Source organism: Electrona antarctica (assembly GCF_951216825.1).
Source record: "Electrona antarctica genome assembly, chromosome: 6".
Lineage (NCBI taxonomy): Eukaryota > Metazoa > Chordata > Actinopteri > Myctophiformes > Myctophidae > Electrona > Electrona antarctica.
Window position 1 is genome coordinate 13,317,811 of NC_136811.1, and position 144,179 is coordinate 13,461,989.

The following is a 144,179-nucleotide window of genomic DNA, read 5'->3' on the forward strand; positions in this document are numbered from 1 at the left end:
GAACAGGCCAGCTCCATATATGGACCCTGGGCAGGGGCCCGGTCCAGAGCCCGGGCAGGGGCCTTTTTGGGGCAGTTCTGGACAACCGTGGGTCCGACTGGCTCGACGCCGGGCACTGCACTCCCTGTGGTGGTGTGGAACACGTGTGTCGAATGGGGCTAACGGTGGGGCTAACGGTTCTTGAGTTATATGGATTACAGACGTACAGACGTACACACAGAGACTTGGTGCATTTATAGTTAGAAATTGTACGGTAGGCTATAAAAAGGCTAAGGCTAGTCGTCCGATAGTCAGTGTTTGGTGGCAAATCAATGAGGATTATTATCGACACATCTGTACGTTTTGAGCTTTCTACATGCCATAATGAATGAAGAATGACTTCAAATCAGTCACTAAGACCAAACTAATCAATCAATTGACTGTAAGGGGGGCGACCCCCACACCCCCGTCCCCCCCTCATCCCCCCTCGTCCCCCAAATATAAATTATTTGACTCTTCATAGAATGTGATAAAACTGGACCTCCTGTATCTTCTCTGCATTGCTACAGAGTATGCTATGTTTTAGTTAATGAGAGTAATGGTTTAAGTTTAAACCACAGTGCTATAATGAAGCATATTGGAAGTATCTCCCTAGTTACATCCATGGGATAGCCAGCCTCACAGGTCCCACCTCTCAATTATTGAAACATTATTCCACACAATCCACAGCATGGCATCTTGTCACCAACAGCTCAATACAGATTCACATCCCATTATGGCTGCAGTCAAACAACTGCTGCCATCTGAAGTGATGGAAGGAGTACTCACATTCTTTACTTATCCTGCAACACTCGGATATATTTCTACTTGCAAAAAAGAGATTTCAACCTTATTACTACTTTGTACTACTAGGACTTATCAGAGGAAATTATGTAAAAGAAAATGCACAAATTATGCACATTTATAATACTAGAATATTAATAATAAATGAATAATTTACATTTGGGGAATATCTTTCACAATAAATAAAACATTCTAATGATCACAAATATATATATATTACAGGCATTTTACTTACTTTTATCAGGGTTAAAGGTCAAAGGTCATAGGTTAAAATTAATTAAAAATTGCACAGGGTCCAGAGATTTTGAAGTTGTGTGAATTTCTGCCTCTGTGGGGTTTATTTATATGCAAATATCATGACCAATGGCATTGCAAGACTAAACAATGAACATCAATGATGATGTTTAGGTGAAAAAAAGAACAGAAAAAATATATATTAATTAAGTAATTAATTAAAATAGAAATGTTGCTAAAAAGCATCGCTGGGGTTTACAGGGGTAAAAGCACCAATACCACAATGTAGAAATACTCCGGTATTTAAAATTGACTTGAGTAAAGGTACAAAAGTATTAAAGGCATTGTGGTATATTACTTTACATCATTATGCAGAAGGTCCCATGAACTTGTGAAACAACACGTCATGATGCGACAAGTTGTGAGATTGTAGATCTGCTATTTTCAAATAGCTTAAGTATAGTATAGGGCTGAAGTGGTTGATGTATGTTTTGTAATAATAAACAAAATCTGCAAAGTAACTTAAGCTTACTCAAGCTTTCAAATGATTGTAGTGGAGTAAAAGTACTAGGCTATTAGTCACTGAGATGTATGAGTAAATGTATTTTGTACTTAGTGCTTGGTTACTGTCTACTGTTACTGTCTTAATGCAGATGACATACAGCGACAGGGTACTGTTTCGACAAAGCATAACATGCAACAGATGCATTCTGCAGGCACTCTGCTAAGCATGCTCTCTGCACAAATATTTATCAGAGGGGGTCTGCTCTGTGGATACCCACCATCACCCTGAACATGGCTAAACATACCAGTCTGGTCTTGGCCTTGTGCCCTGCAGCTTAAGGTCACCAAGGGGACGAAAAGGTCAGGCTAAGATTAGACTCAGGCAGGCTGAATGTCTGGTGACCAGTACACTTCTGTATGAGCGTATAATGTACATGACCTGGCTTTACCTCGTGAAATTGATTTGATTCTGTACATGCTGTGTTCCTAGGACATATGAACTAAGCTGAACTATGCTGAAACTGCTCTGCCTTCTACTTATTACTCCATATAGAAAAAGAGATAGGGCAGAATCAAATATTTATCATTGATTAGAAAAGATTAGTGTTTTTGTTTCCTGTAGTTCAGTGTAAGGGCAATTGTGAAATACTGGTGTGAATTTGCATATCTGACCGTACAGTATGTCTGTGAAAGTCCTGCAACTGTTGCAGCAAAATGTGCTCAATCTGAAGGAGAGGCTTATCTCTGAAAGCGCACCCACATTCACGAACAATATCATATGATTCCGTATTGATTCGTGAAGATTTAAATGTCCAATCACTTTTGCATCTAGGTGGTAGTCAGGTTTACAACTAGATTACATGTATCTTTAAAAGTCCAGTATAGTCTAGAAACTTGTGTCATAGGAGGACTCAGCCATGATAAACAGGCTTAGACTGACATCTAGTGTGCATAGTTTCTCACACCAATAGCTCCCATTATGTTTTGGGCAACACATGCTCTTATTTGTCATCTTTATCTTGGGGTTGAAAACAATGCCTACTTAAAGTAAAGTAACTAAGGCTCAAACCTGCATTGACATTTAATGGTGAAAAACAGGGTACTGCAGTGGCTGGATTTGGTACCAGCATGACCTGCCACCAAAACCAGCCTGTAGCAGATGGACAGTGCCATAGGCTACCCCACTTTTCACCATTAGATGTCAGGCCTCACACAGACTTGGGTTCGGGGTAAATGTGGGCCTACAGTACTTAAAAAAAATGTAACAAGAATAAAACAGCACCCCAAGATTTCTTCCAATAGCACATAAGGACAATGATCCATCTCACCTATCTCTTTATTTATTTCCTATTCACTAGTAATGCTCTAATGCTCATTCTTGTCATTGATGTTGATGCAGTCCCTGTGTTGCTCAAACTGACTGAGTGGTTTGTCCCGGTACAATGAACAGAACACCTTACTACCGGTATAACATGTTTGAATCCATAAGCTTTGCTATGGTATTTTTTGAGTGGTGCAAACCACTCCAAAGACTGGCTTTGTACCCGTGTACCCGTGTTTGTTTGTTCGTACCAAAAAAACGAGCATGGTTACTATGGTCACTGATATTACGTCAGACGACAGCTGATCAGGCTATATAAGACCTTGCACCACTCAGTTCACACGGGTGTGATTCTTTGTAAATATTGGGCGAAGGGCTGAAAAATGTACTCCCAGATATCTCATTTGTCCATAATCAGCCCTAGAGAAAGCCGTTTTGAAAGGATTGGTAGGGGTTTGGTTTGATTATTATTGATTATTTGTCAAATAATCAGACATACTTTAACCTCCTCGAGCAGTCAGAAGATTTAATAACAGCTCAATAGTAACATGGGTGAAAAGGCTCAGCAGTAACAAATTGAGTTCCTATTATTTAAGACATTTCTATTGTAATGAACAGTACCGTCTAGCTAGAAAGAAAACAGAGTGGAGAGAAAGGGGATGGCAATGGAATCAAATTCACCACTAATATTTCTATGCATGTGCGGGCCCCTATATTTCTACATGAGACAAACCAGACTAAACACAAATGCCAAATGCATTTATTCATGCAAATTATGAATATGTATATCTACATATAACGTATAAAACAACAGTGAAGAGAAATAAAAACTACAGATGTCATATTCAAATACTCAAAATACATTACACATTCAGTTACAAACAAACTACCCCTGGCCTACACACAGTTAACATTTATTCACCTAAACACTGTTCTAGACAAAGTCTGAAATACTTAAAGTGCAAATGTACCATGAAAACTCGAATGGATGGTCAAGTGTGATAACAATTTGTTGTAAACATAGCTCCCACGCTCTTAAGACTCTGTGTTGATACTTAGATGGAGTTGGGGGGGGTGTGTGTGTGTGTGTGTGTGTGTGGGGGGCTCTTAGAAGTGCTTAATAGTGCTTGTACGGTATGTGTATGTTTATGTGTGAATCTGTGTTTCCTTGTCATAGATCCTATGGAGGATGGCACTGCAGTCTTCTATTAATTTATCTTGCTTTTCTGTCCACTTAACAGCCCAGTCCGCTCATGGAGCCGATCCGGTCCAGTTTCAGCCCGAAGCATCCTCGGTTCCACCCACCCCTCCGTGACCTCTCCGCCGGTTCCGCCCGCTTCTGATTGGCCAGGGCCCCCTTGAGCAAGCGGAGCCACGGGGTCTCGGACTGCAATGGCACGTCCGCCCATTTGGGGTACTCCGCTACCTTGACGGCCCCCGTGGAGAACATGGACGGAGGTTCCTCTGATTGGTTGCTGCTCAGCATGTTCTCCAGGTCATCAAGGGTCAGAAGGTCATTGTAGCGTTCCAGGAACTGCCCCATGAACTACAATTTACAATTTAGGCATTTTAATAGCAGACACTCTTAATCCAGAGCAATTTACAGTAAGCAAGAACAACAACGCATGGTAATACAAATACATAGAAATAGTCATCAAGGAAGTAAGTGAGAACTTAACATCCGTCTAACAGTAGAATATCTGTAGTATGCTATCTCTAAATGACATAAGTTTATCCTTTGCATATACGCCTGAAAGGTCGTCGTGGCAAGGGCAAGTGCTACGGGCTGAGGTGGAGTCTGAAGAACTACGGAGCGGAAAACCATAGACACACATAACCACACATACTGTACATGAACACAACCACACATATACAGTAGATACTGTACAGAAACACAACCACACAGAGAAACAATAAAACATAGAGACTCTCTCTTTCTCTCTCTCTCACGCACGCACGCACGCACGCACGCACGCACACACACACACACACACACAGTACAGAAACATACAGCTATACATACAGAACAATGTCATTGGGAGCATGCTGATTCAATCAACGATACATTTCATTACTCCTCCTCTCTTATCCTCAGTCTCTCCCGCATCCTTCCTCCATTCTGCCCTTTTTGATTCCTCGCTCATACCATTTGAAGACATTTCTACATGATTAGAGGTCACAGTGACCTGAGAGCTACTTTCAAAATGACAAGATCTACTGACCGGAAAAAATATTATACAATTGCTGAAAATAGCTTAAATATGGAATAGCGGTGCTGGCGTTACATATAAGACAAATGCACTTGGAATGAGAAATAGAGGGGGAGAAATGGAATTTCATTTGTAATGCTACTGACGTTTGTGCACAGCAACTCTTGAAAACAATATATTTCATTGTGGGTTGGGTTGTGCTGATCAGGCCCTTTTTTGATGTCAATCAATCAAGTCACCTTAATTCAAGTGGCAGATGCCAAAAATGTAATATTCTTTAGGGGCATGTCTTGTGATCTACCTGCACAGCCTTTGTGATCTACTGGTAGATCGCGATCTACCTTTTGGGCACCCCTGTAATAACAGTATCATGCACACAGACTGTTTGATCCACCTGTGCATTCTTCTATTTGACTTATTCTAAGGGCCCTATCTTGTGCCACCCCTTACCCCTAAACGTATTTGCCATTTTTTACCATTTTGAAAAACCTGATCTAAAAGCTGATCTACATCGACACGTTGTGAGCTTGCAGATCGGCTATTTGAACTATTTTAAAAGGTTATTGAAAATAGTAAAAAAAAAAAAAAAAAAAATGCAAAGATATAGCCCACAGTCTTTTAATAATCTATAAACTCACAACACACCACATTTAGGCCTGTAGATCTGCTATTTTGGCTGAATATTTGCCCCAGATTAGCTTATCTATTCTAGGGTTCATATACGGTTAAATTTAGGGGATGATGCCAAAGATTTGCTGCTCGTTGATCGCATAATGAACGCCCAATGTCTATTCTACATGGCTAATCGTGCGTATATACCTGCACAGCATCAGGGGACGGGTGCAGAGCGCGCGCCTCTGTTCTCTCCAGCGGTGCCAGCAGGAGCAGAATGGCACAAAGCAGCACAGGGCACAGCATGGCAGCGCAGATCTAGGACAGCCACGGATCACTAGCGGGGGTCACAAAGCCTGGGCACGACTTCACACAACACTGGCACCGCCCACACACACCAGACACAATAGTTATGAGTGTGAAAAGGACACAGCACTTGTGACACTGATACAGATTAATTGGTATACATCCGGCACAATGTTCTTTAATTCTGGAAGTTATATTTGATATTCTATTCTTGTGTGAAGACACTGTGTTGGAATGTTGCCACTGACATCAAGGACATGTAATGTTCACGTGGCAGCATCAAGGCATTGATACTGATGTCTGGAAAATGCCACAATAAACTTGGCAATGGACTTTCTATAAAACTGCTATTACTGTTACAGTTATGAAGGTGAATGAAAAGGGATATTGATTCAAAAGTTATTAAAACGATGTACCTCTTTATCACGACTAAAGCATGCAATGTAAGTGACGAACAAGTCTGTGTATTAAAGATTGTATACCGTTACATTATAATCCGATCCCACAAAATGCTGAAAAACTGCTTTGTTATAGGCTATATTATTTTATATTTGGTTATAAAAGACCATACTACACCTGAGTCTGACCGTACAAAACAATTTGGCTCATCATAATAGTGCATAATTCTTTGAAAAGGGAAATAAGACACTCACCTTCCCCTGTGTGATACGTCTTTCCCGACAAGTCTCTCTCTGTGTGTGAGTGTGTTGCTCTTACAGGCTCCTCTCCATCACAGTCCCTCTTCCTCCCTCAGTTACCTCTCACTTGTTTGCACCTGCTGAGAGCAGCATCACGATGTGTCTCTCACCAGGCCCCTCCCTCTCTCCTCCTCCCGATCTGTCCGTCTGTCTGTCACACTGATGGAAAACCAAAGGATGAATTTGCTCGCTTTGTTCACTTGGCAGAGGTTGAATGTTGGGGCATCGGGCCAGGGTGTGGGTGTTGTGGGGGGGGGGGGGGCTTTTCCATGCAGTGCCAGAGATCAGCCCCACCCACTGCCACCTCTTGTCATGGGAATGCCGTCATGGCGTTGGAGTGACTGACAATTTCCCAGGGTGACTATACAGGAATGCTGGAGAGCCTGTGCATTTCCCTGCATCCAGGGAGCTGGCAAGGAGGCCTAGTGGACCCACTGACATCTCACAAATAAAAAAATAAACTGTGCTCACTGTACTTCAAGCAAGTTCTGCTCAAGTACAGTGCATACCCAGTGGTGGAAAGTAAGCTTAAGTACTTTACTCACTTTACTGTATATACACACACTTCTATTCTACTACGTCTCAGAGGCAAATATTGTACTCTTTACCCCACTATAATTATTTGAAAACTTTAGTTACAAGTTACTTTGTAGATTTTGATTAGTGAACATATCTTATCCAATTAAGCCCTACTTTATAGGTAATCTATTTGACAATAGCTGATCTACAAGCTCACTTGACATGCCACATTGCAAAGCAGAGAGTTTGTACATCTATTTGATTTTTTTTTTTTTTTTTTTTTAAACTTCTTATAGAACTTTTACTTGAACAGTATTTCTACATCGTGGTATTGCTCGTTTTACTCTGCAACAAATCGTAGTACTTCATCTCCCACCACTGCTAAAATGCAATGTAGTTTGATCATGATTCATGGTCCATGCCACTGAAGAGCACTTCTTAGCCTACTAAATTCAAAGGGCAAATGACTGCTAGCTGGAAATTAAGGGTCCCAGTCATGTGCTGCACCGCTCTAAATTCATTTAGGTAGTCATCACATTATGGTTGCTGTCGGGTGATAACCTTGTATGTACAAAACAGATCTTTTTATATTCCCCGTCAGCTAGAGATATATTAAGGTTTCTACCCAAGTGCAATGTTATGAAGGCATTAGCTGTTGAAAGACCTGTGACCCCCCCCAAAAAAAGAAACCCACTATGACTCACCTGCACAAATGATCAATTTCAATGATGTATCATTTTAGAACTGTTCCAATATTGTGTGTTGACACTGTTTACTAGTACATCATCATTGTACCCTCTATGGCACTCTCTCCCTGAGACAAGACAACACTGGTACGTTGTGTGTTCCTTTACAAAGTGCTCCTAAACAAATTACCAATTTATATTACTTCACTATTAAACCTCTGTGTAATAGCCTATATCTCTCAGGACAAAATGTCATTACATGTTCCTGAGGTCAACTCCAAACTTTGAAAGACCGCATTTAGTTTTTATGCTCCAGACATGTGGAATAATAGACAATGCACTTTATATTTATTCCCAGATATTGTATACCGAGCTGGTTTCAATGACTGAACAAAACGTCAGTCATCCATAAAAAAAAAAAATCACACCCATGTGAACTGAGTGGTGCAAGGTCTTATATAGCCTGATCAGCTGTGGTCTGACATGTCAGTGATCATAGTAACCATGCTCATTCTTTTGGGCCCCACGTACAGGTACACACAAACACAGATACAGCCAAAGCTGGTTGTTGGAGTGGTTTGCACCACTCAAAAATATCACTTGTGTTCATGTTAAGCAATTCACTGTGCCTCAATATTGCATCTTTACCTAAAATCAGAGTTCTTAACAGTTTAAGTTAAAGTAGTGTGATGTGAATTGCTTTGTTACACTACTTTTAATATACATCAAATATCACAATTCAATAGATACGTCATGTTGAGCTAATATGATATACTAGCCAGTTTTACTTCCCATACAAATGTTCACAGCTGTGTCTGGATTTCCCGTCACTGTACTTTAAACACACCAACTTGTCTTATTCACATTAGCCTCTCCATCTCATTTGTCTCTGGTCCTTCCCAGGGCGTGTTGACCGCTCTTCTCTGCTGGGTAAGTTACAGTCTGTCAGAGCCATCTGCTCCCTGGACCCCCTGAAGCCAAAGTGCCACAGCTCTAGCAGGGTTACACACAGACACACACACACACACACGATCCAACACATGACCCAAACATATTCAGAAATAGACACAACTATGTAATCCCCAAAAATGTGCGTCACACATCAAGGCAGATTAATGTCCTCCTAGTAAAAACAGAATCACACCCGTGTGAAGTGAGGGGCACTAATATATTAAAGTCTCTCATGTTGATTAGGTGATGTAAAACAAACTGTGCAAACAAACATTAAACACCATTAAAAATAAGGGACAACAATATGACGTAAATGACACATGACGTAAATGTTCCCTTCATTGTCAAACATTGAACTAAAGACAAACATTAAACCTGTGTATAGGAGGGGCACCCCTCAAACTAAACATACCCCAAAATAGGTTTAGTCAAGGAGTGTATAGTGATGGAATAGGTTTAGTTAATGAGGAACAAATGTTTGTGTAATGAAATCATTTAAAAAATCTATATATACACACACAAAGGGGAAAACCACCCATTTTCAACATCATTAATATACCTTAGAGCTGTTGTGTGTGTGTGGAAATAATAAAAAAGTCCCCCCTTTGCGTTTCCTAGAACTGTAATTATGAAAAAAAATCACACCCGTGTGAACTGAGTGGTGTAAGGTTTTATATAGCATGATCAGCTGTGGTCTGACGTAATGTCTGACGTAATGAAATCATTATTATTATATAAGGTAAGGTATTATATAGCCTGATCAGCTCTGATCTGACGTAATGAAATCACACCCGGATGTGATTTCACAACTGGCCTTTTTTGTGCAGAAAAAATGAGCATGGTCATCCAGTTCACCCGGGTGTGATTTAATCACGTCAGAAATTATTTTGAACATAGCAACCATGCTCATTTTTTCTGCACACAAAAGCCAGTTGTAGGAGTGGTTTACACCACTCAAAAATCATTAACATGGTGAAACACATCTTGATGACATCATCAAGATGTGTTTCACCATGTTAATGATTTTTTTCAGACCTCTAGTTCTAGGAAACACAGAATGGGGGAACGTTATTATTTCCACCCAACAGCTCTAAGGTACATTGACATAGAAAAATGTTGAAAATGAGTGTAATGCCCCTTTAAGGGTTTTTGTTTTGAGTCAGCGATGGCCATGGAGGCACAGGAAAAAAGACACAAGGCCAGTTAACGGTGGATCTGGAGGTCGTTGGTTCATTATTATTAATCTAAACCGAACAAAACAGCATTAAATATACATAGCCACCATGACTCAGTGCACGATTATTATCCTAGGATTACATCGGATTGGTGATAAGTGGTACAATTAAGTAGATAGTCAGCAAGGGCCTTTACATAATCAAATGCAGAGTGCCCCCCCTCTCGTCTTTTGGGAGAGGAGCGCGTGGGCGAGAGCGGAGAAGATTAGCAACTAGGGTAAGCGCAAGGAGGGTGAGCATAAATACATGTGATGTCAGCAAAGAGTGGAGCCTTTTTGGAGAAAAGTAGGCGGATGAATAAGACTCAAAAGAGACATGTTACAAAAGGAGGCTGGAGGAGAGCAATGGGAGAGTGAACATGTCAGGGTCGACAAGAAATAACATGCTGCCATGTTCAACAGCAGGGAACAGGACAGTGAATGCATTTTACATGAGATTGGTTAAACACAGACATTCAATGTGACAGAACAGGCAGAGAAAGAGGGGGGGGCAGGAAGAGAGACAAGGAAGACTGAATCGAGGCAGTAACAGTGTCGGGGCAAGCTGTTGCTGGCCAGAAGGTACTGCACACCACAGCTGTCCAAACACATACTAGTGGACTTTCAGTTCGCCTGCTAATGAAGGTGTAAATCTAGCTGAACTGACCAACACCCCCCTCCCCCCTATGAGAAATGTAGCTTCAAAGTTGACAAGGATTTTCACACTCTCAGCTCAAAATATTTTTTATTCAGCTCATTACAATAGTCACATGTTTTAAAAAAATATTAAATGCTAGGAAAAGGAAGTACAATACGTCAGATACTACATTGACAGAAATCAGAACAGAGACAAACGGGTGAAAAATGACAGAAAAACAAATTGACAGAAAGAATGACAAAAGCCAGCAGCTCAGTTTCTGAGACGAGCTCGTCGTGATGTGCGAGCTATCGGTGTGGTCACTTTGGGGGTCTCGCTCTCCGTCATTACGGCATCTGATGGCAAACAAGAAAATATCGTAGGTCATTAAATGGGGCATTTAACATTTCGATTTGTTCAGTGTACAAAACACAAGCATGTATCGCCCAACGTGCCACTAGCGGTCACTAGTGGCCGCTAGTGGCCATTTCCTGTCAGTCTGTCCTATAAAGACATAAAAGCCCCAAAACAAATAAAGTTGTTGTGCGCTCACCTTCATCCTCCTCTTCGTCACTGCTGAAAGTGATGGCTTGCTTCTTGGACTTGCGGGTCCGTCTTGGAGTGACAAAGACGTCATCGTTACGTTGGGAGACTGAAGACCTTGGCGGACCTGTGACCGTGGGTAAATTAGACTGTTAGATCAAAGTTTCATGGCACGATAATATCCTTTAAGCCAAGTACTCCAAATCCCCTGGCTTGAATTTCTTTGAACTGTAGTGGGTAGGTAGGTACCAGGACATGTATGCATTGATAAAATGTATAATCAATGAAACATGTTCCTTACAGACAAACGCCATAGGATTCAATACAAAAGGGACACCGACCTTTCTTGGGCTTGCCCCGGCCTCTGGCGGCTAGTGGTGTAGCACAGATGGACTTTCCGGAACCGGAACCGGAAGCAGAACCCCCCTCCTCCATCTCAGGGCTCTCTACGTTCTCCAGTCCCCGTGTGTGGACCGCCGTCAGCCGCTTCTCAAACTCATCCACCTGGGCCTAGTGGTGAAGACAAGCTTATGGTCAGCATCCTACACATCCACGATACTATGCAGTGAAACATTTGTCCAAAACCGTTACCCTTCAGGAAATGTGACTAAATTGGAACACAATAGTAGTCACAAGCTCTTTAATACTTTATTGGTTTGACATGTATAAAACCCACAGACACTTACACAATATTAAAATGTCTGAGAGAAAGTGGTCGACACTGTAGTACGTAGGGATTAAAAGTAAAAAAAGTAAAAAATTGAAAATATGCGTTAGGCAAAGTCCTAAACTGCCATTAAGTGAAATGGCGTGAAAGGAGGCCCCCACCCACACACGCTGTGTTTCATGAACAATTGGTACAATATGTAAAGTTAGGATCAGATGTTTTGGTAGTGATGCAGACAAACAGAAATTGCAGATTGAAGCTTTAACCTTTGCTTTTATGAAATATCAGAGATCAGTTAGGGTTTTCTGGGAGATTGAACATGCATCACTATTGCTAGTTTGATCACTTCAAATAACAACCCTAGGATTCTCAATGCACAACATGCTGATTTCTATTAGAATCTAAATGACTGAAATCAATCGTGGAGACTGAACTTTAATTCATGAGTGAGAGCAATAGTATGTGAAAATGTGGCATTCATTTACAGTCTTCTGCAGGCGCATGGTAGATTGCCTTTTGTAGGAGTAATTGCAATTCTTTACGCCTACACAATTTCTCTTGGTGGGCTGAACCTCAGCCACTCTAGCCTGGAACTCACCTATGCTTTTTATGGCATAGGCAGCTCCCGGCAGGATCCGCCGGGAGAAACTATGCGCAGCTGCGCGACATGAGACAGAGCGAGAGGAGTGTGTGTGTCAATTTAACAAAGGTGCAGACGATCAGAAATCAGCAGAGTGAGCGATGTTTGCGCTACTCTATGCCGAATTGAAGTGGACTCTGACCCAGACTTTTTTTTTCCCTCCCTGGAAATAAAAACGTCTGGGTTTCCGAGGCTACAGCCACTCTGACCTCCAACTCCAATAGGACAAAAAAAACAGACATCACATTGTCCAGTGCCCAGCTCTGAATGTCAAGATTAAACCAATCAGATTCCAATCCGGAAAAGCAAAAAGAAAAATCAGATTTGGGTTGCCACTTGCCAGTGTAATACATTCAATAGCTGATGGTGTGGTGCAAGAGGGTGGGCAAGCCACCTGTCAGATGAGCTTTGTATGTTGAATGCATCTGTATACTTGTATTGTACACAATACACATCCATGTCTGTTTCATGAGTGTCCCATGGGACCCGCTTGAAAATGAGACTGCACCTCAAGGGGCGACTGTGGCTCAGGAGGTAGAGCAGGTCGTCCAATGATCCATGGGTCGGTGGTTCGAATCCCGGCTCCTCCTGTCTACATGTCAAAGTGTCCTTGGGCAAGACACTGAACCCCAAATTGCTCCCGATGTGCTGGTTGGTACCTTGCATGGCTTCCGCCGCAATCGGTGAATGAATGGGTGAATGTAATGCACAATCTATGTAAAGCACCTTGGATAAAGGCGCTATATAAATGCACCATTTAAGGGGCCATGCCTTCAACACAAAACTGAAAGAAAAGCGGACTTATTTTAATTCTACTGGTGCAGTTGAAGAGCTGGTGTGTTTTTGTGGTACCTTAAACAGGGGTTTGGCTCCACGGCGGAGCTTAGCGGTGATGGAGAGCAGAGGCTGGTAGACGCCAGGCTCCGTTAGCTTGTCGCTGTAACACTCCCAGCACTCCTGCAGTCTCTTCAGGCCACGCTCACACATGGACAGCAGCGACAGGGCCACGGCCACATCACACCACTGGCGCTCAGTCCTAAAGAGAGGAGACGTGTGCACGTTAATTTGGGCACGCGGGTGGGTGCATATGAATGTAATGCATAAAGGGCTTTGCAAACGTGAAGCGAGGAACGCAGGCGTTGTTGCCTGGATTGTCTGTTGAGGAGGGGCGCAACAACGCAAGCATAAAAAAAAAAAAGCTAAACAGAATCCAGGTCTGGTGAGTCATGGGCGTGTGCACGTAACGAGCACAACAAATTCACGGGACCACGCTCACGTAAATACGCTTGCATTGTCGCACCGCGACTTCTCCGAGCAAAAACGCAGGTCTCATTGAAAATGAACTATAGCTGCGTTTTATCGCTCCCCGTTTGCAAGGCCCTTTAGTCAAACGATTTGTCACACACACACACACACACACACACACACACACACACACACACGTGACGTTACCGCAGTGAAATTTGTTCTCCGCATTTGACCCATCTCTTGGAACGGTGAGCCGCAGCCGTGCCGCGCTCGGGAATCATTTGATTTGACCCCCCCAATCCAACCCATTGATGCCGAGTGCCAAGCATTGGGTCCCATTTTTACAGTCTTTGGTATGACCCGGCTGGGGATCGAACCCCCGACCTCCCCGTTTCAGGTCGGACACTCTAACCACAAGGCCACAGTCTTGGTTCCCAAACTGGGGGTCACCAAAATAGTGAGGGGGTACTCGGATGTCTTCTCAGTGAACATTAATCAAACCAATATACAGGTGTATACACAGTATCTGCACATTTCTAAAGGACAATTTTAATGCCAAATTGTCAAAACGTTTGGGAACCATTGCATTAGTGTGCCTGGCACACAAGTACTTGAGACTGGAGAGAAACCAACTGGAGTCAATCACTTGACTCAAAGGGAAAAAAACTGAATGAATTACATGCATGTCCAAGGTAACCGAGTCTGTGATGTCCATCAATACATTCATAAAAACTTGGGGGCGGAAGGGAAACGTGATTAGAAACATACAAAAGATATGGGTACAGTAATTGAAAAACCAGGACAGAGAGCCCCGGGCTTTCACCCATTTCTCCCTCCCACCTTGGAACATGTCATTGAAGCAGCTATTGTGTCATTCGGAGACGGACTCGCTTTGTGGTCCAGGGACGGATTGGTGACGCACAGCCGAGCAGAAGACCCCAAGCAGTGGGAACTGAATTACAAGGCCAATATGGAGGGGGGGGGGGGGGGGGGTTAGAGTATGACTTTGAAAGGTTAGCGTGATACTTATGGATCATGTGTGGGCATTCAATGTCTGACACTGGCAAGTGGATTTTATACATGACTTTGTTTACTGAAATCTGGCATCCGATTACTGTGTAAGATCAGCCATGGAGAGAAGAGGGGACATGGATAGAGTTTCCTTGTACAGGGCTGGCCTGGGTCAAAAAAGTACATAGCAGATACTCTACCGCCTGCTCTGGCATATGCCCTGTACATCAAGTGGCATTGTATGAAACTACAAGGGAAATGACCAATATCACCATAATAATTTGACCAAGAGCTGCTGTTTTGTGGATACAAAACACCTAATTTAAGTGCACAAATGACCAAAGATTTTCATTTCTACATAGAGTTAAACGATGTTACTGTATAGTGACCATGAAGGGAAAGAGTGAAAAAAAAGGGCAAGGAAGTTTTGCTCACTTTGCAGTCCTGAAGCGCTGACACAGTTTCTCAACCAGAGACTCTGTCTGCCGCTCTTTGGTGATGTATGAAAACAGCTGCCTGAAAAGCAAACACAATTTTTGTTGCCTTAAAACAAAGACAAAATTGATACATTGAATCATGGCGCCCTCATATTAAAACTCATCCATCGCCACTAGGGGGCGCCAAAAGGCCCTGACCGCCATCATATATCTTTTATATATTTTTATTTTTTTCAAAAAAAAAAGCCATGTTATAAAACACGAAAAACACGTCCTTGGCGCTCCAGGACATCATGAAAAAGAAGTTAAATAAGTCCTTGGCGATGGATGAGTTAACAAGGTTTCATTTGGCATTACTCTCAAAAGTCTTGAGACTCAAGTCTGACAAGTCCTTCACAGTGAGAAATCCTTAAACAGAGACACACACACACACTCACTTCATGATGGTATTGAAGTCTTCTGTGCTCATGCCTCTCTCTGGATCAGACAGTCGGCTGATTATGTCTGGCAGCAGGTTGTAGATGGCGTTATCCTGAGGAAGGGTTGAAGGCCGTTAAGGAGACAAGTACTTTAGATACCGCGCAATGACAGCGCATTATATCGTGCCTCTTGTCTTTAATAAAGCTTTATTTATATAGCACCTTTTAAGTGCTTAACAGAAAAATATATATATTGATTGCAATACCCAAAAAGTAATAAAGCTCATTTGTTCTGAAAGAAAATCTTTTCTCTGCTCCGCATAATACAACTTTATTTGTAACACCTTTCGTGACATGAAAGGCAGCTCAAAGTGCTTCACAGAGCAATAGAGAAAGAAAGCAAAGGCATACAATCTTAAAATAGCAGTAATGCAATACAGTGAGGACGTGAACAACAAGGATTTTAAAAGCTAAACTAAAAGCAAGTGTGTAGAAATGAGTCTTGAGCTGCGCTTTATAAAGTTCTACAGAGGCTGCCTGATGAAGGTATAGTGGGAGTTTGTTCCACGCCGTCGGTCGTAGAAGCAGAAAGCTGCTTCAGTGTTTTTTTAGGATAAAAAAAAGAAAATCACACCCGTGTGACGTGAGGGGCGCTCTTATCATCATGACGTCTATTTGCTCAGACACTGACGTAAAATTCTCCATTCATTGTCAAGGGGGAATTGAAGGTTTGTGTAGGATGAAAATAGTCACTAAGCAGTTTTGCTCAGACACAAAATTACGTAACATTTTCCATTCATTGTCAATTGAACCTTTGTGTAGGATAGCCGATTTGCTCAGATACATGACGTAAATTCACCATTCATTGGGAATTTATTCTCAATGGGAATTTAATGTTTGTGTAAGAAAAATGGCCAGTCATTTTCAATGGCATACAATGTTTGCGATTACACACACCCCCTCAAAGCTGGACATAGGAGGGGCTAGCACGCCTCAAAAATAAAATGGATTCTGGTCAGCTTGTACTGTGTACCATGTACCTTAGAGGCCAATTCGTTGAAGAAATTGAGGGCCAGACTGGCGATGTGAGGATGGGGGTCAATGAGCAGCACGGCCACCTCGCTGACCTGCCCCTTGACCTTCAGCACGTCTTTCAGCACAAGCTGGGTCAGCACCGTCACAGCTGTCTGTCTCACTGACGGAACTTCGTCACTCAGCCTGGAGTGAAAGGAGGAGAAAAGGTTTTTATTGGCAGGGCAATTCAAATTGGACTTTAATCATATTGCTTTTAAGACATGGCGCCTCTGCGTGTTGTTACATGCAGACATGCAGCTTCGGCATGTTGTCCCAGACAGTTTCTGCATGTTGTAGAGACATGCAGCTCCTGCATGTTATGTTAGAGACATGCAGCTCCTGCATGTTATGTTAGAGACATGCAGCTCCTGCATGTTATGTTACAGACTTTAACACCTTGATGGCCCGGACCTATTTAATCCATTAATAAAATGTGCCCATCATTTATAGCGCCCGGACCACTTTCACCGGGGCACCAGAAGTTGTGAATGTCTGTGTAGCAGCTAACAATAACCACACCACTCTAGAGTCGATCGACAACGGATAAAACGGACAAATAAATCTATCGCGACTAGCGACTGGACAGCAGAGCGCCGTCTAACACAGGATCTTTTCAGAATTAGACGGGATGATTTAGATCACGAGTTATGAACGTTTTAAGATTTTCGTTTTCGTCGGCTAAACAGGCAGGGAACATTTTCGATGACGCGTCACTGTTGTGCAACACCGAGGATTGGGCAACAAGCGCTCCTAGGCTGTGGAGTGATGCGATCGGTTTTGATATCATTAATCTCCGTCCCGTTTATCAATCTCCGTCTGGGGCACTTGACCATGAACTTGACGGTGATCTCCGTCTGGGGCCTCTAAACTGTTAATCTGCTCTGAAGAAGGCTATTGCTGAAACGTGTCAGTGTTCAATATGAGAAATTGCATCTGAGCCAGTCTTGCATCCTATATTTTGGAGTGCCGCTTTTTTCCCCACTTTGCTCTGTAACATAACATGCAGATTCTGCATAACTCATAAACCAACAGAGACACGCAGCTTCTGCATATTATTGTCCCAGACGTCAGTTTCTGCATGTTGTGTCACAGAGGCCAGAGTGGCCTGGATCGGAGACAAGATCACAGCACTTTATAGATTGGCAAGTATTGACAGACAGCCAATAACCATGAATTAGTTCAATTTTGTTGCGTTAAAATAAAATTATGCACAATGATGCGATGTTGACGAAACTCTTACATAGCTACCCTACACAGTCGAAATAAGATGCTCATCAATAAACTAAGTTTAATTGGGGAAGCTAAAAATATATTGACAGTACTGTACTGCACAACACATTTCCTGTTACCAGAACAATTCGCAATTCCCGTTATGAAGAGTACTGCAACAAAATGGTCATCGTTGGCTCATTTAAGAATACAATGGTAAATAATGGGATGCACCAGTAGTATGGCATTCTGAAATAGTTTAAAAAACAAGCAAAGTACAAAAGAAGCTCATTAACCGATTGAATGGCAGAGCAGGGCTCCTGGCAGAGGATCAAACACACAAGACCACGGCCTGTTAATGTTGACGTCCGCCAATGCTTGGCTACAGCCGAATCTATGGCTACGTAGAGAAAGACTCAGCCATAAAGAGGGCAATTAGTTTTAATGCCCTTATCAGGAGACTCCAGGGCAGGCGGTTGGAGAAGTGTGGCCTGACGGAGGTGTGAGCGTGGGAGACAATTAGAGAGTACCGTGAAATGCTTATCGCGTAGAAAAATGCAGAGGACGACGCCAGGTGACTAATACTGCAAAAGCACAAAACGTTTCATACATCTTGAAAAGCCTCAGCTACAGAATAGAAGCTGCAATTATAATTAAGCACACACACACACACACACACACACACACACACACACACACCATAAAAAGGAAAGCAGTAGTTCTGTTGTTCTGTGTGGCGTTCATGTAAAGCGGGAGGCGAAGCAGACAGACAGTCATTATGCGTTTTTTTCCTCTTATTTGAACTTCCCTTCCCAGTGTGAGGGCCAATGCAGGACACCCCCCCAACCTTCACCCTCAATTATTCTGCCCACCCATCCACGTATAATTACGACAGACTACACATTATTTTCAGGAACAATGTGGAACACAGTAGTAATTACGCAGTTGTGTCCAATTCTTAACGTGACGATGGTGGTGTATGTGTGCGTGTAACCATTGCCACCACACACATTCATGGAGATCCCTGAACTCTCCCAAGTTGGTGCATCATAGATGCCCGTCATAGACGTCAACTACCCTGACAACATACTGCACTACTAGTAGTAATAATTTAACCACTCCAACCAGCTTCAACGCATCCATTTTCAAAATGCGACCAGCTGTCATTAAAGAGAAGGGAGAAATAAATACAAGGAGAGAGATAACAGAAAGGGAGAGGGGGGAGGAAACCAGGGAGGTACGTACTATAATGTACGTTATATTCTGTCATGGTTGTATAAGATAGGAGGAAAAAAATAAATCACATTATCTAATCACTTAGGTATCCAACACCCCCTCGCTCGTTCTAGTCACGCGCTCTCCTCTCTCCATTTAACCTGACCCAATAGCGATGTGTGTGTGTGTGTAAATACACACACACACACACACACTTTACCTGTACTAGCTTGACCATTATTTAGTTGTTTGGTGCTTCATTGTGGAACATGACGCACCAAACCGTCGCTGCTTATAGTATGCCTGTATTAGTGAGTGGATATTAGTGAAGACAAGAGTGGTTTATTTGTCAGACGGAGGTGGAGCTGATCACAACAGACCGTCCGAGGGGGCACGACTTGCGGGTGTGCCGTGTTTACAACTAAAGTGGCCATTACTGCATGTATCAGGCTTTTCCCCAAAGTAATTTGTATGAACTGTGTCACTCACGAATCACCATGTGCTTAAAGATTATTTCTAAGCACAAAATTGTTTTCCAGACAATTATTTCTTATACAAATCCAATATTTTCTCCTCTCATCCTTATTTCAATACAGTAGCAAATTATTGAATACTCTTTTCCCACACTCTGCTGCCCGTTTGTAAATCAATTCAGTGATTTAAATCGTGATGCAATCTATCATTACATGCCTAGGAACAAGGGTCTCCTCATCTCTCCAGCTCCCCTCAACACCCCCCCACAGAAAGACATCTTGAGTGAGGGGTGCAGCCACAATGACACTGGATAAGTGAATTCAAATGCCTTTTTTCCATGATATTTGCCTCAGATAAATGTGTTATTTCGCTCTCCGCCATCTGCATGCACACACAATCACAGTGTTAACCTCGCATCAGCTGATGCCCTCTGCTAATGTATGACAAATTGATTACAAATAATTACATTTTCTGTTATTCCTCTCCCGTGGTGCAGGGGGTACTCAGCATGATGTACAGTAGTGTCTCAGGGGGTACTTGACTATTGTCAAGTACCTGTTCTTTATGTCAAAAAGAACTGAACCGGTGGAAAAGGGGCCAGAGTGTACAATGGGAACTAAATGAACCCTTACGCCACAGAAGGGTTCATTGGGTTCACAGAAGGGTTCATTTGGTTTCATTTGTACATAACTCAGAGTTGAAGCATTAAAAATACAAAATAATTTCCCTAAAGAAAGAGGGGGACCATCTCTTCCTAATCTGAGAAATTATTATGCATCACAATAACACAATTAAGACCTTTAATATGTTGGTGTGATGATGAATGCGAGGCAAAATGGAAAGCTTTGGAAATTAAAAAGCAACATCCCTTTTCAGACTTTAATTGGAAATAAACAGGCCAAGTCCTATGACATTTTGGACCCAGTCGCAATATTTACTTTAAATATCTGGTTCAAAGTCGTGAAACGGTTCAGAATGGAGAGGACAATCAGGGTGTTGAGGTGGCCCGCTTACGATCCAGATTTTAAGCCTGGTGTGTATGATCAAACTTTCAGGCGATGGGCTCGGTATGGTTTTTCCTCTTTTAGTACTTCCATGGATGGCAATGCGTTTTTGAAAAACTGAAAAATATGTGCATGTGTATAGATAACATGGACTTTTTTTAGATACCGTCAAGTACGAGAGTACTTCATGGGTGAGGTGAAAGCTTCTGAGCCGGTGGCCTCAAACGATCTCATACAGGTTCTTATACAGGCATATAAACATGAGTCCAAAAGAGCAGTGTCTCTAGTGTATACAAGCCTTGGTTTCAGCTAGGACCAACTCCACAGAGTACATTAAAACCAATTGGGAAACTACAGAGGAATGGGAAATGAGGAATGTGCAAAACACAAATTATGTCTACCAACTCAAGAATGTTGAGAGAATTCTGTTGGAAGAACCTAAGGAGATTTTTTACAACACCTAAAATTAAGACAATTGAAAACAGAACAGCCATGCTGGAGACAGTGTAGAGGGATACCGGAGAACTCGCCAGTTTACCAAGTCACCGCGGCGAACAGTCTTCATCAATGTCATCGTTATGCCAACATGCCGTCTTCATCAGTGTAGTATGTCAAACTCAGATGTTAGTTAATTTCCAAAGTGATCAAATTATTTTGTGCAATTAAATGGTCAGCTAGATAATGATAAAAGAGGTGAGGTGAGTATGTGAATACTAATGATAAGCAGGCCTACCATTTCAGGATATGTTTACTAATGAATTACATTGTTTCGGTACTTTGGTGTTAGCATTCCTACTTTCTCTAGTGTTAACTCTACCATCCTTTCTCTCAATGCAATTTAAATGAAGGTGAAGTAAAACTAAAAAGGAATATAACGGGTATTATTACTAGGTTCACAAGTTGCATCATTCTCAAGTAGGCCGCCGGGCACGTACAGGTCTAGTATGAAAAATGCAGCCTTTTTTTTTCTTCTTTAGTTTCCTTTTTGTCTCTTGCTTTGTTTTCCCCGTTTTCTTTTTTGTATAGTCTTGTATAGTTTTTTTTCTCTTTCCCATTTGTTGTTAGTCTTTTTATCAATAAAAAAAAATAGATATTGTACAATACATCGTATCGGCATTGACTGACATACTCCCCGATTTTAAATTAAATTATTGAACGCAGGTGCAACCCTCTTACCTGGCATAGAGGTTCTGTGTCCAGGGCTCCAGGATGTTGGGGAAGCGTACCGTCAGGTCTCCCAGGGCCACGATGGCGTTGGCCCTCACCACAGGAAGACTGGATCGCTCCAGCACGGTGAACAGCAGACGGATGTGCTCCTCGCACACCGACGGACTGATCGAGGAAGGACGATAAAGAAAAACATTGTTAGATTATATTATGTCAATCTGCAAGTTAGTATAGCAGTCCGTTTATGTGTGACTGCAGTACAACGCACGTCATGTTTTATTGCTAGACTTGTGCATAGGTTCGAATTAATTATATTTATTAGGACAGAACTCAAGTGAACATTTTTGTATGTATGCAAATTTCATATTTGAAAGCATTTCTTAAATACAGGTTTTGTCCGACCATAATTTAAATGTTTTTATTTGCATTATTTTACCTGATCATCATGAACTGAGAGAGAGCCATGCAGGCAGCAGCCGTGAGCTGTGGGTGGGAGTAACGTCCTGGTGAGCTGCACACTCTCACCAGTAGGGGCAGGAACTCGGAGAGCAGGTTCCCCTCTAAAACAGTGAAAATACTTAGTTTTTAACAACAAACGGGAACACACACAGACCAGTAGGTTCTCCTTTAAACAGTGAGACTATACAGTGAGAACATTTGCGTCTTTTACCACAGGAGAGAGAACAAACGGTGTTACAACACCAAGAAACATTTTCTAGAAAAAGCCAAGAGCATGGCTCGCTGGTGCGCGTTAGAACAGTGTCCTTACCAGCCAATAGTTCAGTCTCGCATATCTTCCTGATGAGCTCTGCCTCTGCGTCCTCAGCAGAGGCGCCAACCAAGCCAAGCTCCTCCTCCACAGCACTGTCATTGGCCTCCTGCTGTTGGCACAACACGCATAGAACTATTACTAAGACTACTCCATCGACCAGTCCCATACACTGCAGCTATTCATCCTTGGAATGCTCTCGATATTTTATAGTGATAGATTGTACTTGACGTTTCACCTAAAGGGGACCTTATTTTTTAGGTCACCTTAAAAATTACACAGCTGCAGTGCATCCGTCACTCACCACGCTGAAGTGATGACGGCACCGAGCCTAAACACATCCGCAATCGTATACCAAGTTGCCCATCTTACAAAATAAAAAGTGCCTGAAGGACAGAACGTGAGTTGTGCTGCCTGGCATCATTCCCTTTTATGAATCATACCCCAATTCCTCCATCTTTAACACATTGAGAGCCCACGCAAAACTGCCCAAAATCACTTTCACCTAGAAAATCCATTCACATTTTTTATAATTCAGCTGACTGTGGAGACACATGCTGGAACTTTTTACTTTGAAATGTTTTATAGTTTCCGAGTTATTTAATTTAAACGCCAAATGCATTCTCAATGGCGAAAACACAAACTTTGGCACCACGTGTTAAAATTTTTTTTAAAAAAAGTGTTGAGATTTCTGATTTTTTTTAATAAAAAAAAATATTATATATATTTTTTTTGAAAGACGTCCACAGACGTCTTGGGCACAAAATGTACTTGGCCCTTACATTGCTGCTACATTTTGTTTGTGCCAAGTTACCTTTGATTTCCTGGAGGGTCCCCTTTCCTTCTCCTGTCTCTCCTCCCTATCAACTCTCAACCTCCTCAGCTCCATGCTGACGCTGCGCTCTAGGTGAGACACCTGCCAGAACGCTACGCAGCCACACAGGGACAGCAGCTGAGCCAGACACACGGAGTTCACTGCAGGGGACAGAGGCACAATGATACAGGAGATTGAAAAAAAAAAAAAAAAGTATACAAACAGAATTCGCATGTACCTTTCAGTCACTTAGCTTCAGTTATAATTGTGCAACAAATTACAAAAAAAAGCACTTCACCTTCACTGGGGTCATCGTGGTCCTGAGATCCACACTGCGATTGGTCACCATCCTTGTCGTTTTCCTTGTCGGCAGTCTCTGTGATCTGATCCAATAAGAGGCGAGCGCACCGATGGAGGAGGTGGGAGCAGAGCTGGTCGGGGGACTCGGCCAGGAAGTAGATGAGACGGACGGCCTGTTCCATGAAGCTCTGCCAATAGGGGTCCTCCATCACCACACCTGGAGGACACAGGGAGGGAGTGGGAGACAGTCTTTTAAAATTCAAAAGTACCAATGTGAAGTTAGTTTGCAGTAAGGAATAAAACATTAGGCCATGACTCGGATGAAGACTGCATAGGTCGAAATGTTAGTTTTCTATACTAGCTCCCTTTGTTCTAAAACATTAGCCCATTAACACCACATTCTACAAATGTTGTGAATCAGTGGACCCCCACAATTATATGCATTTGGCCACAGAACCGCATCTCAAAAGATTGTTCCAGGGACCAATTGTCACGATTTTGTTGAAGTGACACGCTATGAACTTTTAAATCTGAATACTATAGCCAACCAATGTGCTGTACACACACACACACACACACACACACACACACACACACACACACACACACACACACAGTATATAAAATCTAAACTGACATGCCTTTTAATGGGCCAAGACTTGTTAGAATGACATCTTCCTTTAAGAATTTTATACAAACCATTGTGAAGAGACTCAAAAAAGAGCTGCATTCCTTTATATTACTGCTCAATGTTAACACCTGCCCCCGCCTCCCTAGTAGTGCATTTTACCTTCAGCAATGGCCTGTGTGAGGCACGTGAAGAGCTGGTGGTCCTGGGGCAATCTGAACGGGGCAGCTTTAGATTGCTGGAAGAATGAAATGAAAGTCAAACATTCTACACTGTATACACTGAGATAGTAAGAATTAAAATTTACATATCCACCACTGGAAGAGGCAAATTCTACAAAGTTACCACATGAGTTTCCCCAACGGTCTACATTTGAATATAATCAACGATGAATCTTTGAAAAAGAAAGGGTCCCGCACACCGTCAGACACTTGCCCAAATGTTGCTCTTTATTGGGTCGACGTTTCGGTCGATTAGACCATCAGGACAGAAAATCATTATTTCCCCCCCAAAAAATGAGTATAGAAATAGTCATTAATTGCGTGTAGCGATTAATCTCTTTGTGTGTAGCGGTGTTAGTGTTCTTACCTTGACATGATCTGTAATGCTACAGATGGTGATGACAGAATCTCTGGCCAACAGGAAGTCTTCAGTCACTTTCTCACCCAGAGCCACAGAACACAGAGTGTCCAGATTACTGAGGACAACCTCCCTCTCTGCCCTGTTAAGGGACATGGACAAGACATCAAGTCATTCCGCAATGATGGCAGCCGTTCTGACAGTTTAGGTTAAGTGTCACTCTCTGCCAACATCCGCTTACACATTTAACTTTACGCTGGCGCACAGCACCTCCTACACCACAATTAACCTTATAACCTTCAGTTTCATTTACCAGTGAAAATGACTGCTTTGAAAAGGGTGCACTCCATAATTGTACATAATTAACCATACAAGAATATTGTAAAAATTGACATTTCCAGCCAGTTAATTCTTTCTGAATCCCACAGACACCACAGTGTGCAGTTGACTCCCAGCGCATTCCCATTTGTCTTAAAGGTTTACCAGTGTAGCAGGATGTGAATGAGATTGTGTTTCAGGACGGACACACTTCAGGTACTGTATTGACACAAAATTGAAATCTATTCAATCTTCAGACCTTCTAAAAAATAAAATAAATCAAACAGGTAAGGGTAGGAGATGGAGTTACAGTAGGGCTAATATTCTGCAGTTTGCCTCGTGCATTTGTACACGTATACAGTACAACCTTAGCCATTTACAAACGTACATCTTTACAACACCAAGTGCCCACACAACCACACGCCATGGTGTAAGGCTGGAAAAAATTCATGTCTAGATTTCCATTTATCAAGTGCATGTCCCCTCTGTTGGCCTTCCCAGCCCCAGCCTGCTGCCCGAATAATGTGTGTGGGAGGCCCGGTTAGCAGAAGCACAGAGGAGATAAACGGGTTAGAAATGTTGTCTGGCTGGAAGAGAGGCAGCACAATGTGGGAGGACTGCAGATAATCCCCCGTCCCACCTCCCTCTCTTCCCTCCAGAGGTGGCTGTCTTTGAGAGAGATTGAGGGAACATTTTTAAAAGGAACAGTTCAAAGTGCTGGCGTCAAGCCCAAATTAATCTGGTTATAACTTTTCGGTACAATGCAGAGTAGCCAGGGCTGAGTTCTGAGTTTTGACCAACCATATCTTTTTCACTCAGACAGCTGAGGCTAGGGGGTAAGCAATACAAAGCTCACGGGAGTAAAGCTAGACGTGCTACCCTCTTCGAGCTGAGAATACAGAAGCCGTTTTGCCCTCAGAATAAGGCAGCCGGCAGCCATCAGATTATTAAAGTGTCCATAGCCAACTGAATCAGGTGTCTTCCTGCCTTCATTAAAGTGATGTTAATCTTTGGTTTGGTAGAACCTTGGGATGTATAGTTTACTGGCCATGAGATCAGTCAAAAAATAATGAGTCAATCTATATCGATTACTCCCGTGGTCTGAGTGTAGCAGAACAAATTACACTTCAGCACATAACAGATAAATTAAATAAATATATACAAAGCAATTTCTCATAGAATACATCTATTCTGTTAATCACTGAAAGCTGGACACATATTATAGAGCATTGTGGGGGGGGGTCCAGTGGGAAGGCTGGACACATCTATTAGAGCATTGTGGGGGGGGGGTCCAGTGGGAAGGCTGGACACTCATCTATCTATTGGGGGGGTCCAGCGGGGAGGGGGTCACCCCCTCCCCACTGGACACACATCTATTATAGAGCATTGTGGGGGGGTCCAGTGGGAAGGCTGGACACACATCTATTATAGAGCATTGTGGGGGGGTCCAGTGGGAAGGCTGGACACACATCTATCTATTGGGGGGGGGTCCAGTGTACATCTTTTATAGAGCATTGTGGGGGGGTCCAGTGGGAAGGCTGGACACACATCTATCTATTGGGGGGGGTCCAGTGGGGAGGGGGTCACCCCCTCCCCACTGGACACACATCTATTATAGAGCATTGTGGGGGGGTCCAGTGGGAAGGCTGGACACACAACTATTATAGAGCATTGTGGGGGGGTCCAGTGGGGAGGGGGTCACCCCCTCCCCACTGGACACACATCTATTATAGAGCATTGTGGGGGGGTCCAGTGGGAAGGCTGGACACACAACTATTATAGAGCATTGTGGGGGGGGTCTAGTGGGGAGGGGGTCACCCCCTCCCCACACATCTATTATAGAGCATTGTGGGGGGGGTCCAGTGGGAAGGCTGGACACACAACTATTATAGAGCATTGTGGGGGGGTCCAGTGGGAAGGCTGGACACATCTATTATAGAGCATTGTGGGGGGGTCCAGTGGGAAGGCTGGACACATCTATTATAGAGCATTGTGGGGGGGTCCAGTGGGAAGGCTGGACACACAACTATTATAGAGCATTGTGGGGGGGTCCAGTGGGAAGGCTGGACACACAACTATTATAGCACAGCAGATGATAAAGATAGCTGATAATATCTGGATTAATATCATAGTCAGGTCACTATAAAACCCAAGATTCTATTAAAGTTCAACATAACTTCCACGACAGATTATATGACAAATCACCATCCTACCCACATGCTGCATCTTTCCAGTATTAAAAGCAAATTTCAATGTGGGTGGGGATAAGGCAAGAACACTTCAATGACCAGCCACCAGCAGCACCCGTTAGTCGAGAAATACCCGACCTTCTGATTCTGTGTACTCGCCTTTTTCTCATCACAGGGCGATAGATCGATATAATAAACGTTGAAAGCGGTTCTAGGGTGGCAGTTTGACCTCCATCTACAGAGAGTGATCCTACACTATGAAGATGAGATGCATGTAAATACTTAATGTCTAAGTGAGAACCAACAGAGAGAACAGCAACAGTCTAAAACCTACACGGGTTGTGCTTATAACTACGCACCACTTCTGTGGCCAACGCAGAAGTGCCTATTGCCTACAACTGCACAACTCGTGTAGGCTTTCGAAGGACGCGAGAGAGCACCATTATATGACTGCTAAACGTACAACAAATGTCAGAGTTAGAAATAAAACGCAATATCATTCCAAGTGCTCTGTGTTTCACAGTCTCAGCAGCATTCATGACACATGCACATTTGTGTAGGACTCTTACCGTGCAGCCATGCCAAGCAGCAGGACCGCAGCTCGCCTGTGCAGGCCGGTTGTGTCCCGCTTGCCGGTGAATCTTTCCCACAGAAACTGAACCACAGTGGACTGGAGAGCGCTGCCACTGCCGAAGAACTCTTGTACCTACAGAGACGTAGACGGAAGGTTCAGAACAGTGAGCCGTCTGTCAGAGCCAGCAGGTTATGTGCATTGTACGATATGCTGCAGAAGAGACGTAGCACTGCACGATTTACCCATCTATTAATGAACACAACCCGTGTCTGTCTGCATACTGTAACTAGGGATGTGCATGACTGCCCAAAATCAAAGTAGATTAATCAGATAAATATTAAATAGCAGTAGAATAGTCTACACCTTGGAGTCATGCATCTGCATTATGCATCATGCCAGTTATTTTTCTACACTTTAAAAAAATAACTAGGGTGATAATTTTAGCCATTGTGCAACTGGATCGTTTCCAGCAAGCAATCAAGCCTTGATGACGAGAGAGAAAGGGTGTTAGAACTTACAATCTCCTCTAGACACTGGATAGTCCCCAGAGATGCATCCACCATGAGCACAGAGAGACCATTTCACAGAAGGGTCAGGTGTTGCATCTCTGACTATGGCCCTCAGATTACCAAAGAAATTAAGCTCATGGCTGACCGAACCTTTGACAGCTGCGCGAACCCTTTGCCTCAAACACATGCGAACACACACACACACACACACACACACACACTGTCAGCATCCACCTGGTCATTTCTCCACATCAACTTTAAAATGGAGGAACAATTTGGGTGAAGCCAAGTCACTGTAGGCAGGCCCTTACAGCAGAGCAGCAAATCTCAACTACACTGCCAAGATTACCAGCCAGTAGAGGCAAGGAGTACTCGGCCATCTTGTTCAGTCAGCTCGCATTCGCCTTGGTCTCATCATTGGGCAGGGCCAGGTATTGAATTCAGTGGAAAGGGATCTGAAGTAGTAGTAAGTACTAGGCACGGGCTGTGCGTGTCCAAACTCATTCCAATGACGTGAGCAATGTTATTTAATGAATGCGTCACAGAACACAGGTTCTCGTTCACTAATCTTGTATATTAAATTAATAAACACTTTAATAATTGTATATACAACTAACAACAGTGACAGTTGCTTGCAAGTTGCGTGTGTGCGTGCGTCTGTGTATGAGGGGGGGGGGGGGGGGGGGTGAGGCGGGCAGCAACGTCTTTATTTACTTTTTTCGTCATGCAACTATGGTTTCCAAGGTCGTACTGCGGTTGTTCATGTCGCAAAAACTAGGGCGAGGCTTGATTTCATAGGGCGTGCCAGATAGATTTCAGCCGTCACATTTATTAACGTCGGAACGAAATTAAGGAAGGATCAGCTGTTTGCGATCACTTTATAAATGCTCGAATTTGGGGCAGATTTTACACTCAATTGATAAATGAGGGCCTATGATTTGTAAATGGATTCAATCAGTACACTTTAGATATTTCATGTAGACAGACACCAGACTCCCACTTTGCAGCCCTTTCTGAATTCCTATGAACCCAATTTTTCTACACTTTCTACACAGTTATTCTAAAAAAATAACTAGGGTAATAATTTTAGCCATTGTGCAACTGGATCGTTTCCAGCAAGCAATCAAGCCTTGATGGCGAGAGAGAAAGGGTGTTACAACTTACAATCTCCTCTAGACACTGGATAGTCCCCAGAGATGCATCCACCATGAGCACAGAGAGACTGTCCACCAGAATCTGAGCTTTGGACCTGTGGAGACAGGAGACTTCAGTAGTGAACAAACCTCCAATAAAGACACCAATATTAAATTAACACAGGGCTGTCAACCCAAGGAAGTTGAAGATGTGAAAATCCCTTCTGTGACTTTTCAAAACGTTTATTTTTTTAATGACACCCTGTTAACTGGCTATAGAGAACTGCAGGGTGCTCCGGCTCTCTATTCAGTACTCATCAGTCCTCTATTCATCGCACGCTACTTTGTTCAATTGCAACGATGCATGTCATTAAAGACAGTCTTGGTTTACTTCGACTGCATTTGAAAGAGTCAAGATTCATAGTTAGGACTGTGTAGATATATTTTTCTGCCTTTCCCCCCCCTCAACATTAGGCATGTGCCATGCAATTAGAGGAAATATTTCATGCCATGTAATAATTAAAGGAAATATTATCGCCATACACGACGAAAAGATTGATCAAACGGACGGAGATTATTGATATAAAAAAATGATCGCATCGCTCCAAAGGCTGGGAGCGTCTGCTGAATAAAATTGTTGTCTGTTGAATAAAATTCAAATTATTTCACAGAAGGGTCAGGTGTTGCCTTTGACCCTCAGATTACCAAAGAAATTAAGCTCATGGCTGACCGAACCTTTGACAGCTGAGCGAACCCTTTGCCTCCAACACACACACACACACACACTGTCAGCATCCACCTGGTCATTTCTCCACATTAACTTTAAAATGGAGGAACAATTTGGGTGAAGCCAAGTCACTGTAGGCAGGCCCTTACAGCAGAGCAGCAAATCTCAACTACACTGCCAAGATTACCAGCCAGTAGAGGCAAGGAGTACTCTGCCATCTTGTTCAGTCAGCTCGCATTCGCCTTGGTCTCATCATTGGGCAGGGCCAGGTATTGAATTCAGTGGAAAGGGATCTGAAGCAGTAGTAAGTACTAGGCAGGAGTTACAGTAGACACTATGATTTGTAAATGGATTCAATCAGTACACTTTAGATATTTCATGTAGACAGACACCAGACTCCCATTTTGCAGCCCTTTCTGAATAGATATAGATTCATAGTTAGGACTGTGTGTAGATATATTTTTCCCTTTCCCCCCCCCCCTCAACATTAGGCATGTGCCATGCAATTAGAGGAAATATTTTCATGCCATGTAATAATTAGAGGAAATATTATAGTCATAAACGACGAAAAGATTGATCAAACGGACGGAGATTATTGATATAAAAACCGATCGCATCGCTCCAAAGGCTGGGAGCGTCTGCTGAATAACTCTCGATCTAAATCATTCAGTCCAATTCTTGGGAGAAAAAAAAATAAGATTGTGTTAGACGGCCCATCACGGTCCCGTCGCTAGTCGCGTTAGAATTAATCTTCCCTCCCGTTGTTGTCGATCGCATCGAGAGTGTTTTGGCTACATCAAGCTACTTCAGCTACATCCGGAATAGCATCCGGTCCGTCGCAAAATGTGCTCTGCTGCTATAAATCGCTGGGCGCTACGATTTAATGGACCCCGGGGTGTTAATACGATATATATACGAACACCAACATTTTCAGCAGTCTAGTACCTGGTGGAGTCTCCCTGCGGGTTGAGATAGAGGCGCTTGTAGGCTTGCACCACAGCATCTTTAACGGCAGCGTCGGCCGACCACACCAGAGGAAGCATCTTCCTCACACCGGTGAGAGAGTCGGCCACGCCGAACTCGCACACCGTCACACAGAACTGTACTGCCTCTTGGACCACTGCAGGAAACAAACGTTCACATCAGTGCCAGAAGATGGTTCATATTAAGCACCAGCCATGGTTATTTGTCCACTGTCTGTATGGGATGAATGAAAACGATCAAATACATAAAGGTTTACCGTAGTTTAGTAAGACCACGTTTCAAGGTTTTATTATAAAAAAAAAGGACAACCAGTCCCTTAATGGGATACGCAAAAACAAGGGTTTCTAGCACAACATAGTTTGCTGAGGCATATGTGTGATGAGACTCCCCTTACCAGAAGTGGTTTTCCAGTACAGCATAGTGTTGATGACCGAGATGGCCCTTTCCACCTGCAGGGCGAAGCTCTCCGTGTCCTTCAGGTACTGCACCAACATCTCCTGTTTCTTCAGCTCGCCGTCCCGAGCGTCCTCTCCCTCCTTCTCTGCTCCTTCCTTCTGGGGGGTAGGGGGGAGGTTCTGACTCAGCTCAGCAGCATCATCATCAGGGCCTGATGGACAGACACATGTGGACGTGGGTTTTCAAGCGTTGGCATTCCACATTAGGCATGCCAAAAAAATAAGATATTTTTTTTTATTTTGATCTCAAAATTATTTCACAGAAGGGTCAGGTGTTGCATCTCTGACTTTGGCCCTCAGATTAGTAGAAATTAAGCTCATGGCTGACCGAACCTTTGACAGCTGAGCGAACCCTTTGCCTCAAACACACACGCGAACACACACACACACACACACTGTCAGCATCCACCTGGTCATTTCTCCACATAAACTTTAAAATGGAGGAACAATTTGGGTGAAGCCAAGTCACTGTAGGCAGGCCCTTACAGCAGAGCAGCACATCTCAACTACACTGCCAAGATTACCAGCCAGTAGAGGCAAGGAGCACTCAGCCATCTTGTTCAGTCAGCTCGCATTCGCCTTGGTCTCATCATTGGGCAGGGCCAGGTATTGAATTCAGTGGAAAGGGATCTGAAGCAGTAGTAAGTACTAGGCAGGAGTTACAGTAGACACTATGATTTTTTAAATGGATTCAATCAGTACACTATAGATATTTCATGTAATCGGACACCAGACTCCACTTTGCAGCCCTTTCTGAATTCCTATGAACCCAATTGTAGAATAAATAAAACGCACATCTGTGCTCGTTGTTTTAGAATCTTTTCTCCCGTCCTGGGGGATCATTGCTTGCCTCCCTTAACGGCACCATGTAAACTGGGAGAAAAGGCTGTACCTTTGAACAGCAGAGCCAGTGTGTCCATCACGGTCTCTGGTGTGAGACTGGACAGAGCAGAGAAGAGCTCAGACTCGGGGAAACGGCTGTGAGCCTTTATACACAGACGTACTGCGTTCCTGGAAGACACAAGAAACCCACAATGTCAGCCTGGCGGTGAACACGACAAAAAAAACACAAATTCAAAAGAGACCATTATTCCAAAGCGTTAACAGAGAAAACCTACAGTCCATGCACTGATTTGAGTGACTTTTCGCTTGTACAATTTGTCTGCTCTCAAGTTATACATTAGACTAAAAAGATCACACTAGTGGTTCTCCGCCCCTGCTTTTCCACAATATCATTCCACAACTAACACCATTCTTATTTGCCACCAGTGTCCGTCTGACACCAACACAACAATCTATTTATTTCATCTGTTGAATGACAGCTAAAATGAATATTGCACAGTACGACTTTAAAATGACAAAGGGGGTGTCAGCTCCGTATCTGTCCATGGCGATTTCTCTCAACTCGCCATGGTCATCAGAGAGCAGGGATGCTATAGGGAGGACTAGTGCCAGACAGAACACAGCTCAGAAGACTGCCCGGGAATCTGCCTCCCAAAAAACACAATTTGTCTGCTCTCAAGTTATACATTAGACTAAAAAAGATACATTCTTTTCTCCATTATATTTTCAAATGTGTAGTTATGTGGGATATTATTGGGTCACCTGTATTTGTTGACGCGGAGGAACTGTGCGACCTGCACAGCAGTAGTCCTCTCATCCTTTTCGTCATCTCCCGCTTCGTCATTCTCTTCTTCCTCGTTCTCTTCTTCCTCGTCCTCTTGCTGCTCCTCTTCCTCGCTGGTGGGCTGCAGTTCAGCCCCGACAGTGACCCGGAGTTCGGGCTCCATGGCTGCCCACAGCTCGGATGCTTTGATGACGGCCACTGATAGGGCGCGAAGACCGACATGAACAGGAAAAAGGAGGCAAGAAAGAATAATTTACATAATGATAATTAATTTTATTTATATAGCACCTTTTTAAAACAATGTTTCAAAGTGCTGCACAGAGCAGAATAAAGCAAAACGAAAAACAATGAACACATCAAGTCAAAAAACAAACGGCAAATACAGTAGAAATACAGCAAATATAATAACAGTAATTAAATATGTACAGTCAAATAATATTTGGTGTAGAGGTAGGTCTTTGATTTAAGAATGGCTGATAGGAATGATTTGATTTTGGCAATATTTCTCAACTGAAAGTAGCATGATTGAACAACTGTGGTTATTTGTTTATTAAAGGATAGGTCGGAGTCGAAGATCACACCCAGGTTGCGGGCTGCAGGTGTGATATTTGTGGACATGGAGCCAAATTGAGGGTGGAAGGAGAGGGTTGAACTAGGGGGACCAAATAGGATTATTTCGGATTTTGACTGGATTAGGATAACCTATAATTGACATTTTCTGAGGAACAACTTTTTCGGCTGGAGGAATGTAAGGGAGAACATCTCATTCACACATGCTGCACAGCGTGTTCTTGCACAGAGGACTGGATTGAAAAAAAGAAAGAAAAGTGTCTGTCGTCTACAGAAAAGTAATATTTCTTGTGGGTGCCTGAAGGTGACCAGATTTACTGTAGTGTACGTCGACCACATAATCGCAACATCGTTGGTTTGATTTTGATAGGGACCGGTGTTTAATTTCTTTCTGCTTCCCTCACCCACCATTATCCATTCCATGTAACATAATACATTAGTTTGTCTTTTGGCACCGTTTTTTCCTTATTAGATTACGCCAAATGTTACCGATGTCTTGAACAATGTTCATTTAATGCCATGCCCTGGTTTGTGTATGGTGGACGAAAATTTCACACAAACAATAGTGGTTGTCACAATAAATTCTAGTTTAGTCTGGCAATTTAGTTACATTTTGTGTGGCATCATTCAATACCAACCACATCATAGCTACTCCGATGTATGGGGCAGACTCCTGGAAGGATAGATACACAGCAATCTGAGAACCCATCGTCAACAGTCCATCTCGCGAGACTAGATACAGAGATGCATTGCAAAGTAAAATAACGGGAAAGGATTTACATGAATCTCAGAGGGGACCTATTTTTTCCCCTCCTATCTCAAAATGGCAAATTTCACAGAAGGGTCAGGAGTTTGCATATCGGACTTTGGCCCTCAGATTTAAGAAATTAGCTCATGCTGACTGAACCTCAGTGACAGCTGACTGAACTCTTTGCCTCCCACACACACACACACACACACACACTCGCACTGTCGGCATCCACCTGGTCATTTCTCCACATGAACTTTAATTGGAGGAACAATTTCGGTGAAGCCAAATCACTGTAGGCAGGCCCTTACAGCAGAGCAGCACATCTCAACTACACTGCCAAGATTACCAGCCAGTAGAGGCAAGGAGCACTCAGCCATCTTATTCAGTCAGCTCGCATGATTGATTGATGATCATCATCATCATCGGGCAGGGCCAGGTATTGAATTCAGTGGAACTGGAAAGGGACCTGAAGCAGTAGGTGGGCGTTAAGACACCGTTCTGTAATGTAGGGGGGGAGGGGGCATGCTTTTGAAGTGACAAGAGTGGATATCACATACCGGGTGCTTTCCCTTGCAATTTCTCTTTCATCTCTCGAAGTTTAGCAGTCTCTTTCTCCAGGGGTTTCTGCAGATCAGCACTGCTCAGCTGACAAGACACAAAAGACGATATCAAAAAGGACTATTCGGTGGTATGGCATGTTCAACACCTACAGTTGGAGGCCATCGATATTGTCCTTTTTGCTGAGGTTTGCGTGATCTGCGCAAAAGGACAGTTAACCCATTTTGGGCGGGAACCCCTTTTGGTGTTTAACATTATGTTAAAATGTAGCTATTGAAAAATAGCAGATCTACAAGCTCATAGCGCGCCACCGAGTGGCGCGCTACGAGCTTGTAGGTCTGCTATTTTTGAAAAATCGTGAAAATATTTATTTCAGAAAACTGGAGGATTTAGGTTTTTTTTTAATTTTGAGGTCAGGCCTAAATGGGTCAAATGATAAGGGACAATATCGGTGGCACCCAACTGTATACATCAGCATTGACTCCCAAGTGTTTACTTTAAAAACACATTACATGGTACAATGTTTAACCACAGTTGAACTTCAACAGGTTTGTTCAACCCACTGAGCATAACAGACAGTATACTTGACATAATATGCTGCATGATATACTGCTGAACATTATGAGTACATGTATTACACACATCTTAAGATCTATAAATACAGTCAACAAAAGTTAGTTTAACTTTCACACTAGTGGTTCTCCACCCCTGCTTTTCCACAATATCATTCCACAACTAACACCATTCTTATTTGCCACCAGTGTCTGACACCAACACAACAATCTATTTATTTCATCTGTTGAATGACAGCTAAAATGAATATTGCACAGTAAGACTTTAAAATGACGTCGGGGGTGTCAGCTCCGTATCTGTCCATGGCGATTTCTCTCAACTCGCCATGGTCATCAGAGAGCAGGGATGCTATAGGGAGGACTAGTGCCAGACAGAACACAGCTCAGAAGACTGCCCAGGAATCTGCCTCCCAAAAAAGGATTGATTTACCAACGGCCATGCCTTGTTAATAACCTATGTTGAATTACGCCGATATGTTCAGAGACTATGGAGAATGTACTAAACTCACAACAGAAAAATGTTCCGTTAATGTACATTAGCTGTAAATAGACAAAACGGATAACTAGTTTGTTTTCCAATATTTCCTTTTTGGCACTTACTCGCTACACATTATAAATTTGACTATTCCAGCTACATGTGGATTGGTTGTCTCGTTTACCTTGCAGCTGTAGGGGTTGTGTGCGATGAAGGCAGCCAGCAGCTGAATAGCACTCTTCACCACATGGATGGATTTGTCCATCAGCCGTCCCACAGCCAGGCCCATGACCTCACTGTATCGACACAGAGGCAATGCCTGGCAGACAACACACACACACACGCAGCTAAGGATGATTAACTCATTAACCCATTTTGACCAGACGTCGAAATTAAAAAAAAAAAAATCTTCTAAATCCTCCAGTTTTCTGAAATAAATATTTTAACGATTTTTCAAAAATAGCAGACCTACAAGCTCGTAGCGCGCCACCGAGTGGCGCGCTATGAGCTTGTAGATCTGCTATTTTTCAATAGCTAAATTATAACCATGTTTAACACCAAAAGGGGTTCCCGCCCAAAATGGATTAAGACCAGACTCTGATTCTACAAATGTCGACGTTTCTATATCAGTGGTGCTCAGAAATGATATGCATATCTATTATACAATTGAAAAGGTGTGCCCAAAAAGCTGTGCGCAACCCAGGAAAAAAAGACACCAGCTACTACGTCACTGACACACTGCAACACACACTGCAACAACCCACTAAACACACTAACACGTCACAGACTTACCCTCCGCGTCGACCCATGGCTATCTCCTCATGTCGCGCAGCACGCCCACACTCAACACCACCCGCGTAAAAATTGTCATTGCACTGCCACTAAAGCCGCCTCCCGTCCACACTCAAACAATATCAATAGCAATAATAAACACAAACACGCCACAAGCACCGACACCCCCGCCTAATTTGTTGCCAGGTCTATGAAAACAAGCCCAGAAAAAATGCCATTCAACACGCTACTTACAACTCGCTTACAATTCGCGGACCTGGCAACACTGCATCCTGTTTTCCCATTGGCTACGGTTGCTACAACACGCATTTGCACTGCATGTTGGGAGCAACACAGCTTAATGTAGGGGTCACCGATTGCTGTGCTACATCCCCCTCATGTTCTCACCACCCCGTTCGGCTACACCACACACACAATTCTCCACATGCAACACAGGGCCCTTATTGGCTAGCCCCCTCACATGGCGATCCCCACGCAGCAAAACACAGCTATTGGCCAGCCAGCCACACACACACACACACACACACACACACCCACACACACACAACGGGCACGTTCGGAAATATCGCACTGAGCGCACTGTGCAAATGCAATGCAAACTAATAGGCGAGTGTGCTTCGGTGCGGTATTTCCGAACGCGCCCATCTCATCGCCACAACGCGCGCAGTCGGATGCCAAGCTCTTCCGCGCATTATTCCTTTCCCAGTCTCACCACACCACGGACTCATTGTAACCTCGCATCAGTGTCACTGCAGACACGTAATCACACTGTGGAGGATTTGTGACTGAGTGACTGTGTGTGTGTGTGTGTGTGTGTGTACTTTGATTTCAGCATGTTTTACACTGCACAGTTGCGCAGTGCACACCATGGGACAAATCGGCTTTTCACCCCCTGCCACTGTGCCCACAAACGCATGTACAAGAGGAAAACAATCTAAACATTATATACTAACGTCAGCATCGGGCAGATTCACACACACAAGCGTTATTAGTTGAGTTTTCTTATTGAAGTGCCTCTGAATTGTAACTGTGCGTTTCTGTCAGTCAGCGATGCGATCCGTTGTTATTCAGCCACCAGCAGCACCATACGCACGGACTGGAGAGAGGCGACGTGTTTCTCTCCCTTCGGCTCATGTAGCCCTCATTGTAACTACAAATATTGTTCCCGAAGAAACAATGTGGGGTCACTGCAATCCAAAAGATTGTACGCCTACTATAATGCAGTCAAGGTCCCCACAAAAATATACTACAGTATGTTCTGCTCCATTCTCAACATCTTTTGGTTTCCAAAAACAGTAACTTATTGTAAGTAAACAAAAACAGTAAAAAGCAGTTTCATGTGTGTTTAATTTAATTTAATTTGCTTTGATGTGAAAATAAAATACAACAAATAATAATAATACCCATCCGTTACTACATGTGAAGGGCACAATACTGGGTTTAAAAACACAGCTGAAACATGAAGTGGAGTCTGTCAAATCTCGCAATTTCCTTCTTCCCATTGCGCTGCAACGGCACTAGGATGAGCCGCCCGAAGGGCGGCGAAATTCTAGTGATCTACAAGCTCATAGTTTGTGCTGTGAACTTGTAGCAGCTATTTTTGAATAGCCAACCAATGTGACGTATAATAAAACATAAAATTACAGATACTTTCCCAGTTTGAATGGGTTACATTCTGTGATCATAGACGAGACACCCAAATGCATACTAAACATAATTTAAAAAAAAATCTATTCCTTGAGCTTTTGGGCCTGTGGCTCCCCGGCTAACACACGTGGACGTGGGTTTTCAAATGTTGGCATTCCACATAGGCATGCCAAAACAATAGATACATTTTATTTTTATCTCAAAATTATTTCACATTTCGCATCCGACTGTAGCCCTCAGATTACCAAAGAAATTAAGCTCATGGCTGACCGAAACTCAGTGACGGCTGAGCGAACTCTTTGCCTCCAACACACACACACACACACACACACACACACACACACACACACAAACTGTCAGCATCCACCTGGTCATTTCTCCACATCAACTTTAAAATGGAGGAACAATTTGGGTGAAGCCAAGTTACTGTAGGCAGGCCCTTACAGCAGAGCAGCAAATCTCAACTACACTGCCAAGATTACCAGCCAGTAGAGGCAAGGAGCACTCAGCCATCTTATTCAGTCAGCTCGCATTCGCCTTGGTCTCATCATTGGGCAGGGCCAGGTATTGAATTCAGTGGAAAGGGATCTGAAGCAGTAGGTACTAGGCAGTTACAGTACTAGACACTAATGTCATTTAGAAAAGGTTTTTGAAGTGACAGTTGATTTCACATACTAGCTTTTTAAAAGAAAAACAAAACAAAAAACAAGTACTCTACTGAAACAATCATTCAAATCAGATTGAGAAGCAGGATCTGTAATTGCCCAATTATGTTCACATAATGAATTTGATTTGGCTCATTGCTGACAGATAGAGGAAAAAAGGATCAGACAGCTGATGAGGAAACAAAAACCCTACAAAATAGATGAATTCAGTTTGGAGGACACATTCCATCATCAACCCACGATGGTACCACTTACAATTGTAACCCCGTAACCAATCACATCAGAGTAACTGACCTTGCTGTTGACAATGCGGGTGTAGCCTTGTAGTACTCGGTTCCGGACGTGAGAATGCGTGTCGTGGAGGTGTTCCTGCAATGTGTCAAAGTAGCGGTCTCGGTCGGCTTTCCCGGACTCGTCCAGCCCGTCGCCACACAGAACCCGCACTAGAAGCTCTCCCAGAATTTCACACACAGCTACACGCATGTTGGGGCTCTGTAGAGAGAGATTTGCCATGTTGAAAGATGTGATATTAAGCAGCATTGTGTCATGAAGCAAAAACAAACAGACAAAACAGTCCATTCTTTAGCATGAGGCCGCATGCATGAGGCCCCATTTCAGTAAGACAGAAAATTGTAAGACTTTAATCAATACATCAATAGTTCTATTGGTTAAGCCATAAAGTCTTAGTCTAATGCAATGTTAACTTCGCCAGAAAAGCCCCAAACCACACCAAAGGGTCGGGACAAAACAGTTTATTAAGGTCAACCACATCAATGCAACTCAATGAGTTGCATTGGTGTGGTTTACCTTAAAACAAAACGTTGTTCCGACCCGACGGTGTGGTTTGGGCTTTAGTCTTAGTCCGATTTAGTCTTCTGAAATCATTTAGTTTTAGACTGAAATCGTTTAGTCTTAAGCTCAAACCACACCAAAGGGTCGCGTTGGGACAAAACTGTTTTCTAAGGTAAACCACACAAATGCAGCTCATCGAGTTGCATTGGTGTGGTTTACCTTAAATACAGTTTTGTCCCAACCCATCCCTTTGGTGTGGTTTGAGCTTTAGTCTAGGCTTAGTCGACCAGATATCAAAAACCTTAGTCGACTTAGTCTCGTCACCGCGGCATGATGTCATATTGTAGTTTTCGGTGGTCACCTTATTATCACCTAAAACTAGAGTATGAATAGGCCTTTAGTCTCCATAAAAAGACAGCAAAACAGGAGTGTAGTACCTCTCCCTCCAGGTGTGTGACGAGAACACTGATGTACGGGATCATCAGTTCTGGTACCAGGGAACTGAGCTCCGACAGGAAGGAGGCAAAGGATTTGACACCCGACCCCTCTCTAGCCAGCTCCTCACTTGACCTCCGACCAATCTCCCTAAAAAGAGGAGACGACAGACGTTTGAGTACCAAGGAAATAAATGACCTGGGAGTTTTATGAAAGACACCCGAAAACTTTCTGCAAAAGTACAGAATTCAATCTGGAAAAGTACTGAAAGACTACAAAACTACAAGGAGACGTGCACGCGGCACCCGGAAAGCAACGTGGCCACGGCAGCTATGATGAAATTGTCAATCCTTTCAAGACGTATGAACCTACACAATATGGTTTGGCCGCAATTACAATGATCTTCAATGTGCAGCTACAAAAATGAAAACTAAATCACAGTGGAACTTAAAGGGGAAAACCACCCATTTTCAACATTTTACTATGTCATTAATGTACCTTAGAGCTGTTGTGTGGAAATAATAAAAAAGTCCCCCCATTTTTTCCTAGAACTGTAATTAAGAAAAAGATCATTAACATGGTGAAACACATCTTGATGACATCATCAAGATGTGTTTCACCATGTTAATGATTTTTTTCACTTCATTCATAATGTAGTAGTGGTTTCTGTTTATGACACGGTCTGAAAGATTTTGATTGAAGTTTTTAATACAAATGGTAACCAACAATGGCATCTAATGTGGTTATTTGACTGTAGCCCTCAGATTACCAAAGAAATTAAGCTCATGGCTGACCGAAACTCAGTGACGGCTGAGCGAACTCTTTGCCTCCAACACACACACACACACACAAACTGTCAGCATCCACCTGGTCATTTCTCCACATAAACTTTAAAATGGAGTAACAATTTGGGTGAAGCCAAGTCACTGTAGGCAGGCCCTTACAGCAGAGCAGCAAATCTCAACTACACTGCCAAGATTACCAGCCAGTAGAGGCAAGGAGCACTCAGCCATCTTATTCAGTCAGCTCGCATTCGCCTTGGTCTCATCATTGGGCAGGGCCAGGTATTGAATTCAGTGGAAAGGGATCTGAAGCAGTAGGTACTAGGCAGTTACAGTACTAGACACTAATGTGATTTAGAAAAGGTTTTTGAAGTGACAGTTGATCGGTCTGAATGATTTTGATTGAAGTTTAATACAAATGGTAACCAACAATGGCATCTAATGTGGTACACCGACCATGTAAATGTATGGTCGGTGTTGCGATGATTAGGATCTAAAATAAGTCTTTTTTTGGTTGCAATATTTCTAATATTGCAATATTATGCAATAGGTAAACCAAAAACGACAATATAACAACAATTATGTCCTATATGATATTCAGGAATTGGTGTCCACTATTCAACTAGTCCCCACGAATCATCACAATGATTTGGAGACTTTACAGGTGAAACTAATAGTTACGTTACAGAGAGATCGCCCTCACCATTGGTATTATAGCACTTGATTTGTTTGTGACGTTATCGCTCAAAGCACAATGACGGTGAACTAGCAGCAACAATAAAGGGGAAACCACTGCAGTGCAGCAGGGCATTTTGGACAAATCAGTCTGTCAAATGAACATGGGTAAACATATACTGTCACACTGACCTTATGACTTCTCCTACGACAGCTCTGACGCCATACTCTGTGCTCCACACGCACACAGCCTGGGCACACACCGACGACAGCTGTTCAAAGTGTTGGAGCAACTGAATGACCCTCACACTGGCACCTGCAGACATGAAGGATGGAGGGTTACGATTGTTAACGAAAAACCGTAGCATAAATCTAGAGTTCTACAACAGATTTTCATTGTATTGTATTTATTAATCGAGAACTGCGTTTTTGAATCACTTTTTACCAACAAAACTAACCATTGTAAACGCTAGTATTTTACCATTTTGTCGCACAACGGTGCCATGCAAACACAGTAAAAAATAGCTGTCACAATACGATTTTATAAATGTGATGAATAACTTTGTACTAGGTCATAGAGGCAACACAACTGTGCATGTGACAAAACGGTTGTCCAGAACAAAGCAAACAATGGCCTTCAACACAAAGATTAGAGCTTCTTGCCAGGTGACAGACACACATGCAGACTGCACCAGTCACAAGGCTAGAGCTCAATCTTTTGGCCCGCCTGGCTCATAACTGCGATCGTATCATCACATGTTGAAATGATTTGAACATGTTATAATCACCTCACGCCCCATCATAACTAAAATGGTTATCACTCGACTATACATTTCTGCATGACAAGCGTTCTAGTCATCCATCCATATGATAATAGCCCATTTTCAGGTATGCAACCAAACCTGTGCATATAGGTATAGTCCGGAAGTCCTTTTTTATTCGCCTAAAATATTGTCTATATACATACATTCATGAATCCACTTGCTGACCGGCTGAAAGTATTGGGCAATTTTTTGATAGGGGTTTCTTGTGACCCTACCATTAACATCCTATGGCTGGCAAAAATGTCAAACTTTCATTTAAGTAGCATGTGACATGTCAAACTGGGGGGTTTTCATGATTCTGAATCCATTCCAAGCATTAGTTTTGCACAAAATACACTCCTTGGGCGAGGCCATAGACATCATGACAAATGTGATGAGGTCAGCATATTTTGGGCACATTTGGGCAAGTTGCTATGGTTCCTTTTAGCCCAAGGAGTGTATTTTGTGCAAAACTAATGCTTGGAATGGATTCAGAATCATGAAAAAACCCTAGTTTGATTTGACATTTTGCCAGCAATAGGATCTTAATGGTAGGGTCACAAGAAACCCCTATTAAAACCAAATTGCCCAATACTAACAGCCGGTCAGCAAGTGGATTCATGCATGTATATAGACAATATTTTAGGCCAATAAAAAAAAGACTATATACCAAATTTCCCACTTTAAACAAAATAAGTCTGTCGGCTGCCGGACTAGTAGGTGTTGTGCACAATGGCTGACGCATTTTGTTTTGTTAAGAGTGAGAGAGACGGCAGCATCAGATCAGACTGAAGGCAGTTCCACTATAGCATTATTGGGGCTGCCAAATGTTTGTCATCAGCTTGCAGAGCTAATCATGTATCAGGCAGCACACACATTTCTCAACACTTTTTGACCATCCTTTAAGCCAATGGGGAGCGCGACACACCCCACACCACACACACACCCCACCCAGTAAATTACATTTCTGTGGAATTATTTTGTTGCTTTGGAATTGCTGCAAGCCGATATAATATGACCGAGTCAGTGACTTGTTTTACATAAACTCCTTGGCCGCCAAAGGGAGGCAGAGCTCTACCCTAGAAAGTGCCAGACCATTTTGCAACATGAGGCTCTTTGTTTTTCTGCGGGCACCCGTATAGGATAGAGAGGGGAAGTTACTGAGGCCTAGTAACGCTTCGATCACCATTTTATCAGCATGCTATAAAACATGGTTATTATTCTTTTCTGGGTAAACCTCAATAAATCAAATCTCGGGCAAGGCTTCCTGTGCAAAGGTGAGTTTCTCGTTCTCAGTATTCAAGGAGTTAAGTTAACCACTTGACCCTCTGGTCTAGTAGATCGAGGATGCATGATAGTGTAAGTGCTAGGGAAAAGACAACCACACTATATCTCCACATAGCATGGTTCTCCATCTCCAGAAGGACTTTTAAACCTCTGGGCGAGCTTAGTGTGCTGAAAATAAGTTTTAGCTACATTATGTGAAAGAGTGAAGGCACACTAACCCAAGAGGTGATTATATCTCTTGATGAGCACTCCCAGCAGGTGGATAATGGCATCTCTGGTGGGCTTCATTTTCACATGGCTGATGGTGGGGTTCTCCATCAGCTTGTAACAGCAGAATGTCACACAACTGAGGATCAGGAAACACACAAAGTTACACACACACACACACAGAATAGCCCAGTAGTAGTTAGCATCATTAGGATGAAAAGACCCAGTGTCCATGATGCCATCTTCCATTAAGACGACAATGCTATCAACAGAGCAGAGAGGTAAATCACTTATTCTGTAATCGAGTTCAGTCGGCGATGGAAGATCCTGTCTCCCCCCCCTCGGTACAGTAGTCTGCTGCGTAACCTGACGGTGAAGCAGCCAGAATAACTTTTGGACTGTCTACAAGTTTAATATTTCTCAGGCATGGATAATAGTTCTAATATTTCTCAGGCAGTTTCAGTGAGGATTCTTTATACCAAAGCTCCAAAATAAGAGTTGGAATAGCTGAAGCCCCATGATAAACCCAATTATCTCAGCCGCATAATCCACAGTTAGCCATGAATATTCAATAAATAAAAATACACTTGATTTAGCATGCCATGTCCTTCCAGTACCTGATGAATTCCTCCTCCACCAGGGAGAGGCTCCAGAGCGAGCGAATGTCCAGTTGGAGGAGCTGGATCAGAGCCTGGAGAACCCTCTCCCTCTCAGAGTCCCACTGCTGCGGACCGTCTCCTCCAGTCTTCCCCTTCTTACCAGACTGAACAGAGAACAAAGAAAACCCACCATTCACAAATGGAATAAATAGTACAGTTCACTGTGGGTCTTTGGCTTCACCCAGAGCCATCTAATAGAAGAGTTGCGATATTGAGGGGGCAGAAAGAGCGCTCGAGCGCTGTTCATGCAGCCTGAACTGAGACAAGCTGGAGTTGGAAATGCATTGTTTAACAAGGGCGGCGCAAATAACAGCCATTTTAAGCATGTGTGCAACATGAAAACGGTATTGTCCGGTACAAAAAGTATTGTACAGTAACAACTAAAGTCTCTTTAATGTTTATGTTGTACTATTACTACAAAAATAAAGGGATTTAAGATCATTAAAGCTGGGCTGTTGCCCGAGTCCAATGCATTTCTGCCTACTTCCGATCCAGGATTCGTCCCAGTCGGTTGTCCTTGTCCCCAGTCTCAATAGAACTCTATGTAGGAGAGCCGCCATTGGACTGGCCCCATGAAGTGAATGCAGTTTGCGTAACTCTGTCTATATCTAAGGCTCTGGCTTCACCGTGGGAAAGATCTCAAACACAGGCAGACAACGGTTAATTTGATTCATCATGACCAGTTTGTTTACTTTGAGGATTAATATGAGAATTATATGTTGAGTTTGCTTTACGAATTGTGATTATTGTACTACTTTATCATGTGATTAATAGAGGGTATGTGCATGCATAAAGTGAGTTGCAAATCGAGTGCCAAAGTGAGTTTAATGTAATCAGATACGACTGAAAGTTTTTTTTCCCCCACTAAGGTGTTATGCATAACTTCCATAACTAAAAAAACAAATCTAAACTAGAAAAAGTGCCCTTCTGGGCACAGGTCTCCACCAGGAGGATAGGAGTGTGTGTGTGTGTGATGTTTGGCAAAATGTTTAGGAGCAATATGTGTGTGTGTGTGTGTGTGTGTGTGTGTGTGTGTGTGTGTGAGAGAGACGCGGCTTGGTCTGTTGTAGCGCCACCATGAGGCTGATTTGAAAACTGTCAAGTGGCATTTCTTCCAAAGGCTAGTGGGAATATGCATGCACAGTTTCACCACAATCGGACGCTGTGTTGAGTAGTTGAGTAGTAGTAGTGTACAAAACGGGTACAAAGCGGGCTACTCCTGAAAAGTTTAGAAGCCAATTGTAGCCAATCAGGGTGGATTATGAGAAATCAAACAAACCCGTCTTGATCACATGACTATGGAGAGCATGTGTACCGATTTGCGTGAAATTTGGATAAAATCTGAAGGAGTAATATTAGAAAAATTGTTTTACATATGTCGGCCTCCTGGTGGCGCTTTAAAGAGCAGATTTGAAAAATGCCAGGCAAAGGCTTTTCCTTGGCCTCCAGGGAGTTGGCATACAAAGTTATCCACAGATCCGTGCAGTTAGAGGTAAAAACACTTTGCCAGTTATAGCGCCACCATGAGGCTGAGTTGAAAATGTTCATGTGGCATTTCTTCCTCGGCCTAGTGGGAATGTGCGTGCACAATTTCACGGAAATCACACGATGTGTTCATGATTTGCAGCATTTTGTTTGAAACTGAGCACTCCTGCGAACTTTGGAAGCCAATCTTAGCCAATCAGGATGGAGTCTGAGAAATCTGAAAGACCCGTTTCGTTGAATGGCTCTAGAGAGACTGTGTACCAATTTGCGTGATGTTTGGACAAAATCTGTAGGTGTACTGTCCAAAAACCTGTTTTGCACAAAGCGGCCTCCTGGTGGCGCTATAACAGGCCATTCTGGAAATTTTGAGGCAGAGGTTCATCGATGGCATCCAGGGAGTGTGTGTGCAAAATTTGGCATTGACCGGGTTAACGGTGCCGGAGATTAGCTGTTCACAGACGGAAGGACGGACGGACGGACACACACACGGACGGACGGACGGAGTGCAAAACATACTCTCTCCCCATGCCTTCGGCCTGGTGGAGACAAAAAGTGGTGTAACAGTGGTACTCTAAACATAGGGATGGACATAGGGACATTGCACCACTAAGAAAAAAAAATCGAATCACTGCAACTGCCCACTCCAAGAGTCTGATGGGATGGGTTCAGCAAAGTCCTGAGAAAAACACTAACACCAAACAGATGCCCTCAGATTACCAAAGAATAAAGATCATAGCCATCAAATGGCCTTCAACACAAAGATTAGAGCTTCTTGCCAGGTGACACACACACAGAGACAAAACAACATATTATCCACACACACACTGTCTGAAACCTCCCACGTGTCATTTCTACATTTCTTTAGGAGAAAGACAAGGTGTAGGAGGCTGCAAGTTTGACTGTGGGTGGGCCCTTACAGCAGTGCAACCGAACTCCGCCACACTGCCAAGATTACCCACCAGTCACAAGGCTAGAGCCTAATCTTTAGGCCTGACTGGCTCATAATTGCCATAGTCTCATCATTGGGCATCAGTTTAACATGTCATGATCACCACTTGACCCTATAAATTAATTGTATTGAAACATGTTTCTCTGTAAAAATTCAAATACCTTGCCAGTCACTGTGACAACGCTTTGTCTGTAGGAGTCACTCTCCAGGCTCTCTGTGAGTTTACAGAGCAGGAACACGCTCATTTTAACTGCATTTAGGTGTGCCTTGCGGTCTGGACCCGAGAAGGTAGTGGAGGCCAGAAGCGACGGCAGGGATACCGAGAGGCCACTGACCACTGAAGGGAGAGAGGATTGAGTCAGATGGTGCATTCATGATTTTATCCAAATAAATGGTTCAATAAATCAAAACAAGCGGACAGGTTTTCGGCTATCCACACTCCATTGGTAATTTGGTATGAATCTAAACTGTGTTTGCTCCAGTCCCTTTTTAAAGAGAGGAATCAACAAGACCAGGTGACCAATCATCGTTAATGAAGGTGATGACACCACCTCACACCTGAAAGAGTTCTAGAGTGATGTGACTAAATATTAGCAGATACTCATTGAACTTTAAGTTGGAAATGGAATAAACAAAACGGTAAATACAACCACATGGACAATGATAGTTATGCTTAAGCCCTTTTTGTTGGTTAACAAAGCATGTAGAGAGACTTATATGGAAGACAAAGTATGGCACTGTTAGATTTACTGAAGGCTGGATAGCCTAAGCATTAATGATTTTTACAATTGTTCACTTACATGCAACAATATATACACAATCAATGTATATTATACAATTAAACAGTAATTCAATTCTATGATTTACCTATGATACCAGAATGTTTTTATTTTTACCTTGGACAAGTAACTCAAGAGTGTCCTCTTTGATGTTTAAGTCCACTGTACGGCAATGCCTTGGGAAAAAAAAAAGGGAAAAAAAGAATAAAGCAGCTAGATCCCCATAAGCATAACCCATGTATGATTTCATGATGGCAACTACACAGTGAAAGTCTCAGTGCCATTTCTAATTACCCATTTGTATTTCTGAAGAGTGTACACTTGCAATGTGTAGAGTACATTCTCAGTTAAAATTGACACTCAGGAATAAGTGCAGGACATGGACGTAGCACTTACTGTAGCACACTGTAGCCCGTGTCAAAATGCTCCAGGATACACAAAGGTCCCTTACTTCTGAGCGCTGCCTTGAAAACTGCATGTGATAAAGAAGCACAGAGAAAATGTGACTTATGACGTTCAAGCATGATCCACAAAAGATGTGAAAGATCCAATAATTTTATAGTGATCCGAATTGATGGAGATTTCTTGAACATTGTGATTGTGGGTCAAATACAATAATAAAACCTCCAATTCATGACATGAATGCTCATATGATTTCATACATTCATAGACAGTGTTGTGAAATAAATGTAGGCCTATGCGTAATAATCATCACGTGAAACCGTATAATCTAAAATGTGTACTTCTCTAAACGCGAACGAAAATAAAAGCCTGGGTACTTACTAGTGAGATGTGAAGACAGCTGTTTGGGAGAAAGGACATCTTGGACAACATACTGGTTGATGCCACCAGATCTGACCAGGTCACCCACGGTCACGGGCACGAAGAAGTCCTGACTCTGAGACATCCCTGAATTATATTAAATGGTTATATTATTAAGAGGATGAATATTAATTAGACAAAGGCTGAGACAGGGGAGTAAGTAGCTTTTCAAGCACAACAAATGAAACAAGGTGAAGATAAACAACAGTTACATTTCAAGTAGGCTACTTCACGTTACGACTACTGCTGACGACTGACGGACGGTATGTTAAATAACAAGCTTATTTGCGGTAAATACCATAGTAACATAGTAATAACATAAACATAGTAAATCACACGACAGCATGTCAGGCAGCCGCAGCACTTTAAAAATATGTTTGCTGCGGGCAAGCAAACATCATTATAAAGACATCGAATCACTGCAACTGCTCACTCTAAGTCTGATGGGATGGGTTCAGCAAAGTCCTGAGAACAACACTAGCAACAACAAACAGATGCCCTCAGATTACCAAAGAATAAAGATCATAGCCATCAAATGGCCTTCAACACAAAGATTAGAGCTTCTTGCCAGGTGACACACACACACACACAAACACTGTCTGAAACCTCCCACGTGTCATTTCTACATTTCTTTAGGAGAAAGACAAGGTGTAGGAGGCTGCAAGTTTGACTGTGGGTGGGCCCTTACAGCAGTGCAACCGAACTCCGCCACACTGCCAAGATTACCCACCAGTCACAAGGCTAGAGCCTAATCTTTAGGCCTGACTGGCTCATAATTGCCATGGTCTCATCATTGGGCATCAGTTTAACATGTCATGATCAGCACTTGACCATATAAAATAATTGTATTGAAACATGTTTCAACATAGTAATAACAAACATAGTAATCACACGACAGCATGTCAGCCAGGCAGCACTTTTTAAAAATATGTTTGCTGCGGGCAAGCAAACATTATCATCGTGTGTAGTAGACAATAAACAGTGTTATTATGGTAGCAGCTATTGTGGAAGTAGCATAGCGGACGAGAGCTAATAAGCTATCACGTAAACACGAGCAGAAGATGGTTTGAATTAACGATTTGATACATATAACAAAATGTAATTAGTGGTGGAAAGAGTAAATAATATATTCTCACCGCCGCCTTAGGTGGTTGTAGTCCGAATGGCAAGGTGGACCACAAGTCTTCTGCGCTTTTGTGATACCCAGTCCACCGCAAACAATTTCAATTCAAACTGACAAGTTCGCCTTTTGAAATCGCGCCCAGGAAGTGCAACGTATTGGACCCGCCCATGGCCTTAAGATGACCAATCACAGCAACCCAAACCCCAAACTCCTACTCTCTTGGAAATAGAGCGACATCCACTGGTGAATTGTAAACATAACTCTGAATCTGACTAAAACTCTGAATCTGAATCTACCCACTACAACTACAGTAGTCTACTCTATTACATATGTCCAATGTTGCTGAACTATATTTTACAGTCTATGGTGCTGACACTGGATTGTGCACGCAGTGTGTGGGACCCTTTCTTTGATTTTATTACCAATGATCCCCTTTTGAACTGATGTATTCCAGATACACAGCCATAGATCACTCCTATGCAGAATCATTTAAAGTTGTGTTGTCGAGTTGTGTACTCACTCAGTAATTAATTGCTGCAACAGCAACTTGGGAGTCAGATATTGTCCTCTAGTTTCATATCCATTTGAAAGTTCTTGCAGAAAACGTGTTCAGTAAAATTTCCACTTTTCAAATGGATATGAAACTAGAATACAATATATGACTCCAAGTTACAGCGATTAATGAGTACAAATGCAACGCCACAACTTTAAAGAACTCTGCTACGCGGGCAGACATCACATAGGAGTGATCTATGGCTGTGTATCTGGAATACATGAAATGTATGTAATATCAAAGCCATTCTAGGGCCCTCCTTGATGTCAGCAATATTGGACATACTATTTCTCCCGTTCTTCAATAAAGCCCAATATAATATAGAAGCAAAGTTACAAAGGACAACAGGCACGATTTTGAGGTAGTAGCTGTATTGAAATAATGGAAAACACAATCATCCATCCCATCTCAGTTGTACCAATGTTTCAGCTACAGAAATTGCTTTTTTTTTTTGCTCAAGAAACAGCTTGCTCTGTATATATCCATCAAATTAAAATCTAAAATGAAATATGTGATTATGTGTCAATCTACTACCACAGATGAGTCAATACTGCTGAAATGCCCTTGGTCTTCATAGCCTTTCACTCTGCTTTGTTATACTTTGAAAATAAAAGCTAGTGTTCTAAGATTAAAGCACATGAACATAACTACCTAATAAAGCGTTAAAGTATCCAGGGTCAAATGGGGTATTTGACCTGAAACGCTGTCAAGTAAAATATCCCAAACGTTGTAGTCTTGTAGGCTATATTAATGCAGTATACAGTGTTATGGATGCCAGAACCGTCAAACCATTAGGGGAATTGTAGTGTTTATTGTTCACTTGTAAAATGAAATGTAAAATAAAACATCAAATAAAAAAAGATAACCTCACACGATGAGAGCACCAAAAGTAACTACAAAAATGTCATCCATTTCAAAAATCAATATTTAAATACATTAGTAACCGTCTGTCTCCTTCACACATTACATCAAAGCAATGCAATCAAAAATGTAAACCAAAATAAAAAGCACCAAATGTTAAGGAAGATGAAAAAAAACAAATTACTAGTAACTAATGTAGAAAATACTATTTTCTTTACTCCCGATTCCGATTGGTGACCATCCATTTTAGTTTCACGTATCCAGGTGACTTTATTTCCTCTTTCTGTCTTGAGAGCAACGTGGACAATACCTGCATGGAATCAAATGGAAATTCATCAGGAAGGTTAAGTACAGAACTACTTTTTTACTGCAGCAATAACCTTTATTATGACCTTTATGACCTACAGAAGAAAAAAAAATCATGAATCACAATGCGTCAAAAGTAATAAACAAATAGCTTTGTGAAGCAATTTTATTGGGCCGTGCACCACGTTTGTGGTGCATGTACTGTGTACTGCATGTTTGCTCCGTGTTTCGGACGCGCAGCAAAATACTTTAAAGTATTACATGAGCAGTCAGTGCTCCCACTGAGGCACTGACTGCTCATACTTATAATGTGCGAAACCTCCGTTCGTGTCGTCCACGTGGCAATGCAAATACAGAGTTTTTGAAAAATCTTCACTGTGGCCAGAGTTCTCATAACATGTTGTTTTCAGGGGACAAAAACATGTTTGTGTGTGGACGACCCCACCCAAACACATACGTCTTTAAAAACACCCATAGACGTGTGGACATGGCCTAAGTAATTTAACACCAAGTATGCCAAGAACGCGGGACCTCGTTCTTCTCTCCACAACCCGCCTGTGCCAAAACGAGGGAACTCGTCTTTCTTTAATTTAATCCAGCAATTACTCACATGTTAGACAGCCTACATACGGATCCAACGTGCATACGCGCAAGCTAATTACTCCTTTTTCGAGCCAAAACCCAGTGTTTGGAAGGTTATAATTCTCTGTTCTTACATCCCGCGGATCAAAACAACCCCATTGCCGTTCCTCCGCTGCCTACATTGAAGCACACTGTGGTGTGTGGGGCGTATCTATTCTACGTCCGAGCATAGACATGGTAACGCCCCGCCTGCCTCTGATTGGCCTACCGACACTGCCTGTCCGAGATGCAAGGGTACTCCGTGGTGGGAAATAATACGTACAAGAGAATGGCAACACACAACAGTAACTTGTAACTTTAATTTTTGTAGAAGAGGCAAACTAATATTGTTTGTGCTGTTTGCTTTGATTGAATAATTGATTGAACACTTATGTACTATGATTTGATTTGGCTGTGTTCTAAATTAAAGTATTAGTGTTGATTATCGTGTATTAATCTAATTATAGTAAACTAATACTTATAAAAAGATAAAGATCAAGGGAAAAGAGACCTTTTTACAGTACAATAATATTTCAAGTTTACACATGTATACAAATAAACAGGCCAACTGCATTAACAATATTAGTTTGCCTCTTCTATAAAAAATAAAAGTTACTATTACGCGTGCCAAGCTGTCATTCTCTTTTATTATATCGTACTTATATCGTTGTATTATTTATTTATTTCCCACCACGGAGTAACCTCTCGGCAGACTATCCAGCATGTATCTTCCACCTCGGAGGAAACTCTGGTAAGGCCGGCAGTGTCGGTAAGCCAATCAGAGGCAGGCGGGGCGTGTGTGTGTGTGGGGGGGGGGCCTGCACTTCCTGGTTGTTGAGGATCTGCGCATTTGACTGGCACTGATCTCACGATCCTAGATCCTGATCTAGTGTAACGGGAGGTAACGTGTTAAGCTGGTGTGTTACAGTAAGTGTTGCAGTGTGCTCATCTTACCATTTGCCTCTTGGTTTGGTTGTCAGGCCCACACAAGCAAAATGGAACCACTCGATTGAACACTGAGGAAATGACAACAGCTAAACATCAGATGAATGCTCTGAATAGCATCAAACAACATTTTATTATGTCCATTTGCTACATAAACTGTAAAAATGTGTCAATGTAGTCATATGTCTAAACAAAACACATGACGTATATTACACCACAAAAAGTGTATGCTGTATCTTTGTCCTGTATTTCTCTCGTTGTCCGTTCACATGGACATTATGCAAACAGTGTAACTTACATCGGTGTTGTCACAGCCTATCATCTCGCCATAGGAGACCTGGTGACACAGACAGTAGGTGGGCTCGTTGGGGTCCACCGGCATGTCCAGAACGTCAGATGGGTGTACATTCCCAAAGTTGGCAGCAGGGGTGTTGAACTCTCCTCTGAGAACAGAAGGAAACGTGCATGTTGCGAAGGCTTTCACTTAGAGTTCCATATATGGGATAACCCATAGTCCCATATATGGAGACAACAGCGATATCCAGCGCTGACATCAGATTAATGTAGAAACTCCAAAGATGGATATACACTGTGGTGACATCATCGTAACACTAGACTTGCACAGCATAAAAGGCGGCTCCCATGGCTTCTAAACCTGATTCCAGGCAACGCACGCGGTAACAGGTCAACATATACGAATCAAGGTATTTGGCTTTACAACCCATATACCTTGAATGGCTTGTATTACCTTGGGTTCACGAGTCTTCTAGATGAGACAGAATAACTGGCTAATGGCTAAGCAACTCGTAGAGCATTGAAGTAGAGGTTTCCACATCCCGGTTAAGTTCGTATCGAACACCACTGTAGCGGGTCCTAACGAAATAATCAGCACTGGTTCGAGCTATTTTACAGTGCATATATTACATTTTCAAGCATTGTCAAGAGCGACTAAAAACAATCACAGAATGAACAATTTCCATCATCACTTGTGTTACATGCAACCTACAGTAAAAAAATAAAATAGTTAAAAGCTATTAGTAGCTAGACAATAATCTTGTGATCATCTTCTACAATATCCCTCATATTGACTATCAGTGCCACCAAATGATGCCGGTGTGAACACAAGTTAGTCAACAATCATGATGATGCAGAATGGCAAACTCACGGTTGGAGGAGTTTGACTTTCTTCTGTGTGCTTTTGGGACTTCCGTCTTCATCTGAACTCTTCACTTTAGACCTGGTTTTAGCCACCTTCTTCTCCTTCTGCCTGGAGTCACCTTACATTATAAAAATGCAATACATATTTTATGATATCTGAGGAAATGTTGCATTATACATAATAGGGGGGGAAAAGAGTTAAGAAACCAATCTCAATCTACTACATATCATCCCTCACTGGAAAACAAAGACGTCAAGCAAATGCAATGGACACATACCGTATGTTTTCCTACGTAAAAGATAAAACACGCACATCCAGTTCCATTCTTTTTTTTACGTACTTTTCTTTCCCTTACTGGAGGTGGAATCATAGTCTGTGCTCTCAATCTGCTTCTCCTTCAGGTCAGCCTCAAACCGGGCAAGGTCTGTGTCCAGGCGCCTAATGTGCTTGTCCACCTGCAGAAAAGGTTAATCAAAACCTGATTTGCATGTCAAGTCTACACAATCACTATACTGCATCCTAGCACTACATGCTTACAGTATGTATATATTATTCTGTACAGTATATATTTGTATTTAATTGCAATAACGAATATTAGTATATATAGCAGTGTTGGGTGACATTACTTGAAAGTGTCAATTATTGACCAAATCTTGATATTTGACTCCAAACTGCTTTCTCTAAATTTGTACATTTCACAACATTGTTCATAAATGTGAGAGCGTACCTATGACACGCATACCTATGTTCCCTCAGGCCTCAGTCCTATGTTCCCTCAAAACTTAACACTATAAATCCCAAGCCTTATCCTAAACTGAAGGAACATAGGGCTGAAGGAACATAGACATTACCACATTAATGTTACTGAAATTTGATCTAAACATATTTGATTTTTTTTTTTTTTTATTCATTGTCTGATATTGTTGAAATATACAGAAAATAAAACATCTCAATGTTGGACAATTTAATATTATTACTTAGCAAGCAATGGCATGTGTTACATTGCCCAGCACTTACATAATGTAGTTTAATGGATACTATATAGGCCAGGGCATAGGCAGTAGTAGTACTAACCATTTCGTAGGTCTGCATGGCCAGTTGTACTTTATCATCTCCAAACTCCTTGCATTTGCTGTACGACTGCTGAATCTGTCTGAGTATGGAGAGTTTCTGCTCAGAGGAGAGAGTCCGAGCATTGGATGTGTACTCTTTAGCCAGGGAGTCTATCTGGCTCTTCAAGTCTGCAGGACAGAAATGCAGAAACCTATCAGCACCTCATGACATTAAGACCATAGGTCGATCGATTCTACACATGTCTTCTAAATACAGTTTTCTATTATCAAACGTTTTCATGTCAAGCACTCCGGGGCCCCCAAAATGATATGTATTTGGCAAGGACCACCATCTAAAGCTAAAATCTAAAATGACAGATGTTTTCCCGGTTTTAGTGGGTTAAGCCCTATAGAGCTCCCCCTCCCCTCTATATACACATGTGCTATTCAAAGTTATGTTGACACACATATTATGATTAAACTCTGCTATGGACAATAAGTAGCACTTTCCCTAAGGCTATAATGGTAATTTAGATAGCATGTTTATGTAGACAGATAGAGTTTATAGTTTCAATGTACAGAATATTTGGGGGGATAAGACTGATGATAGCTTCTTATAATCCGAGATGACTGTTTCTATACATTACCCTGTGTTGTCCTTGCTTACTGTAAACTTCTGCTAAATGCCTAAATTTGTACGTCTAATGACAGATTAGGAAAGTGGCCTGCTACACTTTCCCCCTTTCTGTAACATATCCGATAGGCCAGGGAGTATGAAAATGCTTATGAACAGCATATTACACCATTAACTTTACTAGATACATAACATGTGGAATACATGGGCCATGTTGTAAACTCACTCTCTATCTATTGACACTATCATTAGTAATATTACCGTCAGAGTATGAAATATTTGAAGAAAATCAAATAGAAATATTTGAATGCTATGTTGTGGTTGTGGTCTGCCAAGTAGATTGTGAGTTCAGACTGCCAGTTGAACTTTCATTTTCAATATTCTATTCTTCTTCTCACCTTCTGTGCGTTGATCTAGGTCCCTCATCAAATTAAAGTTTCTCTGGAGTTCGAACGGCAGATTTTCTATGCCTGGTGAAGGGAAAGAAAACCACTCGTTCAGTTTGTCTGGGAAAACAACTGTAAAATTACACCCAAGTTTCCCCGTTGTAGCATGAAGGCACTGTGCCGTTTTATGTAGAACATAATAAGCAATTGAAAATGTGAATTGCTGTTTTAAGAGAACACACATAACACATTCCGGTTTAGAAAGAAACAAAAGCGGAAAGGGCTATGAGAAATATCACCAAGTGAAATTGATGCTCTGTGCTGTGCGATGGAGAACTCAAGGGTTTTCATGTGTCGGTCTATTTACTGAAGACGCCTTTACAGTAATGCATTCTTCCAGTAAATAGGCCGACCCCCGAAAGCGATGACCACAAGCTACTACACGTCAGAGCGTTACTGCTAATTGCGCGAGTTAATCACCAATACATCTATGCATTAAATAAATGACGTGCGATGACTGTATGCTTCATTTTACCCAATAACAAGATAATAAATGCACATTGCTTACTGTCCAAATAATGCTCCAAATACATTCCCGCCGCCATCTTGGAAAATGTAAACAACAAAACTTCCGGTCCAGAAAGGAGCGTTCCGATTGGCAATCACACGAGGGGGGGCGGTGCTACACAAATGCGCGCGGCGCACATACACACGTGTGCGAGTGTGCGCGCACAAACCATACAAACACAAGCTCTGCACACTTCCCTACATAGTACATATCTATAGTTTGACAGGAAAATCAACTCTAAATACATTGATTGTTTTTTGGGCTTTTTATGTAAGTTGCATCAAGGTTTGTGTAGTTCAGTCCAAGACTTAGGATAGTGTAAGTGTCAAAGTATAATGTATTGTTTATAACTGTAAAAGCTCTATATTTAGATAGTATATAATATCTACCGGTATATACATACTTTAAATTTCACTTGTTTACACTAGCCTGTATCCTATACGAGTTATCTCTCCTGATTGATTGGCTGTTTATGAGCTGGAGAGAAGGGGAAAACCCAACACTATAGCAATGATTACTATAAGATTATAGAGAGCTCTATCAAATCTAAAAAAAAAAAAAAAAAAACTGTGATAGATCAAGACAAAAAAACAGGTTGAGAATATTCATTGATTTATTATGTCACAGATTATTTATAACATTTGGATCCATTGACAAACAAAAGCAAGATTCAGTGAAATATACAAATAAACTCAAGGAAGAGGACCCTATTAAAATTGCTGAGGGCAACAGTGAATATCCCAGCATTCTCTGGACCAGTCCAATTAACCTGCACATGGTTAGTATTATTCAATCAGATCCAAAACTATTGCTCGGGATATGTGAACAATGTGCTTTAAACGGTGTTAACATAAAAGAGGAATATCAATTTATTGAAAGGTGTCCTTTGACCCTCATTATCTCGTACAATACAATAGACATGCCGCTTTAAGAAACACTGGCGTAAGGGCCGTCCACACCAAGCATTTTTTACTTTATCTTTTTTAGGAATCTGAAATGGATTCCTCACCACAGCTATAACAACAACAGTAGTGAACAATATGATGTAATGTACAGTAGTAGTTCTAGTGGTTGGCGTGGACGGCTCTTTAGACTACAGATTGAAAAATATCTCAACATAAGGGAAAATATATCTGGCTACTTTTAAGACCAGGTTGACAAGCTCCACTAAAGCCCTAACCACACCAAAGGGTCACCATGCAACTCCTTGGGTTCAAACGGTTGCAAGGAGTCAACGCTAAAACAGTCTCGACCCTTTGGTATGGTTTGGGCCATTGAATTCCAGGCGCTGAATCACTAGGGTCACCGTGGGTCAACGTGCAACAAGACATCACACCGCAGGGACAACGCTAAAACCTGTCGGCTCAAGTCCTGAGATATAATGAACACTGTATACACTTCTCACTTTTTCGCAGCCTCCTCTTTTCTCAGCAATTTCTTCAACTTTTTGAACTTATTCTTTCCTAGTCTGTTCTTTTTCGGCTTTGGTGATTTGTTGCCGCCCTTTTTCTCAAACCGGCTTCCATCTTTTTTAGCAGCTGGTGTCTTCGTCTCCGCCGTCATCTTCACGTCAGGCTTCTTGCTCTCAGCTTCTTTCACAGTCTCTTCCTCCATCTTGGCAATCTTATTCTTTTTTGGTCCAGTGGGCTGTTCCTTTTTCCCCTTTTTCTGGGTGTTGGCCATTTTCTGGCCCCCCACTCCATTGGTCTGGACATTCACCTTTTTGGCGCCTGCTTTGCCAGGGACAATCTTGTCCTTGCCTTTTTCTTTCGTGGATGGTTTCTCTGCAACAATGCCCATTACAGCATCGAGAGTCTCATCTACCTCTTCCTCACCTAAGACAGAGACGAATACCAAATATTAACATAGATTTGTGTTGCCCGGAATCTCTACCATGATTAAACTGCACATGGAATAATCATTTACAATTATATTCACCTTTTTCTGTTAGTTCAGAAGGCATTGTGTTTGAGAACTTCTTCAGCTTGGCCACAAAGAAACCGTCCATGTTGTGAGAATGAGGGTAAAACCGCCGGGTGAGGCGGAGAGAGGGATGGAATCTACGCTCTCTGAACCTAAAAATAGAATACAGGGACATGAACAAGGTGGCGCAGCGAGACATTATTTTTGTTTCATGGCACACAGTCTACTGGACACATTACAGAGCTATCCATGTGTCTTGACACTGTAAAATACAAAAAACTATTTACCTGGTGAAACCTTCGCTGCCAAAGTCAAGTCCAGTGGGAACTAATTTGACATTTCTTTTCTTCAGGGCGTAGTCTACAACCCACTCATTCTCCTCCACCTAGTGGGACACAGTTTGGTTGTGGTTTAAGAGGCAGCTTATACCATTTCAGTTGACAATTCATGACAAACCGGCAGTACCTTAAAAGGTCCATAACAGTGTAAAGGGCTGAAATACAACAAATAGTAGTCTTATGTCATCCCTTTCTTCCACACAGAACAATCAAATATAGTTAAATTCTATTCAAATTAATTTATGTAGCAACAAATACTTTTTTTTATTTTTTACATAGCACCAAATCACAACAAAAGGTTATGTCATGAAACATTACATATAGATCAGTCAGTCAACTTTAATTTACATATCCCAACAATTCCCCCATGAGCAAGCAACTGGCGATGGCAGCAAGAACCTTCAAACAGAACATGGATCTAGGTAGGGGTCCCTCTGCCTTGACCACTATATACTAATATTAAATAAATACCAGTAAGACGCCTGAGGGCGAGAAGCGATCTCGCCCTATGGCACTGGCCATATATGGAGCGCGTCTTGAGTGTACAGGGTTTGATGAGGTCAGATCAACATATGGAATGTCAGAAAAGGTCAGCTCCATATATGGAGATCTAAGGATGGCAGCGGGGGCAGTGTCTTGAGTGTAAAGGGTTTGATGAGGGCCCAGGTAGGGCCGGGACGTAATTTTCGGGGCCTGTTGAGAACTCTAGTTTTCACCGGCTGCCGTGCACGGCTGCACTAATAACTTTGGGGCGGGCCCGTCTAGAATTTAAATCCACATCCATGTTGGAAGTTGGATGCGAGGTGAAAATACTCCTCACGTGTATCTACAATACCGTGACGGAGCATGATGCGTCTCACATACGTATACCTACCATGATGGAACACGTGCAGTAGACCAGATATCCTCCTGAAGCAGAATCAGCGTTGACCGAGTCGATGGCAGACAGGATCAGCTCCTTCTGCAGGTGGGCTGCGCGCATGATGTCTGCATCGTCCTACCACCAACCAGAATGACGACAGGAAGTTAGGCTTGTATTTTATAAATGTCTGTTCTTGAACAATGAAACATTGTAGGGGTGCAACACTTAATCAAACTAATTATAAAAACAATAATCAATCGATTTCCAAAAGTAGTGAACACGGTACATCTACAAGCCCTGAGCATTTTTGTACATGAGCTTGTCTATTTGTTATATTTGCATGACAATGTAGTACAGCAAAATAAAAAAGAGGGCTTAGAGCAGGGGTGTCAAACTGGCGATCCGCGGGCCGCATGCGGCCCGCCGACAGGTCCAAAGCGGCCCGCGACGAGTCCACGACACGAAAAGTGAATTACCACTACCTCTAAACCAGTGCAAGGCTTGCAGCTTAGAACAATGCCCAGTTAAGTACCAAGAATTTGTGGAATGCATCTCTCTCTCTCTCTCTCTAAAAATTGCTGCCGCATCAAAGCCGTATTCCAATGGGGAATTTATCAGAGAGTGCATGCTGGCCATCAACAATCTTTTGTCTAATAAAGACATCGGACATGGCCTGCCCTACCACACAGAGGTATGAAGGCTGAGCAGAGGAGCTGTGTTGAGACGTTTTTTTTCTGTTACATGCAGAAATCGGACAATTCATGAAGGATAAAGGGAAACCACTTGTGCAGTTGGATGACCCAGACTGGGTTCATGATCTGGCATTTTTGGTGGATATAACAGACAACATGCAAACGCAGCATTGCTGCCTTTCAAACGAAATTAAGTGGCAGAAGCAACTGTCACAAAACGTCCCGATTAATTTCCCCACGTTGATGTCTGTAACTGCACAAAAAAGGAGCTAATGGAGCTAAACACACAGGTACAGTGTGTGTTTAGGGGCTTACATGGGTCCCATATGGTTTCAAGATGGGCCTCAAGTGGGTCCCATATGGTTTAGAGGTGGGCTAACTCTATCTATCTATCTATCTATCTATCTATATATATATCAATATATCACACACACAAACACACACATATATGTGGTTATAGCAGTGACTGAGGCAGCATGAGCATGCGTTGTGCCCACATCAAGTGACCTTTTGACCAATGTGGCCCTCACCCCAAGTTGAGTTCGACAGGCCTGGCTTAGAGGTTAATCAGACTAATTGATTTAGCCAGTTATTTAAAAAAAAATCGATTTGATGTTTTTCGTGTTGATTCATCGATATAAATATAAAATATTTTATTACAAAACACTCGCTTCTCGATTATTCAAAAACAATCGATTGCTAAGAATATTTAATCGATAGTTACAGCCCTAAAACATTGCATAACTCTGTGATTCTCGAGTTCTATTCTTTTGATATCGTCAGCACGGTCAACTGTGTGGTACCTTGCTGGTCTTCACTGCCGGATCTTTGGCGATGACTCCTGTGCCTGAACATGGAGCATCAAGCAGGACCCTGTCGAATCCAGTCATTACCTGGAAGCAAACATAATCCTAGTCACTCACCACTCTATACACGTCTCTGTAAGAAATACATAGCATGCTTAGACTGGCGAAGAGCATCTCCTCTGACCCCTTACATGTTTTAAATTATGAATATCAACTGTTGCCCTCCATGAGGCGGTTTAGAGTCCCAAAATATAAGAAAAACAGACTAAAGAACTCTTTTGTACATCAGTCTGTTCTGCTCTTAAACCAAAATCGGTAAACCAAGAGGATATGTTCTATTGTTCTTGTTCCTGTCTGCGATGTGTGTCCTGTAATGTACCTTGTGTAATGTATTGTGTATGTCCTGTCTGTATCTTGAACGGTGACGTCATGGACGCAAAGCAAATTTCAGTGAAAGCTGACAATAAAGTTGTATCGTACATGACACTGTAGCTGCAATTTAGAAAAGATGTGGATTAAATCCTTGTGTTAAATAGCTTTGATAGCAATCATTGCTGTATAGCGTTTGATGTTTGTTCGTTTGTTGTTTCCCCACCTTCCCAGCTCTTTAGTAAACAAAAGTAAATTTTCAGGTTGGTCTCGGGACACCAATTTTCAGGAGCGAGAACTCATGATACAGGATACATGATATACAGGTAAAGTCGAATGGAAGGCAGGCAAAATTTGAACCGGAGCACTATAAAACTGAAGCTGATAAATGGCTACTCTCTCCCGATTGACTGAAAGTCGAAACCCACCTGAAAAAGTATTTTCTGTCTCCCCATCTCTAGAGATGGGGAGACCCCTATTATTGAACAAACCCTCTAATGACTAGTGATGACGAGCTTTAACTTAACCAAGAAATATCACCTACAACTGGGCTAGGCCTCTGGACAATTAAACATGTTTAAATGAGTGCACTGCGTGCTACCACCATTGGTGTGTGAATGTGGGAAGTGAGGACGCTGGCGTCGACTGTTCACCGCTTCACCTCCCAATGTATGAATGAACCAACCATTGTAAAGCGCTTTGAACACTTGGAAAAGCGCTATAAAAATGCAATTCATTATTATTACCCTTGGGAACTCCCTGCCGTCATAGTTGCAGACCACAGTGTTGGTCACGCCCAGGCGGTGGATGTTTCCCACCACAGCCTTTAACCGGTCAGCATTGGCATCATTTGCCACAATCATCCCAGTGTTCCTCATCAGCTGAGCTGTGGACCACGCACACGTTAATTGATTGTTCAGACAAGGTATCCATCATAATCTAGTACAATAACACATACAATATTCATATTCAATTCATTCAATAATGGATAAGAAAAGTTAATCTATGTTATTTTATAGTCTTGGAATCGAATGGTTCCCAGTTTGATCCCAGGCTCCACATTGTAAATCGCTTTGGAGAAAGGCGCTCTATAAATGCACTTTACCTCTTTTATTTACCATTTAGACAAACGAGAGTATCAGTGCGTATATTATAACTCACCCATATATGTGGTTTTCCCTCCTGGAGCTGAACTCATGTCCAACACCAACTCCCCCTCCTGGGGAGCAAGGGCCATGACAGGGAGAAAACTGGAGGCTCCCTGCAGCATGTATTGGCCGGACAGGTACTCTGGGGTTGCACCTGGTGAAAAGATTGCTTAGGATTAAGCTATGGCAGTGGTGTATACAGTATGTCTGCTATTAGCATTACTAGGAAAATTGTGACTGAAGTCTTAATGACTATGGAGAACCTGTAAACATAGTGTACACTAAATTAGGGGATCTGGGATTTTCAACATCATAATAGTGTGATATGATAACAATTAACAGGTGTTGTCTTTTCCTGGATTTAAAGGCTGCATTAACTAAAAATACATCGCATGGATGCACCTGGGACGTATCCTCAGTGATGTATCCTGAGGTCAACGGGGTTTTGGGTCTACCAACATCATACCCCTCACTCAGGCGACCCAGCCGGGGTTGATGAAATCCCGATTTACGTCCCAGTAGCTACCCTCAATCAGTCCATCAGGGAATGAGCAAGGCCACACAATCAGTTGCTCCGGAACTACTCTGCCGGGACTGGGAGAACCAGATTCTGGCGCATGGAAGGACTAGGCTCTGTGGGTTGACTCCTGTCCGGGCCCCTCCTACGTCTCACCAGGTCCACTCCTGCTCTCACCAGGCCACAGGACCTTAGCGTTGCACCAGACTCCCAGCACCAGGCACTTCATTCAGGAGTGGTGGATTATAATGGCCCTCCTAAAGGCCTCACAGAGGTTTGTTGGGCTTCCTCCTCACGGAGGACACAGGCTGGGGCGTTACCCATACTGCTCACCCGGGTGCCGTCTACATTCCGGTTGTCACCCGTCTCTCTGGTGGTCACCAGACTATACCCGGTTGTCACATAGTCTATTCCTATGAGTCACTATAAATTATAAATAATTGAATTGTCCTTACCTGACTGTATTAACTGTTCTATTATTTGCCTATACCCATTTATATACTATAGGCATTATTCAGGACACTCACCTATAGGTACCGAGGAGTCGAAGATGATCAGGCCAACTTTAGACCACTTCCCCAGAGGATCCAGATTCACTCCTCTGTTGATCAAGGCCTGTGGATGGAAACACATTAATCAGTGAGTCTGACACATAGCTTTACTGTGTTTTTTAGGCCTCGGTAATTATGCCCGAAATTGATCTAGCGGACTCACAAAACCATGCTGACCTTTTAACTAAAATGTGTGCACTCTAAATGAAATACATAAAGTAATGTTTCAATAACAATCTTGATATTTAATAGTGGGAAACAAAAGTAGAAATTAATCTATAAACAACTAACTCCCATTGGTGTGAAACGGAGAGTAAAAAGTGTTTTACCTGCGCGAGGTCCCGCCTCCTTGTTTTCAGTGTATTGGTCCGAATAGTGACAGGTCGCTGAGTTTCATTGGCCTCAAGGAACTCAATAAGCTGCAACCAAAAAAAAGAATGTAGTAAGTGGCATAAGGAGTTTATTCACTTATTTATATAATTATTTGCAAAATAAATTAATATGACAATATGAAAGTGTGTTGTGTTGTACATAAAATTCTGCCGTGACCCACTTATACATAGTTGACCCAAGGCCTTTCAACTCCGGTATGCTAGACCTCATGTTGTTAAATCGACAAGCCCACAACACGTTGCCACTTGTAGATCTGTTATTTTCACCAAATGTTCACACCCAGAATAGGGATGCTAAGGACCATGTTGTTAAACTAACAAACAACACCAACCTCTGACAGTGGGAAGAGGTCCATGAGTTTCTCGATGAGGAAGAGGTTGTAGCTGTAGTAGCTGCACAGGTCCTGCTTCAGGAGGCCGATGTACTCAGACCTCTCTTTGCCTTCCTCCCTCTTCTCTTTGAAGTGAGTCAGAACGTCCACGTTGTCCTTTATTCTCTGGTAGATCGTCTTCAGGTCGAATGATAGTAGCCCTCCTGATGCAGAAATAAGAGTAAATAGTGATTGGATTTAATTCTACCATGATGTTCCCAAATGTACGTTATCCAATATGTATATGCCAATATGCCTCATCTGTTGACAAATTAGAAATATCAACATTTCTTGTCATGAAGACATTGAAGAGAGTTGGAAACTTCTTATAGTTAATGGATGGATGAAGTGAGATGGAGAGCTCTATTCAAGCATTTGAATATTGAAATTAAGTCAAAATTTCAACCTGGCGTCAAGCGAGTATCCGCATCTGCTGATACAGTATTTGAGGCCAGCCCCAATGGGCAACAATACATAATTCATTCTATTCTAGAACCACAGTTGAGAATGTCAAAGAATTAACTCACCCTCTTTCGCCCTCTCCTCTGCCCCTGGAAGTCTGAATTTATCCATTTCATCCTCCATGTTGGTTTGAATGGTATCTTCCTCTTCGTCCTTGTCTGCATCATCAGCCTTCCCTTTCTTTTCAACCTCATCATCATCATCGTCACTCTCGCTCTCTTCACCCAAGATTTCTCTCAATTTTTTATTTTTCTTGGCAGCACGCTCAATGGGAAGCAGCTGAAGAAAGAAAAATAAACTTCAATGTGTTGTTTCTTTAAGCTTGTTTAGAGGAAAGATTCTTTCATTCAGGAACCTTTTATCACTTCAGCTATACAAATGTATCAAGAACATACATTTACGTTAAAACAAGTGCTAGCCAAAAAGAGAACCAGAACAATCTTTGTACATGAACACACTTATTGCACGATGCATAGAAAACACCAGATCTACAAGCTGACTAAACATAGCAACGCAAACATTACCAACTACTAGTGCGGACTAGATTGTGGAAAAAGTACATTTGCACAGACAGATGGTAGAATCATTTCACTCACATCGTCATCATCTTCCTCACCACCGCTGCCCTCAACTGCACCATAGTCATCAACCATATCGTCATCATCATCAAGTCCTTCAAGTCCTAATTTTGCTCCCTTTACTTGGCCCTCTCCTCCCTCCTCTTCGTCCTCCTCATTCTCCCACTGACTGTCGCTGTCTTCCTCGTCTTCAGGTTTCTCCAGTTTACGCTTACGCGCAGCTGGTTTCAGCCACGCACTGTTTTCATCTGTGAATCCTTTTTCTGGGGCTGGACACAATGACAATAATTAACACATTAAAAACAGAAATACACCCAAAAAAACAAAGTGTGTGTTTTTGAAGATAGAAAGACAACATCACTAGCAGACTCATTGAGGTTTATTATTATTACCTGCAGTCTTCTTCTCTGCAACATCTTTCTTCTTTTTAGTGACCTGGACTTTGGGCAGGGCTCTCTTTGCAGCCCTAGAAAATGACAACGTAGATGATGAGCAAGACTGGAAGAGTCAGGTCAAACTTCAGACCTGCTATGACACATTTAAAACAATGAATGTAACAACGCCTACCTAAAAATAGACATTTTCTTGCAAATGGGAGTACTGTACATTAAGTATAAAGAAACGTCACTATCTGAACAATCACAAATATAACCCATTTAGGCCTGACCTCAAAATTTAAAAAAAATCTTCTAAATCCTCCAGTTTTCTGAAATAAATATGTTCACGATTTTTCAAAAATAGCAGACCTACAAGCTCGTAGGGCGCCGCTCGTAGGGCGCCACTTGGTGGCGCGCTATGAGCTTGTAGATCTGCTATTTTTCAATAGCTAAATTATAACATAATGTTTAAAACACCAAAAGGGGTTCCCGCCCAAAATGGGATAACTGCACACACAAAAGCACACACACAAATGGTTCTACAGGGGTCGCATCATGTCACGTCACGTGAGCAACCACACATTTACCGTTTTTTGGCTCTACTTGACAGACGTTTTGGTCCGGCAGCTAGGTCATCTGAAAATCACACGAAATATGAAACTCAGTTAACAGTCCCACATGCAGACGACATTTCTTCATGTGCCCTTGTTCAAATAATGAACAGAACAATGGCAAAAGAAATGCCTACAAGTTCTCTGCTTAAAGAGCTAGGAAATAACATTATCAAGTCCGGAAAAAACACATAGGCAAAAATGTAATCAAATGTACCTTGCAGACCGATGCGTTTTTCGGACATACGGCGGAAGAAACGGCGGAAGATTGCCACACAAAAAAACCCTGCATCAGTCTGCAAGTCTATGTACGTTTTGGATGAAGACATCCAGCGCATTGCAGCTGGCCAGCTGCTTCAGTGAAACTCACCAATGCCACCAGGTAGAAACTTCACCAACTCTGTCTCTGCTCCCTTCTGCTTCCTGGATTTTCTCCCAGGTCCTTTCTTCACCTGGTTGGTGGGATCCAACTTCCTACCCATGACTGACAGCTACGCTGGACGCAGGTACACCTGGACAATGACACACATGCAACAGAATTAACCTCATTTTGCACAGGTAGAATAAATAGTTTAGGTGTAAACATAATGGATAAGGGAAACATTGGATATAGTAAGATTGTTGGTTCTCAAATGGATCTCCATATATGGGGATAAAAGGCCGTCACTTGGATCTCCACATATGAGGATAATTTATAGCCCATATGTGGAGATAATGGAAATATCCAATGCTGACATCAGATTAATATGGAAACCCCATATAGGGATATTACACGTGTGTAATCGTCATATGCGGTTGGATAGCATTGTCATTATGACACGCATATAACTAAAAGTATAAAAGGATTAAGGATTTAAGGTGGCAGAATATCTTCTAATATCTTTGGCCTGAGTCGGTTGGATAGGACGGAATATCTGGCTAAGCAAATTATAGAGCTTTTCATTGGGGGTTTCCATATCCCGGTTAAGTTCGTATCGAACACCACTGTAGTGGGTCCTAACTAAATAACCAGCATTGGTCGAGCTATTTTTCAAAGATACTACGCACTACGTTAACTGGATTTCACAGCAAGTTTGCGAGCAAATATGAAATGAAACCATATAACAACACGTTAATAGTTGACACTAACAACTTAGGTCGTCGTACTCACTATTCAGTCTGCTGTTTGTTGGTCCAACTTATTGTAATTATGTTAAACTGGTCAGAAAGAAAGCCGCACATGTGAAAAATCTTCTGCTCAACACGTTGCACATACACATCCGTCGCATAGAAAGGACGCGGTTCCTCCCTGTGTGTGCACGCCACGCACGCGTTCGCCCACACGCACGCCCGTACACACCAATCTAGAAAAAGCACACACGCACGCGCTCTGTTGACTTGACGCACATGTCACGCGACGATCGAAGCCGGACCACCAGCAGGAGGAAAGGAGGAGAAGCAACATGGCAGACGGCAACGGACTCAAACGTGGTCTGGAGCATTTAGACGAATATGAACCCAAACAAGCCAAAGTGCACAACAACCACCGCGGCCGCATGACGGAGAAGAGACTGGTGGTGATCCTGGAAGGAGCGTCCTTAGAGACAGTGAAGGTATAAGAAGAAAAGGATATATAAGTGTGTGTGTGTGTGTGTGTGTGTGTGTGTGTGTGTGTGTGTGTGTGTGTGTGTGTGTGTGTGTGTGTGTGTGTGTGTGTGTGTGTGTGTGTGTGTTTGTTGAGAGAGAAGTTTATACCAAGCTGGGGATGTAAAGCTATTTGTGACGCAAAATGCACAAGATATATATCTTAAACTCTGAAAATGGCGGCATTTTCTGAAACTTTGCAATCAGACAAAATTACATGTTGCTATTCTATGTTCTACAGGCTGGCAAATCATTTGAACTCCTCAACTGTGACCAGCACAAAGGTATAATTATCAAGAGTGGGAGGAATCCAGGGAAGATACGACCAGACATCACCCATCAGGTTGGTAGGATTTTTTAAAGATATTTCTTGGGGGATTTTTCTGCCTTTATTGACAGGTTGAAAGTAATTTGACAGGAAATGGGGAGAGAGATGGGGGGCATGACACACGGCAAAGGCCATCGGGAGGGAGTCAAACCCGCGGCACGCCGTCAGGCTGGCTCAGCAGCCTAGATGCCCAGACGGTTGAGCTAACCGTCCGGGCATCATTTGTGTCAAGTACCAATCACTAACTATAACATATTCTACAGTAATAACAGTATACTTGAGGGAAGTGTGTATTCTTTTTTCTTACCAGCGTGAACCCTGGCATTCCTATTCTGATTGATTGATTGATTGATTGAAGAATTTATTAACAGTTTGCAGAATTACAGTACATTTCAAGCACAAACTCAATACAAAGGCTGTTAACTGTGAGTGGACGACCCAATTAAGCATTACACTTGTTTCCAATAGGGTCCACCATGTTCAAATCATCAAAACATTTAGAGACGTACAAATAGACACTTCTATAGACAGAACAGGAATTCATCATAAAGGAGGTAAAAAGGGAAAAGAAATATATACAGTGAGGGGAAAAAAGGGGGGGGCGGGGGGGGGATTCAGATTTTACGGGGGCCAGTTTCGAATTGCAGCCATCCGTAGGTGCCCTTTGAGAGCGGTTTTGAAGGAGTCAAGGGATTCGCATGTCTTAATGACAGTTGGTAGGGCGTTCCACATTTTGGTGGCATAGGAGCGAAAAGAATTTAGTCCCTTGTTTGTGCCGAATCTGGGTTGTACATGGTTCGTTGCACTCCCTCTGGTGTTGTGGGTGTGGACTTCGTTAACATTAAGGAAGTATCTAGACAGGTACATGGGTATCTTGGTGGTGTATCGAATCTTGTGGACCAGACCCATTGCAAGATGCTGTACTCTGTCGTCGACCCTAAGCCATTCCAGCCTGTCGAAGTGGGCAGGGGTGAGGTGGGTTCGGGGGGCTAGATCAAGTAGGAGCCTGACCAGTTTGTTTCTGGGCATGTCATCACACGTTCTGGGAAAATAGCAGATCTACAAGCTTGTAGAACGGGGTTGGCCAAGTAGACTCCTGGGTGACCCCGTCAATGTAGGGTTAAGGCTCACATAAACATAGAAGTCATAGTCAGAATTGCTATGAAAGGAATGGGAATGCTTGAGAATGTATTCATATTATTAATTTGATTTATTATTGATTTATTTATTACTGGAGAATGAGAATGGGAGAGTGTTCTTTCAACCAAATTATAATTTAGCACACAATATTAATTTGATTTATTATTGATTTATTTATTACTGGAGAATGAGAAGTCCTCAGATGGACTTGGAGCTACTGTGTGTTCACCTGTTTGTTCTGCTCTTCCACCAGTGTCTGCTCATGTTGATGGACAGCCCATTGAACAGGGCAGGTCTGCTGCAGGTTTATATTCACACAGAGAAGAATGCCTTGATAGAGATCAACCCACAGACACGCATTCCAAGAACCTTTCCACGCTTCTGTGGCCTCATGGGTATGTTGGATATATGTTTTTTTAAACCATTACTAATGATGTGGTGCCGACTGTGAAAGGTGTCTTAAACCCATCTATACTTCTTTAACCAGTCAGAGTAACCCAGGGTCTATACCCTCTCCTTTTTCTCTAGTCTACTCTTGACACCAAATATCTTTGCTGAAAAATCCAGTAAATCTAGCGTTGCGAGATGCTAGATCTGCTTGATTGACTTTGACTTTTACAGCACAACTGGCCGTTTAACCTATACGCTGTTTTACCTTTCATGCCGGCTGCGCCCTCTGTGTCACATACACTTCCGTGTCTCGTATATCAACATTTTTTATATTTTTTAATGCGAATTTGAAGGTTTTCAGAAAACCTTAGGTTAGGTTTTAGGTGGCGTTTTTAAAATCGGCCTCGGGTCTAAATGGGTTAATGGCAAAGTGTCCTGAACTGAACCCCAACTGTTTCCTGGGTGTTTTTCAATACTTGCCCCCTGCTCCTAATAGTTACATGTGCAAAGTGTCCTGAACTGAACCCCAACTGTTTCCCGGGTGTTGTTCAATACTTGCCCCCTGCTCCTAATAGTTACATGTGCAAAGTGTCCTGAACTGAACCCCAACTGTTTCCCGGGTGTTGTTCAATACTTGCCCCCTGCTCCTAATAGTTACATGTGCAAAGTGTCCTGAACTGAACCCCAACTGTTTCCCGGGTGTTGTTCAATACTTGCCCCCTGCTCCTAATAGTTACATGTGCAAAGTGTCCTGAACTGAACCACAACTGTTTCCCGGGTGTTGTTCAATACTTGCCCCCTGCTCCTAATAGTTACATGTGCAAAGTGTCCTGAACTGAACCCCAACTGTTTCCCGGGTGTTGTTCAATACTTGCCCCCTGCTCCTAATAGTTACATGTGCAAAGTGTCCTGAACTGAACCCCAACTGTTTCCCGGGTGTTGTTCAATACTTGCCCCTTGCTCCTAATAGTTACATGTGCAAAGTGTCCTGAACTGAACCCCAACTGTTTCCCGGGTGTTGTTCAATACTTGCCCCCTGCTCCTAATAGTTACATGTGCAAAGTGTCCTGAACTGAACCACAACTGTTTCCCGGGTGTTGTTCAATACTTGCCCCCTGCTCCTAATAGTTACATGTGCAAAGTGTCCTGAACTGAACCCCAACTGTTTCCCGGGTGTTGTTCAATACTTGCCCCCTGCTCCTAATAGTTACATGTGCAAAGTGTCCTGAACTGAACCCCAACTGTTTCCTGGGTGTTTTTCAATACTTGCCCCCTGCTCCTAATAGTTACATGTGCAAAGTGTCCTGAACTGAACCCCAACTGTTTCCTGGGTGTTTTTCAAGACTTGCCCCCTGCTCCTAATAGTTACATGTGCATTGTGCAAATGTACTTGGTAAATACATAGACAACAAACAATAAGATAGTTCCATGTTTCTGATCTGTATTTTCTTCTGCTTATATCTTTCGTTTTTCTGCACAATTTGTATGTTTTAGAAATGTAGTTTGATAGAAGTTTGACTGTACATAATTCCTTTGTGCCTCACCCTCCTAGTCCAGTTGCTGCACAAACTGAGTGTGAGGGCCTCTGATGGACCCGTGAAGCTGCTTAAGATGATAAAGAACCCTGTGTCGGACCACCTGCCCCCCGGCTGTGTTCGTCTCTGCACGTCCTTCGCTGCAGGAGAGGCGGTCAACGCCCGGTCTGTGGTGCCTCAGGATGGACCTGCGGCTATCGTGATTGGAGCCTTTGCACATGGAGCGGTGAGAACCGGTTCTTTCATGCTTACGAGAAAATGCTAATACTCATGCCATGTCAGAAGTAATTTACAGATTACAAGCATTAGTTTGGGTTATTTGAAGTGCAATATTTTTTTGAAGTGAAAATATTGCATCTTGAGTGAGTATATTCAGTTACAGTGAACGTATCAAATTATACACCCCTGCTAGTGTTGTTGACTTTGTCCATCCTGGACAGGTGGATGTGGACTACACAGAAAAGACGGTGTCCATCAGTAACTACCCTCTCTCGGCTGCGCTGACCTGCGCCAAGATGTGCTCTGCGTTCGAGGAAGTGTGGGGAGTGTTGTGATGGACATCTTGTACAGACTGTTCACTTGCATGGACAGTTGACACTATTTTCTATGGACTAAAGCCTGCTTTATACTTAGTTGCACACCAGTGTCGTGCACAAAAATAGCCCATCTACAATCCTACGTGTCGTGAGTTTGTAGATCGGCTAGATGTTCGTTGTGAGACACGGCCGCGTAACCAAGTGTGAATCGGGCGGGTTTGGCAAGTGATACCACATGGATTGGATGGAGATTTGAGAATATAATTTATATCCTGTGGTTCACCAGTGCTTATGTTCCTTTTCTTTTGTGGCATGTGTATATTTGCCCAGTTTTCATTTTCCTTTGCAGAATAATCATTTTTGTACCATTAATGAACAATATTAAATTGTAAAGTTGAGTTATTGGGTTTTTCCTCAAACTGCTGACATTTGTATGCATTAGAAATGTTATGTTTGGAACTATGACACTGTAGTACCAATACACAATAAATCAGGTTAATTGGGGGAAAAATAAAACGAACTGATAGGTTTGTATATCGTGTACAATTCAATAACACTAATGCTATGGACCAGAGCTAGGGCAGACCCACCCACATCCATCCCTCGTTATTTGCCTGTGGGCAACTAACAGGTCACCACCGTCGGGTGGGAATATAAGTCTACAAGATATTTTCTCTACTCTTGCAATAATTGTCCGGTGTGGGGGGTTCTGCTGTTCAATGAGGAAATGTATGTAGCATATACTAATTTGATATTTGGAAAGCATTACAATATGATGTACTGAATAACCTTGTTTTGTACATTATACATGCAGTAAATCAAAGGTCTATTTTTATAGTAGAGTAATGCTCATGTGTTTCTTGGATGCTGGAGCAGAGCAGCAGGAGATCAAATACAATGGATGAAACAGGATTTAATCTGCAGGGCGGGTGCTGCTGGCATCAGCTGGAATATACTTGGGCAGAGGGCCACCATTGTTTTTCAGGACAGCGTGGAGCCAACATTTCTCAATGTGTGCTACCATGTCCTGCATTGGAGTCGAGGCCTTGTACCTCATACATTTTCTGTGTGGGTTATACAAACTGTCCATACAGCCCTACGAGCCATATCAATCATGCATTGAAAGTGTGACTGCATGATTCAGTTCTCTCCGCTCCCATCTCCCCCTTTTACCAGCATTATCTTGCCAGTTGCCAGTGAAGACATCACTTGCAGGTTGCAACATCCACTTACAATAGAGTTTAAGGTTTTGTTCATTGTCAGTGTTTACTATTTTAAACGTTATTTTGGATTATTTTTTGGGGGGGGGGGGTTGAGGACATGTGAGACAAGACTCCGGGAGTTGGATTTGAGCCGGGTCCTTACAAAACCACAAAATCAGTGTACCAACTGGTTGAGCCCCCAGTCACCCATACTTTATTTATAGAAATAGCAAACGAGTCATACACATGAATGTAACATAACACAAAATATACAAGTATGTCGCATTACAGAGCTTCGGACAATACTGAAACAACCCTACTTGTATATAGTTTTAGTATATTTTAGCAGCAAATTACATTTTGTTAGGCAACCAAAGAGATTGATGTGGAATCTGGCTTTGTTCAGACTTCGATTCATATCTCAAATCCGATCTTTAGGACCGACTGTCCACGCTGTTATATGCAAGTGATCAGATTGGATTTGTATTCAGACTTCACAGACCTACTGTATGGGCATTGGTTGCTGTGGTAACATCTGTTTTACAGTGAAAAGGTTTTTCTCCAGTGTGGATACGCTGTATCCTTCCTAACAAGGTGATAGGATGTAACCTTCCTAACTACAGTAGGAATGATATATCCTTGTACCTTACTGTACACATGAGACAATGACATAGGCATGAGTAATGCTTATGTTACACTGTCACATGGTGTCGCTTGCCGAAAATAGCCAACCTACAATCTCACAATGTGTAGCGTTGTGACATTGTTAGATCGGCTATTTATCCTCCGTTTTCCTATTTTTTTCGCCATTGAGAGTTAAGAAAAACAATCTGATTTGGGCTACTAGTCTGAACATAGCCTAAGATTCGGTGAAGAACTTTGTTAGGGTTTAATTCAACATTCCTGTAAATGTTGCTGAGTTCTATTACATTCCAGTGTTGTGGGGCACAGTCCGGATTTGGCACAGAAGACAGTAATCAAGAAGGAGGGCTCAAACGGCATGAATTCACGATATGGATCAGAGTCGCAGTTAATCTGAAAAATAATGGAAGCAGTGGTGAAGAGGAAGACAAAAAAATGTAAATTAAAAAAGGAACATTCATTAGTTCTACTTTCAACCATTCAAAATGTTTCAATGGTCAAAATAACTGATCTTCAAGTAGGCCTACACAACACCACATTGCATTGTGAGTTTGTAGATCGGCTATTATAGCTATTTGATTTGCCATCGGAGTATTATTAAAGTACCTGAGAGAATGAAGTGAGGAATAGATGAGTGTGGGAGAGACCAGAGAGGGAAGTGTCATCTGGATCTTTATTTAGTCTTTCATAATAAGCCTGAGAAAACAAAACACAGATGGGTTTTATGCCCAAACAAGCCTCAGCTTGGCCGGCATTGCTGGGCTGTGGAATTGTGCTGTGTAGTGAACAGCATTTCGGGCACCCAGCAATGGCCAGGTTATTGTGAGTGAAATCGGGTGAAAATCTTATTTGGGAGGAGAATGTTTATATTTTTAGGAGGAGAATTTTAATAACTGAATGTAAAAACTGTATAGCCTTATGGGATGTCCTCACGCTGGGCATGGCCTGACCACTTGAGTGTCTAAATTGAGGTTAACTAAAGACAGAATAATAATGACGATGGACCATCACTCTACTGACCTGTAGTGCCACCTGTAGGGCAGAGTACTGCACCCAGATCTCCCTCAGCTGAGCTGCAGACACAGAAAATGCTCCAACCCTCCCTGGTCCCTCAGTTACAGTGAGGTAATGATCCCACACACACTGCCCCACAGCCTGCACCGTCTCACTCTGAGAGTCAACTACAGTACAAGCACACAATTAATCCATTTTCACAGAGAACAAAGTAAAATACCTTAAATATATATACAATTATGAATTAATATGTACAATGATGAGGAAGAATTCATATTTGTACAGATTAGAGTGACACAGAGAACAGACAACAAAGTACTCTCACACAGTCTTCACTTCTTTCCAAATAAATATCAATTGCGAGTCTGTGTGCGAGTCTTTTGTACTACAGGTACAATAAAACAGCTTTCAATGTCACAGGTCATAAGAAAAGTTTACTCGTATATAGTACACAGAATGATCCACCATCAATTTCTTTCCATCCCAAAAATAGTGTGGTCTGCATAGGATGATAGGATATAAACCTTGAGTGCCGTTTTAAGGTTTCGTGGTCTTTGATATCGTTGGCAGTCTACTCTACAGAAAGGATTGTTTCACTTACTGTCAGGCAGAAGAAGATGGAGGATATCTTTGGCGATCAGAGAACCCAAAACTCCATAATTCATTGCCCTGTTTCAAAACAAAATGAATTGCTAAGTGTTGCGTTATTTGTATACTGTACAATGGACCACTGTGACCACTGGTCTTCAATCTATAGTTGGAGGCCATCGATATTGTCCTTTTCTTTTTGCTGAGGTTTGCGTGATCTGCGCAAAAGGACAGTTAACCCATTTTGGGCGGGAACCCCTTTTGGTGTTTTAAACATTATGTTATAATTTAGCTATTGAAAAATAGCAGATCTACAAGCTCATAGCGCGCCACTCGGTGGAGCTTGTAGGTCTGCTATTTTTGAAAAATCGTGAAAATATTTATTTCAGAAAACTGGAGGATTTAGAAGGATTTTTTTAAATTTTGAGGTCAGGCCTAAATGGGTCAAATGATAAGGGACAATATCGGTGGCACCCAACTGTATGAATACACCACTTACTTGGGATGTGTTGGGTGGAAGAAGGGAGGGACAAACATCCCCATGGGAAAGATGAGCTCATTGCCCAGGATTAATGGTGAGACAGATAAACTGAAGAAAAAAAATAAGATAAAATGAATGCTAAATTTATCAATATAACCAACAATTCACACAATAAATCATAGAATGAGCCTGAAATCCTTGCACAACCAATAGTGTCACATCATAGTCCAGACATTGGACCCTTTTCGTAGATGTGTTGGATAAACACAGCTGAAAAAACTAACAAGCAATGACATTATTGATTATCGTCAGCGTTTGCTCTTTGGCATACCTAAATCAAACATACTATACTATTTAACTACAACTTATGATACATCTGTGAAAAGGGTCCATGTTCATTTGGTGCCATGCCATCAAGAACTTATTCTGAAGCACCATTGGTCCAACAGTATGTTATCACTAAGGGCACATATACGTGGCAATAGGCGTCAAGAAAACGCAGAGAGCAGGCGTCTCTTCCCGTTTTCCAGCTGGTGGATGGCAATGACGCTCGCGCGTGGCTTCAACTTGCTGCGTCGGCCAAGCGTGAGCATCATTTCCATGCACCATCCATTTAAAAATCTAGAAGAGACACGTGGACTAGGCGTTTTTGACGCGACAATGTGCTTCCGCCTTAACCTAATGGCCCTTTCTGACTATTGGACTTTCAGAATAATAAGCTGTTGGACCAATGGGCAGGCCCAATTCATTTGATCCTAGAAAGATCAGGTAAGAACTAGGATTGGGACATTAAAAATGTTTAAAATACTAAAAAATTAAGTTTGACAAAAAGGGCTTTAGCAGAGGGCAATATGGGAGACAGATAATTCAAGGAGAATGGGGGTATAGGGTAGTTCTTGAAGATCATAGTTTTCATTTTGAGATGTGATTCTTCTCTTCTGACTGGAATGAACGGAACTGCTTACATGTCAACCTCCTCGCCCTGAGAGAAGAGTTTGATGCGTCTCTTTTGCTGCAGGGACAGTAGTTGGATGTAGTTGGCAAAATAGCTTTGTTCGCTGATTGTTACCTAGAAAATAATGCAGAGAATACATGCAGTATCAGCAATGAGCCTCTATATAGCCAAGCCTGTAGAGTTACAGTTTTGGAACAAGGTGTGTAAAGAGCCTCCTGGTTTGACAACAGTGCATGACTGAGATTCCAAACTAATATTTGAATGCTGTACAGTGCTGAATGCATCAGTGACTTGTAATTAGTACATAAACCTAAAAAATGTAAAAATAAAAAAATAAAAAATAAAAACTTCTGGCATATTATAATACCTCAGAAAAAAGTTGGTCAAGTTCAGCTTCACTTGGGATCTGAGGTTTAGTCCAAAGTCGTGGAGTTAAAGAGTGAACCTGGAGGGAAGACAGCTGTTGAATATTAGATATAGCAATAAAGTACAGTCTCAAAAATCTCAACATTTCAACTTTTACCTTATTCATAACAAGCAGACGGGACTTCTCATCGCTCCACTTGAGAACAGACAATTTGGACTTTATTGCGTAAAAGATACTGTGAATCATCTCCTCTGCCTGTAGGATAACAAAAGTCAACCTGAAATTTCATTTAAACCCTATATATAAAATTCATTGACCGCGGTTTCCCCATGGCTCAATTCTTGGTCCCCTTCGTTTTCAACCTCTACACCAAATCTCTTCACCGAAAACAGGCTGATCTACAAGCTTGCAACGCAACGTGTTATCTTGTACACCTGCTATTTTTGAGTGGTGCAACCACTCCTATACACAGTTGTGTGTGTGGCTGGGTCTTCCCCTGTGTCCCTGTGTCCGAGCACGAAAATAGCGTTATAGCGTTTGTTCACCACCAAGTGTCACTGTTGCACAGCCTAACACACAGACACAGACACACACAGGCCAGGGATGAGGGCCTGTACAGTACAGTACAGTACAGTACAGTACAGTACAGTACAGTACAGTACAGTACAGTACAGTACAGTACAGTACAGTACCACTCACTTCAGACAGGTCTGATTTTTGCAGAATGTTTGCCTTAGCCTGGCTGGCCACTGTGAGGCTATGTTTGCCTATGATTAAGACATGCCCAGAATAAGAAATATTAGGACGACACATGGCTGATTCATTTTGTGTGCGACTGTACCTCTGTGTGTGCGGTCCTCTCACTGAGTAGGTGTGTGAGGATCGTGTCAAATCCTTTCTCCGTCTCCAAAACACAGCTTCTCCAACGAGGGACGGCCTGGTGAGGAATGAAGATTGGACGTAAGTTAAGCAAACATTTATGTCCACATACAAATAAATGTAACCACATTCATTGGTTAATACCTGAGAACTGGGAACATAGATAGCGCTACATCAAATAAACACAAGCTATCAGATTAACCGCACCCCTGCCATCCCTATTTTGGGTCATTATAGGCAAAAACATAAGAAAAGAAAATGCAACCAATTAAACATTTTCAGAAATGACAGAATGTTGCAGAGCTCACTGCAAGCCGTGGCTCACTGGGCTTAACTGATTAAAGGTTTCATGACATTAATTTTCATTTATTTTTATTTTTCGTTTTTCTTTTAGGTTTTATGACCTCAATTACACCCCAAACAACCTGAACTTTGAATATTCAGTGGATTTTCTGTGGCCTGGAGTTTTCTCTGGGGTTTGGAAGCCTTTTGAGCTCCAATGAAAACAGTCAAAACAGTGACATCTGCTGGCAAGTCCCATTGACATATATGGGATTTGCAGGCTGTGACATCACAAACAGCAGGAAAATCAGAGCACTTGTTTGAGCCAGAAAACCCCAGACCACAGAAAATCTACTGAATGTTAAAAGTTCAGGTTTTTTTGGGTGCAAATGAGCTCAGAAAACTTTAAGAAAAAAATGAATTAAGAAAAATTACAAAAGAAAATCTTTATGTCACAATCCCTTTAAAGCATTTATTTACCCGAAAGCTTCCAGTCTTCCAGATGCTGTGCTACAGCTGCCTAATGGACTGATTTAATTCTGGAATAATATGTTTTATTAAAAAGTACCTCCTCTGTGTTTCCCAGAGCCACAGACAGATTATACTCAGTCTGAATGAATCTGGAGTCCAGGGCAGGTATGAAGGTGTGAAGGAGATTGAGAACCATGTAGGTATGAAGGGGACCACTAGAGGGAGCAAAAGGAACAGTAAAAATAAAGAAATTCCTTGTGAGTGGGTGTCATAATTATGTCTTGTCATAATCATACCTGTTACGCAATTCATGCTTGTTCAGCCATTTGCTGACGATGCGGGACATTTGCTCAATGTAAGGCAAGTTATGCAGTAGGACAGGGTCCTCTTCCCTGATTGGATGAGGATGGAACACAGTCTGTAGACAGCCAAGCCAATCAATGGCAGGGGCATGAGCCTGTGCACACAGTTGCATAGAAATACATTTATGTAGTTAGCATGAATTTAGTCACAGTATATGTACTGCAATTCCAGGGGGTCCTGGAACCCCCAGGGATCTTTGAGGGGTTTCCAACTAAAGGTGTCCACAGGAAAATGTGTTAATTTATCAAATCAGTTTAACCACTTTAACACTAAATTTTATATTTCAGCTATTAAAAAATAGCTTATCTTCAAACTCACATTGCATCGCATCAATGCCTTGTGAGCTTAGATCTGCTATTTTTGAAATATCTTGGAACAAATATGAAAAAATGTCGACTATAAATTCACAAAATCTTTTCAGATGGGGGTCCTTTGAGAACCACTGGTATAATTCATTGTGGTTCAGGTCTGAACACAGAGTAACTGAGTGGAATGCACCTGCAGGTCTTTGATGGTCTTGCGCTGATAGAGCTGACCCTTCAGCAGACGATGGGACAGTGGGGCGGCGGCCACAGCCAGCTCAGACGACAGAGCCATGAACGTGCCCACGTGCTGCAGGGTGCTGGAGGGAGCGCCCAGCAGAGCCAGGTACCTCTGACAGGACGCCAGGAACAGACGCACGTTCTGGCCGATGGAGGAGGGACGGCGTTAAGGGAAACATAGGGGTTGATGGGAAGATAGTATAAGCGTAAGATGGCTGGATATGCAATGGAAATGTGCTGAATAATTCCTGGAGCTATTATGGGATACGGCCACCTGTGCATAATTCCTCGCCGACTTGCTATTCCATTGGACGGGGATCAGCAGGTCTGGCTGGTCAATCTGTCAATTTACAATTTACAATTTAGCAGACGCTCTGTCGACAAATACACTTGTGTTTAAGCAAACTAGTAGATCTGTTTTTTCCGCTTTTTAAACTCTTTGCTGGAAATAGCCGATCTACAAGTTGTGATGCATTGTGAGCTTGTAGATCTGCTATTTTCACAGAATGTTTGCCCTGGTATAGGGATACTATAGGGTCCAATGTAATGACCGAAAAGCTTTCTTCAAAGTACACACACACAAACAACAGAACAAGTTTTCCAACGGCCTCTCACAAGAGTTGGCAGATAAACCAAGAAAGCAGAGATTTCTCGGAATTAACAGCACAGTTGTGAACATATGGTTCTTGGCCACTGTGTGGAACCACTGGTTTGCTCTAACCTGAATGTATTTCTTCTCGCTCCCACGGTCAGGGTCACTTGGGTCTCTGCCCACATAGAGGTCAGGGTCACTTGGGTCTCTGCCCACATAGAGGTCAGGGTCACTTGGGTCTCTGCCCACATAGAGGTTGAAGAAAGGGAAGGTGAAGTAATCTCTCATCAGCAGGCTCAGGGTGGAGTTGACGTCGCTCTGATTCCACTGACCCGACACAGACCAGCCACCCAGCTACACATGAAGAAACACAAAATGGGGAAAAATAAAAAGGCTGAAAACAGCAGCTCTACAAGCTTGAGTCATAAGTATCGCAGCATTGATGCGTTGAGCTTGCAGAAAGTCGAGGCCACGTCTACTACAGAATTCTAGAAAGTGGTTTCTGGTTGAGGTTTCAGCTTTGAGCTTTGGCCCCTCTTTGTTTTTGTTCCCCAACCTAAATGTCGAATTGAGTAATCAAGTCTTCTTACCAGTCGTGCTACGAGATGGAATAAAACATGGGGATATACCAAAATAAACGAAACAATTATACCAAACGAAACAAGTCATGACTCTGGCAGATGTAAATTATTTTGGAAGATCACAGGCGCTCTTGGTTTCCACCATGGTTTCTGCCCGCCTGATGGCACAAAGTTATATCTGCTCGAAACTGTAAAAGGAGTTGGTCCCAGTCCAGCAGGCAGATAGAAAGATGTGGCACAGAACAGAACAGAGTCAGAGGTTAGCAAAATAAGTTTGTGGCTGAGAACATCTAAAGAGGGGAAATATGATTACTAGTAATACTAAGTCTCCTCTCTCATCATCTCTCATGTCCCGAGCAAGGCACATTATTTATTTGCCAATGTTAAATGGCAACTGCTCAAAGGCCAACATAATGGTAGCGGTGTGGAAAGTCAATGAGAAAATGAACTGTTCCAAGTACTTGAGTATTGACTTTAAAGGGATAGTACACTTACAATTAAGATGTAAGAGTAATGGAAAAATTATCCCCTCACATTAGAAGGTCACTAGAACCAAGGACGGGTGTTTTCAATGAATCCAACATGGTTAAGATGGAGTTTGAAGTTTAAACATATTTGAAAGTGAAATATCCCTTTCACGCCTATCTTCATCAGTTGTGCTACACAGATCATGTCAGTATAGTGGCTAATGGCTATGAAGGGCAGCTCCTTGGGGCGAGTGCATGAAGTGAAAAGCAGGGCCTCAATTGTTTTAGAAATACATTCGTGCTATGTTTTCTTTACCTGGATAAATGGTAAATGGTGCATTTATATAGCGCCTTTATCCAAGGCGCTTTACATAGATTAATTGTGCATTACATTCACCCGTTCACACACACATTCATACACCGATTGCGGCGGAAGCCATGCAAGGTACCAACCAGCACATCGGGAGCAATTTGGGGTTCAGTGTCTTGCCCAAGGACACTTCGACATGTAGACAGGAGGAGCCGGGATTCGAACCGCCGACCCATGGATCATTGGACGACCTGCTCTACCTCTTGAGCCACATTCGGATGAATCAAGGCACAAATTAAAGCACATTCTGAGTGTATGGGGGAAGTAAATGCACTGATAGCTGAACATTTCCATGGTGAATAATAATGTGCTCACCTTCTGGATGAGCGAGAAGAAGGGCTCTGCTCCAGCAGTCTCTATAGACCTGCTGTCCATACAGGAACTGTAGAATCCTCTGGCCTTGAGCACAGCTGAACCAGACGAGCTCTCTTCCTCTGACAGAGGGACACAGTAAGACATGAAGAAAAAGTCACCTAGAGTTCCCTTTGCCTTGTTCCAGAACTTCTTCCTTAAAGTCATGATCACGCAAACGTTGTTTGGGAACCTGAATATTGCGTGCATTCACAGCCTGGAGCTTCTGAACAGGTGGCATATATCCTTCCAATTTTTAATAACGACACAATACAAATGCTACCGAAAGTAGACTACGACTACGCGTGTGGCCTCAACAACTATGAAACATGACGTACACAAAAGGTTGTGACCAACAAGACCACACAGACCACAATTGTTTTACCAAATCCCATACACAAATTAGTGTGAAGCCTGACAACTAATGGTGAAAATCAAGGCTATTAAAACGTGTGGTGCCACTGTCACCTGGCACCACACCATCAGCAGTTGGCCAGTGTAATACCCTGCTTTTTTACCAGAGATGGACATGCTTCACACAATATGGGTTTGATTACTCTTCAAATAAATACAATTGCAGACTTGTACCCAAAATCTCCCTGAGATACTGCAGCAGTGCAGTTCTTCTGTCCAATCTTTTCTCCCGACTTGTGTCTTCTCCCTTCTTCCTTCCCGTCCTTCTCTCCCGCTCTCTCCGTACATCTCTCTGATGATGTTGATGCACTCCCTTGCCTCGCTGTCTCCCCTTAGCGGTTGGCGAGGGTCTGTCCGAGCCACAGGTGAACAGGAAGTAGGCACATGGCTGACTGAAGGGGTCGACCAACAGGCGGGCTGAGGCCCTCTCACAGGCCAGCGAGAGACATGGAGTGACTGGGGGCAAAGAACAAGACTCATATTAGACGTGCTGGGATTCAAGCTCAAATGAATGAATACTAGATTAATAAAATATATGAGTGTTGAGGTCCACCTTTTTTTTTTTTTTTTTTTTTACATAAATAGAAAAATTAAATCAAATTTGGAGACTGCCGTCAATATTCGGACATTCAAATATTTGTGTGCACACCTTGGGTTGTGCTGGGATGCTGCGTTTCTGGGTAGCTTGATGTACTTGTTCCACCTTGTTTGATTGCTCTGCTGTCCGTCAGGGCTTTCTGCTGGTGCTGGGAGTAGTACACCATGCCCAGCATGGAGGCACAGAAGGAGGATCCCAGGAGGAGGAGTAGTAGTCTTCGATGGTTTGTCCACACAGACTTGGCCCGCTCCGCAGGCTGGGGAGGATGGAGATGGGTGTGGGGCCGGAGCGCTGACTGAGAAGGTGGGAGGCCTTGAGGTGCTTGCTGGGAGACGGGCTCGAACTGTAGCTGGTGGTGTTGCTGCTGGGACTGCAGGCTGGAAGGTTGGGGGTGGGATTGTGGCTGAAGAAATGAGGTCTCAGCTTCTGGCTGTGACGATAGCTGGACTAACGACTGACGCTGGAAATGAGTATAGGGTGAACACTGCAACTATCATACATTGTAGCACATTGCAGAGAACATTATATGCAGCTGCTGCTGATGGTATCACTTTTTTATGCATCTTCCATCACCGTGCATGGTATGATTGAAAAACACATGGCATTATGGACAGTGGAGTTCAGCTACTTGTTTACAATGTTCAAGATTTTATCAAACAATTAAACAAATTGCAATTTGCATTATAGAAAGTTTGGCAACATGACAATCACATACATAAAATGCTATTTATGCTTATTCAAATATAATTGAACGACTAAACAAATTAACTCATGGAGTAAGAAGGGACCCATTTGGGTCATGCTTCTTGTGAACAAAATCAGGTTTATCTAGTCTTTTATGAAGAACCTTGCCTCAGGCTGGAGTTTTCACTCACTTTAGATTGGGACATCTGAATCTCTGTCGGTTGCATGCTCTGGTGGCTTCTTTTTTTACTGCTGATGTTTTCACTTTGTCCTCTTTCTGCTCCCTCCGTCAGGCAGCTGTCACTAATCTCTTTTAATCACTCACTTCTCTCCTCCTGATAAACAGGAGGACCTGCCTGGGTAATAAGTGGGTATGGCTCAGGCTCTCCTCTCCTTTCAGGACCCCCTGGCCTACACCAACACTATATGCTTCTGTTTCAGATGGTTGTTTGGCTTGTGTGCTGTATTCAGCATATTGTCAGGAGACACTGCCTTCGTTAACTCAAAAGTAGGCTACTTAGAGCTGTAATATTCAATGTTTTTTCTCAGTTTATTTAAGGGACCTACAAAGTGCTTAACTTAAACAATGTAGTTGTCTGAATATAAATATATACATCTATAATGTTGCACTTTAGCTTGAAAATTTAATTTATGAGAGCTCTCATGAATTCTACTTTATGAGAGCCCTCTTATTTTTCTGGAACCAAACACACACACACATACGTCTGCTGTAGTCACTATCAGTGGAACGCGTGGCTGGTGTGAGCTGATAGGGGGGACGGGGGTCGTGACGGCCACCAGGTCTCCTTCCTTGACACTTGACCTTGAACATAACATGTTTTGTGAGGAGAGGAAGACAAAATATGGTGACGGAAAACACCACCACACATTTCCTATGCTTTGTCTATAATTCTAATCCCACACACGGATTACATTTAGCTAACATGTGGGTTTAACTAATTTAAGAAAGACAGCAGATATTTTGGCAATTAGCAGTTTATTTTTTAAAATGTCCTAATACAGCCCAACGAAAGGAGGGAGGTAAATAATGAAGGCATGTTTAACCGTAAACAAATACACATTCACACAAATGTAATGGGAATTTATAATAAAAAGAGAACTATATGGAAAGACAAGGCAATTATAATGAATGTAATACCACTTGACAATTTTAAATAAATGCAACTGTGAAGGCCCCATAAAATGTGAGCACGCTGTGATGATAAAGTCATGGTCACAAATGAGTTTGTGCAACAAAAAAAATTAAAAATAAAGTTAACAGTGATATTAATACTAAAAACAGGATATACCACCAACAACACAGCTAGCATGCAATGCTAAGTCACATTTGGCCATAGGGTTCGGATGTTCTGTTAGCCATCCTAAATGCTGCTTAATCAGGATTAATCTGAGAAGACATAGGAATTTTTAATTTGAAAGGAATGAATAACTATGAATGCACAGGCTCAATACAAAACAACAATGGAATACAAAAGCTGGAGAAGGCACATTGCCAATGTAACCGATGAAGTACTGATGAAGAAGTATAACAGATAAACACGCAAAAGTACAATAGATGAATGGAAAATAGTGGTATTCACTAGGATAATATCAAAAAACGAACATGACCCATATACTGTGCACAACACAAAATAAAAAAAATAGTATACCAAAAAAAGAAGAAAAAAACAGTGAGTGAATGCCACAATAACAGACACTGGTTTTAACATCCACTGTCAAAATTGAAATACATTTTTGGAGGGTTTGATCACTTTACAATAAATGGCTGACACATGTGGGAATAGAGCTCAATGCTATTAGACTGTGCTTCTCTACTGTCAGGACAAACTGTATTCGACCGATTCTGGTAACCGTGGAGCAAGGAAAACAAAGGTTCTAAGGTGACATTACAGTAGGGTTTTCAATTATGTACTTAATACTGAGCTCCAATTCAGAGCCGTAAATGCCAGCAAAAAGAAAAACAATTTCCAGCAAGTCATCATTACAGCATACTGTATTTCTCCATAATGGGCGCGTTCGGAAATACCACACCGGAGCGCACTTGCCTATTAGTTTGCATTGCACAGTGCGCTCAGTGCGCTATTTCCGAATGCGACCTTTCACAGAATGTATCTTGTGCGGTGACATTAGCGTCATTCTGAGACTAAAAGGGATATTAATACATTTCCATACATTATTTCACCAAAAAAGGCATCATTAATATGGAACTGTGCAATGATCTATTTAGGTCCTGTTTCCAGCCGGGCAGCCAACATTTACAGTACCACGCTTACATTTAACAACATGAGCTCATTGGAATGGAATCTGTGCTTAACTTTGTTCTCTTTGTTTTTAATGGCAATAACATGCAAAAATACTTTTAAAGCGCTTTAAAATCAGCCTCAGATTCTTTTCACAAGAGAACCATCAGTTTGATCTCGGCTTTCCCTCGGGCTGTGTGATCATACGACGAGGGGCAACAACAACTACAAAGTCATTTGTCACCGGGGCATGCCTACTGTATAATAACTCAACAAATTCACATCACACAAAGATAAAATACTAACAAGAGCGACATTCACTGTTTTGGTCAGTTTCTTTCTTATTTGTTTTTGCAGTCAGGTCATAGAATGCCATGCTGTGAGAGCAAAGCGGTGAGAGAAAGCACTCTGTAGGCAGATAAGCAAGAGGTTTGCAGGCACTACAACTGGGCTGTTGCCTGATTTTGCGCGCCATGTCACACACCGGAAATAGACGGACAACAAGACACTATGAGCTTGTAGATCTAGCTATTTTCGGTGCACAACACCGACTAAGTATAAAACAGGCATAAAGGTGTACTGTCCTACCAGCCAACCAGAGTCGAAAAGTCTTGTGCCCTGTTATTTAGTATGGAAGCCGATTTGTCCTGTCACTAAATAAAGTTAAAAGGGTCTGTATTGAGACTTGAGAGACAGTTATGACTTTATAAGTCAGAATTAAAAACAAAACTCTCACAAATATGAGTAGGAAATTTCAAGAGAAGACAAACAAGTCACAACTGCAAAATAAACACCCATTAGAGACATGAAGTTGCGTATGGGTTAAAAGGAAAAAGATACATATATACGTTTTATTCAGTGGCAGAAATGGGCTTCCACACTTGACTTTAGTATAGGTTAGTGATTACGAATATTATTTCCCCCCACTTTCACCATTCATAACACTGACAGGCAAGAGAGGGGATGGACAAAAGTACACCTCAACATAAAGCCGCCGTCTATCGGGGAGTCGAGGCGAGGGCGAGTAGGAAAGGACACTGATGTGGCTGCTCTTTTGACAAAGCTGGTCTTGTGCAAGTTCTGCTGGGAGATTCAGCGTAAACATAGAACGGGGCCATGGAATTATAGGCTGGTATGAGAAACAAGAAGGCCAAGCAGAAGAGAGAGAGATTTGCGAGGAGAGGAAAGTCTGTTTTTTTCGGTGCAGTACATTACCTCTGCACCGAAGAGGGGAAGGAGAGAGAACATTACAATGTATCGGCATCATGCAAACGCGCTCTTTTTGCACTTGCACCCTCATACTCGGTCGACGTGCTCGTCAACGTGATCACTCACACCTGCGAGTCATTAAAGCCCTGTCGCATAGGCAAAAATGGCAGCTGAATGGATCCTGTGCTCTTGAGTTTTGGTTCATATAGTTTGGACTTTTGAGTGATGGCCGGTTCCGCTAATCACTGCTTGGCCTGCCTGGCTCGCTGGGTGTGGCACTTCATGCAAAGGATTCTGCCGTCCAACGGGTAGCAGCCGTCGGCGTCTGCTTCTATGGAGAGGGGGCGCGCGCAGTCCTACAACAAAGCAGGGAGAACGACTTATTGGGTTACGCCGTTGCACACTGGCACACATTGGGCCCTCATTTATCAAATCGAACATAGAAACCAGCACAGATCCGACCGCAGAAATCATCTCATGACATGTTTCATGTATGATTTATGAAATTGTCGTAAACATCTCATTCTTTTTTTCTTTTTAAAAAACTTTTTTTTTGTGGCTTTCGCCTTTATTTTATATTTTTTATGGAGGGACAGACAGTAGGCTGACAGGAAATGGGGAGAGAGATGGGGGGGGAAGACATGCAGTAAAGGCCGTCGGGATCGGGAGTCGAACCCGCGGCACACTGCCAGACTGGGTTACCAGCCAAGGTGCCTGGACCACTGAGCCATGGCCCAGGCAACATCTCATTCTTATACTGTATATTCGTTTTAGAGACCTCGCCTCTAAAGTTTACAACTTGAAGAATTAAATACGGACAAGAATAATAACTATCTGACGTGGAGACAGATATTTATATAACAACGCAAGTCCATCCAATTAAAATGTTTTATTTCACAAGTTCAAGGTTATTGTTGAAAACATTGTGTTGACTACCGGATTAATTTCATGTTCTCATTCTAAAACTGATTAGGCTTGTTAAATAATGATAAGCTCACCACACCAGTCTGTGAGAAACATTTCCCCAGTCACCGGGGACAACAAGTTTGAGAACTAAGAGTTTAATGACGTGTTCTTTTTCAAGAACTAAAAGGCTTTTAAAATATTGATCTCCTCTCCAGTCTGTGAGAGGAATTCATACAAAATGCATACCGGTCATCGGAGGCAAAGAATTTGAGAAAAATAATGTTCTAGGGTTTTAAGCTTCTCTCCTTGTAGCCGGAAAAAGAGGACGCTGGACTGATGAATTGTTGTATTACATTGTGAGCTTGTAGATCTACAATTTATTATTTTTTCGATCTATGAAGACATTTTTGAAGGATTTTGTCTATAATGACATGCCCAAAGTAGTGGTTAATATGATTGTGATGAAATCCATTCCACACCCACATTCTACAATAAAAGACAGTATAGGCCTGGGCCGTGGCTCAGCGGTCCAGGCACCTTGGCTGGCAATCCAGTCTGGCAGTGTGCCGCGGGTTCGACTCCCGATCCCGACGGCCTTTACTGCATGTCATCCCCCCATCTCTCTCCCCGTCTCCTGTCAGCCTACTGTCTGTCCCTCCATACAAAATATAAAATAAAGGCGAAAGCCACAAAAAAACCCATAAAAAATAAAAGACAGTATACTAGACTAGAGCAGTGGTTCTCTAAATGATGCAGTTTCTAACCAAATGGACCCTTATAGATCTTTAACTCTTGAGTGTAAAATGATACCAAATGGTCCCGCAATGTTATTTTACGCTCTCAAGAGTTAAATTATTACTTAATTTACAGTCTACACAACAGCCAACACAGCCTGTTGTCTCTCCTATGGTACCACATCAATACAGCAAGGTCTGGGAAGCTAAATCTCATCAAATGGTTGGCTCAAACGCAGAATAAATAATGGACCTTGATATGACAAGCATTGAAAACCACTCCTATAATATTATGCAGCAATCCCTCAGTTTAGAATGGAAACATTTGAAATGCTAAAAATGGTGGCACCAAAAACTAAAATGCCAACAAAACTGGCTAATCAATGCACCCGTCGGTATGCCGTGAAGAGAATCTGACAAACATAGACTTTATGTCATTGAACATTTGATGTAGGCGAGTTCCCATTCAAGAGACGGAACTCTTGTATGTGGAATGTACCAAGATGGTGCCACCATAACTGACTACTCTTAAAGAGACTTTGTTAAAACGTGGTAACTGTCTCACCTCACAGCGGTAACACTTAAGGTGGAAATTCTTGTCGAGGGCGACCACTCTGACCGTCTCCTCGCTGCCCGGAGCAGGAATGATGGGTTCATTGCAGCTCACACACAGGGGAGAGAAACGCCTGGAGCACACGGGGAGACAGGGAGGGGTGTGAGTGACCTTCCATTCACATATTCCTTTGACTCTCTCACACACCACAGACACAGACACAGACACAGACACACAGACACACACACACACACACACACACACACACACACACTAGAAAGTAGGAAAAACAAAAGGCGGGGAGGGGGGATGGGTCCTACAGTATATATGTATTCATATATGTACCCTCACTAAAAACGCCGGGACAACGCTCCACACGTCCCAAACTCTTCTCCCTTCTGGCCCCAAAACTGTGGAATGCACTCCCCGTTGCAATCAGAACTGCAGCATCACTCCCAATCTTCCGCCGTAGTCTGAAGACCCACCTTTTCAGACTCCATCATGGCCCATAGCACTTATCCTACCCCCTTAGACAGCACTTCTTAGACTTAGATAGCATTTGAAACAGACTTATAGCATGTCATGTAGACAGCACAATAATTGCATTGTATATAGTCATAGCACATCATAGTACATATGTATAGCATAGTATAGTATATATGTATAGTTAATATGTATAGTGTCATTATATAGATATGTTCTAGTTACGTTCTTAGCTTACGCATGTTTCTTGATAAATGCATTTTATATATGTGAGGTATTCCCATACTTTTGTTCCTGCCTAATGTAAATCGCTCTGGATTAAGAGCGTCTGCTAAATGCCTAAATTGTAAATTGTATTCATACGACAACTAGCAAACATAACAGATCTACAAATTGCGTTTCTTTGTGAGCTTTTAGGTGAGCTTTTTTGTGTGTGTGTAATTTAATCATTAAAAACTAAAAACACGTGTATTTACTTCAGCCTTGACCAAAAGCAGATATAAAACATATCCCCATCGGTGATAAAAAAATGTATGAAGAAGTGAAATGCAGCCAAAGAAGAGAAACTTCTCCAACATGAAGACATATCTTTGGGGGGGGGGGGTACCTGTGGTAGTCCTGGACACAGTAAGGGTTGTTGTTGTCGTCGGTGATGAAGGGCACCCCCTCCAGGCTGCAGGCGCAGGTGCTGCAGCGGAAGCAGTGGGAATGGAAACACTGGCCCACCGCCTTCAGCACGCGGTCCGTGATCTTCTCGCCGCACCGTGAGCACACCACCAGAGAGTTCTGGACAGGTTCAACGACAGGGGAGTGGGTGGAGGGGGTGCATTAGGGGGTTATGTAGTCTTCTGTACCAACAGTTACAACCTCACAAGATTGTAGATAGGGGAGAAGAATTGCCGAACTACAAGGTCGAGCTTGTAGATCGGCTATTTTTGTCCATTATATACAGGAGAACGTCACAATGGAAACAGGTCCCCAGGACTTTTGGGTGTTTTAGCCTTCATTTCCGACCTTGTGCACATTTCTGACTATTAAAGTATTCAATCAATCAAAAACCAATCCTCATATTTTAAATCTTAGATTTTTTTTATAGTTTAGATAATAGTTTTTTATTTATTCATTCGTTCATTCTGGTCTATTTTTTTTGTTAATTTAAACACTTGGTATCGATGGTTTTACTGCAATCAGAAAAGTGATTCAGTGTTTTTAACGACAACGGACCTGCGATCATGCGGGAAAGGTTTGTGTTTTGTTTGTTTGTGTTTTTGTTTTCTCTTTTTTTGTGTTTTGTATTGTATTGATTGTACAGTTAGGACCCTCTCGAAAACGAGATACTATATCTCAATGGGGTATTCCTAAATAAAGAATTTCAAACAATAAACGATGGAAACAAAATACACATTTAAGCGATGTGCCCGATAAAAAAGTAAATCTAGCTGAACCCATTATCCCAGTTGGGTGTGGGCCTGTAGGGGAAAATACTGTGGGTTGTTTGGAAAACGATTACAATCCTCCAGGGCAGTGCTGCTGAGCCCAAGGTGCCAATTTAAAACTGTAGTGTGTGTGGTACTAATACTACTGTGGAACCCTTGTATTGAGTCTGTATTAAAATGGAACAGTGTGTGGGGGGGGCGAGAGGCCACAATTGTTAATTGAAGATAACTACAAAGTAACACGCACACCACTTGCTTATCTCTTATATAGATAGAGAACCTCATCGATCCCGCCGGGGAAATTCAGTCCCCAGAGGCAGAACAGCAGATAAGGCACAGATACTAGGAGCACACCATCAGCAACGAACGACTATACGGTACACCCGATACAGTATACTGCACTATGCACAAACAAATACACACAATCTCAGTGCCATTGCATTATCCTGCAGTGTGCACTGAGCATAAACACATACCGTACAGACAATCAATCACAGTGTCATTGCATTATCCTGCACTGACCGAGCGTAAACACAAACACACACAATCACAGTGTCAATTCCTTGCACTTTTGTCTTCTGTGGTGCAGGGAATCAACCCCCTGCCGTCCAAGTTTGAAGAAAATATCTGTATTGGATTTATTAAATACTTAAATGTTCCGTTCTCTTTTTCCCTTCTTTTATAGCAGTTCTACAAGCTCACGCTGACCCGCTGTGAGCTTGTAGATTTTCAAAGAATTGTCGGACATTTCCATTTTTTTTTATTTCAAACTTGTATTGCAGTGGAGTGGATTTATGTGTTTGTTTTTTATTTGTTTGACCGTTGTAGGAATTAAATAGATGGACATGTCGGACTGGGAGCCACCAAACCTACAGTACCTAAAGTCTGGTGACTAACCCATTTTGGGTGGGAACCCCTTTTGGTGTTAGCATTATGTTATGCTTTAGCTATTGAAAAATAGCAGATCTACAAGCTCATAGCGTGCCACCGAGTTTGTAGGTCTGCTATTTTTGAAAAATCGAAGAACGACTGACCTAGAAACATAGCTTTTTCAGAAAACTGTCAGGATGTAGAATACATTTTTAGAATCTGATCTCAGGTCAAAATGGACTAATAGTCTTCTATGCTAGGAAGAACTTAAGCAACTTCCTTCAGGCACCCGCAGGCTAAATAAACCAGCATGAAGCTCCCTACAGTACGTGTTGTAACAGATACTAATAAATTCCATGCATTCATTTAATGCCTTTATAAAAGAATATTACAGCCCGACCGATGCCAGATTTGTATTAAGAAAACACAAATAACTTTTTGATAGATAGAAATGTTAAATTAAGATTTAAGAATGTATGTGAAAATAACATTTACCCACAATTGTAAATTTAACAAGCAAACAAGTAAATATAAAGTCATCCTTAAACTTTATTTTATTTAACATCTTCTTAAGCCCTATTCGTATTTCTTTGAAAGTTTTGATCTATATCGACGTGTCCTGATTTGTAACCACTTTCAACCTTGCATGCCTATTTTGGTCATATCGACCGCATACGTCCAACAATGAAAGAAATTGTTGGACTGTCGCCAAGGGGGAAAGAAAATCTATAAGCACATTTGTAAACACATGGGAGTGCTGTTCTGTGTACTGTGTACTGCAAACCGAATGCACCCACTTGAAGCTGAAACTAGCTGCCATGTTGGAATCACAGATGGGGATGACGGCACTCTTAGGATATGCGTGTGTGTGTGTGTGTGTGTGTGTGTGTGTGTGTGTGTGTGTGTGTGTGTGTGTGTGTGTGTGTGTGTGTGTGTGTGTGTGTGTGTGTGTGTGTGTGTGTGTGTGTGTGTGTGTGTGTGTGTGTGCGCGCGCGTGTGCGTGTGTGCGCGCGTGCATGCAATGTGTATCCTCACCACGTAGCAGTCCTCACACTGCGGTGAGTTGTCCCTGTCATAGAACTGCATGCCCTGCAGGGGGCGATGGCACATCATGCAGCAGAAGCAGGTGGAGTGGAAGAGTTTGTCCATGGCCCTCACCGCAGGCTGGGTGCGGGACAACGACTCGCCGCACCTCCCACAGACCTCTGGGGGCGACAAGGGGGGGGGGGGGGCGAGTGAGACACAATGCCCACTGACAGGTTTCAAGCACTTTATTGCATGCCACAGATGATCACAGAATGGTTGCATTTGACTGTGGAAGTGAAAGTGGGAAGTTGTTGACGGATTAAACACATTCAGCCGGATGTCCTCTTTTTTGGGAGGCATGTCATCATACTGTAGGTGAAAAGTATTCCTCTAAATGTAAAAAAATAAAATAAAAATAAAAAGAAGAAAAAGAAAAGTGTCTTGGTGTGTGTGATATTTTGTGAGCTTGATTTCATTTTAATATATTTGTTATGGCTTTTTTGCCTTTATTTGATAGGGTACAGTAATGTGATTGGACCGCTCAGCCGCGGCCCAGGCCAGCTTGATGTTTTTTAATAGGGTCTTATAAGTCCCCTCAGACCATGATTATTTACGATTTATGATTTATTGTATATAGTATTTTACTGCATTTGTGTATTTTATGTACTGGTAGGCGGTAATGTTGTTTTTATTGTTGTATAACTGACTGCCAGTGTGCCAAAGATAAAATTAAAATTTTAAGCAAGATTTAATAGACAATAAAGTGTTCTTTATCTCTATGTGATTAAAAGCTTTAAAGTAATCTGGAAAAATGAGTGTGTTATAAAAACATCTCTGACATCATGCAGTTCTCCTGATTCTTGCTGGTGGTTTTCTGGTTGAGATTTGCCCATCACTGACATAGTGGAGAGAGTGCGCATGTGGGTTGCAATAAAATTACTGATTAGTAATTAAGCCATTTAGGCCCGACGTCGTTATAAATCCTGACAGTTCTCTGAAATACCTATGTTTCTATATCAGTGGTGCTCCATATTTCATGTCAAGGACCCCAAAAATGATATATAATTGGCCACGAGCCCCATCTGAAAATATGTTATTCCAGGAACCCCTCGGAAGCAGAGTCAAAAACATTCGCTCTGAAAGAATATACATTCAAAGATTTGTGCCACAATTTTCACGATTTTTTAAAAAATAGCAGATCTACAAGCTCGTAGCGCGGCACTCGGTGCCGCGCTATGAGCTTGTAGATCTGCTATTTTTCAATAGCTAAAGTATAACATAATGCTTTAAAACACCAAAAGGGGTTCCCGTCCAGAATGGGTTAAGATGTTCTGCGAGAGCAGGGTGGATTAACAATGTACACAATGGTTGGACCAAAGGAGGGCTGTGCGATTATTATGAACAGAATGATTAGCCTGATTATTATGCTACATAATGTCATCACGGGCATCAATCTTCTTTTTTTTTTATTAGCCTTGGGGAAATTAGACGCGTTTTGTTTCAATGTCTTGACTATTATTAAATGCAGTTCGTGTTCAGAATTAAATGAAAGGTTTCAATAGCTCTAAACTGCACAATCACACACACGCACTGTACTCTGTGTGGGTGTGTGGGTGTGGGTGTGGGTGTGGGTGTGTGTGTGTGTGTGCGCGCGCGTGAGTGTGCACGCGTATTCCCCATGCTATACATGTTTTTCCCTTTTTTAACTTTCTTTAATTTCTGTATATAGTTTTCCTTTTTTTCATAAAAGTGTATATTTGTACGTCTTTAAATGTTCTGAATTGAAAATGGAGGACCCTGTTGTAAATAAGTCTTAGTGCTTTTCTGGTTTCATCCTCGCAGCAGTTTTTGTACTGACCTGTGCTTTTGTTTGAAATGTACCCATTCTACATACTGTGAATAACCTTTTCAATCAATCAATCAATCAATCAGTGTACCTGTAGGAGGCGAGGTGATGACTGGCGCATGTGTGTCCATGTCTTTGATGAAGTCCTTGGTCATTCTCTCCAGCTCCTCCACGTCCCTCATGGTGAAAGGAACCCCACCACCTGGGACCGCAACTGGACCAGGGGGAGAGGGCTGCACGCGCACACACACACAGTGACGCATGCACACACGCACACACACGCACACACACACACACACACATTAACATGAGAACAATACGGCAGGTGTTCCTTATTGTGAGTTCAGTGAGTACAATGAGGCAAGCAGGTTCGCCGACACAAGAACTGAAAACCTTATTTCAACTTAAGGCAGGATGCATGTACACAAATAAACAGGAAACAAGAGGAAGGGAAATGCACTGCAGACATAGTAACTGGTGTAGAGTTGATACTACTACTACTAACGCGGTGAAATCCCCTCGTGTTTAACCCTGAGGGTGTACGGACCCTTAAAAGGCAGTTGTAACAGATACTTTTAATAATTCAAATTCAATTCAATTCAAATAATTTTAAAACACTTGTACTTGTAATTCGGAAGTCACATAAACAATTAAAAAACAAAAGAAGGGCCTGGGCCGTGGCTCAATGGTCCAGGCACCTTGGCTGGTAATCCAGTCTGGCAGTGTGCCGCGGGTTCGACTCCCGATCCGGAGGGCCTTTACTGCATGTCTTCCCCCCATCTCTCTCTCCATTTCCTGTCAGCCTACTGTCTGTCCCTCCATAAAAAATATAAAATAAAGGCAAAAGCCACAAAAAAACATTTAAAAAAAACAAAAGAAGATTCCTCTACTGTGCAGTTCCATTCTCCTACCACTGATTAGGGTTACCGTCGGTTCAAAACTTAACATTTAATTGAAGTAATATCCTTATAATCCCACTACCAGAATCAGAATAGGGTCAACAACGTGGAGTCTGGTTGCTAGGGCCGAGCTTACCAGCACTCCCTCCACACTTCCACAGACTATTCATTCAAGTACTCTGCCAAGGTTCTAGACTTATTTATTATCCCTTTTATCTGGTTCCCAACTATCAATCATTTACCTGGAGGCCCTTCAACCCCCCCCAAGGACCCCTGGGTCCATGTTGCGAACCAGTGCTTTACAACGGCACAGATAGACCTATTTGACCTGTCAAAGATTGCTTGGCTGGGTCTACCCGCCGTGTAAGTGATGTGGCGTGTGCAATATCCATTATTTATACCAGTTCAAACCTGCATACTGAGGCAAGTGCATTCTTCTGATGATAGAGCTGTGTTGGTTAGTTACGGTTGGACAGATGGCTTCTGAAAACCTTTGCACGGCGCATGACCCGTGTTTCATGTTTTAAAATATGGAGTACTGTACAGTAGCTCTCCTGTTGACTGCTAACCTACATTATAGTTATACTGTACTGTACCTGCAGTCATACAAGATGCAGAACATACACCGCTCTCTGTATACAACATCAAAGGGTAGCAAAGTGTGACTGTACATTGTTTTACAGGATGCTGGCAACGATAGTAACTTAAACCTATAAAGCTGTTTGCAGCATTTGAAGCAGTTTTACTTTGTGTTTGTGTCCCACTAGAGCAGTGATTCTCAACGTTTTTAATTTCAAGGACCACCAGTTTGATATTAAGACCGAAACAAGTTTCACATCTGGGATCCCATCTACACTAAACTCCTCAGTGTTTATTTAACTGAGAGTGCAAACGAGGTTCCTACCTATGAATCATTTAGCTGGGGAGCCCCTGGAACCCCTCACCTGGAACCCACATTGAGAGCCGGTGCTCTAGTCTAAAGGACAATATCTACTAAATGCCCCATATGTGAAATATGCAGGACCATACCGTTGATGAAGGAGGGCTTTTCGCTGGCTGTTGGAAGGAGGAGGATGAAATCGTCTTGGGCTGAGAAGAAGGCGGGGCCACATTCAGACTAGGAGAACTCCTGATGTGGTTGGAGGCCGGGGGAGGCGCCACGTTGGTGGGTGGAGCCGGCGGAGGGGCGGGCGGAGGAGGGAGGGAGCTGGCGGGGGCCGGGGGAGCGGCGGGCGGAGGAGGGAAGGAGGCGGCGGGGGCCGGAGGAGCGGCGGGCGGAGGAGGGAAGGAGGCGGCGGGGGCCGGAGGAGCAGCGGGCGGAGGAGGGAAGGAGGCGGCGTGGGCCGGGGGAGCGGCGGGCGGAGGAGGGAAGGAGGCGGCGGGGGCCGGAGGAGGAGCAGCGGGCGCAGGAGAGAACGAGCTGACGGGGCCAGGCTTGGGCGCCCCACTGCCGAACGGCGCGGAGCTGTGATTCAAATTCTGGTTGAGTCTCTGGGCCAGGGCAGCGGCTGAGGTGGCCGGTCTCCCTCCGAAGGCGGTCTTGGGGACCACGGCTGGGTTACTGCCCTGTCGGTTGGTTCTGGCTTTGAGCTCCTCCGCCCACGGTGGCGGCGAGGGCTTGTCTCCCATCTCCGGGGGAGGCAGGAAGGAGAGGGAGGGTTTGGGTGCCGTGGGAGGAGGGGCTGGGGGCTTGGGTGCTGGTGCTGGTGCTGAAGAATACTGGCTTGGTAACTGTGGACAGAAAGAAACACTTCTATGAACGAGGAGTCAGCATTTACAACGATGCAATTTGTGATGCAATTTGTGATTAAATACATTCTGTAGCTCCCCCTGAAGTCAATGGGTCAGATAGAGTATGCAATATGTGAGGCTGTTATGGACAACACAGCAATGAGGGTTTTATCAGAAAAGTTATTAAAATTCCATCGATTCCTTCCTCAGTGCTAGCGTGCAGCGCTGGACGCCAAGAGGCTGCAACCAGCCAGCTCTCCTTAATAACATTGAGCAAAGAGGCACTTGAACTAAAGCAAACAATTTGGAGGGACTCCACGGTTTTGAGCTTATCAGACGTGAATGTGTCTTTCTGGTGGTTATTTGGAGCAGCCACAAACCAGTTCCTCCCAGTTGGATAAAAACACTCTCCTTTTATGGCCCTCTCTCTCTCTCTCTCTCTCTCTCCCCCCCCTCCCTCACCAGATCCCTGGCAGTACAATCTGCCCTCATCACACACATCACAACACTCTCCAGTCAGTTGTGTATGCATCACTCGCTCTCACTGAGCATTTCTTCCCCGCTCAGCGTGAGTCACTGACCGCCTAGCTCGCCCTCTGCCTTTGTTCGCTCTGACCTCCTGCTTGTTGTGTTTGTGGCTCAATCAGCACAGAGTTCCAACAAACGCTGATCGGAGACAAAAACCAACCAACCCCTGGCACCTTCTCCTAACTATTTCCACTATTTGCTTTCTGTTCTGTTCTCGCCCTCTCTCTCTGACCACATCATTCCATCTCTGGGGGTGCGGAATACCTACAGCGAGTCGCCTGTGACTCAAAGTCTGCAGTGGTTTTAGTTATATTCTGCGCTGCTCCCTGCCTCGTCGTCACTCATGTTCTCCTGTAGCTGTGCTCTGAAACCTGTCATGGTTTTGTGTCGATGCAGCTAATCTCTGAGCTGTGCTCCACAGCCCTGCCTCATTAAATCTGATTTCCTTTCCTTCTTTACAATTTCTCCCCCCCATCTCTTTCTTTCCTGCCATTTATTTCCGTGCGTGTTCCCTCTCTCTTCTCTTCTGCAGTGCTACCTTGGGGTTGAAGGGTCCTCTGGTCTCCATCTCAGTCAGCAGGTCAGTCAGTGAATCCAGCTGCTGGTCGAAACTGGTCTGCTTCTCCATCCCCCTCTGACAGAGGAGCAGAAACACAGGGATGAAACAGAGTCACAAAACTTGCACACGCACACACACACACACACACACACACACACACACACACACACACACACACACACACACACACACACACACACACACACACACACACACACACACACACACACACACACACACACACACACACACACACACACACACACACACACACACACACACACACACACACACGATGTTGTTGCTGTCGGGCGGAAACCTTGCGTGTCCAAAATCTGTGTTCCAATGTAGTTATAATTTAGTCACTTTTCACCGGCTAAATATTTATAAAACCACTGATTTACAAATGTAAACTATTAATATGAAAAATAAAACTGATTCTGACCTGTCGTACCATTTTGGCCTCATCTCTATGGGCGAACATTTTCTGAAATGTTAAATATCCAAATTGTTCAAAAATGTGCAAAAATAACAAATCTACATTGTGAGATTGTAGATGCATGTTCGAGTGCCGTTCATGACAACCTTTGCTGCATGTCTCTCCCCTTCTCTCTCTCCCTCTTTCCTGTCAGTCTTCACTTGATACTATCAATATCAAGGCAGAAAAGCCAAAAACAAATCTTTCAAAAAATGTAATAAAAATCGCATAGATATGGAGATAACCCAGGTTTCCACCCGGAAGCGATGATATACTGAACTTAACCGTTTCAGGATGAAAGGAAGCAGATGCCATAGGAGTACAAAGGTGCAGGGAGAGGAGGATGACAGATGGTGACACTAAACCTCAATCATGCTTTGGCAACAAAAATCTACGTATTTTCGACTGATATTTTTTTTGTCTTGTCAAAAATACACATACTTGTGACCGAAGCCTAAACCAGGCTTACAGTTGCTTACAGACGCTCTGTTGTTTTTGTCTCACTACTTGTATTTTATTTCCTTGTTTTATGGTGAATACTTGTATTTTATTTCCTTGTTTTATTGTGAATACTTGTAAATGTATGTGAAGTTGTTTGTGTGTATGAGTGTATAATATATATATATATATTCTGTGAAGGTATGAAACAGCTGAGGTTGTGAAAAAAAGAGAAAAAAAAGCAGTTGTAAGAAAAATATATGCTTTTAATTCTGTGAAGTTGCCTAAACTGAAAAAAAAAAGTTAAAAAAAAAAAAAGAAGTGATTGGTGTATCTTACAGGACGCTAAATTCATCAAGAAGAATAGTCGAGCATAATTGGTATTATCATTGAAGCTATGCTGGTAGCAGTCCTAAGTAATAAGACTGTACATTGAGGACACCTTCACACACCAGTTTGACTCAGATTCTGCATCGTTTGCCTTTCTGAAATTGAAACAAGCTCTTGTCCCGACATACTTCTGGTCCCTGTTCAATGGGTTGGTCCCGTCACTGCTGCAAAACTGAGCGTGGCGCTTTGATGGATGTTTGCTGTTTAACCCATTTTGAGCGGGAACCCCTTTTGGTGGTTACATACATTATGTTATAATTTAGCTATTGAAAAATAGCAGATCTACAAGCTCATAGCGCGCCACCGAGTGGCGCGCTACGAGCTTGTAGGTCTGCTATTTTTGAAAAAACGTGAAAATATTTATTTCAGAAAACTGGAGGATTTAGAAGATTTTTTTTAAATTTCGACGTCGGGCCTAAATGGGTTAAGCCGAGGGTGTTTTATACTTGGTTGTGCACCGGTGTTGCATACTGAAAACAGCTGAGCTTGTAGATCTGCTATTACCAGTATAAATCAGGCATGCATTATGCTTTGCAACCAAATGTACCACTTGAGAAAAATAAGAACTTTGAAGTTCAGATTTTTTGAAAAAGTTGAATTATTGTAATTATTAGTGTGGCATTTAGGAAGAGCACCAGTATGTTTGTTTATGTTACTCCAAAGTTCAACTAAGTTCTCTAATCAGAAACCACATAGCATCTTACATTTTTTCCTCCCTTTTCTGAAAAAGGCCCAAATTAGTTCCATGGCACTATGCATTTTCATTCCAGCAAGTCAAATTAAATTAATGCAACACTTAAATTGCAAGTTTTATCCACTGCCAAGAATGCCTGTTCTGAGTTTCACACAGCAGAACTCCCGTTAACATGAATAGTCTTCAGATTTAATCTTTGGCAGTTGGCACTGCAGTACTGTTTCTTTACCAAAAACGGCAGTCTACAAAAAATCTTCATGACATGGATGTGTAATATTCTGTTTGCAAGTCATTAACCCATTTAGGCCTGACGTCGAAAAAAAAAAAAAATGTTTTCTAAATCATGACAATTTTCTGAAAGATTTGAGGCACATTTTAACGATTAAAAAAAAATAGCAGACCTACAAGTTCATAGCGCGCCACTCGGTGGCACGCTATGAGCTTGTAGTTCTGCTATTTTTCAATAGCTAAATTATAACATAATGTATGTAACCACCAAAAGGGGTTCCCGCTCAAAATGGGTTAACATGGCGATATTTCCGCCTATCAAGTCCCATAAACCGTGCAAGCCAAATTCTAAGACGTTCTCAAGCCGACCCTGAAATGTGTGAAAACAACCGTTCCTGGGCCGGATGACGACACAGTGGTTGACCCACCGTGGTCTCTGGGTCCCGCAGATACTCCCCAGCCTGGCCTGGGATCAAATCCCGCAAGAACCTCACCCCGCTATGCTGTCTCCATCTGAGCTGTCCTAGGGGCCTATATCTCCACGAAGCAGCATTTCCTGCAAACTCTCTGGTGGTGAGTCACAAAGGGATGTGTGTGTGTGTGTGTGACAGTGCCCTCAACTTGTCCCCCAAATTGAAATGATGCTGATGGTAATGTTGGCATCGGAAAACGCAGGGTCAGCAGAAGCGACATGCAGACAAGACAGACAGACAAAGAGCGGTGAGCCACCCTGTGCGCTGCAGATATATCTCCAACTCACCTGTGCGTTGCCAACGGCAGCATTGGGCACGGCGCCACCGGAGGCGGCGGGGACGACGGATGGGGGTGGGGGAGGAGGAGGAGGAGGAGGAGAGGGAGGAGGGGGTGGTGGGGAGGGGGCGGCGGGCAGACAGGCGATATCCTCGGGAGGGGCGGGGAGGGGCAGGTCGTCGGCCACTGGAGGTGGTGCGGGAAAGGCGGGAGGAGGGGCGTCAAGGGCGGGGGGCGTGATTTGGCATTCGGGGGGAGGGGCCGGCAGCTCGTCATCCAGCGGAGGAGGAGGCGGAGGAGGGGGCGGGAACAAGTCTGGCAGAAAACGGGGAGGTTTTATTGGTTACGAGCTCTGTCAAATTATAGCACAACGTTATCTTCAAGGTCATTGCACTCTCGCGCTTCTCCGTCCGTCGTCTTGACCGGCGGTCATTCATATTATGAGACATTTCATCGTGTTAATTTATCATACGATGCTGGGAATGTACTGTATATTGTGTAACTGTCCCTTTTTGTACACACAATCATCTGAGAACCAATACAACGGAAGCCAACAAGAGAATTAAGTCCTGTTACACAACTGTCTGACTCAATTTGCTGACTATGCACCGTATGCCGTGCTCACCTACTACTACTGTAATGTATGTACAGTATGTATGCCTACAGGCTACAGTATTATGCTCCCAAAGGAGCGGAGAGCAGGAGCAGCCTGTCCCACCAAAGATACACGTGCAATGTCAAACGTTTAGTAGTATTTTAACCATAGTATTTTTGCTGATATGGAAACTAAAACCTAGCCTGGCTAGGTTTTGCATTTAAAGCACATATTTTTTACTACGGCTTGTTTTTGGGACCCATCATACAGATCTACAGACACTAACTGGGGAGGTTAGGGTTTGGAAGAAACGTTTGCAATGTCAAACGTTTAGTAGTATTTTAACCATAGTATATTTTTGCTGATATGGAAACTAAAACCTAGCCTGGCCCCATATCCTTTTGCATTTAAAGCACATATTTATTTACTACGGCTTGCTTTTGGGACCCATCATACAGATCTGCAGACACTAACTGGGGAGGTTAGGGTTTGGAAGAAAAACAAAAACGTAATTTTAGAGCTGAGCTTTTATAATATGTAAGATTTGCATAACCCATTTTGGGCAGGAACCCCTTTTGGTGTTAGCATTATGTTATGCTTTAGCTATTGAAAAATAGCAGATCTACAAGCTCATAGCGTGCCACCGAGTGGCGCGCTACGAGCTTGTAGGTCTGCTATTTTTGAAAAATCGAAGAACGACTGACATAGAAACATAGCTTTTTCAGAAAACTGTCAGGATGTAGAAGACATTTTTAGAATCTGATCTCAGGTCAAAATGGGATAACAACAACAACAACAAAGTAGCATGGGTACCTTCACAGAGTGAAGGGGGAGGCGGCGGCATCTCTCCGACCCGACCAATCACACCCGAGCCGACCGGCGTCGGCGACGGGGCGTCGGGAGGAGTCATGCTCTTGGGCCGCGGCGGAGTCACAGAGGCAAACTTCTTTGGCTGGTTGTAGAAGGAGGGCGTGGTCACTTTGAAGTTCAGGGAGGACGTCACCATGAAGGGCTTGCTGCCGTTGGACTCCTCCATCTTGTTGCTTTATCTGAGGTGAGGACACACAGAGCAGAAGAACACAGTGGTCAGTCGGCCCCACGCTATTAAGACTTGACCACATGAATAGGGCGCCTAACTCTGGGGCGGACGTCTCTGGGATGGACATTCGGCAAGCTCGCGGTGAGTAGAATTGTGGTGATTAGTAGTGCTGCACGATTCGTGCTCAAATGTGAATCTAGATTTTCCTCCACAAGAATTGTGATCTCGTTCTCGATTCTAATTTTTTTTTCCATTAAACTATTTATTGTCTTTAGTCTGTAGTTGCTGAACATTACTACATGTGGCACCTGGAACCCACTACTGTGGCTTTAATCAAAGTGCTCGACTTAACCCATTTAGGCCTGACGTCGAAATAAAACAAACGTTCGCTCTGAAAGAATATATATTCAAAGATTTGTGCCGCATTTTTACGATTTTTCAAAAATAGCAGACCTACAAGTTCATAGCGCGCCACTCGGTGGCGCGCTATGAGCTTGTAGATCTGCTATTTTTCAATAGCTAAAGTATAACATAATGCTTAGTTAAAAGGGGTTAAAACTTAAAGTCTCTCTCTTGTAGCAAAAACACAAGAGTAACTAAAATGAGTTGGACAGCCAACTAGTGCTGCACGATTCTTGCTCAAATTTAGAAATGAGAGAACATAGCGGTGTCTGAATCTAGATCATTTAGATTCATCATAGTGCAGCACTAGTGAATCGTGAGCTTGTGGATTGGCTACTTTCGGCAAAGAGATTTGGTGTAGACTGGTGAAAAAGGAGCAGACCTGAATTGACCGTTCAGTCATATCATCAGGAGGACACTACGCGTATTATATTCTTATTATACATTTATAATAACATAATATATATAATTATACATGTCAATGACGTCATTATATTATATATAATAATATGCTCAGCTCAATATGAAAATACATTGTTCCGTCATTGTTCTGTCATGCAATGAGGTACAACTTAGCCTTCATTCCTTGTAAAGTTAAACATAGCTCAGAGAACTAATGGATTGGCTTTTAATGTCATTTGATGGCTTCTTACTGAGAATAACCCATGGCTTTGAAATGATGAAGTAGAATGTCTTGGGGCTTTTTAGGAATTCAAATCAAAACAAACCATTTACAGCCAAAACTCTAAGCCGCATAAGGAAAACGTCCAGATGTGTATTACGGATGGGATTTCCCTTTAATCAGTCAACTGTTTAAAGTTCAAAAGAAACCCGTTACATTGCAAAGTGCAGTGTCGAGTCCAACAGCTCCAAACCAACTGACAAAACAAATGTCAGAGTGCAGTACAACTGCCATTAGGATGGCATGATGTGTAACGTCATGTCTCTTGTGGTGGTGACACATGCAGAAAACATTCTTAGCAAGCTTAGGAGGAGTAATTAAAAGACAAGTCTTATTCAGTGTCTTTCAAAGTTGTGGTTTGGGCATTGGATTATAACTAGTTCTAATGCAATTGCAGCCAAACAAAATCATATTAACACACACACGCACGCACGCACGCACGTGGGTGTATTTTGAGGCCAACCTCAGGCTATGTTAAAAAAAACAAAAAAAACACTGGCATTCCATGGTGGCACTCAAAAATTCCAGAGATAAATCACCATATTAAAACACATGATGACCTCGCCATCGCTATCTGAGAATTCCGCACAGTTGGAACACATTTCCAACAAGGCCACACTGGCCCTGGCCCCTGCATGGGTGACGACCGCAATCAAATGCTTGTTGCCCCGGTTCCTCCACCTTTAGCTCTTCTTAGCCTACTTCAAATATGATGTGCTCACTCACTACCGCAAGATATTCTCTTTGGAAGCTACTTCAAATATGATGTGCTCACTCTACCACAAGATATTCTCTTTGGAACTTAAGCTACTTCAAATATGATGTGCTCACTCACTACCACAAGATATTCTCTTTGGAAGCATCACCGGTCCCTATCTGCACCCTACATGAGTTGTTTGTACAAAAGAATGGCATGTTTTCAGTCAGATCAATAATAATAATGCAAATGTGTGTTGCATGATCCACATGTGGATGCATGTCGGTTATCTGTCTGGCTTTCCTGAAGAAGATGATTATCTGAAGAAGATCCCAGTGATCGAAACGTTGAATTAATAAACTAGTGGAGCCGAGTTATTCCTTACCAGTGTTGCAGACTCTATTTCTTTCCATTTCTTTCCAATGCTTATGCAACTAGTCGCAACTTAACCGTTTTGTTTGCAAGGACTTGTGACTAGACACACACATTATGAGTGTTTCATGGTGTGGAGAGAGACTTTGCATTCTTTTAAATAGCTTTTACATTTTAGAATTATCTTACTAGTACTTTGCTGGGTGTTTTATTGTATTTGTGTATTGTCCTGAATGTATGCATTGACCTGAGCAAAACAATTAGCCCTTGTGGATATTAATAAAGACATCTAATCTAGTTGCATTGGTGTGGACAGTCTCAAAGGCTTGAGACTTGACTTGGTTTGGGGGAACATACAGATGTTTTTGATTAATTGGTTGAATAATTTATAACACACTTGGGCTAAAAGCATAACACAAAGAAAGTCCCGGGGACTTGTTTCCATTGTGGTATGTATATTTCATGACATGTTACAATTACAATTACAATTTAGGCATTTAGCAGACGCTCTTAATCCAGAGCGACTTACAATAAGCAAGAACAAAAGCATGGGAATACATCACATATGTAAAAAGCATTTATCGCGAAACATGCGTAAGCTAAGAACGTGACTAGAACATATCTATATAATGACACTATACATATAAACTATAACTAGAACATATCTATATAATGACACTATACATATAAACTACACATATATGCTATACTATGCTGTACATATATACTATGAAGTGCTATGACTACTATACACTATATACTATGAAGTGCTATGACTACATACAATGCACTTATTGTGCTGTCTACATGACATGCTATAAGTCTGTTTCAAATGCTATATAAGTCTAAGAAGTGCTGTCTAAGGGGGGTAGGGTAAGTGCTATGGGCCATGATGGAGTCTGAAAAGGTGGGTTTTCAGACTACGGCGGAAGATCGGGAGTGATGCTGCAGTTCTGATTGCAACGGGAAGTGCATTCCACAGTTTTGGGGCCAGAAGGGAGAAGAGTTTGGGACGTGTGGAGCGTTGTCCCGGCGTTTTTAGTGAGGGTACTTCCAGCTTCCCTGCGTTGGCTGATCCGAGTGCGCGGGAGGGTTTGTAGGGTTCAATCATGCTGGCAAGATATGGGGGAGCCATACCTTTGGTTGCTTTAAATGCCAACATCAGAGTTTTGTTTACAGTATATGTATGGCATGTAAAAAAGAAAAGCATTTACACCCAATTCACTGTTTACCAGACAATAGCCATAACAACATGGCTTGGCTGGTATTGTTTTCTTCTTTTGAGTCCATTTGGTGCATACATACTGTACATACATGTCTATGGACAGATTGTTTCAGCACAATGGCGCAATCACAAAACGGTACAGGTGTGCCTACATAAATAATGTAGGCCAAGTTCAAATATGGGTGTGGCCTGAGCATGGGTGCCGGAGGTAGGAGGTCAACAAACAGTTACTGGCTCGCTGGCTGATACTATTCCTTTTCATTGGCATTGCTACAACATGTTAACAAGCTTGCTGTGGACATTTCTCAGTAGGCCTAACTGTAGTGCCAAATGCCAATTAAAAGATTTTGACCAGTACTACCCCATCAAAACCTTTTGGACACACACACACACACACACACACACACACACACACACACACACACACACACACACACACACACACACACACACACACACACACACACACACACACACACACACACACACACACACACACACACACACACACACACACACACACAATTATGAGGTCAAACTCCATTCTCTCACATTCATGTGTTGCAGTTGACCCTTACATAACTACAGTGCATACACACACACCGATGTGACGGCTGGTGTTAAAGCATCGCAAGAACATGATCTCACACACTCTCTAAAATGGTTGCTGCTGTGTGTGTTATTAAACCTTAATTCATCTGTCTGCCAAAAGGGCTCATGGTTTGGAAGACCAATTTTTCCTCATTACACATATAGCTTACATTTGGTAGAGCAAGTGGAGCACGACTCCCATATAACCTTTTAATTAAGATGCACAGTCTAAGAACAGTGTTGTGTGCACTAAAGCAAGACATGTCATGTTCAAACGGTGTCATGGAGTACTGTGTTACTTAACGGATGTCTACTGTGTTACTTAATATTGATTCCTGACTTGACGATCAACACAAAATCCATGTCCCTGACAGTATGAATACCATCTGAGAAGTGAAGCACTGGCTTGAAACAATCAGCTGAAGGTTTCATGTTTCCTTTTGACTGTAAGGCAGAGTCACGCTTTCGAGTTCTGACAAGACAAAGACCAACAGCAATTTAAAAAGTATTTTGTGATCTACTGCTGCTGATATGACCTCAGCTTATCTTTCAACAGAACGTCACTTTCCTTTAGAGACGAAGCTGTCATGCTGGAGCTTGCCATTACATGTTATCACTCAAACCTTAAACGTTTCAGCACTCAGAAGAAACCAGGGTGAGAAACGAAAAAAAGATGTCCGGTTCACACCCCAGTGCCCCCTCCTAACTCCTCCTAAGTGCAGTTACTAAAAGCCACAAACTGGCAGCACTTTTAGCTGTGTTTCCCTAGTGGAGTTAAATAATTCACCAAAATTGCTGAAATGAAATACTGGCAGAGGATGGTCCGGGTCCAAAGGAGAGAAGTGAATTACCTCGCTGCCTGCAGGATAACAAGAAGCAGATTTTCCAAGTTGAGGTATGGCACAGGTAACAACCAAAAAGAGCTAACAAACGATATAATAGAAGGAGTACTTGAGGCCCCTGTACACGGAGCTACAGTTGGGTGCCACCGATATTGTCCCTTATCATTTGACCCATTTAGGCCTGACCTCAAAATTTAAAAAAATCCTTCTAAATCCTCCAGTTTTCTGAAATAAATATTTTCACAATTTTACAAAAATAGCAGACCTACAAAGCTCGTAGCGCGCCACTCGGTGGCGCGCTATGAGCTTGTAGATCTGCTATTTTTCAATAGCTAAATTATAAAACACCAAAAGGGGTTCCCGCCCAAAATGGGTTAACTGTCCTTTTGCGCAGATCACGCAAACCTCAGCAAAAAGAAAAGGACAATATCGATGGCCTCCAACTGTAAGTGTACTGCTCGTCTGTTCCTGGTTTACCATGGTCCCCTATGTTACATGATAATGCCCCCAAATATGCCGTCTTTCTGTCTTGATGCAGAAAAATAAACAAGAGAAGGCCAGAGATGCCTGCTACTCAAGTGTGATTTAACCTATAATAAATTAGAAACAGGCTTAATCAACTCAATTCTGCCCAGACTCTTCATTTAAAAAGAGACGTTTCTTCAAACAGCCAAGAGCCAAGATAAACCTGCTGCTTTTAATCAGGTTCACATCACTGAATATCAGCAGACTGCTCTGCACGGGGCATTACCAGGCAGACTTTCATCAATATAGGCTAATGGCTTTCGTTTGAGAATCTGTACTTTGACAAAGAGTGGGCAACAAGCTTTGATCTAGAGTCTAGCCTATTCATTACAGCACATGCTTGCAACCCCTTCATTATAAGGAACGGTTGAGAGCTACCTTGGGGGATCACTTCAGAGAAATTACATTGCAAAAAGTCTTTTCAATAATTCAGGAGTGGCAATGAGAACTCGAGGTTCGATTCCATTTGCTGCGTCTAATGATATGGTCATGGGGATTCAACACGATGAGATCAGTCCTACTCCTATATGACGACCACCCCCCCCCCCCCCCCCCCCCAGTGCCCGACCCCCCCCCCCCCATGGACCCTGCAAAACCATATGAAACCTGATCCCAGAGATGAGAGAACGCTGCTGAGGAACACATTTTGGCACACTCCATTGCGATGACATCACCTGGCTTCTCTCTGCCTCTCTTTCATTATATCGTTCCTCCTTTCCTCTTCCTCATTTTTCATCCTGTTCACAACCGCCCTGTTGCCTCTTGTGTAGCTTTTTATATATATGTATGGGGGGGGTTGACTAGTGCATTTCTGCTTCATGCAACAGGAACGTGTGGGCAGATGGCGCGAGATGAGAGATGACGCGCAATAAAAGTCATGAGTTGGAATCCAACCAGCGTTGTCACAACACGCTCTGTGCCTCCGCAGAATATGCACAAACTGGCTGAATCACCACTAGCGCAGTGCACACCCCCCCCCATTCTTCTTCCTCATTTCTAATTCCATTGCGGCCATACATGAATGTTGGTCTCTCTGAAGTTCTGACCAACCGCGACGACACGTCATGTTTTGTTTAATTGAAAATAGTACTCTTCGGCGAGCAACACTGACATACAAGGAAGTGTAGATTACTACATAATTACAAACTACGTATTTGAGTCCACAAACTCTCTCAGTCCCGGCCTTCAGCTCAGTACGTCATTCCAACTCATCGTCAACCTCACCTCCACCTACTACCCCTCCAATTGCTTTCACGTCACGGTCATGGCTGTGTTTCATCAGTCCTGCCTTATCCCATTTTGGGCGGGAACCCCTTTTGGTGTTTTAAACATTATGTTATAATTTAGCTATTGAAAAATAGCAGATCTACAAGCTCATAGCGCGCCACCGAGTGGCGCGCTACGAGCTTGTAGGTCTGCTATTTTTGAAAAATCGTGAAAATATTTATTTCAGAAAAATGGAGGATTTAGAAGATTTTTTAAAAATGTTGAGGTCAGGCCTAAATGGGTTAAGGCCACGACAGCGGATGGTATGGGTGTAGTTTACAGTACTGGGGCCCCCCCCTGCATAAATAATGTACCGTAAATAATACGCCAGAGCTTATTAACTGTGTTATGATTTCCACATGTTTGGGCAGTGTGTATATACCCAAGAGAACTGGAAGGCTACTTGAAGAGTCCACGCATGATTACGGAATCTCTGTCGTGTCGGCTGTAGGTCTCGCACATTTGTATCTAGGAATGAACATTCCTATTATGCTATCCTATCCTATTTATGGATCAATTTCATTTGATGTTTCAATATTAATTTAGTCCTAAACTGCAGTATATGACAACATTCATTATTGTCTCCACCAGGCCGAAGGCCATATTAGCCATATTAGTATGTTTTGCACTCCGTCTGTCTTTGTCCGTGTGTGTGTGTGTGTCCGTCCGTGTGTCCGTCCGTCTGTGGACAGCTAATCTCCGGCACCGTTAGCTTGATCGCAGCCATACTCTGCACACACACACTCCCTGAATGCCACAGCTGAACCTCTGCCCCAAGGTTTTCACATTGGCCTCTTATAGCGCCACCAGGAGGCCGCTTTGTGCAAAAAAATGTTTTGGACAGTACACCTACATACTTTGTCCAAACAACACGCAAATGGGTACACAGTCTCTCTAGAGCCATTCAACGAAACAGGTCTTTCAGATTTCTCATAATAATCCACCCTGATTGGCTACGATTGGCTTCTAAAGTTTTGTACCCATTTTGTACAAATCGCCACAACTCCTCAACGCAGCGTCCGATTGCGGTGAAACTGTGCATGCATATTCCCACTAGGCTGAGGAAGAAATGACACTTGACAGTTTTCAAATCAGCGTCATGGTGGCGCTACAACAGGCCAAGTTGTGTCACACACACACACACACACACACACACACACACACACACACACACACACACACACACACACACACACACACACACACACACACACACACACACACACACACACACACACACACACACACACACACACACACACACACACACACACACACACACACACACACACACACACACACACAAAACATGTTTATATTACTCCTAAACATTTTGCCAAACATCACACACTCGTATCCTCCTGGTGGAGACCTGTGCCCAGAAGGGCATTTTTTTCTAGTTGAAGTGTGTGATTCCGGTGTTATTAGTAGTAATTGAAGCCAATGGTGCAAAATGCAAGGTGCAATTTGTGTGCACAGAGCACAGATAGTCTAAACATAAACAACAGTGGATCACATCACACAGATCAGCTAAAGCTGTGCTATTTGGCCATGGAAAGTACCTCAAAGTGCTGTAGTAGTACATGCTGTTATTATGTGTGGCTTGGCTGTTTGGTCTATTTCTGGAGTCTTTCCTGACAGTAACCACACGGGCGGCAAAGAAAGGTGCAAAATATCCATGAAGCTGTGGCCTAATACGCTCTGAAAGAAGCCAAGAAGGGCAGCTAGGATACCTAATGGAACGAAAACTGCCTCTTTAATTAGTGTCTAATTATAATTGACCTGATTTTGCTGCTGTGTGATGGACCTAATTATATCTACCGAATGCATTCTCACATGGCCCAACATGGCGCCATCTTAACATGATTTATTTTTTCCTTTCTAGTTCAAACTGCAGTTAAGAGGTTTTCCCAGAAATACATGGTACTTACTTATAACAGTTGTACTAATATGTCCCATTACAATAACAGTTATACTAATATGTACCATTCAATAAAATAAAAAAGGTGAAAATATATATATATATAAACCCAAGTCAGTTTGTTTACTGCATCTGCCAAAGCAGGCCAGTCTGGTGTTAAAACCAGCTCGGTGACCCCTATTTGACCATATGGATTAAATGAATGAACCAATTCCATATTAAACAGCACCATGTGCCATTGTTGTTCAGACAGACTGCAGACAAAACAGCATTTTCTGACTTCCAGTACTTCCAGTAACTCCTGACATGGCCATTCATTCATTCTATCAGTGTGACTGGCCCATTGTTGATCCAACTCCATTGTTAAGATTTAAATGGCACACCCACTTTCAGGCCAGGGAAAGCGTGTCAGTCTGTCTGGGCCGAGGCTTACTCATGAGGGACAAGCGCCGTAATTGAGTCCAATCTTACAGGTCACTGGCCATTCATTGAGCTCTCCCACTATCAACAGCAGGTACACTAAGTGAACAAAATGGCCAACATTTGTTGCAATATTGCTACAGTACAGTACAGTAGCGTGACAATTACAGACCCCCCCTGTCAGCCCCCCAACCCCACCCCTTCCGCCCGCCCGCCCGCCAACCCATAGAACTGCTTGCCTGTTTATTATGACCAAGTGCAGTCATGTGAGCTAATGAAAAGTGTCAGGAAAGTCAAACACAATGTACATGATACAGCAAAACATGGGATGACTGGTGAGAATTCTCTGGACAGACGTGTTGGCTTGCACAATTTTCGAATCCCTCCGCAAAATAATCTTAAATTCAGAAGTTGTGGAAAATGAACAGAAAATAAAGTGAAAGTCCTGCCACTTCCGTTTCGCCTCTGCAGTCTTAAGTCCTACCAGAAACCAAAATTTCCTGAAGCCTAGCTAGCTAGATAGCTGCTAGATGGCAGAAACATATTTTAAAGAAATTTTAAAATACATTTTTGTGAATACAGCAAGCATCATGATTGGTTAAATACCCTTCTGGTCTATAGTAGAGCAGGTGACAGCTTCCTGTTCTGAACTTTTACAGGATGGAGTTTTAACTTTGAAGACGGTGGAAGAGATAGCCTGGCTTGAGAGACTAAATGGCGAGGGAAAGAAGGAAAGAAGTTGCACTGAAATAGCTCGACTTTATGGAGGCTACAATTAGGGAGACCTTTCTGTCACCCCAGTCATAATGGGCAGCCAACACATCCATTCAAAGATGTTCACCCGCAATCTCCAATTTACCGAGGCGTCAGCAAAGAAGAGTAGAAACATAACCTCAGCCTTCTCACACGGAGAAGAAGACACCACCCAAACCCCAAACTAACGCTCAGCCGAGCCGTCTCACTTCAAGTTATTCTTAAACGCAGGTCATTATGGTGTTGGTGGAGACTGCCCCACCAGACCAGACCCCCACAAGTATTACACTGAAGGAAGAAGAAGTCGGAAATGCATTGCACAACAGTCTGCCTGCCTTCTTGTGCTTTTAATCACAGGATTCGCACAGTCTCAAAAGTTGTGGTCTGTTTTAAATGGCATACCGGTATATCTGTCTGACTGGTAGACACATCCATGAGTGCAACACTCAACGCTTTTAAGCCTGAGGCAAAAAATCCTGACACAATCACACAACATGCATACATCACTCATTATTGTGAGAGAGAAAGAGTGCTGCGCAACAAGCACACATGCTTCCTCCATCACACATGTCCTTATAGGGAGCAAGTCTTCATAAGAAGCTACAGTACTACACATGATTCATTCCTCAATGTACCGGTAAATGCTGAGCTAGGACACCTAGAGAAAATATAACCTCTCCCCACATCTCAGTAATATGTATCTTAATATTTATGTGATGTCATCTAGAATTAAGAATTTCCTGGTAAGTTCAACTTCTACTAGAAACACATACAGAACTGTGAGAAAAAATGTGGAACACCCTACAAACAGTCATTAAGACATGTGAATCCCTTGACTCCTTCAAAACCACTCTCAAAGGGCACCTACGGACGGCTGCAATTCGAAACTAGCCCCCGTAAAATCTGAATCCCCCACCCACCCCTTTTCCCCCTTACTGTATATGTTTCTTTTCCCTTTCTTACCTCCCTACACGATTTCCTGTTTTTGTGTATAGATGTGTATATTTGTACGTCTCTAAATGTTCTGATAAATTGAAAAGGGTGGACCCTGTTGTAAACAAGTGTAATGCTTTATCAGTGTGTCGTTCACAGTAACAGTTTTTGTATTGCTTTGTGCTTTTTGATAAATTGAAAATGGTGGGCCCTATTGTAAACAAGTGTAATGCTTTATGGTGTCGTCCACTCACAGTTAACAGTTTTTGTATTGAGTTGTACTTGAAAAGTACTGTAATTCTGCAAACTGTTAATCAATCAATCATTGAATGGGACATCATACGCTGCCCAGCCCCACCCAACCACCCACATCTTGGCATCATGTCACCCACTGGTAACATCATGCCACATTATGGTTCATGGTTAGCCTAAGATTTAGACTCTCGTAGATGTATTTATGTCAGAATCGATAAATACATCTACGAGTCTAAATCTCAGGCTATAGTTCATGGTGGGCAACACAACTGCAGTCCAGCACACTCACTCACTGACAGCTGACAACAACTGGAGACAATAACTGCCAACAACCGACGGAGGACAGTAACATAACGTAGGGCAAAAATAACACCACGAAAACATGTATATTATGACGATGGAGATATTATTTCAAACATTTGGCTAACGTTAGCCAGCTGAGAAACAAGGCTAACGCTAGTACTACACACAATAAACTAGCTAAGCGATAAGAGTAGTTGGGCTCAAAAAGTACAGATTTAACAACGCAATGTCCGCCGACTGTCATTTCTATTGTAAATCGTTTCAATAGATTATTACTGTCGTGATGCTAAGAGAAGCGGCTCATAAATTCACTCACCTGCGAGCTTGAGCAGCCTGGGTGTGTGTGTGTGTGTGTGGGTAGAGAATGAGCATACCAAGGATACGATAGTGACGTCACAAACAAGCGGAAATTCCACGGAGCCCTGTCTGTCATCGCGTCACACTGCTTTCACGCGTCAACTCAAAGCCAGGAGGAGGACAACCTTTTTTCATCAACGTTTTGTTACTTGGGCGACTTTAACTTGACAATAACGGTGCAGTTTTGCACATCAAAGGGTAGGGAAGTCGCCAAAGTTCCCCATGGTGAGTCTGGAGAGCATTTCTGCTGGACTGGATGACGCATATTTATGACACCACTGATGAATCCTTCCTTGGCACACCGTCATTCAAGCAAATACATGTCAAGTCAAATGTATTGACACATTCTTTTACGCGCGCGCCCACACACACGCACACGCACACACGCACACGCACACGCACACACACACACACACACACACACACACACACACACACACACACACACACACACACACACAAAATAATATTAAAGCACCAAAAACTATTCTGCTATTAGGGTTTGTTGCAAATTGCAATCAAATGGAAATGTATTAACAACAGGCCTATTCAGACCAAAGCTGTTAGCTGGCAGCAGTTGAATACAGCTGGGACATATAGGCCTATATGCATTTAAACCAAAGGAGTGTATTATATATAGGCCTAACTTTTTTTTTATCAGACTGTGTGCGTGTGTATCTCTCTCTCTCTCTCTCTCTCTCTCTGAGAAAACGTACGTTTACATTGCCAAAGCAGAAGTGGAACAAGACAATCAAAATAAAACAATGTATTTCTCCCCCCCCCCCCCCCCCCCCCCCCCACTCTCTCTCGCTCTCCCCCTCTCCACTATCTCTCTCTACCAGGTAGAGAAAGTGGAGAGGGGGTAGTACCCACTGTCAAAAGATATATTTCCTAATCAGATCCCTGTGGTTATTCTTAAACGCCAGATCAGGTGGGTAATCTAATTGTGACAGTGCTCAGTGACAGATAGGTCCCTGTTCTGTTCCTGCTCATAGAACTTGTAGCTTCTGGACTTCCGGCTGACGCTTCCGCATATCCCTGGATACTCTGGCTCTCCTATCTCCACTATCCATCTCTGTCGGAGAGTCCTAGGACGCTTTGTTCATTTTCACAGCATTCCCGTGCACAGTCAATCAATGTCAGGCCAAAGGCAGGCCAACACCCACGTAAAGGCAGCTATCACTCTGACAGCTCTAAAAAGCTGCAAAACAAGTAGACTGTCATGATAGTTCTATAGCCTATAGGCTATCATATGACTTATTCCACTCTTTGTGGTTTTGTGTCAGTTCAAAAAATACATCTATCCTCATAGATTAAATTATAAAGCTGTGCATGCCTGTAACTCATTGTGATACCATAAGTTAAAACAGTCTAGCTTATTAGGTAACCGATGACAGTTTGCCTCATAGGTAAAGAAAGCTTCTCTTAAAATCTCCTGTCCTTAAAATTCATATAGCATTACATAAGATCATTACCTTGTGTGTACGCTCCAATCTGGACCTTTCTGAGTTCTCCCTTCTCGTATGTCCTTTTCTCCTGGTCCAAATTTGAGTCAGAGTTGTCTATAATAGTAACTTCTCTTTCCTTCTCCCCCTTTCAGTTCCTCTGCAGCTGTTAGACCCTCCCCCTGCCCCTCTGGAAAAGGAGTGACACCATTCTTCCAAACAAGTTCCTTCTCGTTTGACTTTCGATCGGGACGTGTGTATTACTATGTAAACACCACCCTCTCTCTCTCTCTCTATCCCTCTTTCTCCCCTTCTATCTGTCTCTATCTCTCTGTGTGTGTGTCTCTCTCTCTCTCTCTCTCTCTCTCTCTCTGTGCCCACCCCTCACACGCGTGTGTGTGTTCTCAGACTGTCCAGCCAGACCCCTCCTCCTTTCTTTCCCCCCCTCCGACTCTCTTTCTTTCTGTCTCACTCTCCGCCGAATTCTTGCAACATTCTTCATTCTATGACATCAACCCCGCTGCCTTCCCTTGTAAGGTCAGAGCGAGGGAATGAAGAAAAGAGAGGGAGGGCGAGAGGGAGAGATAATGGGGCTAGAGAGGCTTGATTAGATACAGACACTTAAAGCTGGTCGAGGCTAGAAGCAAAAGAGAGAAACAACACTGTAACAGTGCTGACTGCTGGAAAGAGTTGGCTGTTGATGGCTCTATTTACTTTCAAATGGTTCTGAAGGAGAGAGAAAGAGAGAGAAACATTTTCCTTCAAAGCAGGTTTAGGCATTTTCTTTCGCTTGCCCCGACAAGCCACATTGAAGACCAGATGTTAAAAGCATTAACGTGCACGAGTTGCCAGTGAAATAAATGCCTGATCATTACTTCTTTGGCATTGACGCCCTGAACATGCAGAGGCATTAGAATGCCACCATGTTGCTCATTATGTTCAATTTTCAGAGAAAGAGATGGGTCATTTTCACACTTAGGCATACTGTTGTTTTTTTTACGTACTTTTTGCTTTATCCCGACAATAGGAACTATTGAGCTAAACTAAACTATTCGAGCTAAACAACATGATTCAACCAACTGGAATTCAAGCTGAGACCAGCAGGGGTACTGACTGTACGTTGGTCCACTACAGCAATGAGGAGTCCCAACCACTACATCACCGCTAAGCCACATAATGTTATGCCTCGTTTCCTTTTTAAAATAAATATTTGTCCCTTGTTGAGAATGACAGCTGGAATGTTTCCGAGGGATACAGCATAATGGTGACACCGGAGGGAAGGCTTTGTCGATTCTTGGCTGACAGACTGTTCCTCATACCAGAGACGGTCTCAACCACTACGCTGCTATCTCCAGGCACATCATTTTATTTCAAACCCCCAGCTGTTCACATTAAAACTGAGGCTATGACTCAAGCTGTATTGACCTGGCGAGGACAATGACACCTCCCATCCTGCACATCTGCCACCTCTATGACACAACTTCCCCTTGTGTGACACACACACACACACACACACATACACGTGTACACACACCCCCTCGGGGAACACTCATTTGGGCCGCACCTTCTGGTCTTATCACACATTCAAGGTGTATTGTGTGCACTGTACACCTGGTGTAAATCATGTGGCCTGACAAACGACACGTCATTGTAATTGTTATTGAGTTACAAAATCAAAATGACCTCAAAGGTTGGTAGTAAGACGAGGAGCTGTTTGCATTATTTATTCAGCTTGTTTAAACTACATGAGGGCTTTATATTAACTTACAGTACGTATTTCATTCCACACGCCAAAAGCAAGATTCGTCTTCTTAGTCTTATGAAACCACTGCTTGCATGAAAGCTGAAGACATCAAGGTCATATGTTGAAGTTATGAGTCATCGATTGCATGCTTTTATGAGTTATGATAGCTTATGACTTTCACTACACTCCATTTCAAAGACAAATATTGTACTTTTGACAAAATCACATGTCTATGAAGGGACCTGTGGGACCTACAAAAATACAATATTTTAAACATTGTGAAAATAGCTCACAACGCAATATTATATCGCAAGCAGTACTTGTAATTTGTACCTTTGAATGCTTAGTATTTTAAAAGCATGTAATTATGAATACTGAAGTATTTTTGGACATACAATACAAAGACAAACAAGGTGGACATAGTCCATATAAAACCCTACATTCATATACAGGCTTACACACAAGGTTCTGTGTAAACATGAGGTTCTGCAGCACTTCGGAGCAGACGAATATTTGGCTTGTATGGCTGCATACATTTTAAGCAGCAGTCGTGCCATCATTATAAGCCACATTGAGTTTCTGCATACTGCTCTTTCTGTAGCGCAGCCAGTGGGCACATTTTATTGGGCACATTTTATTGGGCACATCTTTCACATGTAGATTTGACCAGGATGTCTATACTGTCACTCAAGTACTGGTGCTGAGTAGTTTTTCTACCACAGGCACTGACTTTAGATAAAGAATAGGAAGGTTGACATAGGAAGGTTTAGATTGTATTTGTTGTCGTATACCAGGGGTAACCAACCAGGGGTTCGCGAGCTACCAGTAGCTCGCATGAGCCATTCAAGTAGATCCCGGAGTAAGTGGGTGTCAGACTGACAGGCAGCCAGCCATCTCTACCAATACACAGAACGTGGATTTAGAATTAAATAGCTTGCAGTGATGGCCCCAGACATGTGTATTGGGCCATCACCTGCGTTTGTTCTATTGTTTGACCGCTATCTCCGGTAACCCCCGTGTTGTGATGCACAACTTGTGCATAATAGTCATACTGTACATATCAGAACAGAACAGTATAAAAACCCACAGAGCTAAACAGCCTCTCACTCACTACTATACCTACACAGGCAAGCAGTGACTACTCTACTCTGACTATGGAGGGTCCGGCAGAAAAAAAGATTTCTGAACTAGTAAATGACTGCCAACTGCAGGGCAGAGCTAGAGACCAGGACTTTAGGTAAATTGTGAGCAGAGACAAGTATCCCCTGATTGTGTCGTGTGCACTCAAGCCGCATGCCTACTTATGCCTACTCCACTTACTTATGTGAAATGGCCTTTTTACAAATGAAAATAATAACATTATTAGAACTCGTATGACTGACTATCTGACTCACATCTTAATGACACCCTCAGACTGGCAATCACTAACTAACTATGAACCAGATTTCAAAACGCTTGCAGATAATGTGCAGTCACAGCCGTCTCATTAAAGGTGGGCTGACCCTGAGAGTATTGTATCTGTCACCATATCTGTTCAAATATATGGTCATGTATGCATTTGTCATTTGAACATCTGTAAATGTGAATATTCATCGAACTGAGAAACTAAATATTGTGCTGTATAAGCAATTCATTTCATGTCCTTTTTGTTTTGTTTTATTAAAAACAAAATAACAAATATGTTAATTGTATAAATTATGTATATTTATAATGCATTTGTCTTTATATTTAGGCATTAATTATATAACTATCAGAATTTATTCTTAAACTATAGTCTTTGTCTGGATGTGTGCACATGCATTGAGCCTGTCAGAAATCGCAAAAAACAAGTGTTTCATTTTAACATATTTTAGTGGTAGATCATGGCTTACAATTGGGAATAAAATGGGCTCTTGGGCTTGAAAAGGTTGGTTACCACTGTCGTAGACAGTCCTCCTGACTTCATAGTCAACACAAATGAATATCAGGTCCTGGTGGGAAACCAGTTGAGAACTAACCAGTACAGCGACAGTGACAGTATGCCAAAGGTGTTGCTCTCTCTGGCTGTGTAACCTGCTGTTCTAGATTGAAGGTTCATGAACTGTGAGGAAATGTCCTCTGGGGGTCTTTGATGGCCTATTGTCCCCCTGTGGAATGTTTCCAGGCGCCCCCCCCCCCCCCAACATCCACCAGGGGAAAAGAATGTCAAATTTCCACAGATAGCCTTCCACAGGAAAAAACTGGCACTGGGCCGCTGGGAAAAGGTGTGCCCCCGCCTCTCAGAAGAGGCCCGGACACATTTACGCGAAACGCTACGTAGCCTTATTTTGTCGATGGTGACATAAAGAGAGAGCCTCAGCGTCCGCATGCTTGTCCTCCACTAGCAGTTAGTCAAAGGAGGGAGTGGGGAGATCAGAAAGAATATCTGTGATACATAGTCGTCTTGACCTCTGAAAACGAAATAAATAGATGCAGAGGCCACGATGGGTTGAGCTGTGTGCCTATAGAGTTTGTGATCAGGCGGTTTAAAGGGGCAGCTGTGGGGCCCAACAGCCAAGTCTGGACTCTGGAGGTGAGGCTGAAATAACAGGAGGCCGTCACAATCAGTGCCAGACAGCCTGGAATCCTGCCAAACCCCGGCAGTTCCTTTCCCCCTCCCTTCAGCTACGTCTCTCTGTCTCTCTCGCTCTCTCTGTTTGTCTGTCTGTCTGTCTGTCTGTCTCACTCATTCTCTCTTTCCAGCTCCCACCTCTCCCTAGTGTCTCTCTCCCAGTTCGCCACTCGAAGTCTCTCTCTTTTTACACACCTTGCTGCTCTCCCAGTCTCTCGTTCGACACCCTCATCATTGTCCATAATCCATACCCCACATTCCCCTCCCACCTCTCTTCTCCTCCTCCCCCTCCTCACAGGAGTCTGTGAGTCAGTACTTGCTCATATCTCCTCGTTGCAGTTAATATCCTGCAGGATCATTCATGAGCCCCCCCCCCCCCCCCCCCCCACTCACCACGACACATGCACGCACGCACGCACGCAACACACACACAATCTGTGTGTCTTTCTGTCTGCTCTGTGTGTTTCTCACTGTCTGTCTCTCTCTCTCCCGCTGTCAATATTGTCCCCTAGCATAATGAGCAACTAAACAATGACCATTGAAAATGAATTGCCTCATTAATTGGACACCCACCTAGCACCGACACACACACACACACACACAGCAAATGCACAAGCACGCACGTCGCACGCACACATGCACACACGCCGCCAGCTGTTCCATGCCCACCACCAAAACAAATACTGTGAAATATTTGTTTTCACAGAAATCATTAAGTCATCGAGGTGAAATACCAAACAGTCTCTAGAGGACGGATGAGCACCTGCATATTTTGACAGAGCATTCTCTCCTCACACGGGCAGATTGAGGGGAAAATTCCCTGTGATGCCAACTGGCATGCCATTAAATGCCACTGCCAGACTGCGATACCACATCCTTGCCAGCAGGTGTCAGTCCAGCACAAGTTCATCCAGCTCGGCCAGACCAGACCTGGGCCAGACAGTGCCATGGGTAAGATGATTCCCCAGAGAAAGGGGCGCAAACTCCCAGGCTAAAAAAAATAAAATGATTGAGTGAGTGGTGTGCATCTGTGGGGAAACCCTGGGCAACGTCATGTCTCACATTCTGACAGAACAACAGTGTGAATATAAAGGAGACAGATGAAGACAGTGACACAAATAGAGATATAAAGCACAGAGGCACAGCGGGTGAATAATAAACACCAGCCCATTAGGGGTGGTCTAGACTCTAGACGAGGAGGGGGAGAGAGGGAGAAGATGAAGAGAGTGGTGAAATGCATGGCAAGAGAGGACGGAATCGAGCAACAAGATTGTTGTGAATAATAGAGGAGAGCTGCCTGGGAAGTCCTCATAGTTACGCCCGCATGGATTTGTCTTGCAAGAACTGGAGTGTACAAACACTCTCCGAGGCACACACCCTGCGGCACCACCCAGGCGCTAATGCAAATCAACAGAGAAAAATAAGTCAAACTTGCGATGTAGAACGGAAGCTAGCCCACATGCAGCCTGCCAGCTCACAAACAGTACAGTACATCCATGTCCAGCTGGCGGACACAGTCATAATGTAATTCCATTGGCAGTGTGTGTGTGTGTGTGTGTGTGTGTGTGTGTGTGTGTGTGTGTGTGTGTGTGTTGCCTTTCATGTCAGTCACGTCAGTCAGTCCGTCCGTCCGTCCGTCAGTCACATCTTGTGACACGCTCCATATATGGCCGTCTCCTTATATGGCCGTCTCCTTATATGAAGATCACGACAATGACCTCATCAAACCCTGGATAGCCATACATGGAGAAGACTGGATCATCACCTAGATCTGCATATATGGAGCCGGCCAGCAACTCTACATCTGACCTCACCTACACTATGTTGATCTGACCTCATCAAACCCTTAGATCTCCATATATGGAGCTGACCTGTTCTGACATTCCATATGTTGATCCTTTCCCACCCGTCCTTCCTCTTCGATGTCTCCCTTTTGACTGATACCTGTTGTGGCAGTTCACCCTGGCACTGACACTGAATTTAACAAACAGGGTTTGAATTATTCTTTGTTTCAGAGAATGATGTTTGTTTGACTTTATGTATATTGTTTGATTGTTGATTGATTGTTGGCTCCAGAGTAGGGAGCATACCAACTGTGTGATTGTGTATAGGGAACATACCAACAATGGTTTTGTGTAAAGTGGGAAATTGAGTACTAATTATGTTTATATTATTATGTGAATATTTTGATGAGTAATATGTGACATTTTTAAACGTGTACGTAAATTGTAATGTCTCTGGACATTGGGAAATGAACTGGTCAATTGTGGAGAAAATTGGTATGGTCCAATGGGGAGGGGCTTAGCCTATTTAAGTAGGGAGACCCATAGACATATAAACGTAGACGCCTCTTCCGGCTCTGGGCCGTCTGTATCTCAACGGAAAGCAACATGGAGGGCGCGATGCGTGATTGCATTGGCAAGCTTTCCCGAGATTCCTTTGCGAAGCATATAGGGGAAGCAAAACGGAAGAACGGTATAGGCCAATCAGAGGCAGCGTACCTTCAAGATTCCACTTGACTTCCCTCCTCCCGTTGCAGACAGGTCGCTCCAACGAACTGCAGCAACCAATGAGGCGTCTATATTTCTTAACTCTTTAAATGCCAGGGGGTGGACACCAGTTTTCGTCCTGGGTGCCACTTTTCCCATTATAAATAAAAGAAAGAAAATGTAATTCTATTGTGCATGTCATGTGCATGTCATCACCTGCACACCAGATTAGAGGAATTTTCAAAAACATGGATTAAAAAAAAAAAGAGAAAAAAAATTGCTCATCTTAACGTCCCTGGTAATCAGTACATAGTTAGATTCAGCTTGTCTTAACGTCCCTGGCACTTAAACTGTGTATCTATGGGGAGACCTGCCACTGCCAGCAGTCAAGGTAGGACTCTTGAGGTGCAAAGCCACTGCCTGCAGTCAAGGCAGGACCCTGTGGGTTGACTTCTGTCCGGGCCCCTCCTACGTCTCACCAGGTCCACTCCTGCTCTCACCAGGTCCAGGACCTGTGCGTTGCACCAGACTCCCAGCACCAGACACTTCATTCAGGAGTGGTGGATTCTTGAGCCACAATGGTTCTGCAGGCTCCACCTGGGCAACGGTGGTGCTGTAGGCTCCGCTTGCGGCTTGAAATGCCCTCCTAAAGGCAGCCATTTATGTTGAGCGTCTGTTCAGTAACAGCACAGGGGTCTCCCTGTCTCTCTCCAACTCCATAGCCTGAAGACTATGTTCAAACCAACCGGTCGAGAGAAACCAACAAAGATTTATCAGTTTACATATTATTCTGTTCCAGTTCCTGCTATTTTCTTTTTGTTTGTTTTTCTCATCACTTCCAGTTTCACTTGTTTTATCCTGTATGAGTTCTCTCTCCTGATTTGATAAAATGTTATTACCATGCACCTGAAAATGTATTCTGTTTTTTAAAAAGAGCTGTGAAAGACCTGGCTGTTACTGAATAAACATTTTATCGCAATGATTACTATACGGTAAGTATAAGATTATAGAGCTATGACACTTATTCAAACGAAAACTAAATCACGTACATCCTGCAATTTATTCGCCTGAAAATATATATTTTTAAATCTCTATTTTTCACCACAAATAAAGGCACTGGCATGAATGAGACATCAACTAGGGCCTAGGCTATATGAATGGTTGGATCTGTAATGGGTTGATGTGTGCTGCATGTGCACATGATGTGCTGCATGTGCCAAATCCAAAGAAAAGTGTTCTCACATTCTATGCCAGCCAATGGTGGATGAGAAATAGGCAATGGTCCAAACACTTTAGAAGAAAAGAGTTAAATTGACAAATTGCTGCAAAATCAAATAAAATGTAGCTTCTTTTTATAAGGCTATAGACCCCAATTTACTGCAAATTACTGTCTGCATAAGGAAAGCTTATAAGAAGCTGCACAATTTGCTGAGCTCAATTCTTCAGTACTGAAGAATCCTTCCTCAGAGAAGATGAAAAGGAGGTTTCTGGACTAAAGAATGAATCAATGCCAACCATTCCTGGCTAACATTGAAACATGGATTCAGCCTGCAAAATGTGATAAAGAGGTGACACCAATGTGACATCTTATGTGTCAAAAGTGTCATCTGCCTCCACGACACGTTAGAGATGAAAGAAGAAGCCAGCACAGCTAGCTTGATTTCTCAGGCAGAGCAAAGAAGCACAACTTAAAGCAGAAAAGGGAACAATTCGAGATTAAGTGCAAGGAGAATGTAAAGAACACCAGAAGCAAGCGAACACGAACAAAGATGAAATCTGGAGATGATGATAATGGATATGGGTACACGCATAGGGCTCCATTTTCGTCACCGCTAAACCCCCTATCCTATCCCTAAACTTCTTTGCCTTTTTGAGTGGTGCAACCACTCCAAGGAACAGCAATGTCCGTGTTCACCTACCTATGTGACTCGTGTTAACCTATGTGACTCGTGTTAATGTGTGTGACTCATGTGTGACTCATGAGTACCAGTAGGGGCGCTGTTGTCTCAGAAACAGAGACAGAGTTTGCCTGCTAATGAGAGAGAGAGAGAGAGAGAGGGGGGGGGGGATTTGCACCACTCAGTTCACACGGGTGTGATTTCTTTTTACTATTTTGCAAAACATTTTTGAATAGTTAAAATGGCCAGTCTACAAGCTCACAACGTGTCAATGTAGATTGGCTAGTTGAACTATTCAAAAATGTTTTTAAAAATATTAAAAAAAGGAAAATAAGTTTAGGGATATGGGGTTTAGCGGTGACAAAAATGGAGCCCATAGCCTCCCACCCACTAAGCTGGAAAGAAGAGAGACGTGTGCATTTCCTGTCTTACTGTAGCTGACCCATGGTGTGCCATATGGTGCTTTGCCCAAGCAGAAGAATGACGTAGATTGGGCCAGGGAAACCCAGAGACTCGATTCCAACATGATGACAGTGTGACAGCGATGTATCATCAACTGATGCAACAACAGAAAGAGGTTACGAAGATGCCCGCAAAGACAGATGTGACAGTATTCCATGGAGACCCTCTGGAGTTCAGATGCTTCATGAGAGCTTTTAATCACGCCATTTGTTCGATATAGCTAACAGCAGAGATGTCACGTTTTTGGAGCAGTATACAGTACGAGAGGAGAACTACAGTACTTGTGAAGAGCTCCCATAATATCCATCTGCAAGCATATATTATATGCTTGCAGATGGATCTTTCAACCATGCCTTTATTGTTTGTTTTCTTGTTCCTTTTTAAAAATCACACACAAAGGATGTCACAAGCTCATAGAAAAAACACAAGGACAGAGTGGCGTTTCTCAAGAAAAACATATTTTGCTTCGGCTTCTTGTTTAAAGGTCACCGGAGCAAATAATGTCAAAAGAGAATGACATGATACAAGCTGTTCTCAGTAGCATCGCAGCATGCTGCACATCTCAAAAAGAGCAAGTGCAAAAGAGAAGACATGGAGCTGATGCAGGCTTGCAGCCATCAAAGACAAGAAAGAAAGAAATGCTGCTAGTGTGTCTGCTGCACTCTTCCATCACGAGACAAGGGTTGGAGACAATTGTGTGCTTGGTATCAGGCCTGTGAAATCAAAGAAGAGCAACAAAGCAAGGCCTATACAATATGTGTTCATGGACCCGGGTAGATTTGTAATGGTTTGTGTACCGAGGCATCTGCAAAACAGCTGAAGATCCAAAGCAGAGAGACAGAGCTTAAATAAGGACCAGGATCTTCAGTGAGATATGATATGATATGATATGATATAGTACTTTATTGTCAGTTCACACTGAAATTTGTCTGGCGACACAGCAGCCAAGTATGCAGAACACATATACACACATTTGACATAACACAAAGAACAAGACAATTTACATACATAAAGACATGAAGACAAGAGCAATATCCACCGCTTAGATTATCCTGTGGCTACTACGACTCCTGATTAAGCCTCAAGGTCGACTGGTGGACAAAGGACCTCTTTAGTCTGACCTTATTGTATGCTGGTACACCATATCTCCTTCCTGAAGGTATAGCAACCTATATTCTCCATACAACACATGCTTAGTATTAGAGGTGATATTCCTTGCTAACCTTAGGATGCTGTTATCATACGTGGATGTATAACGTTTCTGAAGTTGTTGTCCAACAATCTTTGAACAAAATGTTCAGTTGTTGCAGCATTTGTGACTTTAGGGCTGCAGACAAACATCCATACCAGGTGGTACTACAGTACTGAAGAACACTCATAATAACAGAAGTGAAAAACAAAAGAAGAATCCGTCTACTAGCACCGAAGGATCTTAGACGGCGAAGGAAGTAGATTCTTTGCTTTGTTTTCTTACACACTGAATCAATCTGATCGTTCCATGACAATAGATGGTCTATTACTACTCCTAGGTATTTTTACGGACATACCTGGTTGATCGGTTCACCATGAATAGTAATGGGGGATCTGTGTATCTCTGGTGGTGTACCAAAAACAATCTCTTCTGTCTTTTTTGTGTTAATGATGAGAGCGTAGTTATCACTCCATTCAACCACCTTATTTACTCTGTGTTGGTGCAGTCCAGGATCACTGGAACTATCTAGGAGAGAAATCAAAACTGTATCATCTGAGTATTTTAGAATGTATTGGTCTGGTGTGTCAGTGCGACATTCAGACAGGCATTCCTCAATACGACAGCTGTCAGTATAAAGGGTGAAAAGTACAGCTGAGCTCACACACCCCTGGGGAGCACCAACATTGGTAGTTAATGCTGATGAGAGGGTTGATGAGAGGGAGATATCCACAGTGTACACACAGAGAAGAACGTACGCCTGGTTGTTTCCAGGGAGAACATTCCTCTAAAAGATGTTGATAAATGGCCATACCGTACCATACTGTTTCACTATAACCAAGGAGCACAGTCTTAAATCCATGGAAAATGATCTATAGTTAGGGTCCAACGGACCATAAGTGGTATGTACAGTACAGTTCCCTGACATTACAGTATGTTTCACTGGTGTTATCAATCCACCACGGCTAGAGTAAACCGTGATAGCTTTGTGAGGATTATCATTGCCTGTGTGCACATTTTGATAACTGATAAGATGCTATCAGCATACCCTCTCTCCGCGTCATGACAAACTTGGCATATTATCAAAACACCTCTGGAAAAACTAGGCCGGTTTCTTCAGGCCAACGGTGAACTGTTTTGATGAGGCGGACAGGAGGAGGAACACAGGCACGATGAACACAGATGATTGATCTGATGTCCAGAACTGTGTTCTAATTAATAATATATTGGGTACACACTTTCAAAGGTGGATTAGCAATGATCCAATTTAAGATATTTTGAGCTTGACGATAATGTGCTGGTACATTTCAGGCAATACTTTCCTCAGAGATGCTACATTAACCCATTTTGGGCGGGAACCCCTTTTGGTGTTAGCATTATGTAATGCTTTAGCTATTGAAAAATAGCAGATCTACAAGCTCATAGCGCGCCACCGAGTGGCGCGCTACGAGCTTGTAGGTCTGCTATTTTTTTTTAAATCGAAGAACGACTGACATAGAAACATAGCTTTTTCAGAAAACTGTCAGGATGTAGAAGACATTTTTAGAACCATGAGAGCAGCCTGCGTACTGTATCCTTATTTTTGGGGTTGAATGTAAACAGCGAATAACACTATAGCTTTGAATTTGAGTGCTACAGTAGGTATGGAATACAATGCTTTCCTGCAAGAGCCATATTCTCAGCCCAACCTGATGAATTGAAAATTGAAGGAGGCGACAGCGAGGTGAGACAAGTGTCTCACTTCATTGACTGTCTGGCTCATACTTACGTACTATGGCTAAGTTTAGCCTCAGCACATGTCCCGCACACGGTTGAAGACAGATACTACTGTGAGTCAAGATGAACAGCCATTACTCCAGGTATTGATTGAAAAGAGCGTTAGCCTGGCCTGGGCGCTTAAATTGAAGGATCTGCGCTTCTACCAGTGCTGCAGGTAAAAGAGCATGTGAAGAATCCAGCCAGCCATTATCCGGAAGCAATTGCATGTCGCTACAATGATGATGAAAGCAGTCATGGCTCGTGAGAATATCGAACACAGAGAAAGGAACTATATGTTCTCAACTTCTCACACGTCGCAACTGTTTCTGTCCGGCACAGAAAACCGGCACTAGCATTTGTGGTCTTCACCGGCCGAAAGACGGCACAAAGACGCCATTATGTCTTTTTTTTTCTTTTTTTTTTTGCTCAGCTGCGGCCCCAGACTGCCCAGCCATTCTGGCATCTGCTAGAAGTGCCAGACCGGGCCTGGTGTCTGTGTCTGCAACCCGGTATGAGTGCCATGCCTCTTTGTCAAACGTGGAATCAGATCAAGAAGAACCTGCATGGTGCCGGGATATAGTACAGTATATTTTGTGTATTATAATTTAGTATTTTATGGTGAAAGAACAGTGAATTAAATAGTTTTTGGTTTGAAAAATAAAACCTCAATATTATTCCTGAAGTCTGACCCTGCATCGTAGCTCGTGGATAAGAAATCATGGATAGTCTATGGCAGTGGTTCCCAAAGTGGGGTCCGGGGACCCACAGGGGTCCTTGAGGGAGTTCCAGAGGGTCCCCAGCTAAATGATAGTTTGGAACCAAATGGACCTGTTAGGCTCCATTTGGTTCCATTTGTACACTCTCAGAGTTAAATTAACATTGATTTTATAATATAAATTGGGGGTCCCAGAGATAGAATTGCCATTAAAGGGGGGTCTGTACTAGACTAATATGCATGTCAAACTGGGGGTCCTTGAAATTAAACGGGTTGAGAATCACTGCTAGAGCCGTAAAAATCTTCTCTCATGGGGGATCCTTCCTATACTCAGGGTATAGTTAGGTCAGGTATACCTGACGAAGGCCCCTGAGGCCGAAACGTTGTATTGTTTTCCACTCTGTCGTCAATAAGTTGTTTTGGGAGCTTTTAAAACGGTGTGCGGATCACCTCTTTCCTTTCTTAGTTATTCTTTTGGATCCTGCACCCATTGAAATTTGTGGACATTGTGCGTGCACCTGTTGACCATTGCAATTTGGGGGTCCTTGACATGAGAAAGTTTGGGAACCGCACTGGCCTATATGGATACAGTTACAATCTGTATTCGGCATATTATATGTTGTGAGAAGTATGGCCTGATTAAGAAACTAAATATATACTGACTGACATCCTGTCACTACATGTCTCCTGGAAAGCATGCAGGGTGATGCCACACTTAACCCACATTCCCTTATGCCCTTTCATCTGACTGGCACATCTCTCTTCATCATCCTCCCCTCTCTCTCATCTCCCCTCCCCTCTCCCCTCTCTCCTCTCATCTTCTCCTTGTCTATTTCTCCTAATGACTTCATCCCTCCTTCTGCTAATCGCTCTGCAGAAGGCACCTGTTTATTCTCCTCTCACCTCCATGCTCCCTATAGGCTCCAAAGCCCTCAAATGCGTGCAAACGCACGCACGCACACACACACACGCACGTAGACGTACACGCACACGCACACGCACACAGACATTTGTAAATGCACATACGACACACACACACACACACACGCACACGCACACACACACACACACACGCACGCACACACAAACACCCCGTCTCCCCAAGGCTGTTGGTGGGTGTGTCCTGCTCCATTGAGCTTACTTGTGGCCTCCTCAGAGGAGGACAGGTAACATGTGGTTCCATTAGGGTAGGCTCTGTGCTGCTGTGGAGACAATCAAACAGAAGCTATTATGGGATACTGAACGGTATAACACTCACTGTGCATTCCATGTCTATAAGGCATTATAAACGCACTTATAATGTATTATGATTCTAATCTGTTTATAACACTGTGTAATTATAGTTATAAGAACTCATAAATAACTGTGCTTTATAACAATAATCACAACACATTATAAAGCATTTTGTGATGACTTGTATTCTTATAAGGTCAAAGAACTAAAAAAACATGGCATGGATGCACCTGGGACGTATCCTCAGTGATGTATCCCAAGGTCATCTGGGTTTCGGGTCTGTCGAACATCATACCCCTCAGTCAGTCGACCCAGCCGGGGTTGATCAAGTCCCGACTTACGTCCCAGTTACCAGGGCCACACAGTCCGTTGGAACTACTACATTTGCTGTGAATTTTTGGAGGGGAATATTTGTGAAACATTTTATTTCCATACTCTGCACCCCAGTATTGGTTGGTTGGGAGGGGATCCGATTTGTATAAGCTTGTCTTGGTGTGACTGTACTAAAAAATATAGAGCCCCGCTCTCCGCTGGCCGCTGCGTGGCCCGTGCTGCGTGGCATGGGACCGGACCTTAGTCTTTTTCAAAAATGATTAGTGGGCCTTCAGCATTTCTAGTTGAGGACCCCTGGACTAGGCTCTGTGGTTTTACTCTTGTCCGAGACCCTCCTACGTCTCACAACATTAAGAATTCTATAATTTGTGTAATGCATTACAGTGTGATTATAAGTCACTATAAAGTGGTCATTTGGTGTTTTAAGGTGTAGGGCAGGCAGAAACATTTTGTGTTTTTCTTACATAATTGAATGTTTTCTTTTATACAGTACTTAACTTAAATCCCCCAATGGCCACTTATAGTGATAATCACGCTACAATGCATTATATCAGTGATTATAATGCATTCTATCATTATTATAATGTATTGAGAATTATAATGAAACTTAAAATTATAGTAAGTATTATACTCGACCGTATGAGTCCACGCATATAAAAGCCTTTCTTTGTTTTATGTTTTTTTTGTGGCTTTCGCCTTTATTTTATATATTTTATGGAGGGACAGACAGTAGGCTGTCAGGAAATGGGGAGAGAGATGGGGGGGAAGACATGCAGTAAAGGCCGTCGGGATCGGGAGTCGAACCCGCGGCACACTGCCAGACTGGATTACCAGCCAAGGTGCCTGGACCGCTGAGCCACGGCCCAGGCCTATAAAAGCCTTTGTAATGAGCAATGATTGCACAGTGCAGGTAAATGATTGATAGTGTAAATGTAACTCTGTACATGCTCAGTGTACATTGAGATTCCAGAGATTAAAAAAAAAAAAAACGTATCAAATGGAGCTCTGCGGCCTAATGCATATCAAACTGGGAGTCTTTGGAGTAGAACATTTCACTGGCGGTCTAACATGTTCAATTCAGCTCTCCAGAGGACACACACAGGACAGAAAAACGCTTGATTTTCCAAAGGACGAGGAACGGGAACGACGTTTTCCTCCCACACGATGGACACGTTAATGCTGACCTATTAGTTAGTGATTGAATAAGAGACGCCACGGCAGTCAAACCCGTAAGTCATTACCATGCAGCTCCAGCCTTCCCAGCGGCACCCAGAAGTAGACAGATAGTGACAGGGACAGGGGAGTCACTGATTATAACCCATTCTGACCTGAGATCAGATTCTAAAAATGTATTTTTTACATCCTGACAGTTTTCTGAAAAAGCTATGTTTCTATGTCAGTCGTTCTTCGATTTTTCAAAAATAGCAGACCTACAAGTTCATAGCGCGCCACTCGGTGGCGCGCTATGAGCTTGTAGATCTGCTATTTTTCAATAGCTAAAGCACAACATAATGCTAACACCAAAAGGGGTTCCCGCCCAAAATGGGATAATATGGATACGTAGTTTGCCCGTCTCCAGATAAGCCCCGAACAGGGACTATACCGCCTTTCTACGCAATACTTTATCACCCAACGCTAGACGCAGACAAGACGAGTATTGACAGGAACATAATTCGTAGTCATCTGTGTTGCACGTTGCCGGGCAATTTCTGTGTTATTCTGCGTGCGTGCGTGCGTGTGTGCGTGCTCAGTGATCAATTCTTAGGCTATCTGTGTGCTTGATGTCAATACTTTGGCGGTATTGCTCATGTACTGTCCAGCCAGCTATAGTACAGGAAGGTACCTTGAAATGGAGAGACAGACAGACAGACAGAAAGAGAGGGAAGCGTCCATGGATCACGGGTGAGATTACTGTCAAGGATTCCTTCCCTCTGTGGATGACCTTGCCTCACACAATGAGCCATCGCGTCATACATCAACTCACTGTCACAGCTCACACGTGAGTGTGAGTGTGAGTGCGTGTCATGTGTGTGTGTGTGTGTGTGTGTGTGTGTATTCCGGACATACTGTAGGTCACATTTGGGTACAAATGTTCAACATACAGCTGATTGAGGTCAGCATGTCTAATTGGGAACACAATTGTTGTCCCCAATTAGATGTTACAGTGGTCTCATGATGAGAGTTGTTTGTGCGTGCGTGCGTGCGTGCGTGCGTGCGTGCAATGTATTCCTTCCTCAGCTGACATAATTTGGGACCTTTGGTCATTATAAAGACAACTTACTGAATGTGAATAATGGAATATGGAAATGGCATAATACGCTACCATAGATGGAATATATTCTTAAGGACCACACCAAGTGGCGTAACTAATGTTCAGCACTGTCGTCATTGTAGTTGTGGTGAAGACTCCATTAGAATGATTAATTATTTTTAAAACAAGATCCTATAATTATAGTGCTTGGTGCGGATGCTGCGTTATTCAATTTGTTGAGTAACACATTATTATTTGATTCAAATGCTCAGATGATTACATTTTGGGTTGGAAAGGTCAAACGGCAAGGTCACAGTCAAGAGAGACCTAGAGCATGAGACGTGGGTGTGGCCAGGGGTTTCACCCCCCCTGTGCATTAGTTTAATTTAATGCACTCTAGACGAGTTTCAAATTGTTTAACCAATTAAAGCCCATATATATGGCTGAGTCCCTCAGGGCTCTATGCCATTTTCAGTTTTCTGATATCGTGGGGAAAGCTTTCACTGAAAAAAGCGTGCTGTGAACTTGTCGATCTGCTATTTTCTGTGATGGATTTCCCCACAATACGGATGCTAGGGTTTAACCCATTTTGACCTGAGATCAGATTCTAAAAATGTCTTCTACATCCTGACAGTTTTCTGAAAAAGCTATGTTTCTATGTCAGTTTTTCTAAAATAGCAGACCTACAAGCTCGTAGCGCGCCGCGCTATGAGCTTGTAGATCTGCTATTTTTCAATAGCTAAAGCATAACATAATGCTAACACCAAAAGGGGTTTCTTTCTTTCTTTCTTTATTTCTTTCTTTCTTACAACTGGCACTTTGTAAAGTGTCAGTTGTTTTAGAATCAAGTTAGAGTGAGTAAAAATCCCTATGAGAGTGTGAACTGTGAACATAGAAAAAACATCCACTGCCACAGTGGTCCTTTTAACCCCTTTGTGAAGTGAACCAACAACTCGCGAGCCAGCACTTAAAAACAAATTATAATCATTTTCCGTGTGAAAATGCATCGCTCTCTCTACCATGTCCAAATAGCAAGTGGCAACAATATCTAACAGGGGAGAAAGTGGTTTGTTTTTGTAGTTCAAGTACTGAAAGGATAATTATTTACAAATTGATATGCTTCCTGCTGTGATCCCAGTTTAGTGTGTTTTGGAGAATCAATAGTTCAGCAGCTCTGATTTCAAAGGGAGACGTTTTCTTTAATAAAGCTTTAGTTCTCAGCCATTAACTAGCCACTTTAAACATCCCTATTTCCGGCGTGTCATTCTAGGTGAACGATTAAAAATAAATGTCGTGTGGAGGGAATTCAGCTGGAAGAATATTACCAGATATTTCACAACTCCAAAGATTAGAGCAAGAGTGCAGTCTAATCTTTATCTAAGTGAGATAAAGAAGATACTAAGCTATGAGATACCTGGGTGATTTGACACAGGATAACACACAGAGAGAAGATATGTACCTGGTCAAAGTATTATTGGCAGCTAGTAAAAAAGCAGTTACAAGGCTATGGTACAAACCAGAAGCTCCAGTTTGTGAGCAGTGGCTGAGCATTGTCCATCCATCCATCTTCAACCGCTTATCCGTAGTCGGGTCACGGGGGCAACAGCTCCACCAGAGGTCTCCAGACTCTCTCCAGAGCAACATTACTGACTTCCTCCTGGGGGATTCCGAGATGTTCCCGGGGTCTCCTCCCAGTGGGACGTGCGTCGAGGACCTCCCTAGGGAGACACCCGGGGGGTCCCTAGGGGGGTCCCTGCAACATCCACACACCCAGGAACGTGCCCAGGGGGACGGCCCGGTTCCGGCGAGCCGCCCCTCGTCCGAAACGGTCGAGAAATGACAGAGTTACCGTGTGGGGGTCCCCGGGGATCCCCGTAACCTCCAGACCCTGCAGGAACACGCCCAGGGGGACGGCCCGGTTCCCGGCGAGCATCCAAAACGGTCGAGAAGTGACAGAGTTACCGTGTTGCAGCTTTCCGTGCTCGGACAGACAGCCACAGAGACATACACATAACTTTTGATACTCTTCTGACCCCATATACACACATATAGCCGCATATTGGAGTGGCGGCACCGCTCGAAAATATATGAGTCCTGGCATTTTACTCATGGTTTACGGGAAGAAAAAAATTTAAATGTTTCCAAACAGTGATAAAATCAACTGCAATTCTCAGGCTTAGAAATGACCTAACGACTACATTTCCCATTACACATACGGAAACCGCCGCAATTAAGTCGCAGTCACGTCTAACTAATCGTGTAAACAAAATAAATAATAACACACACTGATAACAGTGAACTCTGGAATGCTTTTTCCCCCTTTTTTACAGAGCATGATGTGCTTCAGTGGGGAAAATGAAATAAGTGATTTCATAATGTAGATTAACAACGCTACGGTACTTCCAGGAACCACAGCGGAATTAATAACATTTTCTCCAAAAACAGACTGTATGAATATATAAGTGTCATAATCAGAATACAGATGCCACCTCCCTGACAGAATGCCCTAGCCTGAGCTAACGCTAGACCTTTCTGGCCTAGATGGGAGGGCCGCGGCTCAGATTTACGCACCCCCACCATTGGTTCACCGATCTGTCCGTCAGCCCCGGTCTCTCCTCCCCCCCAGTGCAGCACTGTTATTGTGTCGACCAGAAGCAGAAACCACTGGTTGCTGGAGTATACCATTCTAACGGACTGTCAAAGTTATTTCCACAGAGTCGGCACACATTGTTTTTTTTTCTTAGACGGTGTGGTGGGTTCTTCAGCCATTCTCCTCATTTTCCTCGCATAGCCTCGTTTGAAGTTCCACTGGTAATGATTTCCTCACGGTGTTATTTTGAGGGGTGCACACCGCTCAGAGCCCTGACGTCACATCATTTGAAGCGACGCCTACGCGGAAGGGTTGACTCCCACGTTTAGGCCAGTGCAGCCCATGCGTAAATCCAGGCTTTCATTTTTCGCGCAGACGAAATGAAAGCCTGGGTATCGAGGCTAGAATGCTCCCTGAGAAACCCTGAGAAACTGCCTCCTCCTGGTCAGCCGGGGCGCCTGATGGAGGGGAAAGGAACTGGTTGGAATAACGTGTTCCTTCCACATACTACGTCCACGCGGTGAAACTCCCCCCCCCCCCCCCCCCATGTCAGGTGAAAAGAAGCGACTTGGACTCCTCATGCATAGGAGGAAGCATGAGGTCAATCTGTTGAGTCGTTATATTATTATATTCAACACATTTTAAAAACGGTCCATGGGATTTTTAGAACCGTCATGATTCCAGGGACATCAGGAGGACATTGTATTCTGTATAGAATGCTCATTCAGGAACAAGGCGTTCTCTATACGTCATTTTCAGGTTGGGATACCATTTTTATCCAATCAGGAGATACAAAAATTACACTTGTGTGAAGTGACAGAATGCACTGTAATGGCTGACTTGGCTGCCACTCTGTTATATTTAGCTAGTACGAAACGAACGCAAATATGCCATCTCTAAATGACTAGCCTAACCTGCTAGCCACTAAGCCTGCCTAGAGTAGTTGCTATAGCTACCGTTTCAGACTGTTCTGTTTCAGTGAGACCAGTCAGACCACGGGATGTACCGTATCATCAATAATATTTTCATTGGACCTTCAAAAGTTTTAAAAACGCTCTAAACAAACATTAAAAGTCCATCAACTTGGCTGCCACGTGACGTCACGTTTAGTCCTCAAAAGTTTAGAGCACTAAATGTGATGCGGCCAAACATTAAAAGTCCATATAGACTTGGCTACACCAAGTCAATAGACTGCCACTCTACGTTTGTTAAAAGTTCTCTAAACAAACATTAAAAGTTCACTTGGCTGCCATATGTGACGTCAAAAATTACATTCATCAGGTTTCATTTGTCCGCTCATTTTCTTGTTTCATCACTTCCAATTTCACTTATCCTGTATGAGTTAGGTTATTTTTTCCTGAATCGATAAAATTGGTATCCCAACATGAAAATGTTCTGTTTAGTATAGAGCTGTTACTGAACAAACACTAGACCTATAGAAATAAATATGTTGGGAAATTATGACAAATGATATACTCAAAAGGTATACACTGTGGCAGTGGCAGAGAGGAGACGTATTTAGTTTTGGGATAAGGAGCTTAAAGCCAGCATCCCAGAGTGACGCTGGCCCCCTGTTAGCACCATATCCTCCATCCTGAGTCCCAGCAGAGAGTGAGCACTGGGCCAGAAGGCTATATATAACCACAAAACACTCCATTGGCTGGATTATGCCTCGATTGTTATGTCTCCCAACTCATTGCACGATTCCAGACTCATTCTTACACAGTAAGTGTGCCTATTTCTGGTGCCATGTATTCTGGGGGAAACGTTCTGCCAAAATAGCCGTTCAACAATAGCTTATAGATCGTCTATATTTGGCTAAACGTATAGTCCTCTAGATCTGCTTAAAACCATTTTGGGCGGGAACCCCTTTTGGTGTTAGCGTTATGTTATGCTTTAGCTATTGAAAAATAGCAGATCTGCAAGCTCATAGCGCGCCACCGAGTGGCGCGCTACGAGCTTGTAGGTCTGCTATTTTTGAAAAATCGAACGACTGACATAGAAACATAGCTTTTTCAGAAAACTGTCAGGATGTAGAAGACATTTTTAGAATCTGATCTCAGGTCAAAATGGGTTAATGTACAGGGGAAAAAAGGAGGGGCATTGATCCCTATAAGGGACAACTATCAATGAAGTGAAAAACTGAAAAGTGTTTAAGGGGGTTCGTTGTTCACAACATCACAGCGTATTAAAAAACTAAAGTATCAATTTCTGCACTTTGATGCGACGGTACAGTCACACTGGCAGACACAGTACAAAGCCACACAGCATGTTTGTAGCTCATCTTTCTTATCTGAAGTTAAGCCAGCTCAACTTTCTTTTTGGTATACCGGTAGGTAGCTTTGTAGATGTTGTAGCTTTTGCAGCAGTTACAAATGGCCGATGTAACTTTTTATCGTCACGTCGCTGCTGCTTCCATTAGTGCGTATCTTTGTATAGCTGCCAGTGTGAATCATGAGATCAATAATACACACGGAGGATTTGACTGTACTGTATAATGTCTCTCTATCTCTGTTTGTCTATACGGTATGTTTCCTCTCACACACACACACACACTCATTCTTTTCAATCACTACAGTAGCTTGTTTGTTGTAGCGATTTGTATTGTATATCCTCTCTCAGTCTTCGCTCTGTCTGCTGTCGAATGCTCATTTTCACCTCCACCTCACATGAGTGAGTATACTGTAGTTTTCTTTCCTGTGCCTTATCCCATCTGACCATAATCTCTCCCTCTCTCTCTCTCTCTCTCTCTCTGTATGTATGAGAGAATATGCTCTGCTCTCTACCTGTCCTCAAACGAGGATGACAGTGTAATCAAAATAATAATGGTCAGATTGCATACAGACAGATTATTTATTTACTGTGGAGAGAACACATGTTGGACTGATCACTCGTCACTCTCGTGGTGTTTTTCCCCCTTTCCCTGGTTCCATAAGGATATATGTCCATATCGTCAAGTAAGATGTAAACATTGAGAACTGTTTTGACGTGAGGGGAGGCGGCTATCAGATCAGAACACCCGAACATTTTCTAACGGCAAATAATAATAATACCCCGGTCGATCCAGAGCCATAGAGTAGAAGAGTTGTGACATGTCAAAGATAGTAGAGAGATAGAAGATGGTGTACTGCAGTGACAGTATACACACTAGCGTCACTGACAAGCAAACTTACGAACTACAGACTGGCAGCCAAGTAGCCTAGCATCCGACTAGCCTACATGTAGGCAGCAAGATGGTGCCCAAATAAGCCAAAAATCCTAACGAACGCATCACTATGCCCTCCCCCTATAGCTCACACCTATACGCCGCACGTCCAATCCGACCAATTATGTCTGAGTCATAGTCTCAGGGCAGAGTGCCCGTTGTACCCGTCTCTCTACATCCCTTTTGTGCCCATATATGGGCATGGTGAAAGACCACTTAATCCCTATGGTGTTGCACAATGGAAAATACCCCATTTACAAGGTCCCAGCTTTTGGCGTTGTGAACTTGTACATCTGCTATTTTCAGTATTTTTGACAAATCTATAATGACATGGCTAAAATAGAGATGCCAGGTTGTAAGTGGTTAACCCATTCTGGGCGGGAACCCCTTTTGGTGTTTTAAGTATTGTGTTATACTTTAGCTATTGAAAAATAGCAGATCTACAAGCTTAGGTCTGCTATTTTTGAAAAATCGTGAAAACGTGGTGCAAATCTTTGCTTCTGGGGTGGCCCCTGGAACAACATATTTTCAGATGGGGTCGGTGGCCAATTACATATCATTTTTGGGGTCCTTGACATGAAATATTGAGCACCACTGGCACTGATATAGAAATATTTCAGAAAACTGTCAGGATTTAGAAGACATTTTTTAAATTTCCACGTCAGCCTTAAATGGTTTAAAGGCAAGAGAGACAAGGCTTGCAGATATAGGTAGAGGCAGGCAGGGCTCCAAACCAGGAGAGCAGTCCAAAACAGATCCAAAAAGGGAGTAGTAGGCATTAAGCCAAAGTCCAGAGACAGTGGCAGAAGGTGAAAAACACTGTAGGTCAGGCAGACAGGATGGGTTCCAGAGACGCGTAGGGAACCCATGCAGGACTTGGATCAGAACATGACATTGGACACAGGTACGGTGACTAATATGCAAAATACTGAGACGGAACTGAGAAACACCTGATGCTATATAGGCCAGGTGTTCTCAGCGTTTTTGGCTGGGGACCCCCGGAAATGCTTTGGCCATGTCTCGCGACCTCCGCCCCCACCCCCCCTCCCCACTGCCAATACAAACTGACAACCAGATATGAATACCGAAACCAGATATAATCATTAAGGAAAGTTTATGCATGTACTATGTGTACTATGTAAACTCTTCATTTCCATTTTCCAGCCATTCATTTTTTTTAAAATGTAATCTGTGGACCCCCCAAAATAATTTGGCGACCCCCGCCCCCCGAGGGGTCGCCACCCACAGGTGTACTGTACTGTACTGTCACTGTACTGTACTGGCACACCCGAAATCACCATATATACAGTTAATATGTGCGTGTGTGTTTGTGTGTGTGTTAGGTGGTGAAAAACAACCATGCTGTTTTCGTGCTCAGACACACCCAGCCAGCCAGGCAGGCACCCAGCCACCCACACACACACATAGCTCCGTAAGGGAGTGGTTGCACCACTCAATAACAAGAGGGTATAGCAAAAAAAAGTACCAATACTCAAGCCTTATTTAAAAATCACAGCCGTGTGAAGTGAGGGGCGCTCTCAGCTCATGAACAACTGAATGTATGTGATTGGTTAGCCGATTTGCTCGTTTACATATGACGCGTACATTTTCCCTTCATTGTCAATGGCATTTAATGTTTGTGTTGCCAAACTTGCCACAAATTTACGTCATATTTAGCGGACAATGGCAAATATGAGACGTGTGTGGACAAAAGCTGTATGAGGGCTAGCGGCCCTCAAAAATCACACCCGTGTGAAGTGAGGGGCGCTCTTATCATCATACTGTACATCATCATACATATCTCATTCCGGCCAATCACAATTTGCGCCCTCGCTTTTGTCTTCAATGTTTGCGTTTGCACAATAAAACAATGAAAACTGGCCATTTATTGTCAATGGCATTCAATGTTCATGTTTGCACAAACACTCAAAACTGGATTCAATGTTTGTGTTAGGACAATGTTTGTGTTAGGACAATGTTTGCGTTTACACAAACCCTCAAAGCTGGACATATAGCCTTAAAAAGCCTCAGTTTTTGAAAATGTTGAAGATTAAATCAATTAGCTTTCTTGAAACTTTGGGGGGAAATGTTTTCCTATCACATGCATGGCCCAAATAGGGACGCCAGGTTGTTGAAGGTGTTTAACCCATTCTGGACGGGAACCCGTTTTGGTGCCACCGAGTGGCGCGCAACGAGCTTGTAGGTCTGCTATTTTTGAAAAATCGTGAAAATGTAAATTGGATGCTATACAATTTACAATTTACAATTTAGGCATTTAGCAGACGTTCTTAATCCAGAGCGACTTACATTAAGCAAGAACAAAAAGCATGGGAATACATCACATATATAAAAAGCATTTATCAAGAAACATGCGTAAGCTAAGAACGTAACTAGAACATATCTATATATAATGACACTATACATCTAAGCTATACATATATATTATACTATGGTGTACTGTTATTGTGCTGTCTACATGACATGCTATAAGTCGGTTTCAAATGCTATCTAAGTCTAAAAAGTGCTGTCTAAGGGGGTAGGGTAAGTGCTATGGGCCATGGTGGAGTCTGAAAAGGTGGGTTTTCAAACTACGGCTATCTACCTGATTGAGCGACGTCACTCTGTGCTCTGCCTGCAGCGTGGCCACGCGCTTGGCAAACACGTATATAGAACCAGCCCACATAAATATGTAATCAGCGTGGAGGGAGAAGGCGGGGAGGGGCAGCCCAGACAGGGCTGAAAGAAACATAGAGGGCAAACAGGAGAGGAAAACAAGAGAGAGGTTACAAGCATGAGAGAGGAGAGCAAGGAGCGAGGGAGGGGGAGAGAGAGAGAGAGAGAGTAAAACGAGGGATAGAGAGACAATGAGAAAACATGTGCCAATGAAGAGATTATAGAGCCCTTGAACTGATGCCAGATTTGCGAATCTGATGCCGATTCTGGAGATGGTTATATTCTTTCAAAAGTCTAACATTTTCTAATCAATTAGAATTCTTTTAAAGGTCACAGATTACTTCACACACACACGCACACACACACACACACACACGCGCGCACACACACACACACACGAACACACGCGCACACACACAGACACAGACACACGCACACACACACACACGCACGCACACATGCACACACACACACACACACACACACACACACACACACACACACACACGGTCACACCTCCATATATGGTTGCCAGTCCATTATGCCTCGTGACGCCACGCCTACAATCCCTGTTATGCCCATATATGGAGATCCCTGATGTCATCAATATTAAGCCCATATGGGAATGTCGTGAGTCACGCCTCGTGACATCACGCCTCGTGACACGCTCCGTGACACTGACCTCATCAAACCCTGTATGGCCATACGGGAGGCATACTTTGGTTAGACATAGCATTCGTTAAAACGACCGGATTAAGGTTGGTGAGGGGTGCGTTAAAACGACTGGATTAAGGTTGGTGAGGGGTGCGTTAAAACGACTGGATTAAGGTTGGTGAGGGGTGCGTTAAGGCGACCGGATTAAGGTTGGTGAGGGGTGCGTTAAAACGACTGGATTAAGGTTGGTGAGGGGTGCGTTAAAACGACTGGATTAAGGTTGGTGAGGGGTGCGTTAAAATGACTGGATTAAGGTTGGTGAGGGGTGCGTTAAGGCGACCGGATTAAGGTTGGTGAGGGGTGCGTTAAAACGACTGGATTAAGGTTGGTGAGGGGTGCGTTAAAACGACTGGATTAAGGTTGGTGAGGGGTGCGTTAAAACGACTGGATTAAGGTTGGTGAGGGGTGCGTTAAAACGACTGGATTAAGGTTGGTGAGGGGTGCGTTAAAACGACTGGATTAAGGTTGGTGAGGGGTGCGTTAGAACGACCGGATTAAGGTTGGTGAGGGGTGCGTTAAAACGACTGGATTAAGGTTGGTGAGGGGTGCGTTAAAACGGCTGGATTAAGGTTGGTGAGGGGTGCGTTAAAACGACCGGATAAAGGTTGGTGAGGGGTGCGTTAAGGGTTGGGAGAGGGTTAAGGTTAGGTTTAGGTGTGCTGCCCCGTGGGAGGTTAGGGTTAAGGTGAGGGTTTGAGATGGTTGTAGGACTATAGGTCTAACCAATGACTATAGTCTAAACTAAGTACTGACATACTAGATCTGCATAATATATGGAGCGGGCCAGCAACTCTACATCTGACCTCACTGACACCAGATTAATAGTTTAAATGGTAAATGGTGCATTTATATAGCACCGTTATCCAAGGCGCTTTACATTGTGTGCATTACATTCACCCACTCACACACACATGCCAGAGGAAACCATGTAAGGCACCCACCTGCACATCGGGAGCAATTA

The 144,179-nt window shown here is 42.9% G+C and overlaps 7 protein-coding genes across 9 annotated transcripts; 1 reads left to right on the top strand and 6 right to left on the bottom strand.

The window, feature by feature from the left end:
• Positions 1-3,393: 3,393 nt before the first annotated feature.
• Positions 3,394-6,269, bottom strand: nppcl (natriuretic peptide C-like). The gene is made up of 2 exons (XM_079502517.1): positions 5,911-6,269; positions 3,394-4,427 (listed from the first exon to the last, which is right to left on the bottom strand). Exons 1-2 carry the CDS (start codon positions 6,007-6,009, stop codon positions 4,116-4,118), a joined length of 411 nt encoding a protein of 136 aa, XP_079358643.1. The 5' UTR covers positions 6,010-6,269; the 3' UTR covers positions 3,394-4,115.
• A 4,535-nt stretch (positions 6,270-10,804) lies between these two features.
• On the bottom strand, positions 10,805-50,407 carry ncapd2 (non-SMC condensin I complex, subunit D2). Its single transcript, XM_079504164.1, has 32 exons — positions 50,269-50,407; positions 49,094-49,219; positions 48,707-48,782; positions 48,428-48,486; positions 47,693-47,868; positions 45,056-45,201; positions 44,450-44,577; positions 42,334-42,457; positions 40,687-40,834; positions 39,752-39,949; positions 36,538-36,672; positions 35,306-35,393; positions 33,406-33,625; positions 32,693-32,811; positions 31,740-31,952; positions 31,307-31,481; positions 29,666-29,750; positions 27,988-28,124; positions 24,921-25,053; positions 24,495-24,570; positions 23,703-23,921; positions 23,405-23,565; positions 22,591-22,702; positions 22,258-22,381; positions 21,831-21,986; positions 16,719-16,896; positions 15,697-15,791; positions 15,258-15,338; positions 13,416-13,599; positions 11,598-11,766; positions 11,267-11,383; positions 10,805-11,069 (listed from the first exon to the last, which is right to left on the bottom strand). The coding sequence occupies exons 2-32, from the start codon at positions 49,215-49,217 to the stop codon at positions 10,987-10,989; spliced, it is 4,239 nt and encodes a 1,412-aa protein (XP_079360290.1). The 5' UTR covers positions 49,218-49,219; positions 50,269-50,407; the 3' UTR covers positions 10,805-10,986.
• Positions 50,408-51,641: 1,234 nt separating this feature from the next.
• ing4 (inhibitor of growth family, member 4) lies at positions 51,642-57,465 on the bottom strand. The gene is made up of 8 exons (XM_079504471.1): positions 57,341-57,465; positions 56,785-56,856; positions 55,775-55,941; positions 55,041-55,155; positions 54,707-54,818; positions 53,840-53,984; positions 53,551-53,612; positions 51,642-51,979 (listed from the first exon to the last, which is right to left on the bottom strand). Exons 1-8 carry the CDS (start codon positions 57,375-57,377, stop codon positions 51,940-51,942), a joined length of 750 nt encoding a protein of 249 aa, XP_079360597.1. The 5' UTR covers positions 57,378-57,465; the 3' UTR covers positions 51,642-51,939.
• Positions 57,466-57,935: 470 nt separating this feature from the next.
• On the bottom strand, positions 57,936-68,637 carry nop2 (NOP2 nucleolar protein homolog (yeast)). Its single transcript, XM_079504396.1, has 16 exons — positions 68,488-68,637; positions 67,708-67,849; positions 67,314-67,362; positions 66,742-66,815; positions 66,368-66,618; positions 65,837-66,050; positions 65,271-65,473; positions 64,876-64,965; positions 64,523-64,610; positions 63,492-63,632; positions 63,077-63,216; positions 61,959-62,048; positions 60,476-60,598; positions 59,551-59,648; positions 59,279-59,415; positions 57,936-59,175 (listed from the first exon to the last, which is right to left on the bottom strand). The coding sequence occupies exons 2-16, from the start codon at positions 67,817-67,819 to the stop codon at positions 58,742-58,744; spliced, it is 2,244 nt and encodes a 747-aa protein (XP_079360522.1). The 5' UTR covers positions 67,820-67,849; positions 68,488-68,637; the 3' UTR covers positions 57,936-58,741.
• Positions 68,638-68,706: 69 nt separating this feature from the next.
• Positions 68,707-73,287, top strand: emg1 (EMG1 N1-specific pseudouridine methyltransferase). Its single transcript, XM_079504397.1, has 5 exons — positions 68,707-68,929; positions 69,202-69,303; positions 70,682-70,823; positions 72,371-72,579; positions 72,794-73,287. The coding sequence occupies exons 1-5, from the start codon at positions 68,780-68,782 to the stop codon at positions 72,905-72,907; spliced, it is 717 nt and encodes a 238-aa protein (XP_079360523.1). The 5' UTR covers positions 68,707-68,779; the 3' UTR covers positions 72,908-73,287.
• A 983-nt stretch (positions 73,288-74,270) lies between these two features.
• kel (Kell metallo-endopeptidase (Kell blood group)) lies at positions 74,271-85,095 on the bottom strand. Its single transcript, XM_079504167.1, has 18 exons — positions 84,924-85,095; positions 84,100-84,508; positions 83,625-83,906; positions 83,001-83,119; positions 81,397-81,621; positions 80,950-81,015; positions 80,632-80,817; positions 80,067-80,227; positions 79,868-79,985; positions 78,980-79,075; positions 78,295-78,393; positions 78,139-78,216; positions 77,782-77,885; positions 76,835-76,924; positions 76,349-76,416; positions 75,754-75,914; positions 75,340-75,429; positions 74,271-75,126 (listed from the first exon to the last, which is right to left on the bottom strand). Exons 1-18 carry the CDS (start codon positions 84,957-84,959, stop codon positions 74,986-74,988), a joined length of 2,529 nt encoding a protein of 842 aa, XP_079360293.1. The 5' UTR covers positions 84,960-85,095; the 3' UTR covers positions 74,271-74,985.
• A 751-nt stretch (positions 85,096-85,846) lies between these two features.
• On the bottom strand, positions 85,847-117,701 carry zyx (zyxin). 3 transcript variants are annotated; one of them, XM_079503547.1, is made up of 10 exons: positions 117,405-117,701; positions 104,160-104,395; positions 102,762-103,066; positions 99,753-99,848; positions 97,985-98,686; positions 96,148-96,289; positions 94,220-94,389; positions 91,486-91,664; positions 90,408-90,528; positions 85,847-88,558 (listed from the first exon to the last, which is right to left on the bottom strand). In XM_079503547.1, exons 2-10 carry the CDS (start codon positions 104,380-104,382, stop codon positions 88,445-88,447), a joined length of 2,052 nt encoding a protein of 683 aa, XP_079359673.1. In that variant the 5' UTR covers positions 104,383-104,395; positions 117,405-117,701; the 3' UTR covers positions 85,847-88,444. The 3 variants fall into 3 exon arrangements, with proteins under 3 accessions (XP_079359673.1, XP_079359674.1, XP_079359672.1); XM_079503548.1 differs by lacking the exon at positions 117,405-117,701 and adding an exon at positions 115,947-116,191; XM_079503546.1 differs by lacking the exon at positions 117,405-117,701 and adding an exon at positions 115,889-116,191.
• Between the last annotated feature and the right edge of the window lie 26,478 nt (positions 117,702-144,179).

Excerpts from the sequence above, each read along its gene's own strand:
- nppcl (XM_079502517.1), bottom strand. The coding sequence starts at position 6,009 with ATGCTGTGCCCTGTGCTGCTTTGTGCCATTCTGCTCCTGCTGGCACCG. Across the intron at positions 4,428-5,910 it reads CGTCCCCTGATGCTGTGCAG|TTCATGGGGCAGTTCCTGGA; the intron begins GTATATACGCAC and ends TGTAAATTGTAG.
- ncapd2 (XM_079504164.1), bottom strand. The coding sequence starts at position 49,217 with ATGTCTCAGAGTCAGGACTTCTTCGTGCCCGTGACCGTGGGTGACCTG. Across the intron at positions 33,626-35,305 it reads ATTGCAAGGGAAAGCACCCG|TGGCCGTCATCAAAGCATCC; the intron begins GTATGTGATATC and ends GCGCCCTATCAG. Across the intron at positions 22,382-22,590 it reads CGAGACTGAACTATTGGCTG|AGGGGAACCTGCTCTCCGAG; the intron begins GTAAGGACACTG and ends TCACTGTTTTAG.
- ing4 (XM_079504471.1), bottom strand. The coding sequence starts at position 57,377 with ATGGCGGCGGGAATGTATTTGGAGCATTATTTGGACA. Across the intron at positions 56,857-57,340 it reads TTTGGAGCATTATTTGGACA|GCATAGAAAATCTGCCGTTC; the intron begins GTAAGCAATGTG and ends TCCCTTCACCAG. Across the intron at positions 55,156-55,774 it reads CCATGCAGACCTACGAAATG|GTGGACAAGCACATTAGGCG; the intron begins GTTAGTACTACT and ends CCTTTTCTGCAG.
- nop2 (XM_079504396.1), bottom strand. The coding sequence starts at position 67,819 with ATGGGTAGGAAGTTGGATCCCACCAACCAGGTGAAGAAAGGACCTGGG. Across the intron at positions 66,619-66,741 it reads TGCAGAGAAGAAGACTGCAG|CCCCAGAAAAAGGATTCACA; the intron begins GTAATAATAATA and ends CATTGTGTCCAG. Across the intron at positions 62,049-63,076 it reads ACGGCAGGGAGTTCCCAAGG|GTAATGACTGGATTCGACAG; the intron begins GTAATAATAATG and ends GTTTGCTTCCAG.
- emg1 (XM_079504397.1), top strand. The coding sequence starts at position 68,780 with ATGGCAGACGGCAACGGACTCAAACGTGGTCTGGAGCATTTAGACGAA. Across the intron at positions 69,304-70,681 it reads GACCAGACATCACCCATCAG|TGTCTGCTCATGTTGATGGA; the intron begins GTTGGTAGGATT and ends CTCTTCCACCAG. Across the intron at positions 72,580-72,793 it reads GAGCCTTTGCACATGGAGCG|GTGGATGTGGACTACACAGA; the intron begins GTGAGAACCGGT and ends CATCCTGGACAG.
- kel (XM_079504167.1), bottom strand. The coding sequence starts at position 84,959 with ATGCAACCGACAGAGATTCAGATGTCCCAATCTAAA. Across the intron at positions 84,509-84,923 it reads TTCAGATGTCCCAATCTAAA|CGTCAGTCGTTAGTCCAGCT; the intron begins GTGAGTGAAAAC and ends ACTCATTTCCAG. Across the intron at positions 80,818-80,949 it reads CGGCGAGGAATTATGCACAG|AACGTGCGTCTGTTCCTGGC; the intron begins GTGGCCGTATCC and ends TCCATCGGCCAG.
- zyx (XM_079503547.1), bottom strand. The coding sequence starts at position 104,382 with ATGGAGGAGTCCAACGGCAGCAAGCCCTTCATGGTGACGTCCTCCCTG. Across the intron at positions 96,290-97,984 it reads AAAGCCCTCCTTCATCAACG|CCCTCTCCCCCTGGTCCAGT; the intron begins GTATGGTCCTGC and ends GTGCGCGTGCAG. Across the intron at positions 94,390-96,147 it reads CATCACCTCGCCTCCTACAG|AGGTCTGTGGGAGGTGCGGC; the intron begins GTACACTGATTG and ends TGTCGCCCCCAG.